Raw genomic sequence first — 142,884 nt, 5'->3', positions numbered from 1 at the left:
TTGACTTAAAAGAAAGCAGACATGTCGATCAATGGAATAGAAGTGAAGACTCAGACATAAGTTCACACACCTATAGTTGCCTGAGTTTTGACAAAGCTAAATATATACGGACTGGACAAAAGATATCATCTTCAACAAATGATGCTGGTCAAACTGAGTGGCAGCATGTGGAAGAGAGAAAATAGATCTATAGCACCCTGCGCACAACACAACTCCAAGTGGATCAAGGACCTCAACATACTGGATACCCTGAATCAGGTAAAAGAGAAACTGAGAAATGGGCTTGAAGTAATGGTACAGGGAGGGACTTTCTAGACAGGACACCAATAGCACAGGCACTAAGATCAACAATTGTAACTTTGATCTTTTCAAAACCTATTTTTAATGATGGGTTTTAAATGTTTTGACCTCCATTTTAGCCCACCACCCACCAGACATAGTGAAAAAGAAAGGATACAGGGGAAGTAGAAAAGGTTTAGAAAGGTTCTTTGGAGCAACTCCTGTTTGTTGTCTGGAAATCGGCAGCTCAGTTCACAGGAATCAACAGTGGCAGTTCGATCCGTGTGCAAACACTTCACGGATACACCAGCAGTCTAGTTCGGTCGAGTCAGAATAGCAAACTCAAATCAGCAGTGCTGGCACTACCTAGCAGAGCCAGCCAGGCCTCAGCCTCAGCTCGAGTCAGCAGGAGGGACCAGGAGGAATGCCAGGAGAAGTTCTCAGCTGTGCAGCAAAGATCAGCAAAGACGTCAGACCCTCAAGCATTGCACAGCTGGCTCTGTAAGCAAGCCAAGCTCAGCCTCTGTAACTGTCCATCAAGTCCTATTTCTACTCTCTTCAAACATCACGTGTCCTCCACGGGTCTTGCCTCAGCACAAGTGTCTATTTCAGCTGACATCACTCTGCCAATCAGCCTAGCCACAGCATACCACCAAAAGTTTTTTGTTGCTTTTCTCTCCATGGAGTCCTGACAAATGCAGCTCAACAATGCAATGTAAGGGGGGGGGGCAATACATGCATATTAGTGTCATTAGCAAAGAATCCTTCATCACATGTCCTTTCACATGCTTGCTTTAGCAGAACATGCTTTCATCTGTGTCTACTTCAGCTAAATGTTCCTTCACATGTTGCCCCAGAAAAACACCATCCAACCAACTTTCCAAAGAACCTTTAAGTTTCCACTTCAAACAATCAATAAACAAGCTGTCGTGAGACAGAAAAGCTTCAGCTCAGCAAAGGACACCAACATTAGGCAGAGTGGAAGAGCACAGAATGGGAAAAGATCTTTACTAATTACATGTCTGACAGAGGGTCTAAAATATATAAAGAATTAAAAAACCTGAACAATAATAATAATAATAATAATAATAAAATGTGGGACAGAACTAAACAGACTTTTCAAAAGACAACTTACATATAGCCGAGAAACACTTAAAGAAATGTTCAACATCTGTGTAGTGGTTCCTCAGGAAGCTAGGAATGGATCTAGCTCAAGATTCAGCTGTACCACTCTTGGCCGTATACCCAAAGGATTCCAAATCCTACTCCAGAGACACTTGCTCCCCCATGATCTTTGCTATTCTAGAGCCAGAAACTGGAAATAGCCTAGATGTCTATCAACTTGTAAATGGATGTCTTAGGGTTTCTATTCCTGCATAAACATCATGACCAAGAAGCAAGTTGTGGAGGAAAGGGTTTATTCAGCTTACATTTCCACATTGCTGTTCATTACTAAAGTGATGACTAAGTCAGGACTGGAACTCAAGCAGGCTAGGAAGCAGGAGCTGATGCAAAGGCCATGGAGGGATATTTCTTATTAGTTTACTTCCCCTGGCTTGCTCAGCCTGCTCGCCTATGGAACCCAAGACTACTAGCCCAGGGATGGTACCACCCACAAGGGGCCCTCCCTCCTTGATCACTAATTGAGAAAATGCCCCACAGCTGAATCTCATGGAAGCACTTCCCCAACTGAAGCACCTTTCTCTGTGATAACTCCAGCCTGTGTCAAGTTGACACACAAAACCAGCCAGTACAATGGATAATGGAAATGAGATACATTTACATAACATAATAATTTTTATCAACTGAAAAATTAAATTTCTGGGTAAATGAATGGAGCTAAAAAAAAATTCCAAATTAGGTAACCCAGACCACAATAGACAAATATGGTATGATTTCTCTTATATGTGGTTGTTAACTTTTAAGCCTTCAATATGCATGCTACAATCTGTATAACCATAGAAGAGGTATTGAGTTAGGGATTAGAGGGAGAAGAGAATCTCCCAAGGAAGTGGAAATAGAATATATAGTTATGGAGAAACAGGGAGAGACTGGAGTGCAAGGATTAAGTGTAGAAGGGGAGGAAAGAGATGGGTAAGGAGGGAATAATTAACATGTAGGGCCATATGGAAACTGTTTACTGTCGGAGCTCCCACATATATTATATATGTCACATATATTCAATATAATCAAATATGATATCATATTTCATATAATATATATATTAAAGAAATCTAAATGGAGTTACCAAATAACAGGGGAGGCCATACCCCAACTAGGCATCTTTTGCTATGAAGTGAAATCCCCAGTACTAGATTACATCTAATTGAATTGTTGGTCAAAGGATCCTATGGAAACCTCCAAACATCTCAAGGCTATTGGTTGTTCTCCACAAACTAATGGTCAGGCTCTATTGATGAAGATAATACATAGCTCACTCACTGAACATGGAGTTGTGGAGCTGGTGTCTAACTAGAAGCTTCATCCATACTGATTTGTGTTACGGAACTGGACCATCCTCTGCACACTATCAGAGGAGAAAGGTAGCCATCAACACAGCTATAAATCCTACAATCCTCTGCAAACCACTGCAACCCACAACAAGGACTTGCTTGCAAGATATTCTGGTTTAATGGCAGCAAAAAGAGTATAGGAATAACCAACCACTCCCTGATGGGATTTATGGCCACCTCCAAAAGATGGAACCCATGGAGGAGGATGCTCAGGTGGCCAAGAGCCTGAGACTGGATAGGCCATTGGAGGCAGAGGAGGAGGACTCCATGGAAAGTGTCTACCAGACACAACGTATTGATGACATAACATGAATTCACAGGCTATGCAACATGCATAGAGCCTGCACAGCTTCAAGGCAGATAGGGTCCCACTGCAGAGGTAGGGAGATGGACATGAACTCTCTCACCCCTAGCCAAAAAGCTACCTGCAACTGACACTGGATTGCAAAGGAAAAATTAGCTTTCTCCAATGGAGTTTTGTAGAGTCATTAACCATACTTAAGGGTAGCCATAATACTCAGCAGTAGATGGCCAACACATAATGAACTCAGTGGTATTTTTGTGGGACAATAAGGACATTTTGTGCCTTATTGCTTTGTTTGGGCATGGTTTTTTTGTTGTTAGTGGTGGTTTTTTGTCTTATTGGTCTTTTGCTTGTATATTATGGTTTCCAATTTTATGAGTTGATTTTTGTTTGTTTATGTGTGTGCTGCAGAGTTTGATACCACTGAGACCACCAGACAAATTTTAAATTTAAAAAATAAAAAACCAAGTTTATTTGTAGCAATGTTGTGACAGCAGTCACGTTGACAAGCTGAGAGCTGCTGCAAAAGGGAACGAGAGGAGCTGACATTTTTTAAGGTACAAATCACAGTTGCCTCAACTCTGGGGAGTTTTTGATCTATGAGGCATTATTATGTTTTTCTGGTTTTCCTGAGCAAGCAGTTGTTAAGTGAGATTAGAGAAGCAGAATGCGTATCTGGTCAATATCTTAGGATAAGAATTACACAATAACGGGAAATGAGCCAGGTGACTCTGAGACCAGGCTCCTCTTTGCGTTGCTGTCAAGATTCAACTGATGATGGAGCATCTGACCTTTGGGTTGTGGTCCACACATCCTGTGGTGAACAATCCTTAGGCTAAGAATAAGGTCCTGCTGACTTTTTTCCTTCTTTCCACACAGTAACTTTGTTTGAAACTCAGTTTTAAATGGAGCTAGTTTTTAACCAGTGTGTGTGTGTGTGAAAGAGACAGAGAGACAAAGACAGACAGACAGACAGACAGACAGACACACACATATGTTAATGAGCCAAACAATATTTCCCAGAAGCCTAGGACACATCCAAGAAGCCAGTCCTGAGAGTTCATGGTGTAGATGAAAGATCAGAAGTAAAACTGAATGAAACAGGCACACCATTTAGTGAAATGATAATTTTAAAAAAATCCCAAATTCACATAAAGCAAGTTTCCACATATGAGATGCACATAGAACTCCAGGTCGACCTGACCAGAGAAGAGACTGGCCAGGACATATTATAATTAGGATGTCAAAAGTACAAAGTCAAAAGTTAAGCCTAGTTCACCCAGGGAAAAGATGGCTTGCACACAAAGGCAGCAATACCAAATCACCAAGACTGCTCACCAGCAACCAGACAAGCCAGAAGAGCATGGAATGAGACATTTCAAACTCTAAAAACAAACAACTGTGATCCAAAAATGCCGCAGCCTACTAAACGATCTTTCAAAATTGGCGAAGAAATGAAGGTATTTTAAGACAAACAGAAATTAAGGCAGTTCTGTAGAAAGTCCTCAGTGGAGAAAAAAAAAAAAGTGGAAAGGTGAAAAAAGACCCGACTACAGATTGGCAAGCCAGGCTTTGGAAAGGAGCAACCACCTCTGACATGGCAGCTCAGCAAAACCTCAGAGCTATCATGCGAGCAGAGAGAAAAACAGCATGTCACCTGACACATTTATGGAAAATAGCAAACCCCTCTCCACAATAACCTTAACACAAATGGCCTCTGCTCTTCACCAAAAAGATACAGATTAAAGAACTGGATTTAAAGAGAAGAAGCAACTATGTGCTCTCTCCAAGAAACACAGTAAGGCAACAATTACATCAAGAAATTTGATATCAAAGGATGGAAAAAATACCAAGCAAACGGACAGTGTAAACTAAAACTCATTAGAAGAGATAAAGGGGGCATTAGACTAGGGGTCTTTTTTGCTGTGTTCTTTAGCAGCATCATGGTATTAGGTTTCCCCCTAGGTCCACGGGATAGAACAGAGGATTTGGAAATAAAACAGCAAGGCTGGGCCACTCAAATTGGCAAAAGAGGCAAAAACATGCTTTAGAAAAAGAGCCAGTCTAGTCGATAAATTGTGCTAGTGAAGCTGATTCCCCTGTGGGAGAATTAGATTAGATTCATATCATTCACTTTGTACAAAACCTAGTTCAAAATGGATTTAAAAAAAAAACCCCTTAATGTAAAATCTAAAAGGCCTGAAACTTTAGAAGAGAACACAGGCTACAGATACCCCTGAAGACTTTGGGGAAGGCAAGACCGTTTTAAACAAACACCAGGAGCACAGGAACTAACTCTACTGTCAACTGATGGAAACAGGAAAACAACAATTCTCTGTACAAAACATAATCAGCAGACAGCCCAGAAAAGGGGAAAAAAACGACACCCGAAAACTTCAGACAAGGGGCCAATGTCTAGAACTTAGAAAGAAGAAAGAATGGTGAAGATTAAATGCCAAGGGGATAAAACTGCCAATCAACAAATGGGCAAGTGAGCTGAATAGACAGATTTTAAAAAGGAAGGAAGGAAGGAAGGAAAGAAGGAAAGAAGGAAAACAGACAAATGACCAATTAAATATTTTTTAAAGTATCCTATATCCCCGCCCTCAGGGAATGCCAATCAAAACTACTTTGAGGTACTTACCTCACCAGAGTCTGAATGGCTGTTGTCAATAAATCTGACAACAAATGTTGGAGAGAATGTGGAGAGACAGGAGTCCTTATGCACTGTTGAAGAGGATTCACTGTTGTTGAGGGTACAAATTGATTCAGCCCTGTAGAAACCAGTTTAGAGATGTCTCAAAAAATAAAACCAGAATTAGCACATGACCCAACTATTCCACTCCTGAGTATACACCCAGCAAACCACACCCACCCTTGAGATACTTGCACCACTGTGTTAATTACTGTTTAATTTACTATGGCAAAGAATTGGAATCAACAGAGGAACAGATAGTGATATATATATATATATATATATATATATATATATATAGTTATAGTTATAGTTATAGTTATATAATATATAATGGAATATAATATATATCATATATAATGGAATATTGCTCAGCTCTAAAGAAAAATGAAATAACAATTTGCAAGAGAACTGATGGACTTAGAATTATGATATTAAGTGAAAGTCTCAGAAAGAAAAGGTCCCATGTCCTCTTTCATATGGTGAATCTAGCGACTATTATTCATACACATGCAGACAGATATGCCTGTGGGTACAGTATGACATGGAGGGGAGAGAAGGAGAAAGGCTGGACACTGGGGGAAGAAGGGCTAATTCAAACAAGGGACATGAGCTTGAGGGAGAATAGAACATTGTTTTTCTAGTTCTAACTCAGTCACAGATTTTCTTTCTTTCTCTTTTGGTTTTGATAGTGGATAAACACGTATGGTATATTTGATGGTGAAAGGTCAAGTTTCCTGAGAAGCCCTGCAGCTTTCCTAGTTAGGGTTTCCATGGCTGTGAGGAAACACCAGGCCCAGAACCAAGCTGGGGAGCACAAGGTTTGCTTGGCTGACATATCTTGAGTCACAGTCCACTGAGAGAAACCAAGGCAGGAGTCCAAGCAGGACAGGACCTGGAGGCAGGAGCTGGTGCAGAGACCATGGGCGGGTGCTGCCCACTGGCTTTCCCAGCATGGCTTGCTCAGCCTGCTTTCTTATAGAACCCAGGCCCGCCTGACCAGGGGTGGCCCCACCCACTATGGGCTGGACCCTCCCACTTTAATCACTAATTAAGAAAATGCCCCACAGACTTGCCTAGAGTCAGATCTTATGGAGGCATTTTCTCAGTTGAGGTTCCCTCCTTTGAGGTGCTTCTAGCTTGGCCAATTGACATAAACCAGCACAACTTTCATCCCGAGTGCCTATTCGGCTAGCTATGAGCTGTTTAAACTCGGGGTCTGGTTAATTTGGGTATGTAATATTCTGATTTATTTGTAAGTTCTTTTTACAATAAAGTTTAAAAACGTTTAAAAGATTTCTTTTTCAGACCATGGTTACCACAAGCACCTGACAGGGAGGAAATCAAAGCCAGAGATGGGGGATGCTAACTCCGAGCCCTAGATTTGAACGAACAGAAGCTGATGGGACAGGGATGCTGGAGAGCTAGATTGGTCCCCTAGAAACATTTCTAGGATAAAAAAGAAAAAAAAAGACTCATAACCACGACCCTCGGCTCTGGCACAAGTTCGGAATCTTTGGGGATTGAAACCAAGCAAAGGTGATGTTCCCAGTTCTCCCCAGGCCAGACTTTCCAGGGCACTGGGGAGCCTCAAGCTCAGCACGTGGAGCCCACTTGGTCCCTGTCTCAGGTCTATGCCAAGGCCAGGGAGCAAAGCACACTAGCCCTGAGCTTGGCTGTGAGGAGTGGGGACCGTGAAATGCCTGATAGCAACAGGAAAGCCACAAGCCCTTCGTCCAAGTCGTGATTGGGGACATTGTTCTGGACCATGTGTCTCTTGGGCCTCAACTCTCTGACTCCCAGATCTTCCGTGAGCCACTTCACATGCCCCTTTAAAAATGTCAAACTTGGGGTCAGCAAGATGCTTCTGTGGGCCTGAAACTAAGCCTGGTGACTTGCTCAATCCTTGTCACTTGCATGGTAGAAGGAGAGAGCTGATTCCCGTGGGCTGCCCTCTAATCTACGCACACAGACACAAACACACACTAAATGAATAAAAAATTTTAAACTCAGATTTAAATTTAAGTATCTTATATACGTTCATTGAACTGCCTGTTAGCAAATATACCATGAAGTCAGAATGCAGACTTGAAGCCAGAGGCAGCACCCAACTGCTCTGGGGCTCTGCAGGTGTAATCTCTGACCGGATTTTACCTGTTTTTGCGCTTTATCTGTAAAGTGGCGTCTTAGTCAGGGTCTCTATTCCTGCACAAACATCATAACCAAGAAGCGAGTTGGGGAGAAAGGGTTTATTCAGCTTACACTTCTACATTGCTGTTCGTCACCAAAGGAAGTCAGGAAGCAGTAGCTGATGCAGAGGCCATGGAGAGACATTACGTTACGTACTCACTAGTTCAGCTTGCTTTCTTATAGAACCCAGGACTACCAGCCAACAGTGGGCGGGGCGGGGCCCTCCCTACTCCATTCCCCACTCCATCACTAATTGAGAAAATGCCTTACAACTGGATCTCATGGAGACATTTCCTCAAGGGAGGCTCCTTTCTCTATGATAACTCCAGCTTGTGTCAAGTTGACACACAAAACCAGCCAGTACAAGTGGGTTACCAGTTACCGTGTACATGATGAAACTAGCTAGTGCTGGGGGAAGCAAGCTAAGAAAGAGCAGCTCTCTGACCTCCATGAACACTGCTGACGTCAGAGTCCATAGGTCAGCTGGGTGCAGCTATGTAAGGCCGACCCTTTCTGTAGATGAAGGAGGCTCCCTTTCTGGGAAAGGGTATGCTGTGATGGTAAATTCTGGTCGAATGAACTGAACAGGAAAAATCTTAGAAATTAACAGAGCTCTGCTGAGTTGGGTCTGAAATGTCCCTAAAGGCCCATGTGCAGAAAGTTCAATCCCAGGCCTGAGGCACTACCAGGAGAGGGTGGAACCTTTAAGAGGTGTGGCCTAGTGGGTGGAAATGAGGTCCCTTGGGATGTGCCTTTGCTCCTCCCCTTTCTGTTGCCCTGTAGAGCTTAGGAGGACTTGTGGGGCAGTAGCATCTTTGCTACACTCTCCTCCCTTGATGTGAGCCAGTCCAATATCTTCATCTTTAATTTATTTATTTAGTGTGTATTTATATGTGTATTGTGTATGTATACATGTATGTTTGTATGTAAGTATATTCATGTCTGTGCATGCCGTGGCTCCTGCATGGAAGTCAGAGGTCAGAGTATGATCTTGAGCTGCAGTTCTCACCTTCCACCTTGTTTAAGACAGGGTCTCTTATTTTCCAGTGCTTGCTGGCCTCTGAGCTTCTCCCTGTAGGAACACTGGCTTTTACATGGGCTCTGGGGATTTAAACTCCAGTCCTTGTGATTGGTTTTACCCACTGAGCCATCTCTCCAGCCTTAACAACCACAGTTGCTCATACATTCTTCTGGTTCTGCTCTTGCTCATGAATACCAAGCATGGGAACGCAGCTTCACCCGCAGCTCGCCTGTCCACTGGTTGCCTTACTTCCTACAGACTTGGGAACTGTCCCAGTGACTTTGCACTACAACTGGCAGGTGGCATGTGGCAGCAGAAGGAAGGACCCAGAAGGAGCCCCTACAGATCAGCTTCAGCGATGAGTCCCATGGCACATGGGAACAGGATTGTGTCCCTTGAGTAGAGACCCAGTGGTCTCTCTTGGGCAATGGCTTTAGGCCTCCACCGCAGCTCTCTGCAGACAGCTTCGAGTCATAGTTCATGTCCAGCAATCGAGGACCAGAACCCCTGGACATGCCAAGTGCAAGCATGTGTGTTTGGGGTGAGGGTGGCGGTGGCTTCCCTCCACATTTAGCAGGTCATCAAGGCTAACAAGGAAGCAACCAAGTGTGCTGGGGAGGGCAGGCACAGTCCAGCCCCTTATGTCCGAGGGAGTGCCATTCTCCTACATAATCTTCGGCTGGTAGTGGCGGCAGCAGCAGGTAAGAACTTGTTCAGAATGCAAATGTTCAGGCTCAGTCAGAAGAAGTTGGACAAGTGAGGCTCACACCTCACAGTTTAATAAGCTCCAGGGAATAAAGATGCGTGTCTCAAGCATGCAAGCCAAGCAGTAGAGATTATAGTCAGTCAGCCCCAGATTCAGAGATCACACTCAGAAGGTTTGAGCCTGTAGGCTGAGATTACAGCTGAGTGGGAGGGACTTAATTAAGAGTAGGAAGTGGGGAATAGGAAAAATGGAGGCTTTAATTGGGGTTGGGGGAAGGAAGTCAATTCAATATATATTAGACATACAATATATATCCAGTGTGTGTGTGTGTGTGTGTGTGTTTAAATGAAGTTAAGCCACTGTAGAGAGAATCTCATATAAGTAACACCTGTCAATTAAAAAGCCCATGGCTATGAGCTGAGACAGGAAATAGGAGGTGGAACACTAGCAGGAAGAGAGAGGATTCTGGGAAATAGTGAGAGAATAGAGGGAGATCCGAGCTAGGATAAGAGGGGCATTGAGGAAGACTCCAAGGAAGAAGTAGCCCAGACTGAAGAAGAGGTAACTAGCCATGTGGAAAACATGGAATAGTTTGAATAGGTTAAATCTGTTATGAGCTAGTCAGGGAATAGCCTAAGCTTGTGGCCTAGGCATTTATTAATAAATAATCAGTCTCAGAGCCATCATTCCGGGAGCAGGGGCTGGGAAGGAGAAATGGATTCTTCTTTTACAAGCCACACGAACAGACAATGCTTCCCCTAAGTAAGAGCCATAGACAATCTAACAAATATCCCAGTGCCAAGCGTGAGAAGCCCCTCGAAAGCTGTCGGCTGGAAGAATTCAAGAGATCCCCCAAACAATCCAAGCTTGCAGTTGGTTGCCTCTCTGAGGTTGAAGCCTACTGCTCAAATACCGTGATCTCAGGACAAAGGGCTCGGAGGAGCTGAGTGGATCTTACCTGAAAGCCCCTCCCACAGGACCAGCTTCCTCAGTCTTGGAAGCTGCTAAGGGAAGCAAGCAAGCATTCGTCCTCCCCAGCTGCGGCACCTTTTGACCACAGCAATGGCCAACATGGCAAGTCACACTGCATTAGTGGCTTTCATATCTTGGCAGAAACCAACAGCTGTCTACTTGGATTTAAAGCTTGCTCAACAGGAGGGGAACCATACATGCTGCTGGAAACCTAGCCAGCTACCCCAGGATAGTGAGGTCACAGATCTGAGAGGGCAACCTACTAATACCACTTGATTAAACCAGCCTAACTCCTAAAGTATTCTAAATAGTTATCCCTCTACCCACAGGTGAGTGCGGCTACCAGCCCTCACCACAGAAGCTTCTCTTTGCAGCAGATAGATGTCTGATGAACAGATAGACATTACAGGAAAGTGACAACTGGTCAAAATGCAGAGAACAATGGACCATGGTGTACCCAGCCCCAGTAGAGACATCTCCAACACGACTCCTGCACCATAGGCTCAGGGGGGCATTGTGGAAGAGGACGAAGGAAGGGTGTAAGAACCAGAAGACCAGGAATCCTGCTGTGAGATTGTGATCTCCTAGAAATAACACGGAAGCTTTACCTACAACTAAACCATATAGCTGCTTAAAGACCTACACAAGCACAATACCAACAATGTGCTAACACGGAAGGGGGGATCTCACAGGGCACTAGCACAATGACTACAGGCAAGTAAAGAATGTCGAGAAGGAAGAAATGATTTTCCCCAAGGATGAGCCACCAACTGGTTGTCCAATACCAAGTGGTCAGCCCTGAAATCTTATACGTGCAAGCAACACCGAATGAACTCTGCAAGCTGTACTTATATTTATGTGTATGTATGTAGCAATAAGACGCAAAGAGAAGGAGGCCAGGGATGAATGCGTCAAATTTTTTTAATCAATACTGATTTGAATAGAGAGGGGGAATTCTTTAATTAATATTGATTTGCACGGGGAACCATTTATTCACAAGATGTTAATAATAAAAGTGACACTGCAATCAGAAAGCAAGCTTAAAAACCAAGCAGTCAGTATTCTGACTCCGGATCCTGAGCATGGGATTGGAATCTTAGCTTTCAGATTTTCTAACACAAACGGTAAAAGAGCGGCCACCATGACTGCAGTGAAAGCCCACGAGGCTGCCTAGCTGGCTTTTGCTCTCGATTTCCCGCCTGCTGAACCTCAGCTGCTGTAGGTAGTGTGTGTGTGTGTGTGTGTGTGTGTGTGTGTGTGTGTGTGTGTATGCATGGGTCCGCCCATGCCTTTTGGGTGATTGATGCTGTTTGCTTCCCGGACTGGGACTGTCAGATGGAGAACAGTGCAGTAGTGATCCTCCCTCTGAACCCAGCCTGGGCAGCTAGAACTAAGCTTTGTTTGGGCTGCTGTGTAAGCGAGGCCATCTTGGCGAGCATTTCAGTCCCTCCTGCCTGCCATTCTTGGTTCTGGTCTCCAGGGTTCCAGAAGCAGGGTTCCTGCTCCCAGTCTCCACCCTCACTCTCCATTTTCCCTCTCCTTTGGCCTGGTTTTGCCGAACTGGGTCAGGCTGGATGAGGACAGGAGAACTGTTAGAATTGGCTGCTTTTGCTGTGCCAAGCGGCACACGCTGGCTTAATCTCCAAAATACAATTTAACATACATCTTGACATTTGGATTAAGGTAAAAGGGCTTTATTCAAAAGCAAATGGTCTGTGTGTGAAGCGGAGGAGCAGGTAGGGGCAGGCATTGTTCCAGAACAATTGTCCTGATTACAGAGAAACTCTAATTTTGCAGCAGGGTAACTCAAACTTTGAGAAAGAATTGCTTCTGTCTTTTTAAAATGCTGAGGTGGTGGGAGTTCATTTTATTCACTGATAGAACAGACCAGATCAACTCTTGAATGTCATAACTCTCACATCCACATGCCCCAATACCCCAGGAGCTAGAGAGGGAGGAGTGGGGCTAGAGAGATGGTTCAGTGGTTGAGAACACTTATTGATCTCCCGGAGTACCAGAGTGCGGTTCCCAAGACCCATGTTGGGTGGCTCACAACTGCCTGTAACTACAGTACCAGGGCATCCATGCCTCTGGGGGAACCTGTGCTCACATGCACATAACCACACAAACACATATGCACATCATTTAAAATAATAAAAATAAATCCATAAAGGGGAGAGATAAAAGGGAAATGAGGTAAGGTTTGGGAAATTCCTCAGAGGAGTAGTAAAACAACCCTTAAAAAAAAACTTTTAAATAAAAGTTATTTTTATTTTCATTTTATTTTTTAAAATAGAGAGGAGAGGGGATAGTTTGTTCAGTAAAGTACTTGCCCTCGAAGAGTGAGGACCTGACTTTGATACCCAGGACGCATGTAAAAAAGTTGGGTGTCCTGCTTCCCACCTCCTTGGAATCCTAGCCCTGGGAGGTTAAGATAGGAGCATCCCTGGGGCTTTGTGCCAGCCAGCTGAGCTCAGGGAGCGCCTAGTCTCAGAAAGCATGGTCAAAGGTGACTGAAGAACACCTGCGTTGACTTCTGCCTCCACAAGCATGCACATACACATGCACCTACACACACACACACACACACACACACACACACACCTACACATACACACACTTATACACACACACACATGCACGCCCACACACAAATGCGCACACACAGGCACATGCATGCACGCACGCACATGCATGCACACACATGCACATGCACGCGCACATGCACACACACACACATACAAAGCTGTCCTCCCCAGCTTCCAAGTGGGTCATGGATCTCCGCCCTCTGAAGTTGTCTGTGCCCATGCGCTGCTTTCCCCCTTGCCAAACAGGGGCATCTCAACCATCAGATGGAGAGACGTCACTATAAAGTGGGGATGTGACTGCTCCAATGTATGGTTGAGGAGAAGGTTTTTATTGTAGATAAGAGGGAGAGCATAGTCAGAGGCATCTGGAAGAGTCCAGAGCAGGGAGAGAAGGAAGTAAACTGTACATGAGCATCAGACTGAACTGGACCATGAGGAGAGAGGGAGGGAGAGAGAGAAGAATGAAGGAGAAGGAGGAGGGAGAGGAGGAGGAGGAAGAAGAGAGAGGAGAGGAGGACAAGAGGACAAGAGGGCAAAGAAATGGCCGAAATGCAGGGTTATATAGGAATGAGAAACTGGGGGCAGGGAAGCCGTGAGCTGGAGAGGGTTAGGTGTGGTGTTGGGGAGAATCGCTGAGCAGAACCACAGCTCCTGAGTGAGCCTGGTGGCCATCGTGCACTTTGGCATGTTAATAGACATCTCAGCTAGCCATTTGTCCCGAGTTGCTTTTGGACCTTCAGGAGGAGTGACAGTCCTTCCCAGTGCTCCTTTAAGATCCAGTTCCTTCCAGCACTTGGGAGGCAGAGGCAGGCGGATTTCTGAGTTCGAGGTCAGTCTGGTCTACAGAGTGAGTTCCAGGACAGCCAGGACTACACAGAGAAACCCTGTCACGAAAAAACAAAAAACAAACAAACAAACGAACAAACAAAGATCCAGTTCCTATCAGATCTGACCCTGAATACTGCCCCTCTTCTTTGTATTGCTGTTTGCAAGGTGTGTCCACAATGGAAGAACTGCTCCTGTATTGTTTAGTGCTGAACACTTAGGGGCGAAGATGTGTGGCCATAGAGTATGCGAACCAGACAACCCTGGATTCAGAGATGCCAGAGACTGATTAGAAAGGGGACTGGATAAGGCATTCAGCATTACTTGAGTCTGAGAGCAGAGGCTGGAGTGCTAGACACACCTAGAGCGGTTGTGAAGAGGAAGGTTTGGGCTTCCTGATCCCTAAGGACCCAGATCAGGTATGTGCACAGGTATGTGCACAGTGGCTTCATTGTTGTTTGTCTCACTGTGTTGGCTTAGCTGGCTTGGAACTCAATGTGTAGACCAGGCTGGACTTGAACTCACGGAGATCCACCTGTCTCTGCCTCCCAGGTACTAGGATTAAAGCCATGAATCCACATGACTATGATTTCTTGTATTCAAGATATGGATACAAGGAGCCCTTGTATCCATAAATACCTAGAGTAGACAGATACTGTGGAGCAGTGCCTGGAGTCTTAGTCCCTAAGTACCTGGAACAGGCGTAGGAGCAGCACCTGGAGTCCCTGGTCCCAAGGTGCCTGTGCAAGACTGCATAGAGCCCCTGATCCCTAAGTACCTGGGCCCTGTATATGGAGCTGTACCTGCAGTCCTAAGGTCCTTAAGTGGCTTTGCAGAGCACCGCCTAGAGTCTGTGCTCTCTAATTTCTTGTAGCATCTGTGTGCCACCTCCCTTTAAATAGCTGGGTTCCTTTAGTTCCTGAAACATGTGAGATGAAAGCTTTTCTTTCTCTTAAAAAGGACTTTTATTTTATGTGCCTTGCCTGTGTGAACGTGTATTGTGTGTATTCAGTGTCCTTCTAATCTAAAAGAGCGCATCAGATCCCCCCCTCCCCCCCCCCCGAAGCTGGATACAGATGGTTGTGAGCAACCATGCGGGTGCTGGCAGCTGAACCTGGCCTCTCCGCATGAGCAGCCAGAGTACGTAACCACTGAGCTGCCTCTTCAACCCTGTGTCGTGATGGATTCTAATTTAGCCGAGTGTTTCTGAGGTTACCTGACTCTGGGGAGCTGGGGGCTTACAGGCAGAAGTTCCTGACGGGGGAAACTACCATATCACCTCAATGAAGATGTAGGCTTTCTTCTTTAGAAAAGACATGGATTACTTCCTGTCCCGGTCACCATCGGAGAGCAGCAGCCATAGCCCTGTGCTACCCCATAGCCGTGAGCCTCAAGGGCTACAAGGTGAAGAAGTCAGCAAGCCGAGACACAGCCGGTGCCGCGGGCGCCTGACCAAGCACACCAAGTTAGTGTGGGACATGACCCAGAGGTGTGCGGCTTCGCACCCTCCGAGCGGCGGCGCGCCATGGAGTTGCTCAAAGAGACCAAGGACAAGCACGCACTCAGGTTCATCAAGAAGAGGGCGGGCACACACATCCGGGCCAAGAGAAAGCAGGAGGAGCTGAGCAACATGCTGGCAGCCACGAGGCGGGCGGTGGTCAAGAATGACCCTCCCCCAGTAAAAGATTGTTCCTGGATATTCTGGCCCTTGGGTCCTTCCCCGGACTTTCTGCTTGGGGACCAGGCCTTGAGTGGCTGTGGCTTAAGTGGAGGCAACTCTATACTACAGAGTCTACAGTGACTGGCCAGGCTCAGGAGAGATCCAACACGCACAGTGTCCTCCATTAGAGCCCTCCAATGAGGCTGGCAGCGTTGACAGGAGGAGCACAGAGAAAGGAGCCCCTCCAGGGGCTGTTCTTCAGTTTATCAGTCCCATGTGTGTCTTTTGTTGGGGTTTTTGTCTCTCCTTTTCAACAGCAGCCCTCTGGAAACCAGTTCTATTAGCCTGGCTGGCTAATAGAGTGTCCTCTTCCAGGGAACCTTGGCGATCGTGTTTGAATAAGAACCCCAACCTTCTGCCCAGCTGTGCCCAACGGGCAGGTTATTAAAGTGTATTTGGATAGAGGCCTACTTTTTATAGCTGCATTATAGAAAAAAGAGCCTGGTGTGCCTGCTGACTTGGAGTCCTTACACTGCGATGGCTAACAGCTGTTGAGTTCTTTGTCCTTGCTTGACAGGCCACTTCTCTGCAGAAGGAGCTGCGTCAGTGTCTCTGGGTAGCCAAACAGGAACAGAGAGGTGCCAGAGAGAAGCAGATGTCCCTGCCCCATTACTCAAGCCTAACCCATTTAGCACAAATATCCCCATACATCCAGGGGAAGACAGAGTGTAGGGAAAGAGGACAAAGGACGTATAACACAGTGTGGTCCCGACGAAGTGATGGCGTAGCTGCCTTGTCAGCTCTCTGACAACCTGAAAGTCTTCATCCTCAGCCCAAGGGTCCACCTGCTCCCCAAGCCAGAATACGGAGCTGCAGGGTCCTCTTTCCCAGCAATATCCACAGGCAGGACTCCATCTGGCTGAGCTGTCTCCTTCATCAGGAAAATCTGGAGTCACAGCCATGTATAGACATAGACATTGAGATCTGGACATTTACACCATGGCGGGTCACTAGCATGTGCTGGGCAGAAGCCAGTGTCTGGCCACTATAAGCTGTCATGTGACCAGCACTGGGTCACTAATATCTGACCCACCAAACCCCAGGCTTCCAATGGAGAGCCAAGATCCCTGCTCACACATGTGTATGTATGTATGTTTACACACACAAAGAGACAGGCAAGGATATAGGCAAACATGTGTGTGCACACAAACACATACACATACCCTGTCCCTGTAGCATTATTGTGGGAATTGTGGGAAAGTGTTCCTGTCCAGTGCAGAGTTACCTCCCAGGGTCTAGGGGACCCACCTGTTTGAGGAGGAGCAAGGACATTTGTAAAACTCAGTGGCTGACGTAGACGAGATCCAAAGTCACCCTCCATAGTTGCCTGGCCTCTCTCCCTGCCTCCTCTATCAGTCCCCCCCCCATTCAGAAAATGGCTGAGACCCTCACTCCTGGGAAAGTGGAGTTCCCAGGACTTACAAAAAAAGCTATCTCTCTGTTTAATGCAGATGGGGCCACAGCAAGGGAAGAGGTATGCTAGTGATGGCCTTTCTCCCCAGGCAGACTGTCACCCTGGCAGAGACTGTCATGGGCCTGAAAAGAACATTTGGAGAGTAAGGACAGTTGTGGCTGTTTGCACTGTGGGGAGCAGACTGTAGACACGACCCACAACTTGCACCTGCGGGCAACTGTTTAGAAAGCAGTACCTTTTCGCTGCCTATCCGGAATGTCCCAGACAGAATCAGCAAAGACTAACCTTGTGCAGAATCGACTTCAACACCTGTTCTACCTGCTGTTGCTAGCAACACGCCCTGCGGAGGGTGCCTGTGAGGAGTTCCTTTGCTGTGCTGTGGCTCCAGCGAGCCAGGAGCCAGCACTGGGATAGGCACAAAGGGTTGGCTTGTTTTCCCCACCGTGACTAGATCCGGGAGGGAAGCCTGGCAGACTTATTGCTACCCCGCCTCCACCGTGTATTTTCTAGGGCTCCAGGGGCATTGCCACTCAGAACCCTGGCCCGGGTGCGTGTGATGTTCTCTGCAAGGCGACCCCTCACTTGCAGCTCCCAGTTTCTCAGGAGGAGGGTCCCAGGGGCGCCAGGGAGAGGTCCACAGTTCTTTTTTCCATTTAGTTGGTTTAGTTGGTCATGGTACAAACACCAGAGCTACCCGTGGATTAATGGCGCCAGAGGTCTCAGCCTGTGACCCACAGCCGTTAAGCCTGAGTTGAGGTGGCATATCCTAGTGGGAGCACTGGGTCAAGGCTACACAGGCAAGCATGAAGAGACCAGAGTCCCACAATGTACAGGGACTGGAGACACCTGCTGAAGTTCCCACCACCTCCCAGGAGGGCCAGGCTGAGGATCAATCCTTCATGGAACATTTTCGATGCAAACTGCCCCTTCTGAGCTATTTTTAGGTACAGGTCTGTAGCAGAGTCTGCCCACATCACTGTGAAACAGATCTCCAGGATTTCATCTTGCAGATCTGAACTCTGGACTCATTAAACGTTCTCCATCTCCCCTTGGGCCCTGGCAACCACCATACTGCTTTCTGACCCTATGAACGTGAGTCCTTCAGATGCCTCTTGGGAGCAGATCATTCGTGTGAGAACCACCTCAAGCACATGACAGGATTTCCTTCCTTTGTACTATAACCTTTGTATAACCTCACACACATATTTTTTGGGGCTCCCATGTATCATTGGACATTCATCAGTGGACAGTAGGACACTCCCACCCCCATCTCTCTCTCTCTCTCTCTCTTACTGGGAACTGAAACCAAGTACTGTACAGCCGTGACTTCCCCACCCGCCTTCATTTTAAAGCTTTAAGATACGGTCGCATTAACTTGCCTAGTCCTGCCTTGAACTTACTGTACAGCATAGACTAGCCTTGAACTTCCAAACTGCCTGCCTTGGCCTCCTAAGTAGCTGGGATTACAGACCAGGAACCGGGTTTACCTCCGGTAGCTGACTGCGTGGAAATTCCTGAGCAGGCACACCCCCTGACTCTGGGCATGCGCGGTCCTGTTCTATCTCAACCTTTGGTTGTATAATCAGAAAGAAGTAGGTTGCTGATGGGTAGCCAGATATTTCAATAAAAAAATTTAAAATTGTGTGTGTGTGTGTGAGAGAGAGAGACAGAGACAGAGACAGAGAGAGAGAGAGAGACACAGAGAGAGACAGAGAGACTGACAGACAGAGAGAGACAGAGAGACAGAGAGAGAGACAGAGAGAGAAATGGTATGGGTGACCACATGGAGGTCAGAGGACAATTTATGAAGCTGGTTCCCTCCTTCAAGTTATCACGAGGTTGGAGATGGCGCGCAGGTCAGCAGGCATTTGCATTGACCCATCGTGCAGCCCTGTTTTTTGTTGTTGTTGTTGTTGTTGTTGTTGTTGTTGTTTTGTTTGTTTTGGGTTTCTTTGACAGGGTTTCTCTGTGTAGCCCTGGCTGTCCTAGAACTTGCTCTGTAGATCAGGCTGACCTCAAAATCACAGTGATCTACTTGTCTTTGCCTCCACAGTGCTGGGATTAAAGGCCCAGGCCCAGAGAATCTGCTCCAGGGACATCCCTAACAGCACAGAAGGTGGCTGATTAGCTGCAGCTTCAGCTGTGTGTGAGCATTTGCTCTCTGGAGCGGCTGCCGCTTTGTTTGCAGCCTGCTCTGATGGTAGTGTGTTCCACAGAGCCCACAGCCCTGGCCCTTTTGTTTTAACAGCAGCCTTGCTTCCGTTTGGTCTGAGTGCCTCTGTACTGGACACTCTGAGCACGCCCCTCGACTTGCATACTGTCTTTGGAGATAGCCAAACCCCTTGCATTTCTTTGTTTTTATTTTGTCATTGCCAAGGGTGGGAAACGGGGCCTCTCATTCATGGCGAGCACTCTGCCACTAGACTGTGGCCCCAAGTCTTCCCCATTTTCAAATTATTTGGTCTCTACTGCTGTAGTTTTTTGTCTACTCTAAGTATTTGCTGCTATCTGTTATACTGCTTGCGAGCGTTCCGACCATGCACAGCCTGCCGACAGGGGGACCTGACTGCCAGTGAGCTCCGCGGGTGCCCTCAGGTGCAGGTGCTCTCTTTCCCATCCTCGCCTTGGGACCGGCAAGCCAGCTCCACCGCAAACAGAACGAGACCCCCTTTGTCACTTCGGTGGTGCCTCTCCTTGCAAGATGGTTCCTTGCCGCGTAAGCCAAAGAGCAAATGCTGGCAGTTGGCACTTCAAGCTGAGTGAGTGTCAGCCTCATGCTGTCTCCTTCACACCTTTCCTCAGGAGCCAGAGTCTCCCACAGAGCCCTACTGTGGAAACGGGGTGTGCGCAGGAGTCTAGTGGGCCCACAGACACAACGCTGAGAGCGGCCATTGCATTTCCATGTACTGGGTTTGGGGAGCTTGTGCTGCAACTAAGAGATAGGACCATTCACCGTGGCCTCGTATATCGGCTGCTTCTCTGGGCAGGGTGGGGTGAGAGAAAACGAGGGATCTCTGGGGCCCTAGTTTGGTCCATTTGCTGCATTTGTCTCTGAAATGTTCCCCAAAGCCGCACGTGCTAAAGACTTAGTCCCCAGCCTGTGGCACTATTTGGAGGAAATGGAAGCTTCGGGAGGCATAACCCAGTGGGAGGAAGTCGGGTCTTTGGACATATTCCCTTGATGGGGATACCGCGATACTGCCTTTTCCACTTTCTTGGCTTCCTGCCCATCGTGAGCCGACAGCCCTTTCCGCCCAGCTTCCCTGCCCTGATGCTGTGCCTTAGCGTGGCCTCAGAGACACCAACATCAGGTGGCCGTGGACTAAAACATCTGAAATCATGGGTCAAAAGAAACCCTCCCTCCCTCCCTCCAACTTGATCCCCTGGGTTTGCCACAGAGATGAGATGGCTCGCCACTGTTCCTCACAGCTTTGGCAGGGCTGTGCCCTGGCTGGGGAACCACCCGAAGGGAGCCATGGTAAGAAGCTAACACTGCCTGTTCCAAAGGATGGTGTTGGGGTTGGAGAGACGGCTCAGTGGTTAAGAATGTACCGCTCTGACGTGCGTGAGGGAGAGTAGGCCCCCCCATGGTAGAAGGGAGAGCTGGCCCTGGCCCTAACCAGCTGCAACACTCTGGAGAGAGGGCCTTGCACCCGGTCAGCACAATAGAACTCACACTAATGGCAGGGGTTGGGGTAAGTCATCCCTGAGGTGTGAGCATGGGGGCGCTGGCTCCACTGCTTGGCCACTTGTGTGCTGTTTAGTGTCACGGGTGAGGGAAAGATGTGCTTCCTCAACCCCAGGTCAGGAGAGCAGGAGAGCTGGCTCTGCCCCTTTCTCTAGCATTGGGAGAGCTAGCTGGGGCAGTGCTGGAGAGCTCACCCTAGTGATGTGGGTGCAGAACAGCCGGTGGACTGACCAACTCAGCTAACACCCAGGTGCAGGTCCAGGGCTTTGAGTTGGTCTGCCCACCCCAACATCTACCCCATTGATGAACTGCTGGAGCGTGTGAAGGGACCAGTTCTACAGATGCAAAGCTGCAGGATCTCCATGACACAGGGTAGCAACAGGATATCCAAGAGGAGCTTGGTGAAGATCCAGTATTGATAATGTGGCAGAGGCTAGAGGCCTAAAACCAGTCCAATGACTCATTGCAGTGAACGTTTGCAAGTAAAGAAGTGTGGACAAAGGGTATACTGTGGGATATACACTGTGACACACTACAGCTTCTGCAATGAGTTTTTTTTTTTCTTTTGATTGGGAGGTTACAAGGATGGAAGGTAGGTATGAAGAGATGGGGAGATGAGTTCGATTGGGGTACATGATGTGAAATTCATGAAGAATTAATAAAAAGTTAAATAACAAAAAAATAAAATGTAACACTCTTGCAGAGGACCTGAGGTTAATTCCCAGTACTCACATCTGATGGCTCACAACAGCTTAGGACTCTAGTTCCAGGGGATCCAATGCCCTGCCCTGTTCTGGTCTCCATGGATACCACATGCATACACACACACACACACTGACAAACAGACTCACAGAATGCCAGCATGCTAGGCAATGGCATTAATCTTAATCCTGGCAACCCAGGAACTCAGCGTTATAGCTGGACATCCCCTCGCTCTCACCCCAGGCATGGCCCTCTCCGCACCAGAGGCCACACCCCTGTCCACAGACCTGGCTTCTGTTGCTCGGTGGAATATGGGTGGGATTGGTGTCTTGGGATGTTTCTATGGAAATCAACATCAGAAGGGAAAGGGTGTTTTTTCCCTTGTTGTTTGTGTGTTGTGGAGGGGTTGCTTGGTTGTTTGTGTGGGGTAGTTTTCGTTTTGTTGGTTGGTTTTGTGTGTGTGTGTGTGTGTGTGTGTGTGTCTGTCTGTCTGTCGCCTGCTTGTACATTTGTGCACCACATGCAAGTCTGGTGCCCAGGGAGGCTAGAAGAGGACATCGGGTCCTTTGGGACTGTAGTTACAGAAGAGTTGTAAGCCTCCATGTGGGTGCTGGGAATCATACCCATGTCCTCTGAAAGAGCAGCCAGTGCTCTCTCTCTCCCTCTAAAGATTTATTTATTTATTTTATATGAGTACACTATAGCTGTCTTCAGACATTCCAGAAGAGTGTGCACTGGATCCCATTACACACGGTTGTGAGCTGCCATGTGGGTGCAGGGAATTGAACTCAGGACCTCTGGAAGAGCAGTCAGCGCTCTTAACCGCTGAGCCATCATTCCTCCAGCCCCAAGGACAAGTATTTGATAGCACTTGTTGAGCCAAGCAGCATGTGCCTTTGTCCCAGTGTGTGAGCTCCATGGGGACGAGGGCTCTGTTGCTGTTGTTACATCACACAGTATTAGAGGCCTTCAGGGACAACTTGTTAAAATCAGTGTAAAGGGCTGGGGGTGTGGCTTGGGGGTAGTGAACCTGATATTTTTATATAAAACTTACTTTTAACCAGTAGAAGTGTGTTGTTCCTCCACCCGCCCTGTCTTATGTGTGTCTGCCTGTCTGCCTATGTGTTTGCCTCTATGTGTCTGCCTGTCTCTCTACCCCACCCCCATTGGTCTGGACTTTATTTTTCCCATTTTAAAACCTACAGCTTTGATAATCTTGAAACTATTTAGAAATTCTAAAGGCTTGAATATTTTTTGTTGTTTAATTTAAAAACCGTTTTTTCCTTCTAAAAGCCTTGATTTTAATTCTAGGAAGACAGCACAAGCTATGTCCTTGAGCATCATTTGTGACCTTCTGTTCCTCGTGTTTGGCTGTTTGGGCTGTTGGGTGCAGCGCTCAGATAATCTGTCTGGAACACTGTGTGAGGGTGAGGAGATGCCCTTGACAGCCCTTCTTGGGCCCTTAGGCCTCCCTCCTTTCAGTAGTGGCCTGTGTTTCAGGGTTTCACCAAGGTGCCATTTCTAGGGAAGCAAACAAAGCTACAAATGTCACCAGGGAAAAGCCTTGTGGTGTGTGTTGGCCTGTGTTGCTTGGTGCTTGTTCAGGCTGTGGTAAAGCCAGGTTAGGTGGTGGCAAGACTGGTCTGTCACCTGCTTCAGCTAAACAGGCAGAGCCCAGGAGACCATAGGCAAGGCTGTCAAGGGTGGTACTTTCTCTGGATACCCTTCCACCAGTCAGCACGGAGAACATGGTCTCAGGTCTGGGCCTGATATTCTTGCCGGTAGTGACTCACACAGAAAGCTGTATGAAACACGTACATGGGGTAACTTTCAAAGTTGAGTTCTTTTTCCCTTTGGTAAAAAGAGATCACTAATAATAATTTTTCACTTTTGGTTAGGAGACTGAAGTGGGATTGCAAAATGGAAATCCCAACCAGCATGGTGGCGGGCAGGTTGTAACCTTGTGGTCTCAACATGGCTGCATATCTCTAGTCATCATTGATGCATTCCGTCAAGGAAAGGAAAGAAGGAAGAATGTCTATCTTTTGTGGGGTTTAATCCTAGATAAATGAAAATTATTCTGCAAGTGCCACTCAACTGATGTCTGTCACTGATGCTAGGTCCTCTGGGTACCTGGAGACTAGTTATGAGCCACGAAGAGTGTGGTAGTCACAGCTCACTCCCATGTTGTAATCCTGTTCCTTTGCCTGGGACTGGAGTGAGAGTGGATAAAGAACGCCAGGCATGGATGATCTTTGACAAAGGGAAGAGCCAGAAATGCCCCCATTGTGCTCTGCAGTGTTTAAATCTCTCTCTGCCATCTGCTCCCCGTAATACATCCCGCATCAGCAGCCCTGTCTCAGGAGCATCAAACAGAGTCTGGAGGGCTTTTTTGGGACGTGCTCTCTGCGTGACAGTGCGAGGATGATGGCAGCCCTGCTGTTCCGCAATGCTGGGGATGGCTTAGGGAGCCTGTGTCTGCAGCCAGTCAGCCAGTTGGCAGGAGGAGTCTCTGGGTTCTGCAGTCACCATCAAGTGTGCCTTGCTCGAATGGGCATCTTTGTGTTTGCAGGGGCGTGTCAGGGGCTGTGGAGCAGGCTTGGATCTCCGCTTCAGAGGTGGGAGGCTTTTCTTATGATCCATGGTGCTCTTAGGTCCTTCAGCTGACGTGTGTCAGACCTAAAGTGGCTTGGCTACCTCTTGCCGCCTAGGGTGGTCTCGCTTCCTGCAGATGATGCTTCTCCATTGTCGCTTCTGTCTCTGAAAAAAAAATCTGCTTTCCTGTCCTGGGAGCTCATTCCTATTGATCCTCCTGCAGGAGGCCTAGTTGGCCAGGCTCCTGGGCAACGCCCTTACCTTACCACGCCTTAGACCAGATGAGGGGCACACGCCTGACTGTGACATGATGAAGGGAAACAGACAACTGCTCCAGAAAGATGGATATTGGCCATCACCATCCAGCCTTGTCATCCATGGAATGTTTTGTCTTTTTGAAAATCCGTATCTTTATGGTGAGGTACCTCTCCTCATATGCCCCTACTTACCCCCCCAGCACAGGGAAACATGGCATCGTACAGAGCAGGGTCTGATGTCTTGATCTCTCGTCCCTGAGACAAGGGCTGGGGACGAGATCACTCATGTTACATAGTGAGTCTGGCCATATATGAGGCCAAATGCTGGGAGATGCCATGGCAGGAAAAGAATTGTGAAGAGGAGAGGAGAAATGAGGAGAGGGGAGAGGAGACGGGAAGGGAGCAGAGGAAAGGGGGGGAGGAGAGGGAGGAGATGGGGGAGAGGGGAGGGTGGGAGAGAAGAGAAACAGGCAAGGAGTGTTGTGTAGCAGTTTCTTCTGAGATTGAAGCATTCTGTCTCCCAGGAAAGCTCTTTAAGACAAAGGTAAACAAGTCAAAATGGCTTCAGGAAGTCCCTGAAAGTGACCACATTCACGGCCTCATCCCTCCCTTCCCACGAGTAGACAATGGAGACTACCAAGACTCATCTCAGACAACAAGACTCTGAGACCAGACCAGAAGAGTCTCCATCCGACTGAGTCACTCGGACCCTCTCTAACCGTTGAGCTGCCTGCAGGCTGTAAGCAGCCCTTGACCCATATTCCTGTGTGTAACACCAATAAAACTCCTAGGTTCACCGAGCTGGACTTTGGTGGTGTCCACACTTTAGTCTACTGTGGACTCCCTATCTGGGGTGAGTAGATGTGTGTTCCTCCCAAGAAAAGGTTTGTCATACACATGGAGCAGGAGGGAAAGAGGAGGGGAGGAAGAGAAAAGAGGAAGAAAGGAGCAGAAAGAAAAGGAAGAAGAGAGGGAAATGGAGGAGAAGGATATCGGAAGAGCGAGAAAGGAAAGCATAAAAGGAAGGAGAGAGGGAAATGGAGGAGGGGAGAAAGACGGGGGGCGGGGGGAGCCACATACGATCACGATCACGGCTTGGCCCTTGCTCAGCCTGGTGTGCAAATGGCAGCCTAGTGAGCAAAGTTGTTACCAGTGTGTCCTTTTAAGGCGACACTGGGACGCCACGTCTTCCTCTCTGCTTCCCAGCTGCCATGAATGAGCAGATTCTTCCATTCCATGCTCCTACTGTGATGCCCTGCACCACCGCAGGCCTAAGGCAACAGGGACCGTGACCCCTGAAACTGGAGGCCAACATGAATCTTCCCAAGCTGGTTCTCAGCTACTTGTTACACTGACCACAGATAGTACAGTCACCAGCTGTGTCTGGCAGGCGTGTGCCTCAGAATCTCTCCCCCTGACTTGTGCTTAGGGAACCTGGCCCAGCCCAGTGTTCTCCATCACTAGAGAGCAAGTGGCCATGACTGGCTTCGCTAGCTGGCTCCCTGCCTCCTGTCTCTCCTTAGCCAGCTTTCATCTGAAGTACTCTTACTCTGTTCAGGCTGCTGAGGCAGAAGGGGCATGGGCTGGATGCTTATGAACAGTAACAGAACAGGCCAGTAGCCCAAGACCAAAACTATGCTGGCAGATTGGCTATCTATGACACCCCTGAGTAGGATACTGTGTCAACGACTGAAAGGGAAAGAGCTAGCTCCCTGGGACCTCCTTATCAAGGACACTTAGTTTCCTTATCCTGTCCTTATTCCTTTCCCTGTTCCTGTGACAAAGAAGTTTGAGGGGAAAGGAGTTTATTCCAGCAGTTCAAGGGCGCTGTCCTTCACGGTGAGGAAGTCTGAGGTAGCAGGAGGTTGAGGTGGCCACTCGCATCGCATTCACAATCAGGAGATAGAAACATGAACACATGCTGGTGGTCAGCTCTCCTCCATTTATACAGTCCAGAATCCTGTCCAGATCACAAGGCCTTCCCACCTCAGTTAACAGTCAAGATGATCCCCCATAGATCTGCTCAGAGGGCCATCTCCTGGGTGAGTCTAGATTCTAGTCAGGCTGACAGTTGGCACCAGGGATCACTTGCACTGACCCCAGTTTGAAGACTGTACTGTCCTACTCCGTTGCCCACCAGCACCACAGCCTTGAGAGTCAGGATTTCAGTATTCCTTTCACCTTGTGGTAGACGCATCAGCCCACCACCCCTCGCTGGGCCTGTGCTTGGCTGTGGTGAATTTTCCAGGCAGGAGGCTATGCCACTCCTGAGCAGAGGATGGCTCTTCACACACTTTCTTCTCCCTTTTCAGTTGTAGCTGTCCCTGGCCAAGTGGTTACATAAGAGTCCCCCTTGCCAACTGTCACCAAGGCCACTTAGAAAATCAAGACACCAGTGCTAGCTGGGTGCAGGCTAGCTGAAGCTCCTCCCATTTCTGTCAATGAAGAAAAACCAACAACACGCATTTCCTGCACAATTAAACGGAGTTAAGAGGTGAGGGAGAAACATGGAGGACAGCAAATGCCAGCCTCGCTGAGGAGCTGTTGGCAGCTAATGGCTGTTGGGAGACGAGTCAGTTTAAGGGTGTGACCCCTAGTAGCTCCTCCATGCTCCAGAGCAGGTTCCACCCCCAAGAGTATTTGGACTTTACAAATTAGACTTGATGGGTTTAAAGAGAGAGAGAAACATGAAATTCTATTGGTAAGGAGGTGGGGGTAGATCTGGGAGGAGCTGGGGAAGGCAGGTGAATATGAACAAAATACACTGCATAAAATTCTTGAAGAATTAATAAAAAATATTCTGAAAATGAAAAAGGCAGTGGGGAGGAAGTGCCCACTTTGGAAACACCACCAGTGCTGACATCATCTGGGTCTGGTTTCATCCAAGGACAGTATCATGCAGGTGTCCTGTCTCTGTGTCTGCCCTCTCTCTGTGTGGACTGTGTGACCTCAAGTGACTCAATTAGTCTTTGGGGCTTTTGCTTCTTCATCTGCAGGGTGAGATGAGGTTCCCAGGCATCCCTGTCCCCACAGTCTCCTCAGAAACACTCCTCATTCCCTCCCTCCACTCCTTCCACAAGGAAGGCGTGGCCAAGCTTGAAACTGGGGGCTGAGGGGTTAGCCTAGGGCATGTCCTTACCTCTCACAGGGCACACTGTTTAGGCCAGGATCCATCTTTAGTTAGAAGGTAGTCAGACTCTAGCTAGGGCTTTCTTGGTCTTTGGTTTGCCTCAGTTCATCTGTGACATCTTCACAGGAACAGTAAAAAGTTTTCCCAGTATACCCCTAAGGAGAGTGTACCTGGGGAAGAGCAGGCCCAGGGACTGCAGTGCCCTCACCCAGAGCCCTGTGGAGTCCAGAAGAGTGGGGCTGGAGGTGCCAGCTCTGCCTGACGGCCAGCCAGTGCCTGCTCCAGAAAGCCCAACTGTGGGGCCTAGCTGCTCTAAGCCTCATGCCTGTCCCTTGTGCTCGCCCGGGGGTGAGTCACTGCCCCAGCACCTCATCTAGGGAGAACCAGAAGAGGCACACAAAGGCAGGCAAACTTTACTGAAGGACAAAGGACTCATGGCTCCTGGGTCAGAAAGAACTGTAATGTGAATGGGAGAGGGGGAGGGGAAGTGGAGAGGGGGCAGGAGGGGGGGGGGAGAGGCAGAGAGAGAGATCTCTTGAGTCTCCAGCTCACTTGAAGACCCAGCCAGGAGAAGCTGGGACAGTTCAGAGCTGTCTGAGAAGAAAGCAGGCCCGTGCTCTAAGCACAGGCTGATCAGCAGAGCACTGTCACCAGGCAGGGTGCCACTCGCCTGGGAACCCAGGCCAGGGAGGCCTGAGGAAGGAGGATGAGAGTTCAAGCTTCCCTGGGCTCAGCGTCAATCCGGTCTCAAAAAAGAAGGGAGGAAGAGAGTGAGGGGGGGAGAGAAAGAGGAAGGGAGGGAGAGACTGTAATAGAGATAATACACCTTACAAGTGAGAAATAACTCCATACATTTAGAGATCATAAAGGAATAGCTCTTAACTGAAAGAAAAATAAAGAACACATGGGACAGCTGTAGCTAATACCCAAGGGAGGCTGGCCTCCAACAGATTTACTAGCTTTTGTACACTGTAGGCTTATGCATTCCACACGGTCTGTTATCCCTAAATGTCTTCCAAGCCCTGGCCCCAGTTTATACATATCTGGCCATTTGGGCAGCCTGGAGATTTGCACAGCAAAGGTAACTGCAAGAAAAGTCAAATTGTTGTTACCCAGGATCAAATTGCCAACCTGGCAGAATACCCTGATAAGAGCACGGGGACTTGATGGCAGGCCAGGACTTGATGGTTGTTACTCTGTACCCCACCCCACTACAGATTCTAGTTTCAGGCATGCTCTTTGACAGAGGTATGGGCCTAATGGCTGGTCAGTCTTGTAGAATAAACATTTACATCCTAGCATCCTAAAACGGGCCTGGTGAAGGTACTTTTTATCTGTGGGGTACTTTGAAAGGCACACTCCCTTAGCCAAATTCTATTTTGTGTAACCGCCCCCCCAAGCCACTCTCAGCTAGTGTGTACCACTGTGCCTTATAGAGGACAGGATGCTCACTGCCCTCTCTCCACATGGTCACTTTGTTTTATTCTTGCTGTGTGAGGGGAGGGATATTATGGGACAGGCACCCCGAGTGTCACCCGAGCATGGCGAATGCTGCCTCCCCTCTGGCTTGCATCACTCCCTTCTTCTTCCCTTCCTTCCTCTCTCCCCTCTTCCTTTCTCCTCCTTCATGGTCTCCAAGTAATAGAATTAACATTATAAAGGATTATAATAAATTTGCTTAATGAAGCAATTGGCCTATCATTTCTTTACTATCATTTCAAAACTGGAGTTAGTAATCAAGGGGAAAGATTTACAGTAAGTCCAATAGGAAAATAATTTCTAGAAGGGGGTGTGTGAGAAGAGACAAGAAGATGAACAAGAAGATATGTGTCAATCGAAGGCAAGAGGGCTGAAGCTTTGGAGTGGCTGGCAGATGGGGTGTGGGTGGGGGAAGGTTTGGCTGACCAATAATTTGCATGAGAATGTCTTGGCCAAAGCTCAGGAGGAGTATGCCTGGGAACAGTGAGGGGCCACTTCAGACGCAGTTGGTTCCTGGAAGGGTCTGCCTGCTTGAGTCCTACCAAAGGCTGTTTGGTGATTTACAGGGGCACAAATTGGAAAATAGCAAAAGGGAGAACAGTGGATAAAAAGAGATTTTTTTTTTCAGTCTAAAAGGAGTAGAGTCTGTTCTCTGTGCTGACAGGTTCCCACATGAGTGCTCCTGGGAGAAGTCTGGATGTGGAGACTCTTTGGTAAGGAGAGGTGATTGCAAGGAACAGAATGGGAAAAAAGAAAATGGCCTTCAGAGTTCCTCACTAATGGTTTTTAACATTACTGTTTGTTGGTAGTTTTATACTGGGATAAACAATAACTTCACTTGTTTTTGTTTTTTATTTGACTACTAAAAACCTGAAAGGACCCATACCTCACATCTGTGGTGCATGTGTTTCTACAGGGGAGTACAGTAGGAGACCATTTTCTCTTTTTAAATGTTTCTCTTTTTTTTTCCCAAGATTTATTTATTGTATGTATGCGAGTACACTGTCTCTGTCTTCAGACACACCAGAAAAGAGAAGAAGGCACTGGATCCCATTACAGATGGTTCTGAGCCACCATGTGGTTGCTGGAAATTGAACTCAGAACCTCTGGAGAACAGTCAGTGCTCTTAACCACTGAGCTATCTCTCCCAGTCCTATTTTCTCTTTTTAAAATGAAATCCTAGTTGAATAATTAAAATCATGTTTCAGGGGCATTAACTTTTTAAAAATTTTACTTGAAATTTCTTTTATGCATGGTGTATAGACATTTTGCCTGCTTTGTGTCTGTGTGTCATTTGCATGCCCAGTGACCATGGATGCCAGAAGAGGGCATCATATCTCTCAGATTGGAGTTGCACACAGTTGTGAGCTGCCTACATGGGTGCTGGGACTCAAACCAACATCATCTGGAAGAACAGCCAATGTTCTTAACTGTGGAACCTCCGAGCATATTTTAATCTGCGGTCAGCCTAGGTTTTCCATATCCAAGTAAGAATATCTTTTATATTATTTCACACAGATAATTATCCCAAGTATTCTACAGGCTTCTTAGTATGTTAGTATTCTACCAGGAGACCACAGACTAGATGATTGATAATGAACAGAGATTACGTACATACGCAGGTGCAGAGGCTGAGAAGGTCGTGATCAAGGGTCCACATTTGGTAAAGGGCTTATGTTTCTGTCATAATATGACATCAGGTGTTGTGTAACTAGACAGAAAGAGAAGGAAGATCTTGCTTTTATAGCAAACCTATTCTCATCATAGGAATTCACTCCTAAAGGAACATAAATCCGTTCATGTTACTCACCTCATAAAGGTGTCACCCTCTTGATTCTGAAGTTTTGTTTATCAAATATGAACTTTGGAGACATATTCCCACTATAGAAAAATGAAAAGAAAAAAAACCAACCAACCAACCAAAAAAACCAAACCTTCTCAGATTTCCTGTTTTGCTATGGCAGTATTCAAAGTAAAGTTAAGCAATGGTTTAAAGTCGTATCATTCCCAAGAGGTGGAGCCTGGCTTGACGGCAGGCAGACTGCCTGAGGTCTGAGCTCTCATCCACAGGCCTGATGGGACAGGCACCCTGAGAAGCCATGGAAACCTGCCCAGGACATACAGAGGCTCCACATGAGTGGAGCCTCTGACTCTGCCTATATCTCAGGGGCACCTTCCTTTTCTGACTTTGATCAGCAAAGCTATACACACACACACACACACACACACACACACACACACACATTTGCAATGATCAGCTTTAAGGAAGCCAGAATAGGGAGCATTTTTCTGACATCTATTCGCTGTGTTGTGAAGTCAGCTCTATTCTTTGCCACTAATTATATTAACTATTTTTAGGGCAAACTGTCAATGACCGTACTTATTCGTGCTTCCGACATTACCAATTTGTTAATTTAGCCATATCTATTTATATCTCAAGAGCTTTTTAAGGAGATGCCCTCATTCTGCCAAAGATAGATTGGGGGCTTGTAATTAAGCTATAAAACACATTAAGGGGAAAAGATGATGTTTGGCTGCTAAGAGGATATTATCAATGGCTACTAGATGGTTTTCGAATTCCGAATAAAACCTCACATTAACATTTTGAATCAAAAGTTACAGATCAGGGAGGAGCCTGACATCACTTACCTGTAGATTTTAGACTTAGACTTGGTGTCAAGAAAGCTCTGTGACCTTGTGATCCCAGAGCTGCTATTATAGCCTTAAAAACTTTTGTTTCCTTCTTTATAAAATGGAAAGCTAAGACATACCTTCCAGAGTTTCTCAGTGGATTAAATGAGGGTATTAACGGTTTCTTGTTACTTTTTTGTTTGTTTGTTTTCAAGACAGGGTTTCTCTGTGTAGCCCTGGCTGTCCTGGAACTCACTCTGTAGACCAGGCTGGCCTTGAACTCAGAAATCTGCCTGCCTCTGCCTCCCAAGTGCTGGGATTAAAGGCATGTGCCACCACTGCTTGTCACTTTCACAGTAGTAGTGATAGATACTGTTTGCTAACACTGCTGTTTTGCCATGCATTTCTCAAGATTTCTCCAGAGGTATCTAGCCTTTTCTGTCACCTGGTTCCATTTTAGGTCATTGTCTTCTCCATTCTTCCTCAGGAATCATGGCCTTTTCCCTTAGATGGAGAAGTCCTGGATTAGAAGGAAACCCTACAGTTTCCTGCAGTGAGAAACATTTTTCTATCAAAGACATTTAGTTCCACAGGGTCTATATTTCCTACCCCGCCCACCCCCCACACTTTCCCTTTGGGTGATTAGCCTATTGAGTCATATTGTAAAGTTATATTCCCACCAATGGGATGAAATGCAACTAAGTCAGAGACGGATGGCAGTGGGCATTTTGTTGAGTGTTTTTGCTATCTTAAGCTTGGGTTCTGGTGAACTCTTTTTCAAGAAGAAATAAATCACCTTGTTTCACTTTGTTTCTGTCTTCCTTTGAGCAACACTAAAATTATTCTTTTCCTGACAGTGCATCTGTTTGGAGAACTATCTGCAGCTCCAAAGAAAACAATCCTGAGACCTGTAATTAAAAACCTCAAAACACCATTTTAAAGTCCCAAATTCCTGTTTATTTTTGTTTCTGGGATGTGGGCTCCCTTCCTCTTTTTACTGACATGCATCTTGTCACCAAGGACAGATGTCCTCTTCCAGGTGACAGCTTCCCTAATTCCTGGTTTTTGTTACTCAGAATCAGGATTACTGCTACCCTTGTCCAGAAATTTATAATAAAGCTCATTTGCCTGAAATGAATAAATACAAGCCAATCAGAAAGGTTTCCTATTTGGCCCAAGATAGGTCTTATACACATATGTAGTCTGGCACCTGCTAGATGCAAACTAAATGCTTGAAGAACGTTAGTTTTTCCCTTGACAGCCGTGTGTAACGAGTTTGTATGGTGTGTTTTGCTGTCGCCAGTCCGGGGCCCTCCTGGAGGCTATCGTGACACAAAGACGTGTAAGTCGTTGTTATCTGGATGTTTGCTGCCGCAGAGCCCCAATTTCACACAGGGCTCACCAGCGTCATCCGTTCTTCCAGTCCCGGTGTGTGTGTGTGTCGGGGGGGGGGGGTCCTCGTTGGTGTTTTGACATCTCTCTGACATGTGATCTAGAAAAAGATGACTGAAGTAGATTCCCTAATCCTGACTACTCAATTTAGCTGCCCTGACACCCGTCGTCTAGCAACGCCTGCCCGCCTACGCCCAGAGCGCAGACTCAGAGCCTTTTCCCGCCCGGCCTCCCCAGGCGCCTAATTGTGACGTAAACATCCCGCGACCTTCGGCAGCCGCAGGACGCGTGGTGCTATGGCTTCCTCTGGGGTGGCGGGTGGGAGACAGACCGAAGATACGCTACAGCCACCTCCCGAGCTGCTACCGGAGTCCAAGCCGCCGCCACCGCCTCAGCCTCTGCCGGTCGCCGCGCTCCCGCCGCCTGCGGCTCCGCGGCCTCAGTCCCCCGCTGGTGCGAAGGAGGAGAATTACTCCTTTTTGCCGTTGGTTCACAATGTCATCAAATGGTAAGGGCCTAGGAAAGGTTAAGACACCACTTTTTGCGGCCTCTGGTGTCCGTGGTTCCTAGCTGCCAAAGCCCGTGCGCTCTGGACCACGCCCTATTTTCCCAGAGGGCCCACATAGTCACTTGAGAGTTACACTTTACTCCTAGGTGAAGCCCACATACTGGTTAGATGCATAGGTTCTGCAGAGCACTGTTCTTGATCCCATCCCAGATTCCACAGTGGCTTGGGGATGGGTCTCAAGTCCTTACACACATAGCCTGAAGGCAATTTTATACAGTAGTTTTAATCCACCTGCGTTTTGACTGTTCATATGAAGCCTGGCGCGGAATTTCCCACTTGTAGCATTATGTGAGCCCTGAAAAGTTTTGGAATTTTGGTAGACCTCAGATGTTCAAACTCGAGATTCTCACTGTACACAGTTTAGTTCCCATTTCAATTCGAGGCAGCATCTTACCTGTGTGGCTCTGTTAAGTACTAGGGTTGTACACAATAAAGGACCAGCTGTTTACCTTTACAGGGCTTAACAGTAAGAAGCAAAGAAAAACAAACATAATAAAAAGTGGAGAGGGGAAAAGTGATGCTAGGAAACATTTGAAACGAAGACACAGAAGTTGCTCCAAATGGTTGTGTCCCATTATTAACTTTATTTTAATAGACTATCCAAGGATGTGTCGTCTTTTAGGCCCAAAGACTCCAGTCTACATGATGGCCTGTGTTTTTGTTCCTTCTGTATATGCTTGGGTCATTTCCAAGAGGTACACTGTTTTGTGTAAGCATTCTCAAGTGTGCTTTGATAAACTTAGGTAGTGCAGAACAGTTACTGCCCAGTGCCTCTTGGTGCCGTCAGGATTCTTAGCAACATTGGGAGTTGGACAGCTTGGTAGGTAAGAGCACTCGCTGTACAAGCAGCTCAAGGATCTGAGTTTGAATCCTCAGCATCCACATAAAAAGCCAGTCGTGGCTGCTCGTGCCTGTAGCCCCAGCATTTCATGGCTACAAATAGATCTCCAGAGCTCTGGCCAGCTAGCCTGGCTGCCACTGTGAACTTCCTATTTAATATGAGACCCTGTCTCAAGCCAATAAGATGAAGTGCTACAGAAAAAGACACCCAGCCCATGTATGCCCACTTGGATAACACCCCACACACATACAAGACAAGCCACATATACATAACAGACAAAAAAGAATAACATGGGATGTATGTAAGTTGCTGCTGGTATACCAGGACATTCTATTAAAAGGGCCAACTTTCTTTATATATTTGTTTGACAGAGGGTTTTGCCTTTGGACTTTTGGTCCTGGTCTCAGCTTCCTGAGTGCTAGGGCTCCAGGTGTGTACCACTCACTACACCTAGCAACTGTGACTCTCAACAGTAAAATGTTCAGTATAATAAGTCCATAAACTAGTGACATCATTATTATTATCAAGCTTTAAGAACTACCTGTAATTGTATAGGTTATACTTTTATCCATCAGTCTGTATAATTGTTTTTTTCACACTCATGTGAGTGGTACATTCTGTTGCAACATTGCCACAGCTACTATGTCATTAGGCAAAGGAAAGTTTTGGCTCTGTTATAAGCATTAGACCATCCCTGAATATATGACCTGGCATTGACCAGGTTATTTAGCACATGACTGTATAGCCTCAGGACACTAGGTACAAACCCCTGAATTTCTTCTAAACCATTAAATACTAAAAGTAAATTAAGACAAGATTACAGTCCTGTCAGTTTCTGAACATCAGCATCCCTTTCGCTGGAGTGGAGGCAGCCTAGGTGCCTTGCTCTGTGGCTTGGTGCTTGTCTTAGGGCTACTGTTGCTATGCTGAAACTCTGACCAAAGCAAGTTGGAAGAAAGGTTTATTTGACTTAGACTTCTATATCCCTTTTTTTCATTGGAGGGAGCCAGGGCAGGACCCTGCGGCAGGGCTGATGTAGAGGCCTTGGAGGAGTGCTTTCTTCACATGCCTTGCTCAGTGCGCTGCCTCTTCCTTTTTTATTATTTTTGTTTCTCCGTGCATTCCTGGCTGTTCTGGAACTATTTGTAGACCAGGTTGGCCTCAAATTCAGTAATTTGCTTGCCTCTATCCCTCCGTGCTGGGAGGGCCACTGTCAGGAAGCACCACTACCCAGCTTGAGTGCTTTCTTACAGGGCCCAGGACCTCCTGCCCAGGGTGACTTACCCACAGTGGGCTGGGCCCTCCCACATTAATTAGGAAAATGCTCTACAGGCCTCCCTACAGCTTGCTCTTATAGGAGCATTTTCTCAATTGAGTCTCCTTCCTCTTTACTAACTCTAGCTGTGTTACATTGATATAAAACTAGGTTAGCACAGCGCTCATCTGCCACTTTTCAAATGACTGCAAAGCTTTGGCTCTCACGTGAACTCCTCTCTTGGCTTCTGACATGAACCTGTATGTGGGGTAAGGCAGACTGCCTGCGTTGTGTTGGCTGTTGGCAGATACATTCTTCTGAGATGGAAGTGAGGAAAATAAAAATCTCAGCATCTCAGGCAGGGCTGGAGTATTGGGTTATCCAGAGTAACCAGAAATACACGCAAACAGAAAAACATGGACACTTAAAACACAAATGGGTACACATTCATCTATACCTCAGGAAGGCTGCTCCAAAGCCAGAAGAGCAGTTGGGTTGGGCCAGCCTCAGTAACAGGAAGTGAATTTACCAAGAACATGCTAGGAAGTCAGAGGGTCTGAGTCCAAGTCTCTGCTGAAGCTTGCTTTATCGTCTTTGTACATACTTAGTTTTCCCAAGCAGTCATTTTCTGTCTCCATACATCAGTAGTAGCTCTCAATAGTGGTGCACACCTTTAGCCCCAACACTCAGGCCACTGAGTTTGAGGCTAACCTGGACTACATATCTACTTCCAGCCAGCTAAGAACATTAGGTCCCAACTACAGCTCTGTGACTTACGGCTAGGTAGGCTTGGGTCAGTAGCTCACTTCGCCTAGAACTGAGAGATAAGTGCAGACCTGTGAAAGATGGCGGGTTGATCACATGGGCTTGGCTAAAGGACATACAAGGGATATTTTATTCCGCATATAACAGAGAAAACAAGCAAATGATTGCCAGAAAACAGCTGGCAAGGGCTAACTTACCTACTGACCCTGAAGCATGAGCCTTGACCACCTCCAAGCCTCAGGGCCTGCCAGTGATAGAAATCTATGCAACCAGTGTGAAAGAAGGTGGTCTAAGAACAGGGAGAAGTCTACTAAGGCCATGCCCACAGTCCCTGCCCCCTCCCCTGCCCTAAGCAGTTCGGTAATCACCCTCTTCCACCTTGGCAAGCACTGAAAGCATTGCCCTGCCCAGGACTGATCCTTTAGAACTGTGGTTCTCACTCTTCCTAAGGGTGTAACCCTTTAATGCAGTTCTTCATGTGGTAACCTCCCACATGTTGGTACTTCATAACTGTAACTTTGTTACTGTTATGAGTCGTAACATAAATATCTGATAACCCCCAAAGGGGTTGTGACCCACAGATTGAGAACTACTGCTTTCGAAGGAATGAGCCAGAGTCCATGTGGGACATATACTTTGGGTCTGGGAAGGGAACCAAGCTTAAAACAGGGGTTATGACCCCCTTGGCCACCCTTCAGTGTGTGGCTGCTAGCCCAGCAGAGAGAATAAGGTGCCTTCCTTCGAGTGTCTAACCAGCAAAAGAGAAAAGATACTGGAAAAGAAAAAGACCCTGGGGAGAATATTTTGTCCAAGAAAAGCCAGGTCCATTATCCTATAAGAATGAATATGTGCACTCCTACTCAGAGCCTTTAAGGGTCACTTGTAAGGATGGGACTGGCAGTGCTGGCCACTAGGAATGTAAAAGAAAGTGTAGTCAGACAAGACCCAAAAGAAAGCAGCGCACTCAGTATGGTACTGTGTGCATGAAAAGGTAGGTCTACTTTGAAAGCTCTGGGATGTTGTGTGAGTTTGTAGGCCCTCAGAGAGATGAGGGCTGTGGCAAGGGGAGGGGAGAGGGATTTAGGAAGTCTAGAGTCCAAGTTCATAGTGGATGAGGCCACATATGGGCCTGAAATTATAAGAGGGAGGAAGTAGGGTAGAAACTTGTTGGGTAGGGAAGAAATGTTATACTCTAATAGTGACTCCTGAGGTCACTGCTCAGAGGAGACAGGAAATTGAGGGCAGCACCTTTGGAGGGTAAGCCTTTATTCTTGGAGGACTAGGCTGCTGGCAAATCTTACAGCAGGTCTAGTGGTCCAGAGTGATGGCTCTGCCAGGCTCTGATGCCTTGTTCTGTGCTTTCCTCAGCTGTCCTGAGCTGTGGCTTCCTTTCTTGGGATGAAGTAGAGGATGTAACCTTGTTCTAAAAAGCTCACCATTAGTTATATCATAAGAGGTTTTTAATAAAAGGAACAGTCACAACAGGTGGCTTCAGGGAATATCCTAAGTTTCTTCTCTGGGTTTATTTTAGATTAGTGTGTCTTTTCAGAAATGGAATCCCCAGAAGTGGGGACCAGGCTGCCTTGTGCCATTTTCTTGTGCTGCTATGGATTCCATCCTGTGCACATATAAAAAAGTCCGCCTCACTGAGGGGACTGAAAAGAAGCCTGTGAGATGCAGCTGGTCTTCACATGTAGGCATTTCAGTATTTCATGTTTGCAGCAGGCACGTGTTGGGATGTACAACACTTTGCTCGGGTTTACAGCGAGGTAACTCCTCTGCCGTACAACCACTGCAGCAGGGATGTGCGGCTTCTGACTAGATAGCCATTGCTCGTTTCATCTTTTTAGCTGACTCTTCTGAACTTCAGATCGGGCTGCCTCAGTTAACTTAAACTCTATTAACCTGAAATGACCCAGAAATCTGCCCCCTGTGAAGCAGTAGACAAATTATAGATTGCATAGATGGGAAGTAGGAAGTAATCTGTCTCCACTCGTCCCCACTGCCTCCCCCTCCCAGATCTGTACATAATTCCACCAAGGACTAAACCGTCTGCTGCTACTACTAAACTTTTAACCAGGCTGGTCTGATAGAAAGGTTAGAAGTGATAGTTAATTGGTGTCTTTTATTATTTAAGTATATCATCTTTTCATGTGCAATTTTAATTTGTTTGTTTTAAGATAGGATCTTACTATATAGCTCTGGATGGCCTGGAACTCATTATGTAGACCAGGCTAGCTTGAATTGAACCTGTCTCTGCTTCCTAGTGCCGGGTTAAAAGGTGTGCACCATCATGCCTGGCTTGCAGTTTTAGTTGGTTTGCTTTTGCTTTATGAACTTCCGTGCTAGCCTCCTGTGCGTCTGTCGAGTCGTGCTGCTTGTCTCTGCCTTTCCAATGTAGGCTCCCAGGTGGTTGATTTTTCTTTCATCTTTGAAATGGTCATGGTGACTTTTTCCTCCTTAAAATTGTGATTTCATGTAGTCAGATTTGTTCAGCTTCTGAGTCGTGAGCCAGTGTTTGTTCCTTTTCTTGTCGTGTGACAAAAACACCTGTTAGAAAAACCTATGGGAGAATATCTGTTTCGGACCTGTTTAGAAAGGTTCTTTGGAGCAGCAACTCCCATCTGTGTTGTCTGGAAATCAGCATTTCAGTTCACAGGAGTCAGCAGCTGCAGCTCAATGCACTTGGAAACACTTCATGGATACACCAGCAGTCCAGTTCAGTAGAGTCAGGATAGCAAATAGGAATCAGCAGCATTAGCTAGCAGAGACAGCCAGGCCTCAGTCTTGGCCTCGAGTCAGCAAGAGGGACCAGGAAGAATGCCAGAAGTTCTAGGCTGTGCTTCCCTCAGGGAAGCAGTGATAAGCAAAGCCTCGAGACCCACAAGTGTTGCTCAGCCTGTCACTGTCACAAGTCTTTTTTATATTCTCTCCCAACATCACATGCCCTCCACCAGTCTCGGCCCATCACATTTTGCCATAGCACATGTGTCTGTCTCAGCTGACATCACTCTGACAACCAGCCTAAGTCCATGGAAGCAGCAAGAAACTGCAGCACACTACCAGAAGTTTTTTGGTGTGTTTCTCTCTATGGAGTCTTGACAAATGGAGCTCAATGGTCAGTGTAAGGTGGACCAATACATGCTTGTCGTTAGCAACGATTCTTTCATCACCTGTCCTTTCACAAGCTTGCTTTAGCGGAACATCCTCTCTTTCCTGTATCTGCTTCAGCTAAACATTCCTTCATGTGTTTGCCCCAGCAAAACAACATCCAACCGACTTTTCAAAGAACCCTTAAATTTCCACTTCAGCCCCCTATGGTGCCACCTGATATCTGGAGACTGTGGCTGACAGCCCTGCTTAGAGCAGGGGTCCAAACAGTGGCTTCCCTCCTCCATCTTTCCCATAGTTGAATGGACAGTTATGTGGACAATTGCCAGGCTTGGCTGGGCAGCCTTGTATGGGCAGCTGCTGGGTAGGAGTGGGGGGAAGACTGAGGTCCAGGCCCACCTGGGCAAGAGAGGTTAGAAGGAAGACTGGGGTGTAACTTAGTGCTTGAGTGTTTGCTGTCAATTGTGGAGCCCTAGATTCACGTCCATATTGGAATTGACAGGTTTTCCATTCATGTAGTTTTAATATGTTTGCTTGTTTGTTTTGAGATAGGGTCTCTCTGTATAGTCCTGGCTGTCCTGGAACTACTGTGTGGACTAGACTGGACTTGAATCCATAGAGAAATTGCTGTCTCTGCCTCAAGTGCTGAGATTAAAGGTTTGTGCCACCATACACAGCATGTTTTTTGAAGTTTAAAAGAATGAAGAGAGGAAATGCTTGTAAGAACTATTATAAACCCCACGCTCTGAGGCCTCTCTTTGTATATGGCGAAGCTACAAGGGACATAGACTGGAAAGGAGGAGTGAAGCAAGACCTTCCAATTCAGCTCATCTAAGTTTGGAACTAAGTGTCCCAGCCTGCCAGTTCTGAAGTGAGCTATGCCTGCCTGTCTCCCTGCGTGCCTGCCATTTTGCGGCCCACCCAGTTAGCAGTCTGTTGATTTGGGAGCCTAAGCGATGTAGTTTAATTAAATGCCATACTTTTACCAGATCCCTTAGATTGCTAGTGAGTACAAGAGAGCCATCCCTGTCGACCCAGGACAGGGAGTTCAAGTATTGAGCTCAAGCATTCCTCCCGCCTGCTCACCGCAGGTCAGCAAGACCTCTTTATGGGAACAGAGCGTTGCTGACCTGCCTCTTCCCACACACAGGCTCCTCACCAGCCAGCTGAGACCTGCTGGGCTGTGTAGGAAGCACCCCCACAGATGATGTCTGGGATCTGCAGTTCTGCTCCCTTTGTCCACCTTGTGCTCACTGTATCTCTCAACTGTGTCCTGGAGCAGAAAGGATGCCCTTAGGACCTGTCTGAAGACTGCTTAGAAGAGCTGCTTCCCTGTGTCTGCTTCTGTGCCAGGTCTTTGCAGACTCACAGAAGTACCCAGGCCCTGACGGCCTCCATGAGGGCAGCCTCCCTTCCAGCAGAAAATACAGTAAAAGAAAAGCTGCCAGGGAAGGGGTCCTGGGAAGTGAAAGTTAAAAGTACTTGGAATGGCCCCTGCAGCCTCTCACAGTTGAATTTGTCCTGTGTGTATATTGGGGGGAGGCCACCGTTCTTAAGAGGCAGAGTGACCTGCTCAGAGTTGGATTTCTAAAGACGGATAGGACAGAGGGTTTGGGAGTGGGGGAGGACTCTGTATTTAAGAAACAGTGGCAATGGTTGTCTGAAGTAGTCTGGCGAAGGGGGAATTAACTGGACACACAGTGGGAGAGTCAGAGAGGGCAGCCTTAGTGGGCGTGGCTGCGGGCCCCCGTGGACGCAGGAAGACACAGGCAGATGGCTGTTCCACTGTGGATGCTTGCAGGCTCATCAGACTCCAGGGAGAAAAGTCTGGATGCTGGAGGAGGAGCCGGACTCGGGAGAGGGGGATGTGGGGATTGATGGGAGTGAGCAACAAACTGAAGACAGAGGCATGTGTAGTACAGTTGTTTGGTTTGTTCTTTGTTTTTTTGTTTTTCCCAAACTTCTTTAAGTAGCAGAACCTTCAATAACTTGAAGAGAATGAAACTACAAACAGTCCTGTGACAGATGAAAGCCAGTGTGGGAGGTCCAGAGCCACTGTACCAAAGGTCTGGTGGGCACTGGCAGAACTACAGAGAAAGCTAGATTACTATGAGACAGGGAGGGGCCACGGACACAGTGAGGGGAGGGACATCTCTGAGTTTTGCAGAGGTGTATGTTTATGTTTGGGATGGCGTCTTAGTGTGCTGCCTAGACTGACCTCAAACTTGGTTTTCCTACCTCAGTCTCCCAAGAAACTGGGATTATAGGTGTCTGTGTGCCTAGCTCAGAGGGCATTCTGGCAGTATCTGTCAAGAATTATATAAAGTCTTTAATCCAGATTTCTCCTGGTATGACATCTTTCCGGAATATTTGCACAGTTATGTAAAGATGCAGGTACACAATGTTCACTGTCATTTTGATGAATTGCAAACATTCCAGTTTGTAAATAATTTCACAATGTAATCAAATGTATACTAATTTGGAAAGACAAGAATGAGAGCCACATTTGATATGCTTCTGTCAGAATAACAAAAGTATATATATGTGTGTGTGTGTGTGTGTGTAGTGTGTGTATATATACATATATATGGTTGTCTGTTATTGCACATTTTGCAATGATCTACAACAGTTTATGTCATATGCTAGCAGGTGTCTATGAGACTTGAGACTAAAAGGTCTTCCCTTTTCTAACATCTATTACTTTGAATTTTTTCCCTCCACTTCCACTAAATAAGAGAGAAACTAATCTGGGGAAAGTGGAAGCCACTGGAACCAGTAGTGGAGGAAAAGCTGTGAACAGAGGAGAAGCTGTGAACAGAGGAGACTGAAGCTAGCCCAGGGTGGTCAGCAGGCACAGATAGGCACATGCTTCTGAGGAGGATGGACATTTGATGGAAAAAGATACAGGCCCCCAGCTCAGGTTACCAGAGGTGAGGGGTGTGACTGTCCTGCTGGCCCATGCCTTCCCTTGCTTTTGCATTGCTGGAGGACACACTGCCCATTGTTGCCAGTTTGCTTCTATGCAAAAAAGAAATTGGGGAAAACCAGGGCATGTTCTTAGATGCACCCATGTTTCCTAGGCTTTTATCTAAGAGCCTGGGACACATATCCAAATGCCTGTGCCAGCTGCTGGGAGGATGCTCTGCTCTTCCTGCCCCCATGGCTATAGTATTTCTGCCCACTCTAAGAGAGCACAGTAGATGGGACCACGATGCTCTAACTTTGTCCTTGTTTGTATGATTTCCATCGATCCTGACCTAGTCTCTCTCTCTCTCCCTTCTAAAGTTGGATGGTGACTAACGCTGAGGACAAAGGCAGGCCCATTTAGAGCTTTCTGCTTTTATTTCCTACTATCAAATCTGACCCTGTTCTTTAGACCTGGGGATTTCACTGTTTCACAGTCATCCTGGCATAACAGGTTCCCTCTTGGTTTGAGCAGTTCCTGAATAGATGCTTTCCTCACGCCAGGACTTCTGTGCTATTTACCACTACCAACTAGGGCAGGTGAATGGCCTTCTACAGATGTCTGCAGTCCAGCGACCCTGCGGGGGGCTTTCCCTATGGGTTCTGTTTCTTGTCTGAAGGCTACCCCTTTTCCCCAAAGTTTACCCTGTAAAGAATGGATAGCTGGAGTTTGGAGAGTTTCAGAAGTGAGCATTTGAAACATGGCCTATACTTTGCTTTGTGAATTAGAATTTCTTTGGGGCTAGGTTATGTTTACTTCAGGAATTATTACTATAAACCTTCCCCATTTTAATTTTGTGGGGTTTTTTTCTTGTTTGTTTTTATTGTATCTTTCTAGACTTGGGATGTAACCAGTTCTGTTAAAAGTGTACTTTAAATTCTAACAGCAGATCAGTGGTGGTCCTCAGTGTCCCCACACTGAACAGGAACTGCTTCCCACGCTCCTCTGCTTCCCGGCCTTGGGGCAACGCCTTTGCTCCTAGGGTTTTAGTTCTTTTGCTTCAGTTTGATAACAAGAGTGGGGATCTCTGCCATGCTGGGGCTGTGCACGGATAGGAATGATCTGCCTTCAGAATGACCTTGATCCAGAGGAAGGCATCTGCAGAGCTGTTGAGTGGAGAATGTTCCAGTAGCTTGTAGCTGGTTTAAAATGTATAACTAGCTCTTTGGGAGTTTGTCTTTATGTTAACAGGCCTAAGCAAGCACCCCAGCTCAGTGAAATGAAGGTCCTGCTAACTGGCGAGGCCTCCTGGTTGGCCTTCAGATGGCTCAGGTCAGGTGAAATGAGTGTTTCTACAAGTTTGTTTTTGTTTTTGGAAGGATCACCTGATGGTTGGTAATGGCGATTTGTTTAGCACAGCTGAGCCTTGCTTTTCAAACATTCCTTCTTTTGGCAGGTGGTGTTTTGGAAATGTTCTTGGGTTTGTGTGTGTGGTGTGTGCACATGAGTGAGTGGGGGAGGCAGAGGCGGGCACTTGCCCGGCTTTATCACTCCTCCCTGTGTTCCCTCGCACAGCACCTGAGACTCGCTGCTTGAGCTCCTGAGGTCTGCCTGTTTCTACGCCCCCGTCCCACCCCAAGCCTGAGCTGGTTTCCAGGCATGTGTGCCCCTGCTTTCACATGGGTGGCGGAGCTCCAAACTCAGGTTGTCATACCCATTCAAGTGTTCTTGATACATAGTTGTTTCTTGAGCGCAGTGTCCTATGTGCAGGGCCAGGTTGGTGAGACGGCTGTGATGAAGCCAGCTTGGTCCCCACATCACCGAGAGTTTAAGTATCTGACTTGTCAAGTGTGCTAGTTGGCAGTGTTTTGATGAGATTAAAGCTAAAGAACAAAACAAAACAAATTAAAGACCAATCCTTGTCTTCTGGGGTAGGCAACCTAGTCAGGGAACAGACATGCCTAACAATATTCTAAAAGGTAGCAGAGGGTGTAGAACAGGAAGCCACTGTGGGGATGAGCTACGCATGCTAATAACTGACTGACTGCCTTCTCCCTCCGTCACCCAGCATGGACAAGGACAGCCCGGATCTCCCCCAGGACCTGAACGCCCTCAAAACAAAGTTCCAGGAGATGCGGAAGCTCATAAGCACCATGCCCGGCATCCACGTGAGCCCTGAGCAGCAGCAGCAGCAGCTGCACAGCCTCCGAGAGCAAGTCAGGACCAAGAACGAGCTCCTGCACAAGTACAAGAGCCTCTGCATGTTTGAGATCCCCAAGGAGTAGCGCCAGCTCCCAGGACAGTGGCCAGCAGGCTGCAAGCTTCCCACCTGTGGTGTCCAGCTCCTCGGGAACCCAGCTCTAAACTGTGAGCCACATGTGACTGGCGTGGGCCTCAGTGGCGGTACTCAGCTCTGACTGTGCCCTGGATTCCATCAGCATTTCACAGGGCACAGAGGGAGAGGAAGTAGCTGTTCCCTTCTTTCCCTCAGCTCCTCCCACTCCTGATAGCATCAGCTTGGTATCAAGTACATACTGTTCCCATTAACAGCAGTTTCATGAAGCATTTGCATAGAATTCATGGGGTAAATTAGGCCTGCACTCAGATGCCATGGATTTATTATAATTAAAGCAGGCTGTGAGAGCATGCACATTGTTTTAAAGGCCAGAGGGTGGGTGGCTTCTCCCTGAAAACAGTGCACTTCCTTTTTTGTTTGAACTACTGAATGAAACTATATCTCTGGGGGCGTCAGCCCAGAGCTCTGCGCACCCCCAACTCCAGCCTCCAGCCTCCTGCATTCTAGCCCTATAGGCTCTTGCTCCCTTCATCTCCGTCACTTCAGGCAGTGCTCAGAATAGCCAAAGCACTGCTCGCCTGGGGCCCTTTGTCCTTCCCACGCCGGCTCACAGAGGCTCTTAGGCAACGGCTCTGCCCTGATTCGTATGCTTACCTCGTCATCTCCCCTCTAGCCAAGAAGTCACATTTGCTACGCTGCACATGGTCCCTGCACACTTGTGGTATGGAGAGAGTAGCTGGCAGGGACAGTCAGGGCAGTTTCTCAGCCGGGGTGTGTGTGGTTTGAAGGCTTGGGCAGCTAGGTCTGGAGGTGCCATAGCTGGCTCCACTTGTAGTGTGCCCTCCCGGCGACTCTGGGTGGGACACTGTGTTCTCCGTCTCAGGGACTGCTACACTGAGGGCTCCTCGGCCCTTTCCTTCTCAGGAGGAAGGTGAGAAGTACCCAGTATTGTTTGGATCTGAAATGGGCACAGCCTGGGCTGACCAGCTTAGGACTTAGCAGGTGCCTGCCAGCCGGCCTTGGGGGGAGCGCTGGCTGGGGATGTCTGTAGCAAGGGTTCTGGTCGCATTGTTTATCCAAGATGCCTCACACTTGGATCTGGGATGTGTGAAAGCCGGTTCTGACCTGCAGTGGTTTGGCAGGAAAGTGGTCTCTGAGTTTGAGTAGAGGGTGCCAGTTAAGCCGCCTGCCTTGGGACTGTTATTTAACTGAGTCAGTTACTTTCTGTGAAGTTGAAGCAGTGACCAGGCCAGTTTTCAGGCTCTGACTGGTCCCTGTAAGTGCAGAGCATGAGTGCGGGAGCTTCAGATCTTCTGACAGAAGAAAGAAGGCCTCCTCGAAGGGCTGGAGGCTCAGAGGCTTCCAGTGTATTCCAAACGTTCCAGTGTGTTGACCTGTCACATTTTCAGATATTTAATTAAAAGTATGGTCTGCTCAGGACACATGGTTTGCCTGTTGTCTCTGTCTTTGTCTCAGTGCTAGGATTCAGACCTTGTAATTACAGTTTTTATAATAAAGAATTAGAGTGGTATGCTGAGTAGGTGTGTGGAGGAAACCGTTCCCTCTGTGCCTTCTTCCACCCAGCATGAGCATCTGTTAAACTAGCACAAAGGCCTACATGTCTCCTGCAGGGGACCCTGGGGAGCCCATCTGTTCATTGTTGAGAAGTGAGTGCCTTTCTGAGATTTGAGGAGATGCAGTTTCTTGGAAGTGGCTCTTCCCAAAGCAGGGTTGACAAGATACGCCCCCCTCCCCCCAGGGACTTTTGTTCATCCCTCAAAGGTCAGGACCCTCTTGAAAAACCAAGTATTTAGCTTGGCAGCTGCAGCAATTCTGTTGACTCCTTAGAGACCGTGTTGACCCCTACCTCTATTTCTCAGCTGCAAAATTGGAGGTTTGAAGGTGACACTTGTCCTAAGTTGACAGTAGGAGTGGCAAGGAGATCTGGTTCACAAATTTTGAGCCCTTAGCCACTGGAGATATAAAGTACAGAGGAGATGGGCCCCACCTGCCTGAGTGCTTCTGGGAGCTGCACTACAAGCTACCTACTTTCTCAGTTTAGGTTCTGTGGTAACCCTGGGGCAAGAGATAAACATTCTATCCGTCTGGCACAGGCCTCATCCCCGACACACCTCCCCAGCTCAGCCTCCCTGTTTGTGTTAATCAGGGTCAGAGTTTCAAGTGTAACAGCTTCCTGTCCTGTCCTGTCGCCTGCCATGATTAACAGATGGCCCGTGGGGAAAGAGTATGCATATTCTCCAGAACAAGGCCCCTGGTACAGGCCAGGCCAGGCAGAGTCTGGCTGAGGTCTAGAGCATGTCCCACTTGGAAGCGGGAGACCATTTTCCGAAAACCAGGTTCCTCTCCAGTTCTTGGCCACTGGCACTGAGGCAGGAGGCCTGAAAGCAAAGCACCATTTTCCATTTTTCAATTATTTTATTTTAAATTAAAAAAAATAATAAAGACCTCACACAATAGAAATGTAGAGATTTTGTTCATGTCACATTGACACTGGAACTATTAAAGTGCAAGTTTTGTGTTCTGCTTTCTTTTGGGTAATTGCACACACACACATGTAAACAAGTCACTTGGCTATGATTGAACCCCCACCTACAGCCAAAGTTTCCAGTTTGCTGAGGACAGAGGTGGCTGACAGCGGTCATGGCAACACCAATCACAGACAAGATAATGCTCCATTTAGTCCTGGCCCTGAAGCAAGCAGGACAGTTCCTTGAAGTCTCACAGGCTGATGAACTTCACACACTCTCAAATCTCTGAGAGAAATGCCAAGGACGCCTCTGCTGGGTCCTGGCATCCGCGAGTCGAGGTGAAAGTCCCAGTCTTAGCTAGTTCTCTTTCCTTTCACAGCAGATGACTGTCCCTTACTGGCTTGGCAGCGTCTCCCTGGTGCACAGGGCTGGGTCTCCTGGAGGGAGGGAGGAGGCCAATTGGTGCTCCTGTGGCACGGAATGCGCAGACTAACCCGGGGAACCGATTTGACTTTTGAACAAAAAAGGTCCTCAGGTTGTGTGGCTGACCCTGGGCGGCTCCTAACTGATGACACAGCGCTCCTTGTCCTTAGCCTGGCTGCCGACACTGGTTTTTTCACGAATGTACATGAGGTCACTGTGCACGCTGGGTCTGCGAGCAAAGGGCGCCAAAATGCCAAAGGCATCGCCGTGGTCACCCCCGCCTCCGCTGCCCGCACGCAGAAGCTTCTTGTTCCTCAGTGCCTTTTTGTGCAGTACGTCGCAGTACTGCACGGACACCTTGCGGTGTAAGTCGGGGCTCATCTCGCTAGGCAGCTTGGCCATGGCAAAGAGCGCACGGAACATCTGGTCCAAGCTGCTGTTCTTCTTGGCCGAGATCTCGAAGTAGGCACAACGCTGAGGGTCGTCCCCCACCAGCTGCTCAATCTCCCGCTGCTCTACTTCGCGGTAGAAGTCCCGGTCCCCTTTGTTACCGCAAATGACCAGCGGCACGTCCACATTCTCTTTGGTTTTGTTCTTGAGACAAGACTTGGTGTCTAGGATCTGCTGTTTGAGCCTCTGCACCTCCTCGAATGAGTCGCGGTTGTCTAAGCTGAACACCAGAATGAAAACGTCTCCTACAGGGGAACAAGTGGGAAAGGTGAGGGCAGCCGCCAAACATGGAGCAGCAGACGGCGCGTCCCCAAGCACAACACACCAGCCCCATGCACTCCCCGCAAGACTCCGGCCCCACAGTCCCCGTCGTCCCCCACTCACCTGTGAGGATAGAGAGGCGTCGCATGGCGGGAAACGGATGATTGCCGGATGTGTCCAGTATGTCCAACTGGTAGACTTCGCCGCGGATTGAGTAAAACTTTCGGTGGAAGTCTTCGATGGTAGGGGTGTAAGCGTCCTCGAAACGGCCCGTGAGGAAGCGCGACACGATGGCCGTCTTGCCCACTTTGGATGAGCCGAGGATGACCATCCTGTAGCAGTTCTTGGCCGGGATACTCAGCTCAGAGTCGCTTGGGCACATCTTCTTGATCATCGCGGCCAGTTTCATTGGGCAGAGGAGCCCCAGGGGCGGATGTGTGGCTGAGAGAAGGCAGAGGGCTGCAGAGGACTCCGGAGTGGCGGAAGAGCTTGGCTTCGGGACCGCGCGAGCTGCTCTGAGTTCTTGGGTACAGACAGCGGGCTCAGGCTTTCCGCGCGCCACACCGCCCTTATATGCAGCGGGCCGAAGCCCGGGCTGGCACCTCCCAGCCAAGGTGCGTCACGTCCCGCCCCCGGACGCGCCCGGCTCCTCCTCGAAGCAGCGACCTCCGCCTTGGAGCCTGAGGCTCCGCTCCAGACCTACGTGCGCTGGAAGGAAAACCGAGCCCAAACCGCCGCCGCGCGATGATCAGGCGCTTCCCACCGCTTTGGCCGCAGAGGTCCTAGCTGTTCCATTGATTTACTTACTTCTGGGATCCCCATTCTCTCAAAACCAGTGCACAGGCGCTCACTTTTCTTGGGCCTCAGTTTCCCAAAAAATATGATCTGGTGATAGCTACAGGTTTGCCGGCCATTTGCCCCAGCGCCAACCCCTTAGGTCCCCGGGCCCGTGGTACTCTTTTGGGCGCAGTGTCCGGTGTTTGTGGGTTTCCTAAATTACAGTCCGCGCTTTGCGCTTCAGCCACCAGAGGGAAGCAGGGAGTCCCATGGACGCACTAAGGCAGTGGCCACTCTGGAGAGGGACAGGAGGCTGGCTGGAGAGTCAGAGTCGGGGCGGGCGTTGTCATGGACTTCCATTCCTGTGCTCTATTCTCCCAACTAGAGATAATCTGGTCCGTAGGGACCTCAGTAAAGGAGATTTTGTCCCTGACCTCATACCTAGAGAAAAGCCCTTTTTAAAAAACCAAAACCCCTACAGTCTCCTATGGCTTTCTGGACTTTTCCCTCCCGTAGGCCAATCATCGTCATTTTGCACTGAGGGGCCTGACTGGGGCCGATGATCTCAGAGGAGGCCTGGAAGCACAGCCTTCCCTGTAGCTCAGTTTCCCTTTCTGGAAGATGACACTGGTTCCTTGACTGTAAAGATTAAGTGCAAACACGTTCCAAGACCAGGACCTGGTCAGAACAATAAAGGGAGGCTGCCCAAAGGAGGAGGCCAGCGGCAGGTTGATCAGTAACCAGGACTGAGTAATGCTGGAGGAGAAATAGGACATGTCTGCTGCTTGGAACTGAGAACAGAGTCCGTCGAGCTGTGGTTTTATTCTGCTTTGACCTTGTCTGACTTAGGAGAGGGCCAGAGACCCACCGGCTGACAAATGCCACTTGCCCATCCAGGAAGTCTTGGTGTCCCACAGGCAGGGAGGGCTAAGGTCATTTCCACTTATTGAGATGCTTGCACCAGGCGCCCAAGGTTTCATCCCTTCCTTGAGACCCAGGTTCTCAATAGAAACCCAGTCTCCAGATTAGCAGTGGGCAGGCATTCTGCCTGGGGCCCACAAGACCTAGGTGTATTGATTTGGTGGTCCCTGTGCTAAGTGATAATGCTCTCCCTGGAGACAGAGAAGCAGCACTCAGCATTTAACAGATGGGGGAACTGAATCTCAGAGAAGCACACTGCGGGCCTAGTAAGTAGGCCACCTGGTTCTCAGTCTTCCTTTCCCCCCTTTGCCTGCGCCCCCACAACAGAGCCCTACAGAGGCTGCTGCGGTTGTCTGGCCTGTTTCAATCTAGCAGGATATCCATATTCACTCCTCTTCCCTCCCAGGCTGCGTCTACATCCATATCAATTGAGTACCTAGGGACTCAGCGAGACCTAGGACAGGCTAGTTGGGGTGAGCCCTTCACCACTCTTGGTTCTTGGCCTTGCTGCTGCTCCCTTCCCTAGGGCGTCTTCCCTCATCTGGGAGGAGGGCCTGAGCCTCAGCCAAACACAGGATGGCTGTGTTCAGTAAGAAGCAGGGTGTTCACAGCAGGAAGAGGCCTCTTAAGGGGGCAAGCAATGGCTGCTTACCCCAGACTGAGGCCCTTTCCTCCGACTCAGGATGGGCAGAGCCGATGTCACCATTCCCCTGAGTCTCCAGTCCCAGGAAGATCCAAGGACTAAGAATAGAGGGATGGCAGAATCAAAGATACGGTCCAGCCCTACCCACAGACATCCAGAGGGCCACGGTTCAGCTTAGATTCACGGTGTTTTCTCCTTCCACGGTCAGTGTCAAGGCTGGGCCTGACATCATACCTCAGTCCCTTCTAGATGCAAGGTGACTGTCAGATACTGGTGGTTTCCGGACACCTTTGAGGTTGTTACCCAGCTCACACACCCTGTTAGGTAGACTCCATCCTCCAGCCACACCTTCACACAGCCTCTGCTATCAAGTTGCATGAACACTGAGGGGTCTGGAAGACAGGCGGTGCAGTCCCACATAATCCCAACTCCCATCTGTGCCCCCCAGGACACCACCCCACATGGGGACAGCATGTGCATCCCTTTCCCAGAAACCCTGGAAGCCACGATGGTGTTTTCCTCCCACTCTGTGCAGCAGGGTTGTGCTTCCTGCTCAGAACAGAACTCTTACCACCTGATCAAATGCTGAGGGGAGCCCAGCAGAAGCCAAGGGTCTGTAAGCCAGAAGTGCCAGCCACAGAGCCCCATCCAGAGGTGAAGAAGATTCAGAAGGTTCTTTGAATTTGGGTCACAGACAAGGGCACCGGGTACCACCATGTTACCCACAGGGGCCAAGTGGCAGAAGCAGGAGCCAGGAACTGACACACACCTGGGCCCAGCACTGTCACTCTCTCATGTGCCACCAGCATCTGTCACCCCTGTCTCTGCTACCAAAGCAGGAAGGTCTCAGCCAGGAAAGAGCAGTGGGGTACACAGTATCCCTCTCCGCCCTCACCTCCACCCCATGAGCGAAGTCCTATTGGTTTTGGGGAGAGGCAAGTTAGCTCCTGCATCCTCCAGCCTTCCTATGGCCTCCTACATCAGACTTAAGGAATCCTTTGGAGGCCAAATCAGAGCAAATGATGTGTTGGGCAGAGGGCTGAGCAGTAGGAAAGGACACTTCAGGCAGGTTGGTTTGGGCTGAGCCTAAGGCTCAGTGAACGAGAGTGCCATAGCCCAGGACCAGGTGGCAAGGTGCTCGCAGTCATTACCCCGATAGCTCGGTCCTTTGGAGTTCTCTCACTGCTGGGCCTTGGCACGCACCACTCCTGATGCCTGAAAAAAGCTGGCCTTCAGTCTGTTTTCTTTTGCATGTTGCTCTCAACATCAATGCCATACCATCAGAAAAGTGCCATTTGACCACATACATTAGTGGAAGACCAGGTTTAATGCTATTATTATAAGAAAGCAAAACAATGTCTGACTATATAGAGTCCATCTCAGGACAGGATGCTCATCGAAAGAGGACTGTAAAGTGATGGCGACAGCATAAATAACTGTTGAGGGGTCACAAGCAACTCCATTCCTAAGCATATACCCCAAAGCAATGGAAACATCTGTATGTGTAAAGATGTATACACAAGTGTTTACAACAGTGTGTCCTGTAGTAAAAAACACCCAGTGTTCACCCACTGAATGGATAAACAAGACACCATACAGTGCAGTGTTCAGCAATAAAAAAGAAAAGGGTCCTCTATGGCTTGAGTGATTCCCCCCCCCCCCAAGCTCCCACTGAATCTGGAGCCCCACTGGAAACTCAGAGAACAAAGCCAGTCACCCGTGGAGTCTGGCAGTGGGCCCTCCCTCTGGGAGTGATCACGGATAAACAAGAGCGCAGAGTAGGACTGCAGCCTAGTGGGACTAGGACTTCATTAGAAGAGCAGCAGCAGAGGTGAGCCAGGATGTGTGGTCTCACCATGCAAGGCGCTAGGTCTCCACTGGCAAGGACCTCTCCAACTATGGACACTTGCTAGAGTGGCGGATGAAAGTCTGGGTCCCCAAAGGATGATCTTGGGAGGTGGCAGACCTTTAAGAGGTGGGGCCTGGTGGCCAGTGTTCAGGCTATTGTGAGGGTGCCTTTGAATGCGGTTGTAGAGCCCCAAGTTCCTTCTCATTTACTCTTCTTGGCCATTGGGGGAGCAGCTTGCCCTACTATGTGCTCCCAGCAGTATGCACTGGCTTCGTCTGGGCTTGAAGCCGCACAGCCAGTAGTCAGGAGGCAGCCCCAGCTCTCTGGCAACTGGCCCACTTCAGACTTTTGAGCCTCCTGGTGAGTTCCCCATCCCTGTCTCCTGCTGGATTCCAACTGGCACGCTGGGGTTCAGACACATGTGCCCAGTCCTTCTGGGTATATGAAGAGGACACACATGGTCTGTGGTCCTCAGAAAAATATTTAGGTCTCATTCCTCCCTCCAGAGCCCTCTGCAGCCTCTTCTCCTCTCTGAAATCACATGACCTCCACGTCTGCCTTAGCTGTTGCCTCCACCCAGTTGTTAGGGAGCTGGGCTGCCTCTTCCCTCTGCCCATACCCACAGCCTGGCAACTGAGCCAATAGGTACATGCAGGGATGCCAGTGAGAGCCGAGCTTCTCTTGGTGCAGGACTGGACAAGAGGACACCAATGGCAAAGGGGCATCTCTGCCCCATTTGGTGCCAAGGGTACCAATGTTTCTCTGGCCCAGCCTTACCAGGATACCTGCCTGAGCTTTGGGATAGAGCATGCATGGTACCATCTACAGTGAGGAAACAGATAAAGACTGCTTGCTTCAGTGGTCTTGGCAATTTTTGCCCACCAGAAGGGGTATGAGGGAGGAACAGGACTCAGAATGACAGCCCTAGACTATGTCAAGGGCCCAGGGAAACAAGGCTCTGAGGCAACACGAATAAAAGGTGTGGTTCTTGTCTGCCCAACAGGGGTCTCCAGCCAATGCTCTGGCCTGGGGCTGGAAGGGGGAGCTCATGCCTCCTCAGAGGGCTGGAAATGTAAGGCAGGAGACCTGTGCACAGTGAGATGGTAAGCCTGGGGCACTTGTTAAAGCCCATGCAAGCCTTGGCCAGGGTCCTGGGTGACAATAACAGGCGGTCAGGAGAGGGCAGCAGCTTTAGGTGCCATCTCATGAGCCCCAGGACTAGACAGCCCAGGGCTAGAGCAGGCATAGGCTGATCCTCTGGATCCCCAAATCTCACAAGGTTTTCCTGGCAGAGGAATGCAGCTAAGACTAAGGAGATGAGGGTCTCTGGTGAGTTGGGGCAATTACCTCAAAGTCCAGCAAGCTTAGGTATCCCTAAGCCATCCATCAGAAGCCTGGAGTCCTGGAGATCAGGGTTGTCCTAGCTGCTAATGGTCACAGGGTGACAAAGAGCAGAGGAAGACTGTTCTTGGCTCCCTCTGATGCTAAAAGTCAACTTGTGACCCGCCCTTTTCATCACGTGTGCTCTGCCTACACATCCATGTAGTGAGAATTTTGGTTTTATTTTATTTATTTATTTATTTATTTATTTAGTTAGTTAGTTAGTTAGTTAGCTAGCTAGTTAGTTAGTTTTTTTTGAGACAGGGTTTCTCTGTATAGCCCTGAGCTGTCCTGGGACTCACTTTGTTACCAGGCTGGCCTCAAACTCAGAAATCTACCTGCCTCTGCCTCCCAAGTGCTGGGATTAAAGGCGTGTGCCACCACCGCCCAGCTTTTGGTTTTATTTTTTAAAAACACAGAAATATTACAAGAATGTGTTTTTTTTTTATTTCCAGGTGTGGGATATGGGTTGGACAATCTACTTCAGATTGTCTGCAGCAGCTGACTGTGATTTGTCCAGTGCTTGAGCAGTGGGTGTGATTTTGCCAACTGCAGATAGTTTCTGCAGTTGTGTGATGTTTGGAGTTCTGGAAGACTTTTCAGAAGGTGTGTAAATGCTGGAGCCCCAATAGATGGGCTTGGTGGGCTGTTGGCTGCTGTTTGTTAGTCACGTGCAAAGAAGAAACAAGAAGAAATTAGATATCCTAATGGTGGAGATCACACTTGCTCCGCAGAACTCGATGCCCCTAATCAGCAGGAAGTTGTCTAAGGGTAACATCACCCCCTTTCCAACTCCTGACTTTATTCAGGAATCTCTTTCCTTTCGTGCCTATCATTTTTTTCCCCTCATCTAGAGTTAGGTGGTTGGAAGGGTAGAAGAAAAAGGGTGGAGAAGAGTGCAAGAAGAGCCCACAATGTGACAAAAGCTCAGCTACACATGCATCCTGCCTCCAGCAGAGTTTACCAAGCTCAGATGAACATAGGGGGTGCCTGCTATGTCTTGCCTTTAGGTGACAATCTTGGTGGAATGACAGTGCTATTTAATCTGATAGACCTCCTGTGGTGGACTTGGTCTAACGCTTGTATTATGTTAATTGGGTTTCCAAAATCGTCTAAGAATCCACATGTAGGATGCTGAGGGTCCCTGCCCCCAGTTGGCTCTGACTGGTAAATAAAACTGCTGGTGGCCAATGGCTGGGCAGGGAGACAGAGGCAAAGGGGACCAGAGAGAGGAAGGAGGATTGAGAACCACAATGATAGGAAAGGAGAAAGACAGCCAACCTGTAAGAATCCGGGGATGGGATTGTGGCCCGGGAGGGCTGCAGGGGGTAGCGAGGAACCCGAGGGTGATAGGAGTAACACTAATTGTCCGTGGCAACGCCTCTGCTCTCAGGTTGGTGGATGTTGAACTGGGCTCTGGGCATCGAGGGCATGGATGGCAGGGGCCATGCTGTCTGCTGCCTAGGAAAGGCTGGGGGGCAGCTAGTTCTATTGCTGAGCTCTTTCGCTGAGTTTGTTCTTTGTGAATCTTAGACAGCACCAGAGGCTACACTGGAAAGAAAGGGCCAAACAAATCCAGCCCAGAAGTCCTCAAGGGATGTAGTCCCTTGTCCTGCCCAGCCCTGCCCAGTCCTCCCACAGCCTAGAGCCCATGCCCGACCCCACTCCTGGGACCAAGATGGGAAGGGGACCAGAGAGGTGCTGAGGTCACAATGCCTTTATTAGTGTGTCGGGGCATGGTGGGAATGGGGGTCTCCTCGGTCACATGGCATAATGCCCAAGGCCCCCATGACTGGTTTCTAAGGCACAGGTACAGTGGCCAGTGCTGCGCTCCCCAGGAAGGGTTGTCACTTGGTGCAGCCAGGAGGCCAGTCCGGCTTTCCAAAGATCCTCATGGCTCCGTCAGCTCCTTTTGTGCAACCTGGTGGCTTTCTGTCGGTAGATCTCAGCAGTGAAGGGCCTGCGGGCAGGGGAATGAATGCTCCAGTAGGTTGTTCCAGAGACTCCTGTACCCCAGCACCAGAACCTGCTCCACCAGTGAGGTCAGCACCCACATTCCCACTGCCCCCCAGAGCTTGCCTGCCTAGGTCTCGGGTGGCAGGGGTACCCTCCCCACTCCCAGCCTCTCAAGCCTGGTGAGGTTTGCCAGGCCACACAAAACAGTTCTAAGTGAGTGGCTTGGTCTAACTCGCCCTTCACATCCCTCTCCCATCCCCCACACGTCTACTCACTCTTCATACAGGAGAGCAACCACGTAGACGAGTGCCACCAGCACCGTCAGCAGCAGGCCTGTGGGACTGGCATGCCTGCAGACAGACACACCATCAGTTGCAAGGACTTAGCTACTCCTGCCAACATAGTGTGTGGTCCTTGCTGATGCTGGAACTCCTCTGGTGGGTGAGCTAAGCCTGGTGGTGCCCCCTCCTAGGTCTGGTTTTCTAGAGAGCCACAGGAAGACAGAAGGGGAGGAAGGCATCTTGTGGCGCAGTCCACGCTTATTTGTCTGCTGAGACCGAGGCTCCGAGACAGGAAACATTTCCACTGCCCACCAGACAGGGCTCTCAGGAAATAAGTCTCTTGTTAAAAAAGCAAGCCAACCCAGGGCTTCCATGAATACACGGCCCCTTGGGCAGATTTTGCCACCTGAGCTCTGGCCCATATTCAGGTGCAGCCGGTAACCACTGTCTGGGGTTGCCTGGGCTGTGGGAAAGATCTTCCCAAAGCAAAGCCTTCCCTCTGAACCAGCAGTCTCACACTGGCCCTTGCCATGATTACTCCCTGACACCCACTTGGACCTCACACTAGCCAGTCTGCCCATGCGTCTGTCTGGGAGGGCAGGGGCACAAGACCCACCCGCCCTTGTGGTCCAGCCACCTGGGCTGCACCCCACTATCCCAGGCTCTGAGCTGAACTTCCAGCATCCTAGCCCAGAGACAGGCGTCCTTGCAGATGTACACAGCGTTTCTGTCATGGTTCTCTGCAGGTGACCAGTCTCTGACCTCACCCTGCCGATGAATACAGACAGCCTGTTAGTGACAGCAGGGAGGAGCCCAGGCCCGCCTGCCTCAGGTTTCTAGAAATAGCTGCTGCTGAGCTGTCCCCAGTCTATTTCTATGGTTACCTCTGCTCCTCTGGCTCCTGCAGGGCCTGGACTGCTGCATCTACCTCAACAGGAAAGGAATGAACCAGAAGGGACAGAAACAGGCCTCAGGTAACCACAGGACCTGCTCTCCTTGACTGACCCCATTACACATCTAGCCACCAAAAGGCAAAGGACACACGAATGTGTGGCTCCAATGGCCCCTCTGCCTTGGCCAGTGTGTCCATGCGTCTGTCTGGGAGGGGCAGGGACACAGGGCCTCTCCATTGCACAGCACAGGTCACGAGGCTCATCCACCCTTACAGGCTGGCCACCACCTCTGCCACTGCCCCAGGCCCTGTGTGGAACTTCTCCCCCCACCCTAAGGTCTCCACGCGTGCCTTTCCGGAAGCTTAGCTGGGCTCTAGATTAGTACTCTGGCCTTGTTGTCCCTTTCAGCTTTGAACCTGGAACAGCTCTTGATGTCTGTGTCCTGCCCTCAGAGGGACTGTGGCCATGATGTCCTCCCATCCCTCCTAGTGCAATAAGCACTTTGTCCCCAGACACGGTTCAGCTGTGGTTCTGACCACATGGAGATCTGTGGGTCAGGAAAGACCCTGGAAGATGGCTGGTTCATAAAACCTTGCTCCTCAGGGAGAGTCCTCCACACCATGCTGGCAGTGAGCATGACCCTACAGTTCACTACCACACGAAAAGTGAGCCAAGTGGAGGGCTATGCCTGGGGAGCCAGGAACTTAAGTACCAAGAGCATCTCTGCCCCGGAAGTACTGTGTGGCCCGAGGTGAGCGCAGGCTTCAACCCTCAGTCTCCCCACTGCTCACAGGAAAGGATGGACTCACTGGCCTGTACCTTCTGTCATGACTCCTAATTGAAGCAGGTCTTCAATTGCCTACAACAACCACTTATGTGGCCCCAGAAAAAGGCCCTGACAGAACTTCCCCTGCCTTGATCAAAGATGCTGGGGTGGGTGTGAATACTCCCAACTGCTCTGGGCAGCCAGCTGTCCAGCAGGGGTTAGGTGCTATGAGCAAATACCCCCACCCCACCCCCACCCTGCTCCACCTCATCTAGCAGTGCTGGGCCCATGGTCAGTGCGGGTATAAAGACCTGCTGGGAGGTGCTGATGTGGCATGAACAGTCCTGTCAACTGGTTCCCATCTCCATGGAAACCAGGCCACTTACTGTCACCTTGGTCCAGCTTGACTTCCTAACAACCCAGGATATACAAGACAGCCACTGGCAGGTGATCGATGATCCAGATCAAGGAGCCCAGAGTACCCCATTCCTTGTAGGACTGGGGAGACAGAGGACTAGAGAGAGCAGGGCCAGGGCCTCTTCCTCTGTCTGCTGGGGACTCCCATCTGGGAGTGGGACTTGAGAAGCAGGAGCCAGGCAGGCTGAGGGAAGCCTGCTGCGTCAGCGTCTCCTGCCAGGTAATGATACATCTCTAATTAGCCCTCAGATGGAGGCCCCAGCCCCAGTCTGCTGGGCCTCTGCGCATCAACATTGTTTGGAGGCAGCTGGTAGGTGTCACGTGTTCCTGGAAGCCCTGACCTGGCCATCCCAAGCTTGGAATGACCTTTCCTCTTGGGCACCAGGCACTATTGGTGATATAAAGGGACGTGTGTATGGCTCCGCCATGAGAAGGGAGACTGAGGCAGGCTGCTTACTGACCACTGACTCAGCGTGGGAACCCAGAGGAGGCAGGAAGGAGCTTCTAGTTGGGAAGAAGAGACCAGGCACGGACTCAGGCACCGTCTAGTGAAAGCAACGTGCACGCTGCGTGGCAGAGGAACCAGGTGTGCTGGGATCGGGAGGCTGCGGGAAGGGGCTCAGCTCGCGTCTGCACACCTGGGTCCTGAGGGCACTGAGTACTCACATGAGGGCCCAGCCCAGGTAGTTGGCCGTACTTCCCCAGTACATGGGGTTGTCCAGCACGCTGAAGGGAAATGTGGTCACTCTGGACTCCTTGAGGATCCCAAAGTAGTCACCTGTGGACGAGATGGGGTAGGATGTGAGGGTCGCTCAGGCTCCTGTGGCCTTGGCCACACTATTACTGAGGGAAATCCCTAGTGAGCCTTGAAGGATCTGCAGGTGAGGTGCCCAGGAGGCGCCCAGCCTGGGATCTGAGCCCACAGCCTTCCCATGGGCTCCACAAGTGAGCCAGGCACGGGGATGTTCTCAGCTCCGTCCTCTCCTCTTCTGAGCCCCAGCACACTGGTGTCCCCCATCTGCCCAGGAGATGCCAGCGTCTACCTTCCCTTTCTTTAGAAGCCTTACCTTGCTCTGTGCAGAGCTCTCTCCCAGGGGCTCCCCTCCCCGCTGGGGAGTCCCTTCCCACCTGTGTTGGTCCTCCCCTATCTGCCTGGCTCTGCCCCTCCCCCCTCCCCACCATTCTTATCCCTTATCCCAAGGCCTCATTCTTTCCCTTGGGCTGGCCAAATGCTGGGGGTGTCAGCATTTGTTTTGTTAGCTTGATGCAAACTAGAGTCACCTGGGAGGAGCCTTAACTAAGAAAATGTCTCCATGAGATTGGCTTGAGGGCATGTCTGTGAGGCCTTGTCTTGATTAATGATTCATGTGAGGACAGCCAAGGCCCAGCTCACTGTGGGTGGTGCCCTCCCTGGGCAGGTGGTGGTCCTGGCTTGTGTAAGAAAGGTAGCCACTTGCTTTAAGCCACTAAAGCAAGGCAGCGTTCCTCCGTAGTCTACTTCAGTTCCTGCCTTGGCTTCCATCGGTGATGGACTGTGACATTTAAGCCAAGTATATCCTTCCTTCCCAGGTTGCTTTTGATCACGGTGTTTATCACAGTGACAAACTAACACAGGTTAGCTGTGGCTCTAGCCTGCCCACCACATGCTTCCTGTTACTCTGGAGGTCAGCCCAGGGGAGCTGACATAAGGAGACCATCAGATGGCCAGTCATCCATCCGCCTACTGCATGCATCACTGGGCCACTCTCACAGAACAAAGCATCTGGTCCAGGTCTCTACCTGGGGAGTGTCTCCACTGGGCCAGGGCAGCCTTTCCCAGCAGCCTCTCCTTTGTCCCCCCACCCCCACCCCCATTAGACCAGAAAACAATGCAGCTTCATCCTGAGCAGAAAATAGGGCAGCCAGCCCAACAAGAGGAGCCTCTGCAGGAGGGGCCTAGTAGAAATTGGTGCTGTCATTGTCAGGGACAAAAGGTACAAGAGTCCAGAGGCTGCCCAGGGACCACTGGGGGGAAGCAGGAAGCGGGGCAGTGGAGCCTGACGGTGGGTGGCACAGAAACCTGCTTCAGGCTGAGTCATAGGAGAGGGACCATTCTGCTCTACTTCCAATGCTTGTAGGACCCTCTGCTTTCTAGGCCATTTCTACCAAGAGCCACGTCAGCACTCCCTGATCATTTCCCCATCGGGCCCTGACCACCACGGTGGGTGCCCCAGTCTGCCCTCTGCCACACCTCTCCAGCACCTCTGCCTGCGCCCCTCCCCACCTGACCTACTGCTCCTCCAGCTTGCGCTCTGCAGTCCTCCCCTCCACTACCTCCCATAACCAGCCTGGCCTCACTCTCCCAGGATGGCTCCCAGCATCAACTTCCTGAGCAGTAAGCACTGAGCCACCAGTGCCAGCACTGAGATGCCTGGCTCATGTGCTCCTTGGTTCCTCGTGGCACTGCCCCTCTTAGGCCCACTCTTCAGACCTCCAAGTCTGCAGCTGAGCAGCCTGGCCCAGGCAGAGGCCAGGCCAATGTGTATGTCCTGGGCGGCGAGGAGACAGCAGGGCTCTGAAGACCAAGAGGCCCTGGTGGAGGGTAAGGTCCAGGGACTGGCCTGGTCTTTGCATAACAAGAAGCCAGGAAGGGCCAAATCTGGTGTCCCCTGTGCAGAGCCAGCTCTCTTACAGCTGGGCTAGCTCCAAGGACATCCTGGGAGCTGGAACAGGCAGGCACCTTAACAGATGGGGCTGCCACCTTCCATGCATCTATGTTTGAAGGCCCCTTACCCTCAGCCTCCTCTGCAGAGTCTGTCTTGAGCTTGCCCTCACTGCTTTCAAGATGATGGAAGTCGCTGTGGTCATGAGGTGAGAAGGTTTCTGGCCAGACTAGACCACTTTGGGTTCCCAGGCCCAAAGCACCAGAGTCCCAGGGAATGGAGGAATGAGGACAAGAGACCACATCCCTCTACCTGTTACCTGACCCTAGATACGTGCAAGCTTTGCCTGTGGATACCATAGCCAAGATCCCACCACTTGGTAGTCGAGTGTGCTAAGCAAAGCCAAGAGTGGTTATGAGGTGGAGGTCTTAGCCCTGACTGCCCCTCATTCCAGTCCCAGCCTCACCCTGTGCACCCTGTACGCCTGGGCATCCTACCACCTCCCCCATGCAGACAAGGACTGAGCAGCTTCTTCAAGGGGGAGCTGAGTCCAGGAGGGCACTCTGGCGCCCATCAGCCAGGACTAGGGTCTACTCTAGTCTTGCAGGAAGCAGCTTGATGCTCTAGAGTCTAATGAGCTAGCAAAACTGGAGTCCTAACCAGGATAGGTAGGGTCCCCCCGTGGTTCTCAGATCACATCAGAGATAGCAGACGGCAACCACTGGCCTCTGCTCCTCCCTGAACCCCAGTATAAGTCATCCCATACCTCGGGGTCTTACCTAGAAAGGTCCCAGTGAAGCCCAGTGCATAGAAGCTGGACAGCACAAACACGAGTCCCCAGCCCAGGAGTGCAAGGCCCAGGAAGTAGGCCATGTGGTTATCCAGGCCTTCCATCTTGGGCTGGCGTATCATGGCCTGTGTGAAGCTGTGGAGCAGGGGACACGGAGAGACAGCATGTCATAGCATGTATGGTATGTACACTGCCTTTCTCAGAGTTGTCAGCCCCAGGGTCATATGTCCACAGCCACGGAGGCACTGCAGGGAGGGCCTAGGCTCCTGCATGACCTGTCTAATCTTCAGTGTCATGAGGATGGGGCAAGACCAAAGGCCCAGGCTGACCAGAGTTTTTAATCTTTTCAACAAGAAGTCACAAATTCTGACATATATGCAAGTGCCCTAAATTTTAGAAATAGGTCACTCATGGAAGCCACTTATGGCTTCATGCATGTTAGCAAGGTTCAGTCTGAGGACTATCACGTTCAGGTCCTGTCAACCTGCACTATGAATGAGCATTAAGCTCATAGAAGAACAGGCACATGTGCAGTGCACAGTGCACAGCAAGCCTAGGCCCCAGGCTTGGGCAGGGCAGGGCAGACAGCAGGCCCAACACTTAGATCTGAGCTTGGCATAGGCCATGTGTGGTGATGCGCACCATTCTCCGTGCAGACCCAGGCCTGATGCTGGCTGTGCCCCCCACTGCTGATTTGCTTGCCCTGGCTCCTGCACAGGCCAAGCCACAAGGGAAACTTATGTCCTCGCCTCAACAAGGTTTTGTGGCCAAGTGCTGGCAGACCCTGAGTCTGAGCGGAGAGACGGAGCATTGTCAGTGGACATGAAGGGGCAGGTTCTCTGGCACCCGGCACAGGAGCGGGTGGAGGTTCATGGAAACGGGCTGGAAATGGATCTGGGCCTCGTCAGGAGGGAGTGGCCAGTGACAAGAGAAAGCACTGAATGTGCCAGGGGCACAAAAAGGAGGATGTGTAAGGTCAGCACTTGTGAACAAGCACATTTCCATTCTGTCCACAATCACAATGCTTAGAGGAGACATGGGGATTCGCTACTTACATACTGCAACTACATATACTTCTTTCTATAGGTTTCCCCCAAACCACTGATCCACCCACCCATCTGTCCATCCACTGTCCATCCACCCACCCACCCGCTTACCCGTCTCTACCCATGCATCCCTTCCTTAGTCTATACACATACCCATCCACACATCCACCCACCCTTCTTCCATCCATTAACCTAGTCACTAGAGACCCAGATACCTACTTATCCAGCTATCCATGTAGCCATCCACCTTCACCCAGAAGCTTTTTCTCATCCAGCAGAACACATTCATCACTGGAGAAGGTGGGTGCTGTAATTCTATTCCTGGACCACGCTAAACTTTGCCTCCTTGGAATTCTACCAATCTGATGTTCAGCTCTTGGAAACTGATGTTGGAACACTTTTCCCTCAGAGCTACTCTGACTGGGGTGTCAGGGATGGAACCCAGGGATGGGTTCTGTTTTCTTATTTAAATTTTATGTATATGAATATTTTGCCTGCATGTATGTCTGTGCATCACTTGTATGCCTGGTGCCCGTGGAAGCCAGAAGCCAGATCCCCTGGAACTGGAGTTACAGATGGTCACATAGCACCATGTGGGGGGCTGGGAAATTGAATTTGAGTCCTCTAGAAGAATAACAAGTGCTCTTAGCAACTGAGCAATCTCTTCAGCCCCTTGAGTTCTATGTTTTATATTGGATTGAACTTTCCATCCGCAATGAAACTGGAGGCTGCCTGTACTCTGCTCGCCACACCAGATCACGGCTGCTTGAGTGTGCACGGCCCCAGAGAGGTTGTTCTGCCCCTGTGCTTCCATGGCTTCACCAGTGGGCTGCATTTGCGGACAGCCATACAGACTGGCCTGATCTCTCCCCATCAGGCTTCTCTTCACAGTCCAGCCCAGTCAAGTAAGATCAGGAAACTAGATACCTGGTGGGCTTATTTTCTTAACACAGAGCACAGTAAATCATCAGCTCAGCCACATTATCCCCATAGCAAGGGCTGGAATTCAGCCCTGGACTACCCTGGACTACCACGTTGCACTAACCAAAGTACCTTCTCAAAGTTTCCCTAAGCCCAGCAGCACCCCAAGTGTCTCATATACTGGGGAGGAGAGGTAGCAGTGTGGGTGGGAGTCAGGCCACTGGCTGGTCCTGTTTCTGTCCTGTGAGCAAGCAGGTCCTCAGCCTTGTCATATGAAAGGAGATGCACACACCACTGTCACTCAAAACTCCAGGCTGTGTTGGGGTCTCAGGTGAGAGGACAGATAGAGTTCTACCTGGGTACCATTCCAGCTGACCTCCCTCCTTCCTCTCTGGGATCAAGAAAACATGACTCAAAGATTTCCTCTCTGATTCTCCAGCCATGATCAGGGATCTCCACTAAGAGACAGCAGGAGACAAGTTTCCAGTGGTTCCCTGGTGTCCACACTGTGCCCAGGGCCTTTCTTTAACCTGTGGCCCATGGGTGGGCTGCAGGTCAGGCTGGGGGAGGGGCTTAATGGATGCCTCCCGAGCAATCAAGTCAGGCTGGGGGAGGGGCTTAATGGATGCCTCCCAAGCAATCAGGCTCCCTCCCCACTAAGGCACTGCCAGAGCACTGCAAGAGCAAACAGGCTTTCCTAATCACTTCCTTGAGCCTAGACTTTGCCTTGACCTCCAAATAACACGTTAGTTTATCCTGCCTGCTCTCTTTCCCAACCACCAGCTAGCGCAGGCCAGCTGATGCACAGCGAGCCCCAGGGACAACTACTGTGGAGCCCTGGCATCACAAGAAGATTGACTGGCTCGAGCACACATGTGTTCTCCTACCAAGCTGACTCACTAGGACACATACCATCTGGGATCACATCACCCCAGGTGACGAGGACAAAGTCAGAGGAAGCCTCCAGAACAAGGGTTGGCACGTGGCCCGACAGTACAGCACTTGCCTAGCAGTGTGAAACCTGGGCTCTGTCTCCAGGAACACAAATAGAAACAGGCACTAGGCTGACCCCGGGAGACTGGGTAGGTGGCATTGCAGAGGATGGTAGGAGGTGGTACCACTTCATAGGCATAAGGTTATCATCTAGGATGGAGAAAATGTTAGAGAACCAGACAGTGGTGGTGGTGGGGGTGCTGCATATGGCTGGGGACCACCAAGTGTCATCAAATTGTGTACTAGGTCTTGGCGGGTGTGTACTTGAACATCTACACAGAGCACATACCTATATGTGGCCTTCAGGGAGATACTAGGCGGGACCTAGATTAGAAGGCAGGGTCTTTCCAGCCCTCTGCTGGAGTCCAGTGCTTGAGAAGGCATCTAGTCCAGGCACAGAAGCACCCTCTCCTGCTCTTGCTGGGGGTCCCTGTACCAGCTGGAAGATATTTTTCTATGTGACACAAGGTGGCTTTGGCCTCCTGGGTTCAATCATTAGTCCTGTCTCAGCCTCTCAGGGAGCTGGCACCACAGGCAGGGACCATCATGCCAGCTCACTGTGCCACCCACTGATCCCTCTCCCCATGGTGATCTAGTTTTTCATGGCAACACTCTCCTGGCCCCACTAAGGTCCCCTCACACGCAGGCAGCCATGCCAGTGCGCCCACCCTGGCTCCTGCTTTCCCACTGACAACCTCCTGAAAGTGGCTGCCAACCCATTTCAGAGGAGGAAGTCAAAGCTCACAGAGGTCACGTGCTCAGGGCCACCAACGTGAAGGGACAGAGCTACAGCTGACCAGGGACTTCCCCCAGGCTGGCTTTGATTACACTAGAATCCAAAGAAGGCTCTTCAACCAGGGATGCCTGGAACACCTTCCTGTATCAGCCAAAGCCAAATGCTACCCTTCTCCTATGATGGCCACGGTCAAAGACAGGGAGCTCAGTGCTGGCAGGAGCGTGGAGAAACTGGACCGAGAGCTCTGGAGCGGCTGTGGGGATGCAGAGTAGAGCAGCCACTGCGGAGAACAGTCTCACAGGTCCCTAAAACACGAACGGTGACCCTGTGGTGCAAAAACTCACTCCTAGGAACACTCTCAAAGAAACTAAGAAGATTCTCAGATACTTGCACACCATGCCCACAGCTGCGCTTCTCCACAGGAGCTACAAGTGTCACCGTGGATGGGTAGGCAGAACTGGCTTAACTCACACAGCAGGACATTAGGAAGTCTCAGGAAGGAGAAGGTTCTGACCATGAGGTCATTGTGCTGAGTACAGTAAACTGGTCACACACACACACACACACACACACACACACACACACCCGACTCCTCCTACTCAGAGCTGAAGGAGGCGTGGAAGCAGAGTGGAGAACAAGAGCCAGCCCACGTGGCACCACTTAAAAGGTGTAGAGTTTCAGCTTTGTAAAATCAAAAGGGTTCTGGAGATGGGTGTTAGTAACCATTACAAAACACCACAGAACTCTTTAAAGCCACTGAACTAAACCTTGAAAATGAGAAGGAGCCCAGTGCTTCCCAAACTATCCTTATGCAGTGGGGACAGTTTAGTGGGCACATTAAATCCTTGGCTGCTGCTTGCCTAGCAATCTAAGATTAGGCACATCCCAAGGCTGCTCCCATGATCAGCCACAGGAAGTAGGTCCCAGAAGCTGCAGGGTCTGCGCACTCTGCATTTCTAACCAGTGTCCATCCCACTTCTCCAGGGCCACGGGTCTCCAGCTCTCCAGCTTTCCAGCTGCTGCTGGGGTGTCCCCCGGGTCTGCAGCTGCAGAGGAAGCAGCAGAAAGGGCCTTGTGGAACGGCTGCTGAATGAGCCTGGCTAGGAAGAGATTCTGGGCTCCAGCTCTGTAGCAGGCCTGTATCTCTGACCCCAGTAGCCTCTCCCCTAGGGGTCCTGCATTATGGGAAGGAAAACAGACCCCATCTAGAGTCCTCAGAGTGACGCAAGGAAGCCTAACATGTTGCTCATGCCTCTACCCCCAGAACTCAGGAGCTAGGACGGCTATAGATTCAGGGCCAGCCTGGTTTATAAAGTAAATTCCAGATGGCCTGGGCTACAGAGTGAGACCCTGGCCAAAAACAACAAACCAAAGAGTTTGAGGTTTGTGAAGCCAAGCAGATCCCAGAGCAATTAAACGACCTATCTACAGATGGGAGATTTTAGAAAGCAGAGAAGTCAGAGACCAGTCGGTGTACAGCTGGCGTGTCACAGACTGGGTTAATTTTGGTCTGCCAGGAGACCTCACCCTAACAGACATTTAAGGATAAACTCCACAAAAGGACTGAATGAAGCTAAGTGAGAGGTGTCCCGAGGAAGGACTTCCCACAGCTGACTGGGAGACAGGGCCTATTCAGCAGGGCTCCTGCACTGGGGATGGGCAGAGCTGGGTGAAGTAAGAGCTTAAGTGACCCTCTGAGGTTTCCAGATTGAAAACATCTGGACAGGGGAACAGCCTCTGACTTGGCAGTATCCATGTTAGGATGTACATGGACTCTTTAGGTTGTCTGAGGAGCGTGAAGATACCTTTCTGCCAGGTACCTAGTGGCACCCATTCTAAAGAAGCTAGGAATGGAACAGCTGATTGTCCAAGCTCATAGAGACAGCATTCTTAGACTAGGCCAACTTCATCATGTTGGAAAATGGCATGCAGAATGGAGGAAATCAGAGGGGCAGTCTTACGCCATTCTTTTACCCCATTGTGGGGATGGACAAGGCTACCTACAAAAGAGTCTTCATGTGCCAGTCAACCCAGGATGTGTGTCATAGGATCCACCCCCTCTAAGGGTGACAACCTTTGTAGTATGTGTCCAGCCTGGAAACATTGAGCAGCCTAAACTTTCAGGGCCAGGAGGCATCCACCAGGTTCCTGCAGACAGACAAGCTGAGGGGACCCCTGCCCCACCCCACACTCCTAGTCCACAGGAATGGGGAAAAAGCCACAAGAATCTTCAGTCAGGTGTCCTGCCATGGGGAAGCTTGGGCCAAATGCTTACAGAATGGGAGTATGAGAGACCTGGGCCCACCACTCCTATCCCTGCCCAGCTTTCCATACACCAGACAGATAACTAGATGGCAACCTCATGGTGCATCCTGCACCCACAGAGCCAGGCCAGGATGAGTGGAGTGGACAGGCCCGGTGTGCACGCCCTATCTGAGGGACTCACCCCAGCCACTAGTCCACACAGGTTATCTTCTCAGTACTCTCAACTTCTAAATTGCAGCAGCAAGTCAGGAATGAGGACTCCCCCACACCACCTTCTTTGTTTCCTAAAACAGTAGCAGTAGCAGGCTTCCTGAAGCCTAAGTATGCACAGGGCCTGTGGTGAGATCCATGGGATGAGAAGTGGACACAAGGCTCACAAGCAGCCATGCAAGTCTTGAGCCCCATCTGAAAATTAGATCCCACTGCCCTCCTGCACAGCCTGAGACCCCACGGTGCAGTGCTCAGCTCGGCTAGGCCCACTCAGGGGAGGGAGGCCCCCTCGGAAGCTCGGCTTCCCACCCCATCACCTACACCAACAACTGCTCTGGCCATTTTCTTGGATGTCAGGAAGGCAATCTGTCCCACGCCCAAGCTTCCCAATGATGGTCTAAGCATAAGTCCTGGTCCCTAAGGAATCTTCGCCAGAGTGTGTGTGGCCTGTTTGGGGATACTGTAGGAGTTCTGGGGATACAGGCAAGGGGAAATTTCAACCGGTTCTGTCCCCTCTGCTCAAGCTGTCCCTATCACTGGATGATGAAATATCACATCCAAGATCACAAGGATGTCTCTGCCAACAGAGATTGGGGACAATAGCCTGAAGCCTCCAGGAACGTTCTGACACAGAACTCCCAAACACTGGTGAATCTGCCGGCCCTCCCCTCCTGGCTGTGATGTTCACACCGACAAGAGCCTTCCTGGTGGCCCAGGGCTTACCAGTGGGAGCGGAGGATGTTCAGAAGCAGGATGCTGCCGCCCAGAGAATAGCAGGCTAGGTAGGGGGACCCGAAGGCTCTGCTCAACTTGCGAGTTCTCTGCTCCCACCTTGCTACCTGCATGAAGGCCGAGAACAAGGGGAGAGGTGAGGTGTTTGCTGGTACAGGAAGGGCAGTAGGAGCAGGCCCAAGCGCCCAGGCCCAGTTCCAAGGAAGGTGAACCGTAGGAGGTGCAGCAACGGGTCAGTTGGGAGTCTGCTACAACTCAGGGCTGTTCACAGGATGTTTACCTTCCCTTAGCGTAGGCAGGATGGAGTGGTTAAGAGGCTGGCGGTCACGCCTAAATGTGGGGGGCTCAGTTCTCAGGCCATCCTGAAAGCTGTGACCCCAATCTCATGCAGTTCCAAAGGCCCCTGTTATTTAAGGAAGAAATAAGCTACCACTAACAAAGAAGCCCTAGAAATGGTGGTCCGAGACACCCTCCTGTCTCCACCAGGAACACCCACAGGGTCATTTCAAGGGGCAAACAAAGGAAAGGCGGTCCTTCACCCCACTCTGTACTCAGCCTGGCCTCTCCCAAAGGTACACACTGTACAGGTAGGAATGATTTTTAATCTTATAATCCTTTTATTTGTTTCCAAGTCATCAAATCTCAAATCTCAGCTCTCTCGCCTCTCTGCAGACCTCACCCCTGGACACATCCACACCCGAGTTGTCAGGGCTGCCCCACTGGGCTCCTGGTGTGCTTTGCCTGACCCAGGTGCTCGGGTGAGCTCTCTGCTGATGCAGAGGCAGCAGGAGGGGGTGAGCGGGATGCCAAAGGGCAAATGCTCTGTCTGGTGTTCTAGTTCTGGAAGCAAGTCATCCACCCACCTCTGTGTCCTGAATATAAATATGTATGTGTGTGCACATGTGCATGTCTGTATGACCATGCATGTGTGTGTGCATGTATGTCTGTGTGTATGTATGTATGTATGTTTGTTTGTTTGTTTGTGTATTTGCAGATGGCCCACAACTTAACTTGGAGTTTTTCTATTTTAGAATGGTAGAGCGATGATATGTGCAGTGGAAACCACACTTTAAATCTGAATTTAGTTCTTTCCATGCAATAACATGTGATCCTCTAACAATGCTGAGGCATGAGGTACAGCTATCAGCCACAGCATCCTGAGAGAATTGACTGCTCCTCTACAACGAGCTATCCAGGCAGCATTGTGTGTGTGTGTGTGTGTGTGTGTGTGTGCGCGCGCGCGGGCTGGGGGGCTGGAGGGGAGAGGATACAATAGATGACATGAACTAGTTAACAATTTATCATAAAATAGGTTTTGTTTCCACCAGCTTGGCCTGACAAAGCAGGAAAGACTGAACTGGGATACCTATTTGGTTAGAAGTGTTACATGAATTCAGTGGAGGGTCGTCTTTGTGCCCAGCCACTCTATATAGCCACAGCAGCCCAGACCGGGCAGCCTTGACTGCTGACTATGCATGCCTGAAGCTCACATAGCCTCCAGCAGGCCTCCAGTGACCTCACACCCCCAAAGCCCTTAGTATGTGAGCCTGTTTGCTATCAGATCCCTGCAATGTGTAGTCCTGCTCAGTGTCCACTGAAGTAGAAACTTCAGGGTTCTTTGGAAAGTTGGTTGGATGGTGTTTTGCTGGGGCAAACACATGAAGGAACATTTAGCTGAGGTGGCCACAGGTGAAAGACTAAGGCAGACTCATGAAGGAATGTTTAGCTGATGCAGACACAGGTGAAAGGATGTTCTGCTAAAGCAAGCACGTGAAAGGACACGTGATGAAGGATGTTTGCTAACAGCACACTTGTATTGGCCTTACACTGTGTAGTTGAGCTGCATTTGTCAGGACTCCATAAGGAGAAATGCACCAAAAAATCATCTGGTGGTGTGCTGCAGTTTCTTGCCACTTCCTCCGACTCAGGCTGATTGTCAGAGTGATGTCAGCTGAGACAGACACACGTGCTGAGGCAAGACATGTGTTGAAGCAGAACCCATGGAGGACCCGTGATGTTTGAAGGGTATAAATAGGGTATAATGGACAGTGACAGAGGCTGAGCTTGGCTTGCTTACAGAGCCAGCTGTGCAACACTTGTGGGTCTCAAGTCTTCACTGATCACTGCTTCCCTCAGAGAGGCACAGCTGAGAACTTCTGACATTCCTCCTGGTCCCTTCTGCTGACTCAGCCAAGGCTGAGGCCTGGCTGTCTCTGCTAGGTAGTGCCACAACTGCTGATTCCTGTTTGCTATCCCGACTCTAACAAACTGGACTGCTGGTGCATCTTTGAAGTGTTCCCAAGTGGATCAAGCTGCCAGTGCTGACCTGTGAACTGACACACACTGGAGTTGCTTCAAAGAACCTTTCTAAACAGGTCCACTTGCCCCCTCCCACACCCCCATATCCTTTCTTTCCCATGACCCTCTGGTGGGTGTTGGGATAACAGGGAAGTTAAAACATTTAAGAACCCTCATTAAAAATAGGCTTTGAAAAAATTAAAGTTGCAGTCCACAGGAAAGGAAAGTGTCATGAAGCTCCTATGGGGTGCAAACTAGTGATGTTGGAATCAGGAGCTTTCAGAATCCCGTGCTGACATGTCCCTGCCACTCCGACCCTGGGACTCCCAGATTTAGGAAAAGGCTCCAAGAAGAACCAGTGTAAGCAAGTACGTGACTGTTTATGTTGAACTGCAGCATGCTTAGATCATGGAGTCACGATCTTCGGGGAAGAACAGGAGGGGCTGGTTTTTGAAAGAGGGTTTCTCTGTGTAGCCCTGGTTGTCTTGGAACTCACAGGTGATCTACCTGTCCTGCTCCTAGAGTTCTAGGATTAAAGGTGTCACATAGGGTCCTTTCACAGGTATGCTGTCAGGGGTAGGACCAAGGATGGTCAGGGTCTGCATGGTAGCTAGTGACTGTCCTTTTAATGCTCCTACCCCAAAGCACAGAGCCAGTCACCAGCTCGAGAAGGCTATGAGGGGTATCCTCCCACAGCACCCATCCATTCACGTAGCTACCCACCTACTAATCTAGTCATCTACTGATAAAGATCCTGCCCGTCCACCTACCGATACATCCATACCCATCCATCTATCCATCTATCTCAATCCTTTATCTACCTACTTGCCCAACTACCTATCCATCCATCAATCAATCCATCCATCTATTCTCTATTTACCCACCTGCCCACCTACCCATCTATCCACCCACCTATCTATCCATCCATCCATCCATCCATCCATCCATTCTCTACCTACCCACCCATCCACCCACCCACCTGTCTGTCCATCCATCCATCCACCTATCCACCCATCCATCCATCCATCCACCCATCCATCCATCCACCCATCCATCCATCCATCCACCCATCCATCCACCCATCCATCCACCCATCCACCCATCCATCCACCTATCCACCCATCCATCCATCCATCCACCCATCCATCCATCCACCCATCCATCCACCCATCCATCCATCCATCCATCCATCCATCCATCCATCCACCCATCCATCCACCCATCCATCCATCCATCCATCCATCCATCCATCCATCCATCCACCCATCCATCCATCCATCCACCCATCCATCCACCCATCCATCCATCCATCCATCCACCCATCCATCCATCCATCCATCCATCCATCCAACTACTCATTTACACCCCATGCATCCATTTGTCCACCTACCCATCCATCCATTCATACTCAAGCATCATTCCACCCACACACCCAGTACTTACTGGGGTCTATTATAGGCCCAGTAAATGTTAAAAAGTAAAGTGATTTGAAAAGAAAAAAATAACATAACAACGGTGCTCTTGTTTTTACGCCACACATGTAATTAAAGCCAAACGTGCCTCCTTTCCTGAAAACACCAGCATTAGCTTCTCCCCCAGGGAGCCACTGGGCGCAGTGGAATTCACTAATGAGAGCAGGCAGAGAGAGGCCTTGGCTGGCTCCTCCAACTCAAGTGAGAGCTAGAAAGAGCAGAAGAGCTGCTTCTGGGACTCGGTTATTTTCTGGAAACATCCTTGTGCTTGTTTTTCACAGCTCTAAGAAATCTCAGAAGTAAAAGCTAGTCAGTGTTTGTTTTTTGTTTTAAGATTAATTTTTAATTTTCATTTGTGTGAGTGGGTGGATGGTGGGTGTTAGTGTGTGGATGGCCAAAGGAGAGCTTTGGAGCCCCTGGAACTGGAGCTACAGGGGGTTGTGAGCCTTCAGACATGGGTGCTGGGAACTGCACTTGGGCCTCTGGAAGACCTTAACTGCTGAGCCATCTCTCTACTCCCGAGGTGGATATTCCAACGGGGACTGGAAAGGAAGGCAGGCTCCCTGCGTTCTCTGAAGAGCCAGCCGCTAAGCATCTGGATGGTGCCTGGCAGAGCATCGTGCTGGGTGGAGTGCTTGCCCTCGGGAACCAGCTCCTCTCCACACTGCCTTAGGAATGATCTGAAAAATGGAATAATGACCTGCCCCAGTGTCACTGTGAGGAATAAGGAAGTCACTTGAACTCCTTGGAGTATGTGTTGGGAGTGTGGTATCTGCTGGGGGAGGTGCCATTTGTTTCCATTTGATGTCTGAGAGTAAGGGGCAAGATGACGTGAAGATGGCGTGAGAGAAGGAGACTTTCAGAGAGTACGTGTTTCCTGTCTCCCTCATCCTGAGGCAGGCTCCAGAGAGACACAGACTCCTAATGGGAGACCTATTGCTCTACCACCCCTTCTCTTGCCAGACGCTCAAGGCTCTATAGCAGGAGCAACATCTGAAACCCCTCTGACCCAGAGGGGATGAAGGCACAGCTGAGGCTTCCAAGGCCACCAGGTGTTCCTTGTCCTAGATGACCTGGGCCAGGGCACGAGAAAGCTCACCCTAGGTATGCATGAGCCCTAGCACAGGACAGAGGTTGGAACTAGCCAGCTGACACACACAGCACACACATGGGCAGGGTCTGAGGCATCACTCCTCACTCCACCTGTATGCTGTGGCTTGGGAACTGAGCAGCACCCAGCAGCACCCAGTAGCACCCAGCAGTACCCGTCACCTATGCGGCCCCTGGCCCAGAGAGCAAGCAAGACCCAGGACTCCCTATCCAATGTGCCTTCTTGCTGCCTTCACCCCGGTGTGGCCTTGCTCTTAGTCACTATTCCCTACACTCAGTGCCACTGAGTACACTCAGTACTCAGGTACTGAGGGCCTAGCGCCTTCTGGAAGCCCGTCTTTGTCTTGTCAGCTCCTCCTTAGAACTAACTTTGAAACCTCTAAAAGCTACTGTTACAGAACCCAGCCGGTCACCTCTGATGAGATTAGCCTCTGCTTCTACCATCCCGATGAGGGAGCCAACTCCCTCCCACTGTGCACAGTCACATGTGCACTGAACTGCACATGTGGAGAGGGTCCCAGTCACATTTGGCAACCAGGGCACAAAACCCTGGCTAATTTAGTACTGGCTTCCATTTCCAATTAGCACACCACATGAGCTCATTTTCTATATAAGGGGCTGTGGCAGAAGTAGGCCTACACACACACACACAGACACACACACAGAGAAAGAGAGAGAGAGAGAGAGAGAGAGAGAGAGAGAGAGAGAGATGGGTGAGGCAAAACCTTAAAGAAACCCAGTAGACTGCTAATTCAATTTGGACTCTAATTTTGGCTACAGAACTGCCTGCCTGTAGCATCTTATGAGGATGGAGCCTACTGCTGGAGGGCATGACTGGCCTCACCTTTGAGAATGACTCTGCCAACAAGTAGAAAGGGAGATGTCTACCCAATCATTGTAGGAGCACTCCAGGACACAGTGCTCAGTGAAAAAGCAGGCACAGGAGGGTCTCACCTGGCTTCCTTGTAGAAATTAAGAATAATCCTCCCATTCTTGTGAACACCCAAGGGAACCCAAATAGCCAACACAACCTTGAGAAAGAGAACACATACTTCCTGACTGTGAACTTCTTACAAGCAACAGTAATCAGGGCAGTGCAGCGCTGGCACAAAAACGAACATACAAAGCCCAGAGACAACCCCCAATATGCTCTCAACTAGTTTCTCACCAGGCACCAGGCCAAACAAACAGACAAATCAGTTCAACACCGTGCGGAGGCAATGCAGATGAGGCAGGACAGGCCGTCAGTGACAGCTAAGGGGCCCGGGAAGAGAAGGAAGCCCTTGGTCCTGGGATCTATTTGCGTTTCCTGCTGGCTGAGTCAAGAATCCTCAACACAGCTAATGAAGCCAACAGAGACCTTGCTTTCCTAGAGGCCTCAAACTAGGATGCTAGAAATAGCAGGCTGTGCTCATCTGGCCAGAGTACTGGCCTTGACTACGCCATTAGCACTCCTGCCGTCCTGACTCTAAACAATGGGCTTCCAGAGCTACCTCATAGTTTGTATTACAAGAGGAGATTCTATAAAAGAAATAGGTAGACCAACTCATGTATTTTGACTTAAATTTGGCTTAAATTTTCAACCTTGTTTTAAATTACATCCTTTAAGCAATGTGACTTTCAAAGCATCCTATATAGAGTTACTTTTAAGAAAACATTTGCTAGCTCACTTAGTAAAAAAAAAAAATTTGTATTTTAATTTGTATGTATATGAGCACTTTGCCTGTGTGTACTGCATGTATGCCAGAAGAGGACATTCTATCGCCTGGGACTACAGTTACAGACTGTGGTGAGCTACCATGTGGATGCTGGGAATCAAACCCAGGACCTCTGGAAGGGCAGTGGTGCTCTTAACCACTGAGCCATATCTCCAGCCTCTATATAGTCATTGTGAGACACCTAAGTATGACCCTCTTCTGAGAACCTATACCCTGTCCTCAATATATAGTATCTTTTTACCAAATAAATATCTCCTCCCTGCCCCCTCTCTCTTTTCCTTCTCTCTATGCATGCCTGCCCTTAAATCTGAAAAAGTGGTTTCTTTTATCTCTATTTAATAAACTCAGTAACTTTGGTGTTTTTGTCTCTTTCTATGCAGTGGGTATACTGGCTTTTTGTCAACTTGACAAAACCTAGAGCCACCTGGATTAAATAATTTCCTAAATCAACTTGCCCTGTGGCCATGTCTTCAAGGATTTCTCTTGTTTAATGATTGGTGCAGAAGGCACGGCCCACTGTGGGGGCAGCACTGTTCATAAGCAGATGGGTCTGGGCTACATAGGAACCTAGCAAAGGGCAGGGCAGTGAGCGAGACAGTACACCACATTTATTTCTCCATAGTGTCTGCTTGAGTTCTTGTCCTGACTTCCCTCAGTGTTGGATAGGAAGCCGAAATAAACCCTTTCTTCCCCAAGTTGTGTTTATTGCAGCAACAGACAGTCAGGTAGAAGGGGTGGGGGCTACAGAGGAAAGACAAGACAGGGAAAGAGATGGAAGAGGAAAAGGAGAGACACGTCGTCTTGGTTTCCGAGACTCTGGAGCCAACAGCTTGGCCGTGGGAGTTGGTAAGACAAACAAGCAGATGTTTATAGAGGGTTCTGGTTGCCTAGGCACCTGCCCTACAGGTGGGAACTGCAGACAGCTGCCAGGCCTTTCTTAAGCCTCTCTCCTCTAGAAGGGGAATCTGAATTATGGCCTGGCACAGGGTTAACATGGATACAAGAAGAGTAGCCTTCTAGGTGGCTTAGGGAATGTCTGCTGACCTAGAAGAAGGTCACAGGAATGTACTGAGGTAGGACTTCCTCATCTTTGTCTCTAAGCTGCCACCTCCAGGAAAGATCCAGGCAGAAGGGGCCAAGGAGCACCTGGCTGTCTGGAGAATTACCCAGGGGACTAGAAAGATGACTCGGCAGTTTGGAGCACTGGCTAGTTTTGGAGCACTCCTAAGTTTGATCCCCAGTACCTACATGGTAGCTCACAATGGTCATAATTCCAGCTCCAAGAAAGCTGACATCATCTTCTGGCCTCCAAGGTCACCAGACATGCATGTGGTGCATAGATACACAAGCAGGCAAAACACCCACATACACAAATTAAAAATTAATTTTAAAACTACTTTTAAATCCCTCTGAAGGAGAACAGACTGATTCCTGGGACTCATAGCGTGGCTTACCCTAACTCCCAGCCCCTTCCCTCCTTCCTGCAGGAGGGCAACAAGTCTGAGAAGACATACATCTTGAGGTTCCTTGGGTCCCATGAAAGTAGATGTGGGATGCTAGAAATGTTGCTTATCCCCACCTAACAGGGAATGGCTGAGGGGTCACACCACCCCACAGTGTTTCACGGCTCTTCCAAAGGCAGCTCCCCAAGAGCCTTGGGCCAGAACAGGGACTTTGTACCATAGAGACCACAGGCTAGCTGATACCAGTCAACATTCTGTCCATGTGGTGTGTGTGTGTGTGTGCGCGCGCTGGGGCTACATATATACATATACATACATTTGGAGACCATCAGAAGCTGTCCCCTGCGTCTTTTGAGAAGGTCTCTAACTGGCTTATAGCTCACTGACTGTCGAAGGCTGGGTGGCCAGTGAGCTTGTCTCTGCCTCCCCAGAGCTAGGAAGATGAGTGTGCTCCACTCATGTGGCTGTTGGGGATCTGACTCGGGTTCTTATGCTTGTGTGGCAAGTTCTTTAAGGACTGAGGTATCTCTCCAGATCTCCAGCACATATTCTTTTAAAGATTCATGCTAAATCCATTGAGAGGGAAAGGAGAGGCCCAAAGGTTTACCCTGAGAGTCACTAGCACCTGTGGCTTTTCTAGCACAGTGACCTTGTGTTCTGAAGAGCTTTTTTCAATTATTCTCTTTATTCTAAATAAAGCACAGCCCACCCGTGCAAAACCACTGGAAAATAACCTAGATATGACTCTTCGGTTGTTAACCAAATATGGTGAAACCTGGTGGCCTCTACAGTCAATATTGACATGGACTTCAGCCTGCCTTGGGAAGGAAACTTCCAAGTATCTGGTGAACAGTGAAGTGGTTGTCTGATAAGCAGCCAGGCATCCCAGTGGGTGGCCAGTGGCACAGTCATCACCAAGCAGCCGGTGGTGCCTGCAGCCAATGGGCTTGTGGGCTGTTTGCTTTTGTAATTGCAGGGATTTTTGTTGTTGTTGCTGTTATTGTTAAATGAAGAAAGATAGGTAGATTTTCCAAGAAGATGTTTTGTTTTGATTTTTAACTTCAGGTCAGATTTATTGAGACAAAATTCAGTTTTTTAAAAGAGTCTTGTTATCCTGTCTACAGGAAATGTAGGCACGGGAGATGGAGCAAAGACTGTGGGAATGACCAACCAATAACCTGCCCAACTAGAGACCATCCCACGGGCAAGCACCAGTCCCTGACACTCTTCACGATGCTCTGTTATGCTTGTGGACAGGAGCAAGTTGTCCTCTGAGAGGCTCCACCCAGCAGCTGACTCAGACAGATACAGACACCCACATCAAACACTGAATGGAGCTTGGGAAGAAGGATTATGGCCTGAAGTGGATAGGAACACCACAAGGAGACCAACAGTCAACTAGCCTGGACCCTTGGGGCTCTCAGAGACTGAACCACAACCAAAGAATACACACGCTAACTGGACCTAGGCCTCCCCCTCATATGTAGCAGATGTGCAGTTTGGGACTATCCCAAAAGCTTGTTGCCTGTATATGGAGTATATTCTTCTACCTGGGCTGTCTTGTCTGGCCTCAGTGTGAGAGGAAGGGACCAGCCTCACAGAGACTTGAGGTGCCAGAGCAGAGGAACACTGAAGGGGGAGGGGCACCTGCTCAGAGGGGAAGGGGAGATAGGGGAAGGATTGTGGGATGTAAAGAGAATATTAAAAAAAGAGTCTTGCAATACGGCCCAGGTTGGTCGTTAATTCTTGATTCTTCTGTTCAGCCTCCTAAGTACTCTAAGTCAGGATGTGCTACCACACCAATTCTGACAAATAAATGCAGTCATATACACACTGCCAAGACAAGGAACAGACTTGTCTATGCCTTGAAAAAAATCCCTGGAATAAATGGGCTGTCCTCACCTATCCCTGGCCTGTGTGCCACCCTTTTCAGTTTTGTGTGCCCCAAAAATGTAGTCATATGATCTGTGGCTCCTTAATCTACATGATGTCCCTGTGATGTGTGTGTAGATTTGTGACTTGGTCCCTGGATGTCTGCAAAGGCTTCCATGGTGTAGACACACAGGGTGGGCTAACCCAGAAGCTGGCTACTTAAGTTGAATATAGGAATGCTGTTATGTTAAACACAGGTGCTGCAGACATCTGCACACACAGAGTTGTGAGACTATGGAGTTTATCTGAGTACAACCATAGAACCTAGGCTGCTAACAGGACTGCTGGGCAGGGAGGCGAAGACCTTCCTTTAAGTTCAGGAAAACATCCACACAGGACTCTATGCCCTTCTCTCTGCCAGGGTTCCTGTGCCCCACTTACCACCCCACAGGGAGGTAGGAAGGTCCCAGACAGCTACACAGCAAAGACTGATCCCTGACCTGGCAGGCAGGACATGCCATGCTCCTCACCTTGAGAGACTCAAAGGAAAGCAGCAAATCTTCTTTCCCCCAGGCCGGAGGCTGCACGGGGACAATGTTGCCAGAGTGTCCTAAGGAGACAGTCTTTGCAGTTCCTGCCCTGAAGCTCTGGGGTAACACATAGGCTCAGGCACCCGCTAGTTAGCCCTGGTATGATGGAGGGTGGGTGGTACCCCCATTGGGTACCTGTCACTAACGGAGCTGAGGAGCCGAGCCCCCAGATGAACCATTAATTAGGAAGATGTCAGAGCTATCTGAGCGCCGTGTGGCCCTTTCTTATGAGGTTCCCAGGTAAAGGGGCTAGGACCAACTCCAGGGAGCCCAACATTTATTCAGGTGTCTGCTCTCACCGTCCCTACACTGTGCTTGTCCTGAGCCTGTAGCATCCCTTCCCCAGCACAGCCCTTCCTCCAGGGCATGCTCAGGAGCCAGAGGCACTGTGCGTCTGCTCATGGGCACTCCTGCCACTCCCAGGAGCACCTGGCATGTATTCACACTGAGCAAATAGGAGTCTCTAAGTGCTTGCCTGAGTACCTCACAGCATAAAGCAGGTATTCCATAAGATCTACGGAATATAAAGACGGGAGGAACAGGAAGTGAGCACACTGCCTAGGGGCAGGAAAAAAAAAGTTCTTCTCTTCTCGAACTGTGACTTCTCTCCTCCTGCTCCTCCTCCTTTGTGAACTGTGACTCCTCCTTTAGCTGAGGGGGCTCCGGGGTTACAGAAGTAACTGAATAGCTATTCCTCCTCCCTACGGATACCAACAGCACTATCATGGGCTTGTAGCCATAAGAAGCTCTATGGGAAGCAGGTGCCAGGCACCAGGCTAAATGCTACCTTCAAGAATCCCACAGGAAAGAGATTCTGGTACATTTACGGGTACAGTGGCTTATCCGAGATACTTCAAGTCAGCAGAGGACCCAAATCAAACCGAGGCTTTTTCCATAACCCTTGTTCTATATGGAAGACATCCCCATGACTCAAGCTTTTCACTAGAAATTTGAGGGAGCAGGGAACCTTCTGCAGAGACAGGGCAGGTAGTTAACTGAGAATCAATGGTCTTCATGAGCAAGGCCTAGCTCCCAAGATAGAAGGGTCCCAGAGAGGTAATGAGATCACAGCAGCATCTACAGGATAAGAAGACTCAGACACAGTGGGTTTTCATCCCCAGGGGGCCTGGTTCCCTGCCCTAGATCCCACAAGCCACGGAGACCCTTCACTGGGTCTTAAGAGTCTTCTGAAACTAGGGATGCTGGAGTAGCAACAAGGGACCTCAAGGGATAAACACTATGATGACTGTTTCCCAGGGATGGATTCTGACCTTCAGAGGGAGTAAACCTGCCACAGAATGAACAATGCTAGATACCAACTGTTATTACTCAGGTGCCCGAGGCTATCTGATGCAGCTTTGTTCACGGTAGCCAGAGTCTCTGCCATACAGAAAGGTTTCCCCCAGGACTGAGCTGCTGGGCCTGACTGATGCTGGGTCAAGCAGTCTGATCATGGCCTCCTGGGCTAAGCCTAAACACTGCCTGCTTGGTGCTGCCTCTGAGAAGGTCCTTCCAAGGCCAATGAAGCTCCCTGAAAGCCAACACTTGGCCAGAAAGGCACAGCTAATCCTCTTATTAAGGTGAAAGCAATGTGAGTGAGTGCAACTCCTATAGCTAATCTAGAAACAGGAGGGGCCGGACCATATCCGTGGGCTCCTATGTCACAGCCAGGGAGGCAGGCCCAGGACAAAGAGGGCCAGCTCAGGTAAGCTGAGGCATTGGCCCGGCACCCTTGGCCCACTACAGTTTCCTGGAATTACCCCAGCCCTTACCTGCTGTCACCTCTCTGCACCATGTGGCCCACGCTGCCTGCTCTGAGTATCAGCAGCCAGAAGAGACCTCGGCCTTCTAAGGAGGGCAGCTGAGAAGGTGGACCACAGCAAGGACATGGGGCTACGGTGCAGGGCTTCCTATGCTTTGACGGATCATCTTTCACAGAAGAGTAAGGGCTGGTTTGGACAGGGGCAGGAAAGCAGCAGCTACAATTCTGGTCCTTCTAAGACTTCTCAGAGCCCTGGGACTTTACCACATACACAAGTCTGGCCCTTAGCTGGCTCTGAAGTGGAAGGTGCAAGGAGGTTGCGTGGCCTGCAGCAGCCACAGAGGACGTGGGTAAGCTAGAGGCCAACCCCTGTACCTCATACCCATAGGCCTCCCGGGCCAGAAGAGGCCCAAGTGTCTCATCTTGACACTGAGAGAGCCTAGGGACACAGCTCTGCTCTTTGCAGCTGCTTCTCTTAGTGACTGGCCTTCTCTCCTCAAAACTGCCACACCCAGTGCGATTCCCAGGTCAGCACCACCACAAAGCCCGCTAAAATGTCCCACCAGAATGTGACCTCAGAACTGCATTTTGTTCGGCCCCAGAGGTTGATGGGAAGAGTCATTCTGCCATGCTCTAAGGGCCCTTCACCCTCACACATATACCCCACGGCCCATTCAGTCCTATAATCACTTCCATGGTGGGATATTTGTCACTCAAATGTCCCTATCTAGGCTGTGTGTCCCTCGTCTAGCTTTCTCTGCCCATAGACATGTGAGCATGTTGTCATACTGTATGAAAGCTTATAACAATGTCAGTATAGAACCCGTCCCTTCACCACCACGGCCTGACACCCTACTATGGGTAGACCCCCAAAAGGGGTAGAACTGGATATAGTGCCTTCTCAGATCACTGAAGGAACAATGCTACTTAGGAACTAAATGCCTCTGCAGCACACATCTGCAAGAACCAAGGGGGAACAGGAGACACCTGAATGACCAGGCTAGGTGCAGAAAAGGGCTCATGACTTTCTGACCCCAAACAGAGCTTCTGAGCTTGACCACGAATGTAGTTTGTGACTTTTAGCTACTAATGACAGCATGAAGCTTTTTCCCTGGAGGAGAAGAGAATTTTAAGATGGAGCTCCTGTTTTGAGGCACCTCAACAACACAGCCTTGCTACCAGTGATGTGGGCACACCACAGGGAGCAGGCACAGCTGTGCTGAGTCTGTAAAGATCCCTAATGGATGCGGACAGGCGTCTCACAGAACCCTCTGCCAAATGTGAAAACTTATACAAGAAGAGACAAAGGCACTGGGGGCTAAGGAACTTGCAAGGAGCCACCCACCAGGGTAATGGGAAAGGGTAGCCCCGGCCCACACCTTTAAGTCCTATGGTTCTTCTACTGCAACTAGCAATGCCAGACTGGCTGAACAGATCACAGGGTGGCCACCTGCAAGGAGGGTAGATTGCAGTTAATAGCTGATATTTCACATCTGAACCAGCTCAGGCCAAACAGAACTATTCCCCCTCCCTTAACTCTCAGAGTCCTAAGATCATTTCCCTACAGGATGTGGCACCTCAACCAACTGACACACTGTAGTGGCAATTCTGGAATTTTGGTTTCTTTAAAAAAAACACAGAAATATCACAAGAACATGTTTTTGTTTAAATCCCAGGTATAGGGATGCGAGCCTATATAAATGCTGGAGCCCCATTAGGCAGGTATGGTGGTTACTGGTCACTCAGGGGGTTATAGTTTGTTAGTAGCTGTGCTCAAGAATAAACAAGAGGAAAGAAATTAGATTCAGGAATCTCTTATCTTCATCCCCTCTATCCTTCTTTTATCTAGTGTTAGAGTAGCTACCACACACAAAACTGGAGCAGCAACAGGCATTTGAACCACCACATACCAGGCCAATACTCAAGCTGCAGTGTTCCCATCAAGTGATACAGAGGGTGGTTTGGGAGGATTAGGTCCAAGGCTGCATTCCTCCTGAGCATGGCCAGTATGCACCCAGTTCCTCATGCCCTGAGGTAATGCATTTTCTATTCCACAAAGCTACCCACCCAGTGTCTTCTGTTTCCCATAGGGGCAACCACTATGTGGGGGCCTGTGTCCCCACGGTTGGAACCCTGCTGTGCTAGGTATTTCCCATCTTACAAACACCTGAGGTGACTGGCTGCAGAGAGAGGGGTTGTTTGGACTCACAAGTTTCCATCCTGTTGTTTCAGGTCTATCCAGCAGGTATCAAAGGCAGAACAAAGCCATTCACCACTTGGCAGGGAAATAAAACAGGGAGAGGAGGGGCTAAACTCCCACTTAAAGACCTGATTTTCTCCTGCTGGGGCATACCCTTTAAACGTCCCACCTCATCCAACAGTGACACAGGCTGGAGGTAAGGGGGCAAAAGTACCTTCAACACATGGGCCTTTGGATAACTTGTTTAAAGTCACACTGCTTTGTAGCCTGTGGCCTGGTGTGTCTCTCCATTTGCCTATCAGACTGTGAACGTAAGACCACAGGGAGGTGGGATTTCCCTCCGAGAACTTATGCTTGGAGAAGGGGAAAAAATGAAGCCTTGCCAACGACAGGGAGAACTTGTCTCTAGAAAAGACACCATGTACTAATCATTTTCAGGCTGCCTTACAAGAGAGACTGAAACAAAGACAATGAGACCATGTGCCAGGACTGCTGAGCTGTGCAGTCCCCTGGCCCTCTACCTAAACCTCACCCTACATGAGGACCTAGAGAACAGACTGTCCAGGAAAGGGCCACTGGACCTCTTTGGCCCTCGTCCCAGTGTGGTCACGTTAAATAATTCTTCTTTTTGTACTTTTCACTATTACTCATTTGTTAAGTTGGCTTATTAAGGACAGGCAGCTGAACCTGGTTTATTGAGGTGTCTGTCACCTGTGACAAAGTGACCCTGGAAGGATGTAAAGACAGAATGCGGGCTGGAGAGGTGGCTCAGTGGTTAAGAGCACTGACTGCTCTTCCAGAGGTCATGAGTTCAATTCCCAGCAACCACATGGTGGCTCACAACCATCTGTAATGGGATCCAGGGCCCTCTTCTGGGGTGTCTGATGACAGCTACAGTGTACTCACATATGTATAAATAAATGCTTGCTTCAAGCAGCTATTGGAATCACTTTGAGACTTTTTTTTTTAATCTCCCACCTTAGCTGGCATTAGCTGCTTTCAAAACTTCTCTTTAGTGGAGTAGAAAAATGAGGATTTGCACTGTTTTGGATCCTTGAGAAAGTCACTGCTGGTGGGTTTCTTTAACTGTGGTGTGACTCTGGCTTTGCTTTTCTATCTGTCTGGGGACCCAACTGAGCTACTGGGTGCTTCTGTGTAGCCATTTGGCTACTGTGTCATTCATAAGGCATTCCTTGCCAATTTGAGAGGTTTTTTTTCCAATCAAAGTTGTAATTCTGCCGAACTGTTTGTTTGGACATCTGCTATGTGACCAGGAAAGTTTTGAGCCTCTATCTGAGCTACTGAGTTCTGTAGACAGTTCATTTGAGACAGAGAAACAAGGGCATTTGTGTGTAATGATGAAAAATATTAAGACTTTACTGCCTCTGTGACTGTGACTGTGACCCCCAGGGAGAGTTGTACCTACCTAGTCTGTCACCAACTTGGTTTCCTAATGACAGACATGAGGCAAAAGCAGTCTCTGCCACAGAGCTCCTGAAAATAATTAAGTTTTCAAAAATCCCACTTGCATTTCTTTGAACTCACTGTACATTGAAAATTGAAATTATAGTTACTGCCTCACTTGGGGGGCAGGGTTCTAATCAGTTTATTAGAATACAATCACACATTTCAATAACTGCTTATATTCTGGATTTAAGCATGTGAACATATGACTCTACACGTTCTACTAAAGCTACTCATTTAAATGCTGTGCTACCAGCATTAAATTACACTTACTTTGGAGCCTAAGTCAAATGGTTTAAAGTAAGTTGGTGACATATCTGAAACTCTTCCTGGATTACAGTACAAATCACTTCTCCACATATAGGTCTCTTCCCTTTGATTTCTAAGTTACCTGGTTTTGGAATTTCCTACTTAAGGGTTTACTGTGGTCCAAAAAGAGGGGACAAAAAACATAGCAAAGACTGATCAACATGTGTGTGTGTGTGTGTGTGTGTGTGTTTACAGTATCACAGAAAGTATGCAGTCTAGAAGTATAAACCCTTAAGAACAGCTTATAATGACAGACTTCTTTAAGAAGGTTTCAATTCTAGTTATTTTGTAATATGCCACCTCTAAGCAATAGCTGAAGCAATACACGGCAGAGGAATCACAATGAACCTACTTCATATAACTAGACAGAGTGACACAGTGTTACTATTTTTTCTGATTACCAGTTAAATAAAGAATTTTAATTTCATAACAATGAAGAGTCAGATAATGAAGTCATCATTAAGCACTTAGAACATCAGCTTAAGCTTTTCTTTATGAACAACCACGTCAGTTACAAGGCATAACTGACATTGAGGAGCTTTTAAAGCCACTTTACAGGTGTTCAACTTCCTCTTACACAGGTTCCTGTTGCACAGGTGTACATATATGGCAAAGTCAGAATGCTTGAGTTTCTTCTTCACCTAACTTTAAAACACTGCTATAGCTGATTTAAAACAAACAAACAAAACAAAAAACAAGGGGCTGGAAAGATGGCTCAGCAATTAAGAGCACTGACTACTCTTCCAGAGGTCATAAGTTCAATTCCAGCAACCACATGGTGGCTCACAACCATCTGTAATGAGATCAGATGCCCTCTTCTGGTGTATCTGAAGACAGCAATAGTATACTCACATAAAATAAACAAACAAACAAACAAAACAAAAAACAATAGTGACATAGCAAACACAGTATGATTATAATCCTACACTCATTTCACTATTGCATATAAAATACCTTGAGTGAGTGTTAGCCAAATAAAGGTTTGCCGCAGACCTCTGGAATGACGTTGTTCATCAACTTTATGTTTCTTTATTATAATGGCACTGGCTTTGATTTGGATCAAATTCCAAAAGCTCTACCTAAACGATTTCTTAATTCTCTTTTACATCCTTTCTCTTAGAAAGGAGTTTTTCCAGCAAAGAGAGTTTATCAGGAAAAAGAAAGCCATTTTCAGTAAAGTTCACCTTAAATTTAATGGTTAGGCATTCTTTTTGACACAATCGACAGTATACTGACATGTCTTCATTTAGCATTTAGTATCTCCATGCTCAACATGACCTGGGTGAGAGAGAATGCCCGTGGTTCACTTGTCAGGGATACTGGCTTTGGGAAGCTGCACAACGCTTCAGCCAGCTGTAAGATACCTACATAAAGTTCTCTTCAGGTAAAAACGGCACGGTCCTTCCTGGCTCGTCCTGGTTTAGGGTCTCTTTCAACATGGAATGTTACCTTCTGGCTTTCATTCACGCTTTGCCAATAGGAGCTTCTAAAACCCTCTTCTCTTAAACTGTCTTTCTTCCACGGCATCTTTACATGTCTTTAGGACTGATCCATTCTCCAGGACAAGCCTGAATTTGCCTAGCCATTCCTGACCCTATCTGAAGAACCCGTCTGTCATGCCCGCACCTCTGTGGCTGGGACAGCACTCTATCTACTGCTCCTGATGCCTCGGGACACACCACACTCTATCCTGAGCCACGATTTTTTGCTGCACCATTACACACGTCCTCTGAGGTCCCCGAGGGCCTGTGCACACCATTTTTACGTCTTCTTGGTTTGCATCCTCCCAGCTACTCTAAAGAACATTCGAAGATGTCCACAGAGAGCCAAAACTACCACTCCACCCTCCTGAATCACCTACTCTCCTTTGGCAAGTTTTTATTTGTCCTTTGTTGTTGTTGTTTTTGTTTGGTTGGTTTTTTGTTTTGTTTGTTTGTTTTTTTTTTTTTTTCAAGACAGGGTTTCTCTATATAGCCCTGGCTATCCTGGAACTCACTCTGTAGACCAGGCTGACCTCAAACTCAGATCCACCTGCCTCTGTCTCCCAAGTGCCAGGATTAAAGGCATGCATGGCCACCACTGCCCAGCTTTCTTTCTTTCTTTTTTTTTTTTAATCAGAGAGAACTTCATAAATTTATAAACCTGCTCAGACTTTTATCCTTCATTTGGATTACTATCAGGGTGGTTGTCTTAGTCAGGGTTTTACTGCTATGAGCAGACACCATGACCAAGGCAACTCTTATAAGGGCTGGCTTACAGGAGGCTCAGAGGGTCAGTCCGTTATCATCAAGGCGGGAGCATGGCAGCGTCCAGGCAGGCATGGTGCAGGAGAGGCTGAGAGGTCTACATCTCGTTCCTAAGGCAAACAGGAGAAGACTGGCTTCCAGGCAGCTATGATGAGGGTCTTAAAGCCCACACCCACAATGACACACTTCCTCCCACAAGACCACACCTCCTAATAATGCCATGCATATTAAACCACCACAGTGGAACTTCAAAGGCCAGGTTGTTCAAGGCCTTTTTCAACTCTGAGTGCATTGGGTTTGACCACCAAATATCACAAGAAGCGGTTTCCTTCTTTCCTACAGCTGGTGAGTACACTGGGCAGAGGGAACTGGAAGCAGGGACACAGCCCCGGCCAGTCACTGCTCACTCCCTGCCTCTCAGGTCCTGGGAGGGAGCCAACACTGGTCAGTCTTCGAAAGAGCTTTCTGAGGAGATAGAGCCCTGGAGGGGAAGCTCACTAGAGAGACCTGAAGGTAAGCCCTCAAACACCCAGTTCAGAGGGGCCTTCTGACCTGACCCCCACAGGCTTTCAGGGCTGGGGGAAGTTCCATACCACATGACTTAGCCTGGCCTATCCTATGTGCCAAGGGCCACAGAGACAGGCACTAGGTAAGACTATAAACTTATCCCGCAGTTTTAAGGGGGAGAAGCCTGAATGCTCTGTCATAGAGGCACTTGTCAGGTCCCTGCCCTAAATGACAGGCTGAAGAAGGAGTGTGGCCTGATTTCTCCCAGAGTGTCCACCTGGTCTCTTAAAAGCAGTAGGTCCCAGATTATAATGGTTGGTTTTAATGTCATCTTGCCAAAATTAGAATCACCTGGTGTCTCAGTCAGCGTTCTATTGCTGTGAAGAGATCCTGTGATCAAAGCAACTCGTATAAAGGCAAGCATTTAAGTGGGGCGTGCTTACAGTCTCAGAAATGTAGTCCATTATCAGCATGGTGGGAAACATGGTGGCCGGCACAGTGCTGGAAAAGGAGCGGGGAGTTCTACATCCAGACCCACAGGCAGCAGGGAGAGACCAAGCCAATGGGCCTGACTCGGGCTTCTGAAACCTCGAACCCCACCCTCAGTGACACACTTCCTTCAAAAGAGCCACATCGCCTCCAACAAGGCGCTCAATTGACTAAATGCCAAGCACTCAAATATATGAGTCTACGGGGGCCATTCCTTTTCAAATCACCATGCCTGCGTAGGGAGCCTCACCTGGAGGGCTGTCCAGACTGCCTTGAATCACACGGGGATTAAAAGGCCCTGGCAGATGGGGGAGGAGGCCCTCTCTCCACAGAACTGATTTATCCTGTGGCTGCTGCCACCAAGACCCTCACTGATATCAGAGCCCGTGCTTCCAGGCTTCCATCACTGACAGCACCAGCTCTCCAGGAACCCTCCATGTTCTGTGCTGGAATGGAAACGGCAAGGCTCTTGGCCTCATGAACTAAGCACCCACCAGGTGCTGGCCTGGTCACTGTGGAACTCCGCCAGCTGTCACGATAAGGACCCAGCCACCACCAGGTTCTCCGCTTCTAAGGTGGGAGACAACAAAGCAAGCTAAATTAAGTAAATTTACCACAGCAGTTCTGTTCTCCAGAGACTCCAGACTGAGGCACAGCCCTACCCTGTGTGAGAATATATATATATATAGGAATATGGGTGTTTGGGGGAGTCGTTGCATTTCTACTTTTGTTTGTTTCCCCCTTTAAAGAGAAAGCAACAATGCTGAAGTTGGGAGATTTTGAATTTGAGACTAAAAAGAATTCTGAGCTTACCTCAGGCAGGCCTGTGTGAAATGTTAACAATGTAATCATTAATTATGAACATCTATCTCCCCTGAAGGAAGTTGGGAGCTTGATGCTTCCAAATATTCTTGAAATGAGGCAGAGAGAAAAAAATATTTTGTTAAATTATTGCTATGGTTTTCTCTTTAGGAATGTCCTTAATACACAAGTGATAAATGTAAGTTGTATTCATTAAGGCTGCGGCATATAAAGTGACAAACACAGACGTCTGCCAAAAAACACTGTTTCCTTTTTACAATAAAAATTACAGAAGCAACAATCTCTACAAACAGTGACTTTGAGGATCCAGGCTAGCTTGCTCTATATATAACAGATGAAGGCTACTTCATTAAGTCTTATTAAAGGAGACAAACTAAGATCTTAGTGAAAAAGTTAAAATTTGCTCTGTGGCTAGAGAAATATCTAAGCTACTTTTTGCTAGCAAACACAGAATGTAAAATTTATTTAGGATTGGCATATATAAATTTGTGTGTGATAATTTCTGGGCATTGGTCCATATGAAAAAACACATATAGTTTTGCCAATGTTGAAATGAGTTAATTATGCTATTGGAATAATTACTAGTAGATGACACATTTTGTTGTAAATAATGTTAAAGAATTTAAAATTGGGCAGCATGATATGTAAATATGTTACCAGGAATCAGTTTCCTTTTGGAGGTTCCTAGGCTCTTTGGAAAGGGACTCAGCAGGGGTTCAAAGACTGTTGGGATGACTTTTGAGAAAAGAGCAACACCAGGCTCTGTGATGGACACCGACGTGAAGCAGGCTCATGGGAGAGAACTGCTCAACTGCTCACTGTCTCGGCACCCAAGAGACAGCGGGACGGGCAATTAGGTTCTTTTAACCTAGAGCTCGAATGGAGAAGACCAGGTGAAGCTGGGGGTGAGGATCTGTGGGATGTGAGACTAAGATAGCAAGTGAGAAACCGTGGAGGGACGGAGCTGTCGCTGATGCCTGTGTCTCCTGGACTCAGCACCCTGTAGTGTGCACTGTATACAATGTATGCAAAGGGAAGGCTTTGCCAGCCGGGTGGGCAGGGCTCTTTATATGTTCATTTTTTTGTTTACTCGCCAAATTTTGATCTGTTCTGTTATAGAAAGGGTTCATCTCCAGCCTCCACACCTATTAGTGCTTGTCTCCTGTCTAGCTCCTGATTTGAATGTACACTGTAAAATAATCAATGTAAAACCAGGATTGCTCACAAAATATCCAGACTCTTTATTAGACCAATGAACATAGTGTTAGTCATGTTTGTAAGAAGAATGTTCTTACAATGAGTGCAATACATTATGTAACTGTTAGATCACAGACTTTCTACCTGCCTCTCTCTCCCAGAAACCTGGCACTGCCCCCACAGGCTGTCCCTTAGGAATAAGGACAGGAACCTGCTGTGACTCAGGAGAGCCAGGCCCTAGGACAAAGGCAGCCTTTAACTATGCCCTGACCTAGAGCCTGCCTCCATGCCAGAAATCACACAGGCCGTGTCGTGCCGTGTGGTATAAAGGCTGCCCACTCACTCTGGAAATCTGTAAGACTCAGAACCCCTTTATTTTCTGGTTCTGAAGGTTCCAAAATGGCTGCCTGTGACCACAATGCACTCTCTCTCCTGCTCTTTGGAGACTTGAAGGCTCTCTGCCTCAGACCTCTGTCATCCATACAAGACCACTGTCTCTCCTAATGCAGCTCCTCTGAGGCTAAGGGAGGCTCCCTCTCCCTTAGCCTGCCATAATACTTCACTGCTGGAATGATACTTTCTCCCACTCCTAATGCTCTCCCAGATTAAGGCCTTCGTTGCTGCCCACGACATGACAAAAATTCCATTTTGAATTTGGTTCACTCTGGTTTTCTGTGTATTTCAGAGCTTATTTTCCCTTTTCAGTTTTTGACAGTGGCTGCCAGCCAGCCAGCCAGCCCGCCCGCCCGCCTGCTGCTTCCTTACATAAGCAGCAGGAGTCAGCGCTCCTTCCCTCCCTCATCTGGCCAGCTCTTCCCGGCCCCTTGTTCCAGTGGCTTTATTTCCATGGAGCTCTGGAGCTTGGCCACTTGAACCCTGGCCTTACTCCAGTCTACTACCCTGCTGGTTTTATGTTTGAAGCTGTGCTGCCCTGTTGGGCTCTGTGACTTGGTGGATGCTGGATAGGCTGTACATGAACTCTCCTAGAGGGGGGCTACTATTTTTAAAGGACAAAAATATTTCAAGAGACTGTTTATCTTCAGTATTCTGTGTCTTCTATTGTGGCTTTCAAAAACCCTGCTGTTTAATTATTTGTCAGTTATTCTTTAAGAAGGGGCAGCAAACCTTCATCTTCTCTAACCCAGCATCAATTAAGATGAAATATCTGGAGTAACTAGGAAGCATCTAGAGAAAGGAAGCCAGAAGTTGGCCACAATATTTCATACTGGCTACTTAAAGTTTATTAAAATCACCACCACCACCACCACCACCACCACCATCACCATCATCATCATCATCATCATGGTGTATGGGCCCACAGACAACTTTTCAGGGCCATTTTCTGCCCCTAGTGTGAGTTCTGGATATCAAATTTCGATTATCAAGCTTGCAAATGTCTTTTTCCTTGATAAGATATTTAGAGTTTTAACCTAGTAAATGACTTAGCCATGTAACTGTACCTTGATTTTCACATTTCAAAGTGTTTATAATTTTGCAGATTTCAATGTAAATAATTAACTACTTTCTTAAGTTTTCAGTTTTGGTTGCCAAAATTATATGAATATTATTACTTAATTAAAGACATTACTTTGTTTCCAACCCAATTCCCCGGTAAAAGAAAGCTCAACTCAATCAGTTAACAAGATAAGCTACAAGTCTAGACTGTGCGACCTCCCACTACACTACTCTATTCCATCTATATTATCCCATAGAACTTGCAATTTCTCCAGGCCACCAGCTTCCCTCTCTCAGCCGCCTCTCTTTTCCTCCTGCCCCAATCATTGGTTCAAGCCTTTGTTTGAAAAGTTAAGGTGGGGAGAAGGTTCACAAGGCAACTCCTCATCTGCAGCCCCTCTGAGGAGTGGAATTAGCATCAAAATACAAGCCCAGGGCTATTCACAACAATCACCTATATATATTTTTTAATTTTGGTCTTTATATAAACCTTAAAATACTTGTAAGCCTAAAACTAAATGGAATTCAACTTTTGAAAAATTCAAAATATATGTAATACATGCTGAAAACACATTTAAAATTTGTCTCTTCTTTCTCAGTCATCACCATTTCGTGAACACTAGGAGGGCAAGAGGATGCTGGGAAAGGGGGTGACCAGCTGTGGGAGACATGGGTGGCTGCTTCAGGAGTGTCACATGAGCTCCTACAGTTGGCTACTGGAGACCTGGGAGGCTGCAAGGCAGTCTGCAGCCACAAGCAGCTGCCTGTCATCTTCTTATCCTTTAAACATTAAACATCATTTAGTTGATGCTGTTGAGTCTTTCTGTATTTCCTTGGGTCATTTGGTCTGTTTTTACCCCAGTATAGTCCACAGCTAAGAAAAATACAAGAGAGCAACCCGTACCCCCTAGTTATAAAAATCTCGAGTTTGGAATTAATGAAATAAGATTCACCTATTTTCAAAAGTCTTAATGTTCTAATATAAAGACACCAATATCAAACTAGAATTTAATTGTGTCTAAAGCAAGACTTTCTTCAGGATATTTTCTGCTCAGTGTTATTCTCACAATTGAACAAAACCTCAAGAGTTTGTATTTTATTAAAATTATTCGTGTTTTCTGATGTTTATGTTTCAGGCTTTGGTTATGTGTGAAATTGCTTTCACAAACTCAATGTTCATGTAAGCATCTCTGTCAACTTAACATGATGCCTGGGCTGGAGAGTTCAGTGGGTAAAGGCTCCCACTGCCAAGCCAGCCAGCCTGGGTTCCATCCCTGGGATTCATGTGATAGAAGGAAAGAATCAGTTCCTGAAAATTATCCTGCAATGTCTACATACACTCTGTGGTGTATACATGCATGCACACACATACAAGCACACACACACACACCTGCACCATGGCACGTATGCATGCTTACACATAAACAACAGATCTTAGCAACGGGGGACAATAAGGACAAGCCACCAGATGGTTCATAGCAGTGTCTTCAGAGAACGTTGTTCAAAGAGAGGGACGTTGTTGGAATGAAAATGAAGTCATACTGGCATGGTCACGCCTGCCTGTGAGCCCAGCACTTGGGAGCCTGGCCCCGGCTGAACTTACTTCTGAGAATCCAATAAAGACAGCCCTGCTGTTCCATTGTGTCTGCCCCTGAAAAGGACCAGCATATGGGAGGAGTGGACGTGGACACGCTGAGGTAGAATGGCATCCAATGGCCCTCATCCTGCCTTGACAGCACACACTTTCTCTCAGGGAGAAGGGGGTTTCTTTGAACTGACAGATTTTTGAGCCCACACGAGAGTAGGAAGAACCAGCCTCCAGGTACTGGCATCAGAATCCTAGAACATTTTGTATTTGTTGGCATCATAGACTCCAGAGCATGCCTTCCACTCTTCTTCATAAGGGCATTTCCTACATCACCAAAAGTTCATTATCACAGAAGAGAAAATTTTGAGTAAAAATATTGTTCTGGGATGAAATGAAGGAATCAATAATGAGTCAATAATGAGCGGGCCCCTAGAAAGGACGGGGGGGGGGGGGGGGGGGGGGCAAGAGATCTGCTAAGTCTCGTGCCATGGTTCTCAACCTGTGGGATGCAACCCTTGGAGGTCAAACCCCTTTCACAGTGGTTATATATCAGATACATGCATATCAAATATTTATGCTACAATTCAGAACAGTAGCAAATTTACATTAATGAAGTAGCAACAAAATAATTTTACGGTTGTGGTCACCACAACACAAGGAAATGCATTAAAGGGTCACAGCATTAGGAAGGCTGAGAACCACTGTCCCGAGGAAGCAACGAGGCTGAAACTCAGAACACAAGACAAAGACCCACAAGGGGTGGCTTGTACTGAGGCTATGCCCAGGAATGGCCCCATGGCTGCAACCCACCGGGGTGCGTGTCCACAAGGAGGCTCTTAAACCTATCCTGAAAGCACAGTGATCCAGGCAGGCAGAAGGCAGGGACTGCTCACCTGTGGCCTGGCCAAGGGGCTGGGGTCATGAGGGACAAAGCAGCCTGCAGCGCTCAGAGCTGGGTTAGATCTGCCAATACCCCAGAGAAGCATCCCCAGAATCATGAGCTACTGGAACCATTCAGAAGAGCTGTGTGGTACCTGCTGGCCCAACAGCCACAGCCGCCTCTCTCCATGCCAGAAACCTTAGGGCTGTGTTGCTGGCCTGCTTCAGCCTAGTCCTCACCTTACATGCTCCAAAGTACATTCTCCTGTGGAAAAGCATGACTAAGGAGAATATAGTGACAGGAAGGGTCCTTGGTGGCCCCCATGGCTCATACTTTGGACGTACATCACAGATTCCAAATGAGCTCCTGGTTGCTAAGCGGCCATGATGATAAAAGCTGTCTCATTGTCCTCACAGAGACAGCCCTGGAAATGCAGGCATTGTTTCATTGGCTATGTGATGACCGAGGCCCCAGCCCATTAGGCTTAGCTTTCCTGTCCTTTTAACGAACAGAGAAAGACACAGGTGTGGGCCCATAACTGATGTCTCCAGGACCATCTACACCAGCGAAGGACATGTCCTTCTAGAGTGCTGGGCTGCCTCCAGCCCTGCACACCGTGTGTGCTCGGAAGCCTCGCATATCCTCAGGCCCCCAGTGTTTCCCAGTAGCACTTCCACTGTTATGGCAACGGGACATCACTTGGCCTGAGCCCTAGGAGCTCAACAGTCAACTTCATGCTGCTGGGCCAGAGGGAAGAATTTGCAAACTATTTATCCACCAAAGCACAGGCCAGGCCCAGGCTCAAATGCACACACATACTTAGCGGCTCACCCTCCTTCATCCACACCTGCTCTCAAGATAGGTAGGAAGCCATGTGCCAGACAGTGGGTGTGACCTCTGCCCTCAGGAGGCCTCCTCTCTGTGGGGCAGATTCTACATTCTGATGCTAAGGATGCCATTGTCAAGGAGGAGGAACTGAGAGAAAGTTTGGCAGGGGGATTAAGTAGGGCAACCTTCACAATGAGATCTAAAGACTTCAGAGAATACTTAAGTGACTGAGGGGCCTTTGGGGCAAAGAAAGATACTGTACCGCCTGCTGCCCTGACTGTAAGCCATGAGCTACGCTCCTTCTGCAAGGCCTAAGGGCCACAACCCTCTGGTTAATGTACCTTCTCCCTCAGGGCCCTCAGCGCCTAGGCTATGGCAAGGCAAGGGAACCGAGAAAGGATTATCACAGCACACACAGCTTCTCTCCTGGGCCAGCTCCACTCTTGGCCTTCAGCTTTCTTCTGCAGACACGCCCTCCCTCGTCCCGGTGTCTCCAGCATCCTCGGGTCTCCACTGGAGCCTCAGTGGTTGGGTTCTTGCCCTTGAACACTTTAGCACGGCCTCGTTCTGAGCCCAGGTCTCTCTTTAACAATTACAGGTTCTCTCTTGTCAGCAGTCTCCTTGTGCTATACTTCAAACTTGTGCCCCTCATCAAACTTCAAATTTTTCTTACCTTTCTGCTCCACTTTTTTCTGTCTCTCACAATGGATCTCGATGAGAGCACCGAGCAGTAACTATAGTAACCATGATGGAGCCTGAATGCTAAACTTCATCTTGAAATTTCCTTTGACAAACAAATTGGTCAATTTCCTTTAAATTCGGCCTCACTCGGGTGGGATCCCAGAACATGGGCAGAATATTTCCAGATTCTTTACCAGAATATCACATGAATACCGTTCATCCCAGGCCTCGCTCCTTATCCTTTGCTCTCCTTCTTAACCTATGGACACCTCTCAGCAGTTTTGTCTTGCAAGCTCCCATCAGAGTGGCCTATTAAACTCTGCCTGTGGCTTTTCAAGGGCATTATTAGCCCAAAGTTCCAAACTCTTCCACAGTCCTCCCACAAACCAGTTCCAAAGGCCTAAGACCCGCCCTGTCAGGGTTACTGCAGCAGTTATCCCACATCTCAGCACCAACATTCTCAACCAGTCACTTTCTTCATTGCTGGGATGAAATGTCTGACAGATACGACACAAGGAAGGGTGTTCTCTGGGCCTCAGTTTGAGGGAACAATCCACCATGACAAGCAAGTTTTGACATCAGGAGCTTAAGTTGGCTGATCGAGTTGTGTCCACAGCCAGAAAGCAGAGAGAGGTGAGTACTCGTGTTCCCAGGAAGCAGAGAGAAGAGAGAGGTGAGTACTTGTGCTCCCTTTCTTTCTTTGACTCTTCAGGGCCCGAGCTAATGCGATGCTGCTGCCCACCCTCAGAATGGATCTTCCCAACTCAAGTAGCCTAAGCAAGAAGTTCCCCCAGACACACTCACAGACATGCCCAGAAAACATGCCACGTTTTCTATACCCCGTCAAGTTGTCAATAAAGGCTAATCACCACAGTGAGCACATTGCCCGGGAGTTGCTGTGGGTTTACAGTGATGTGCTCTGGCAGAGAGGTGGCAGGGCCTGCTCGGCAGCAAGCTGGGAGCTCGTGGACCTTAAGATGCTAGGGCCCTGTGCGAATGTCCAGAGGTAGGATAACCAGTTCTGGCCTCCTGAAGGACTCTGCCTAAGCCATGGTCTCAACCTTCTGCAGTGACAAGCATGTTTTTAAAATAACTTCTTACGTAAAAGATAAAAGAAACACACAGAATCAACTAACCAGGTCTCATAGAGGCTCGCAGAGACTGAAGTGACAGTCAGGGAGCCTACACGGGTCTGACCTAGGTCCTCTGCATATACGCTACGGTTGCGTAGCTTGGTGTTCGTGGGGTACTCTAACAGTGGGAGCAGGGCTGTCTCTGACTCTTTCCTGCTTTTGGGACTCTTCTCCTCCTTCTGGGTTGCTCGCCTTAACATGAGATGTGCCTAGTCTTATTGAAGTTGCTACGCCATGGTTGGTTGATGTCCCTGTGAGGCCTGAAGGGAAACAGAGGAGTGGATCTGGGGGAGAGGGAAATGGGGGTAGAGGAGTGGAACGAGAGGAGGGAGGGGAAATTATGGTAGGGATGTAATATATGAGAGAAGAATAAAAACAAACAAACAAACAGAAAAGGTTCTAGAATACTTTGAGTTTTCCAAAACAGCGCAGAAGCAGTGAGACCTACTCTCAGGCCTCCACCCAGCTTCCTACAACTCCACCTCACATGCAAAGGTCAGAGGTCACAACCACAGCAATGACACACTATCAAGGTGTGGGCAAAGCCACAGTCTCTTGCTGGAGGTCAGGGTTCCTTAGCTCCAAGGGTCAGCAGATGGGGAGAGCCTCATAGCCACCATGCCACCACTCCCAACTGATGCCTGCACACCCACATCATAACCTACTCTTAGGAATTGTAATGTAAATATCTGTGCTTTCCAATGGTCTTAGGTGAACCCTGTGAAAGGGTCACTCCAGGGGTTGGGGGTTCACAACCCACAGGTGGAGAACAACTGTGGTAGAGACTGTGCCCTTGCGGAGGGGAGGTGGCAGGCGACATGAGCATGGGAGGTTTGTACCCTGGCCCACAGCCACGAGGACAGAAAAGTCAGCCTGCTTGCAGAAACCCAATCTCCACAGCACTTCACAGAGTGGTGTGACTGTCCCTGAAAGCAGTGCCTGACAGCTAGAGGCTAGCAGCAGCTGGGCACAGGGACTCTCTCTCCTCACTGGGGACAGTCTAAATTCTAAATATCACATTCTGTGCTAATTAGTACCCCCCAACAATACACACACACACACACAATGTTTCAAAGGACAAAGGTGCTCTGGGATGTCATGTGCACACAATGTGACAGAACAGCATGCTCTCTGCCTATTCACAGCCTGCCGCAGCTCGGGCTCTCCAGGGGGACAGTCTGCATAGGTCTTCTGTACCACTTATCAAGTTGGGTTTAAGCAGGCCCACAATGCTTTCAAATATACACCTAGGACAGAGTCTGGAGGCCCTTGTGATACTCAGTATGCACAAGCCACACTGAGGTAGTCTACTTTAGGACACGGGGTCTCCATCCTTCACAGATACAGTCTCCTCCCTGGAGACGTCGCTGTCATAATCAGCTCCATGTCTACTGGAGACCCATCGCGGGCCTGCTCACGGAGCCCATGAGTAACATCGGCACTGCTGTTAATAGTAAAAGTTGAGACAAATCAGACAGCTGTCAACCAGTGAGGGGTAACGCAAGAACTGGAGGGCACCTTTGTGACGGAATATTGACTGGGCAGCTATGAAAAAGAACAAGAGGCAATACAGATGCCACGTGAGCAACCTCCAAAGCCCACTGAGAGCCATAAGAAGGCCCAGGGAGTGGACACCACAGCTTGTCTAGCGTGTCAAAACACTCAAGTGTGTATGGAGGAAAAGACCCAGAATGACACGTAGGACTCTGCCACACCAAGAGGGAGGCTTTAACCCAGGTATGGTAGGGCCCACATTTAATCCCAGCACTGGGAGGCAGAGGCAGGCCAGCCTGGTCTACAAAGTAAGTTCTAGTACAGCCAAAGCTACAAGAGAAACCCTGTGTTTAAAAAAAAAAAAATAGTAGTAGTTCTTTTTGTGTCCTGAGCTACCTCATGCAGGTGAAACCTAAGGAGCACCAGAAAATGGCAATAGGATGCAGAGGAGAGGTTCAGGAGACACATCCACCTATGCCTTGTGGTACTATTAAAAGATTTTTTTAAAAGTTTATTTTGTGTATGTGAATATACTGTCACTCTCTTCAGACACATCAGAAGAGGGCACCGGATCCCATTACAGATGGTTGTGAGCCATCATGCAGTTCCTGGGAATTGAACTCGGGACCTCTGGAAGAGCAGTCAGTGCTCTTAACCACTGAGCCATCTCTCCAGCCCACTATTGAATGTTTTTATCACATATGGGTTATTACTTTAAATTTTTTTAATGAAGTCACTGTAAAAAAACAAAAACAAAAACAAGACTATTTCTGATGGTGACTGGCAGATGGCTAAATAAGGTGCTGGGCCAGGTCAGGGGCTGCCACATGTGTGTGTGCTGCTACATGTGTGTGTGCTGCTACATGTGTGTGTGCTGCCACATGTGTGCATGCTGCCACATGTATGTGTGCTGCCAGTCCTGCCCAGGGGACCACTGAGGGTGAGCACTGCTGGAGGGCCAGCCGGTGCTATCCCCGGTCCTGCTGCTTTTGCTTCTCAGTGTGTTGGAGGAGGGAAGCAGGGTACAAAGCGCCTGGACAGGAGGGAGTGGGCGCCAGGCCCTGGTGCAGTGAGATGAGGGTGGGGTCAGAAATGCTGAGCATAACCAGGGTTCTGAAGAGCATGGCACCAGGCTCGCTGACACAGACCTGTGGCACCTGACGTAACTCAGGGCAGTAACTGGGAGCTGCTAGTGACCTTTTGCAACATGGCCGGGCTGAGGAGGATGGGGGGCTTGGGTAACGTAGAGAGGGTGCCAGCCAGAAAACAGAGGGGACAAAATAGTCTGGGAGTTCATTAAAAGCTGGGTGCTCTCAGAGGTGAAACAGACCTTTGTGTAGGAGCCCTGGTGACAAGCGACCACATTAGCCTGTTCAGACCTCTTGTGTCTTTTGTCTCTTAACAATGAAGAACTTGCCCCCAAAGGGTGATGGTCACTTCTGATATCTCTATACTCTTTCAGTGTAGGAAAACAGCTTTCAGAATTAAAACATACTCATAATCTGCAAGGACCTTAGGCTAACCTCGGTGCCCACAGAGTCACTCCAGACCAGGCAACTCAGACGGCCCCCATAGGCAATATGCAGTCAGGATGGACCGGTTTCTCTCATGGAAATGTGTCTGACCCACAATTAACAAGGGACAAGACCATACCGTCATTTTTTCTTTCTAAATATCCTGCTGCCATTTTGACATGGAGACCAAAGGTCTAAAATTAGCATCTCACACCTCATTTTCCAAGCTCCCAGTGGAAGAGGTGTTAATCCACCTGAGAACATTGTCTTCTGAACACAGAACATGCTGCTCTCGCAGTGGCCTCCCTGCTCCAGCAGGAACCACAGGTGCGGGCAATCGGCTTTGGTAGGCCTAAGGCAGCACTAGAAACCCTGGCTGGAGCAGCCCAGCTTCCCCCTCATCTCCCAGAATCCCCTGCTACCTACAACCATCCCTCCTGAGAAGCAGTTCAGTGTTGAGAACGCCTGTCCAGCTGGGGATTCAGAAGGTGTTTGCATGCTACATTCTTTGCAGACTCAGGACCCGAGGCCAGAAAAGACTTCATGTTACTGCCTCCCTGTCCAGGCAACAAAGTCAGATGCAAAGACATAGAACAGGTGCCAGATCATGACCCTCACAGCCTGGAAGCTAGCCCCCATAGCCCAGGAAAGGAGACCCAAGCTCCCCCTTCTACCTGTCACGAGGCCAGCAAGGAAGAATACAGCATACCCTTAAAGTGGCCATCCGAGGCCAGACTGTGGACATATAAGGCATTGCACATCAGGACTCCGTGTCTTCTCAGCTATCCGTGACCCTCCCTGTTCCCTTGGGGAGGCTGTGAGGACTCAAGAGACTGAAGACAGAAGGTGAACACTCAGAGGCACTTATCACCAAAGGCAACGTGGGTCCTTTGGCAGGCTGCTGGCGCCTTGGTCTCAGAGAGATCCCTCAGGTGAAATTACAGGCCTTCCCCAACTCTAAAACACCTGTATCCTTTCAACACACTGAAGGGCCTCATGTCTACCTGATTTTCAGTACCAGACTGACCCAGACATTTCCCAGCATCCCATGTGTGGCCACCTACCTGGAGAGCTACTTACAGGGACTTCAGATCATTCACACAATCACACGAGGCCCCAGGCTCCTTCAGATGATACCAGAGAGCCGAGCAATAGCTAGGGACTTCCCTGACATCTGCTGCCATCTTAGAAGCAGCAGCTCCTGGCCATGCAGGTGAACACACTGTCTCATCCCTCTCTCACCTGGCACACGCCGGGCAGCAGGTGAGGAACACCAGACTGGGTGTCTCAAGCTTACTTGAGTGTAGACTTTGGATCTGTGACCTGGCCCATGAGCAGGAGCTGGCCTGGAAGAGTCAGGAAACCAGATCAGGGCCTTATGGAGAGTACCCTGAGGCTATCAGAGCCTAGTGCCCTCAGCCCCACCTCAGTTCTCCCCTGTCTCTACACTGCTTCTCTCCAGAGAACCTCACACGGAGGAGGTTTGGTTTCAGAATAAAAGAAATATGACCATTGAGCCTGCCCTCTGGGGCCAGAGGCTATGAAGTCAGACCCTCTATCCCTTGGCAAACAGTGTGAAGTTGTTGACAGTCCACAAAGGGGCAAAGATGTCAACATACCAAGGTTTATGACTTTTCCAACCATGTCCCACTTCAGGGAAAACTGTCAGCTTCAGAGGCATTAGTGTGACATTTTAAGGATATTCCAGCTCTATTGGCAGGAGCGTGGCAGCTTGCTTCCCCTGGTACTGGCCGCATTCAAAGCCAGCAGACATGTGCTATGAGTCTTGTGGGCCCTGTACCAAAGAGCCCTCAAACTGCAGTTTCACCAGATTTTTAAAAACACGTTCAACACGAAGTGAAAGGCCAGAAAGGAAGGGCACCAAGTTCCCACGTGTTCACACGGACACAGCCCTGGCCCCAGGCACCACCCTCTCTGAAAGCAGAGGAGCGCACGCTGCGAATGGCAAGCCGCCATCACCTCTAGGCACTCAGAGAAGGAAAAAAGACCAAAGTGTTCAGAGGTGATTAAAGAGACCCTGTCCAGACCACAGGCTCCCCAAAGCACGCCGGGCCCTCGTCAGCCTCCCTTCCCTGAACCTAAGAGCGCCCACAGACACACGCATTGCCCTTGAGATTGGCCCACCCAGGAGGGCCCAGACCAGATGCCCTGGCCATGCTGGAGCCGCTAAGGGCCAATCCTCACTCCAGGTGGGTTCCTGTGGGCCTCTAAACACATGCAGGGGCTCTAAGGACTTCACCTCTTCAAAACAGGCCAGAGGAGCCACACAAAGCCAGGGAGTGGGAAAGTAAGGGACACACTTTGGTGGCTAATGGGAGAATCAGATGCACCCGAAGAGACAGTCCAGTAGCACTGTACACTGTGACACTGTGGCGGGCTCTATTCATCATCATAGAGCAGGATGGGGGAGACAGCAAGACCACAGATCCTGAAGACCCCCGGGGCTCAAGGGAGGCATAATTCACCTCTGATGCCTCAAGCTCTCCCTTACCTCCTGTAGTGGCTCTTCCTGGTTGTCAACCTGACTATATCTGGAATGAACTACAATCCAGAATTGGAAGGCTCACCTGTGATCCTAATCTGGAGGCTCAGAGATACAAGTTTCTGACCTGGATCTTGGCAGGGAGATCTTGAAGCATAGTGGCTAGGAATTCAAGAAGATTAAGACAGGGAGATCCCTGAGTTGAAGGTCATCTGGAATTAAAGGCGAGGTGGCACACACCTTTAATCTGGGCCACACCCTCTGCTGGAGACCTACATAAGGACATTGGAAGAAGGAAGACTTACTCTGCTTCTCCTGCTTGCCTCGTGGGACTGAGCAACTGCTGGATCCTTGGACTTCCATCCACAGCTGCTGCTGATCATTGTTGGGGAGTTGGACTACAGGCTGTAAGTCATCAACAAATTCCCGTACTATATAGAGATTACCCATACGTTCTGTGACTCTAGAAAACCCTGACTAATACACCTCCTGACCCCCTTCCTTCCATACGCTACCTGTAGTAAAGTCACTATGACGCCCGCCCCAACCCCCACAACCTCTAAGTGGCCTGGTGCTGACCCAGGCTACCTGCCCAGCCATATTTCACTTAAGACACAGCCAGCAAGAGCCATGCTGCTTTCTCAGCTTCCCGAAGTGGGTCAGGCAGAAGCCCAGCCCCGTTGTCTTGCACTACACTCTGAAGCTTTTGTGTCTGGGTCCCGCCACTTATTATGAAAGGTGGGGAGCTTATAAAATCCCACACATTAAACAGGAGGGAACCGGAAATGAGATGTGGAAGATGAAACACTGGTGCCCAGAGAGGCAGGTAAGAGGCTGGCCAGATAGACAGTCGGCAGGCTCACAAGCCAAAAGGCTCAGCCTGCTGTGAACCTGGTGACCATGGAAATCAGCAGAGTCCCTCGATGGGCTAGCTTCCTGCCCACTTCTAATACCCACGACTGCACCTAGAACAGTGTTTCCCACAGGGAAATGGCCAGGAAATGGGCACTGAATGAGCACAACCATGAGCCAGGCTCAGGCTGCGCCCACAGGGCCTCTGACACAGAATGCGGAGGCCAAGCCATGGGACGCAGCAAGACTGCCTGAAAACTGAAACAAGGCAGGAGAAACACTGAGGGCAGGAAAGACGGACGCCTTCGCAGAGAGCCGCAGGGGACAGAAAGGGACTCAGACAGCAACGGGTGACATCCTTACTTCCTGAGGCCTGGGCAGCTGTGGAAAACAGCCCTTGGAGAAAGTCTGGCTCCAGGAAGAGAAATGCCAAGGTGAGTGGAGAACCAGCCCCAGTCCTCCTGAGGGTTTGCAGAGGAAATGGTACCTCGATGGTCAATGGAAAAAAACACCCAAGGGGTCAACTATGGGTGGTCAGTCATCACATAGAAGCATGCCTGGTGGGCTAGACCAGGAACCAGAGACCAAAATGATTGACTCTGTGGTGGGCTTCCTGCTGGGGACGATCGGAGCAGCAGGAGGTGCTGGCTAATGCTGAGGAAAAAGCATGAGAATGAATTGGTACCCAGCTAAACAAAGGACAGAAATGAGCGCCTACCCTCCTGATCCTTTCAACCTTCACCCAACAGCATAAGTCAAAGAGCCACCACTGGGTGTGGCCCCTGGCACAAGTTATCTGACTTTTAGTAAACAAATACCCAAGTAAATGTCATCTGAGGAAAAAACTGAAGCCCTGAAAAGGCAAAGAACTTCACCAAATATATACAGAAAATCAGCAACAGATGCTGTCCCAGATGCCTGCCCAGTCTACGGAAGCCCGCAGCCCTACATGCTGCACCCAGGGCTCAGAAGGCTGGGAGGAAGATCAGAGTCATAGAGCCCATAGCGGAAACACAGTCAACACAAATGTCAGCACTGAAAACTGACACACAACTAAGACGCAGTGCAGTGACTGGCCTTGCTTATGTCTCCCATAAAACCAGTCTGCTGTGTCCACCCAGCTCCCCTTTGTCCTGTTACCACCTCAATGATGTGTGCAAGGCAGCTGGCTTCCTGACCCACTACATCCAAGCAACTCCACCTTGTCCTGCTCTAACCGGCACACTGCCAAGAATGGCCTCCCACCTAGCCTGGCATCTGAGAGATATGGCGAGGGAATGCTCAGACCTCTTCAATACCTTTTAGTCCACGTTCTTCCCTGTTTTCCTGCTGTTCCTCTGACCCATGTAGTTAAATTTCATTTGCTCCCAGGGGCCAGGCAACTCCACAGGATCAGTAGGACCCATGTTCCCCAGTTACCAAATATTTACTAGGCACCCGTGACACAGAACAAAGGACATCCCCAGTTGCCCCTGCCAAGCTGGACCTGCCCAGCACTGCTGTCTGGGGTACTTCCCACAGGGTATTTCATTAGATTTCCCCACAGGTTGAGCAGGGTGCTGTAGAGCAGTTTCCTCCAGATTAAAACCTCCCATCTTTCAGAGACACTCCTTCACTTAGTAAGACCTAAGGTGTTAAAGGGGAGGTGAGATAACAGGACATTTTAAGACAGGATGTTTGCAGGGAGGTGAAACAGCAAGAAGTTCTAAGGCAAGGCGAAACAGGAAGTCCCTCAAACCGAGCAGCTTTTCTACCTGCTCTTTCCCCGGGTATATCCTCCCTAAGGATTGCTGAGAGACACTCTCAGACAAGCTGGGGACTTTAGGAGAGGCTCAGAACAGCAGAACTGACTATAAAGAGGCAGGACAAGCTGAACTGCCTAAGAAAAACAGAGACTAGTCAGAGTGCAGGGAAAACATTCAAGCCAACTGTACTGGCTAGTTTCATGTGTCAACTTGACACAGGCTGGAGTTATCACAGAGAAAGGAGTTTCATTTTGGGACGTGCCTCCATGAGATCCAGTTGTGGGGCATTTTCTCAATTAGTGATCAAGTAGGGAGGGCCCCTTGTGGGTGGTACCACCTTTGGGCTGGTGCTCTTGGGTTCTATAAGAGAGCAGGCTGAGCAAGCCAGGGGAAGCAAGCCAGTAAGAAATAGCCCTCCATGGCCTTTGCATCAGCTCCTGCTTCCTGACCTGCTTGAGTTCCAGTCCTGACTTCCTTTAGTGATGAATTGCAATGTGGAAGTGTAAGCTCAATAAACCCTTTCCTCCCCAACTTGCTTCTTGGTCATGATGTTTGTGCAGGAATAGAAACCCTGACTAAGACAAATTGGTACCAGCGTAGTGGGGTATTCCTGTGACAACCTGACCATGTTTTGGGGAGGACTGTGGAAGGACTTTGGAACTTTGAGCTAGAAAAGCCATTAGAATATTAAGAGCTCGGTGGCAAGTTCTGTAGGAGCTTGGAAGACAATGTTAAGAACAGTGCAAAAAATGGAGGCCTGGCTTGTGAAATTTCAGAGGGAAAATTAAAGACTCTTACAGTGGCCATGTTTTGATTGTGAAGATTCTGTGGTTTTGGTTAGCTGGGACTGAAGAATCAGCTGTGAGTAACAAGATACCAGAACCACTAAAGCAAACCTTTGTGTTACTGGGACTATTGATGCTGGTTAGCTGGAGCTAAGAAATTAGGGGTGATTAAGAAGAGACCAGCATCACTGAGATGAAATCTTCTTGGAAGTATTTTCTGAGAGCACAGAGAGTGTGTTCCAGAGATAGCCACAGTTGTATTTTCTGCTGTGGCTGGACTTGGTACTGTGTAAGAGTCACCCAGATGGTACTGGTTTTGAAGGCATGAAGGGGTCATGAAGAGCAGCTGAGGCTCTTGGCACAGTGAGAGGCCACGGAAGGCCATTGGTGAAGGTGCAGTCTCAGTTGCAATTGATGGTCCAGGACTTGAAGGGGTCATGCATAGCAGCAGAGGCTTGTCACCCTGATGAGAGCCTATGAGAGGCTATTGGTGGAGCCTAATTACAGTGGAAGATAGCAGCGTTTTGGAGATGCTAGTACCATGTGATGACCACCAAGAACAGCAGCAGCAGTGGAGTACAGGCAGCTGGAGCGTAGAAGACAAGCTGTGTACTACAAAGGGCAGAGCTGAAGAAGTGACCCAAGTCCTTGGAGGAGCCCAGAAGATCATGTGTTGGATCCCAGACATTGAACTACTGGAGTTTGAGTTTTGCTTTTGGTTGTGACTGTGTCCTGATAAGTTTCCCTTTTGAAGGAAGAAAGTATTTTAGTGGAGCCCACAGTTGAGAGACTTTGAATTTTTAAAAGACTTTGAATTTTAAAGATATTGGACATTTTGAGGTGATTGAACTTTCAATATGTAAAGACTGTGGGACTTTTAAAGTAATTTAGATCTTGGAGATGAATAAGAAAGTAAGGGTTGAGGCTTAATAGTGATGTGTTTGTGTGTCAAGTTGACAAGGGGTCAATTGTACTGGCTAGTTTCATGTGTCAACTTGACACAGGCTGGAGTTATCACAGAGAAAGGAGTTTCATTTGGGGACGTGCCTCCATGTGATCCAGTTGTGGGGCATTTTCTCAATTAGTGATCAAGTGGGGAGGGCCCCTTGTGGGTGGTTCCACCTTTGGGCTGGTGCTCTTGGGTTCTATAAGAGAGCAGGCTGAGCAAGCCAGGGGAAGCAAGCCAGTAAGAAACATCCCTCCATGGCCTCTGCATCAGCTCCTGCTTCCTGACTTGCTTGAGTTCCAGTCCTGCCTTCCTTTAGTGATGAATTGCAATGTGGAAGTGTAAGCTCAATAAACCCTTTCCTCCCCAACTTGCTTCTTGGTCATGATGCTTGTGCAGGAATAGAAACCCTGACTAAGACACCAACTAAGCTGCCTGGAAAGGACACTCTCCAAGCTACTGAGCTGCCTGAAGGCTGTGCAGCGTGTTCCAGGTTCCCAGCTTTCATGAGCTGTCACCCATGCTGGGGTGGCCTTTAGTGATGCAGCTGGGTCATTTCTGCTCCTGTGAGTTACTACTCACCTATACTCTTTTTTTTTAATTTTTAATTTTTAAAATTTATTTACTTATTTTATGTATGTGAGTACACTGTCGCTATCATTAGACACACCAGAAGAGGGCACAGGATCCCACTGCAGATGGTTGTGAGCTACCATGTGGTTGCTGGGAATTGAACTCAGGACCTCTGGAAGAGCAGTCTGTGCTCTTAACCACTGAGCCATCTCTCTAGCCCCTCACCCATATTCTTCTAAGCAACCCCAATAAACCTTATAAGTTCACCAAGTTAGACTTTAGTGGTACCAGTACTTTGGTCTATCATCAGTTTCTTATGTAGTGTGAGTAGGTATCTGTTCATGTCTCCCCAAGAATAATATCACACAATATGGAGGAGGTGGAAAGCATCTGCTGATGCTGTTCCCAGGTAAGGAAACAAAAGCACAGCTCTCAGGTTCAGGCTTTGCCTACAGCTACTCAGCAAACAACACCCAAGACCAATGAGTAGGCACCAGGTAGGTGCTCAGTGAGCATACTCTACAGAAGTCTGGGTGGAGCCCACAGGCAAGAGGATGGGCCAGTTCTTTAAAAACCAGAGCTGCCAAGCCTGAGAGAGAGGCCGGAGGCCAGAAGAGGCAGTCCTACGGCAACTGCAGCGTAGGTCTGGGCCCCCTTCTCACCAAGACCTTCCTTGTCTTACAGCAACAGGCTGCACCGTGACGCCTATCCCCCATTTACAGAGGAGAAAACCAAGGCTCTGTGAAGCCAGGAATCCTGCCTAGGCCCAAGTACTAAGAGGCAGAAGGGGACCGATGGATCTGAGTGTGCTCGAAGGCCTGGTGAAGTGGGAAGACATGACTGAGCCAAGCTCCCAAGGGTGGCAGAAAAGGTGGCAGGCTGGAGGACACACAGCGTCACTTCTACATGACTGCTTCATGTGGCTGGCCCTCGTGCAGCCCTGCCCACGGAAGACCTGCATGTACTCAAAACACTGACATAGGCAAGACACAGGCAAGCACACACCAGCCCAGAATAAGACCGTGGAGAAATCCCTGCAGGGCTGCAGGGCATGCGTGGCCCCACCCAGTCTCTAACTGGCATTGGTGACAGGTGCATCCGGGTCTTCTCCTGAAGGCAGGGCCTGGCAACTCAGTGTTTCTGACCCAAGCCAAGCCATGCTGACACTTGAGGCTATGCCTCTATCCTTCCGCAACGCATCACATCACCTCTCAGAACAGTCAGGGATGTGTGCTGCCCTGAAGCCATGGGCATAAAGATGGAGGCAGAGGAAAGCAGGAGCAGGTAGGTCCAGCTCTGTGCTCACTGCTGTGTGGCTCAGGCCATCCAAGACCTCCTCTGACCCTCAGTGCTTATTTCCAAGAAATCTGGGGTGGCAGGGCAGTGTGATGGCCAATCTTGGTTATCAAACTGACTGCATCTGATATCAACTAGAACAAAAGCTGCTGGGCACTCCCGGGAGGGATTTTCCTGATCGAGTTATTGAGGCAGAAGGCACACCCTATATGTGAGCAACCCCTTCTGGCGGCAGCCCAGGTAACAACATGGAAGAAGGAAGCTTGCTTTTCCCTTTACTCTCATGTTTGTAAGTTCATCTATCCTGCTGTTCTGGGGCTCCTTCACTAGTATTACAACTAACTTTTCAAGGATTCCAACATAGACTTAAAACCAGCAGCTCCCTAAGAATTCTCCAGGCCTCCAGGGCCATAGTGGAACTATAAGACATCCAGTCTCACGGGCTAAGCTACCAGATTCTCTGCCTCTCCAGTGTAAGATAGCTATTGTCTGACTACCTGGATCACATTCTATAACCCAACCTAATAAATCCATATATAGTTTTTTCTATCACTTTTGTTCCTTTAGACAACCTTGGGAATATTCCAGGGACAGAGGGACCATTAAGGTGACTAATTATCATGGTAGCACCATGGGTTGTGGGACACCGGGGAAGACACTGGCCCCACAACCCCACTTATCTGGTTAAGTTTTATCAATACAAACAAGAGTCACTTAAGCCGGGCGGGCGGTGGTGGCGCACGCCTGTAATCCCAGCACTTGAGAGGCGGAGGCAGGCGGATTTCTGAGTTCGAGGCCAGCCTGGTCTACAGAGTGAGTTCCAGGACAGCCAGGGCTATACAGAGAAACCCTGTCTCGAAAAAAAACCAAATCCAAAAAAAAAAAAAAAAAGAGTCACTTAAAAGGGGGAACCTCACAGAGGAACTGTCTCCACCAGGCTGCCTGTGGGGATTTCTGTGGGGGCATTTTCTTGATTAATGATGGATGTAGAAAGGCCTAGCCCATTGTGGGTGGTGCTACCCCTAGGCTGGTGGTCCTGGATGGTATAAGAAAGATACCTAAGCAAGCCAGTAAGTGGCAGCTGTTCCTCTGTGGTCGCTGCTTCCAGCTGCTACACTGAGCTCCTGCCCTGCTTTCCTCAAGGACTGTGTGACTTGTAAGCAAAATAAACCCTTTCCTCCCCACGCTGCTTTTGGCCAGTGTTTATCACAGTAACTGAGAAACCTAACTAGGTTACCCATCTGTGTGGCAGCTTCACCCCACTGCCCTCCAGCCTGAGACGCTGCCCCTGCCCTTATCAAGTCTATCAGGGAAGTCACACCTGGGAACAGTCAGGCCACCACTCATCGCCTCCCATCAACCTCCCTGGCTCTCAGCCCACACCCCAACTACATCCCTCATGAGGATAAGATAGATGGCTTTGTAGAGGACAGACACCTGCCCTGCTCCACTGCCATACGTGGCAGAAGTGCTCCTTGTCCCCGTGTCCTCCCTTCTAAGGAAAGGGAGCCCCAGTGGGCGCCAGTGGGTTTGATTTCTGCCCTGAACACCTTGGCCAAGTGTCTCAGAGAAACCCAGAAGCATACCTGAGTCAAGGTCACAGGTCACAGGTGTCTGCAAGTCAGGGACTCTCCATACTCTGCCTGGGAGAACTGCTTCCTCCCTTGGAGCCTGCACCTTGCCTACCCCAGGGCTCACCGAGGTGGCCAGAGGAGAACCTACTCTATACCCCGCCTGCCTACCCACACAGATGGCCTCTGGGTCCCTTTGAGGCAGGCAGGAAGGGCAGGCACAGAAAGGTGGAGACAGCCCTCCAGGACAGGGGTTTGAGGTAAATAACTGGCCTCTGTGGGTTGTTACTAGTGCCCTTGTGGAAAAGACCTACAGAGCCATGCATGGCCTCTGGGCCTATATACCCTGATAACTACACCTGCAGTAGGGTCCCCTCAGTCCTTCTCACAAGGATGTGCTTCCACTGAACTACACTCCCCACACATGCAGGGAAAGCCAAAGCTTGGTGTGCACGGCAGCATGCAGGACCAGGGGACAGAGGGAAGGCAGCCAGAGCCCCTCGAGCTAGGAACAGGCACAGCTCATGGGCTGAGCAGTTACCTGCTGTACAGAGAGGCCCAGGCTAGATCCCCAGCACTGCAAACAGCAACAAAAGCTTTCCAAACAATCCAGCTGATGACTATGAGTGCTGGGAATTACATAGATCATTTCCTGGGGGGCCCATGTAACCCACAGTGCAAGCAACCAGATAAGGTGGAAGAAGGAACTGATGAGGTCACTGGCCCTCTATGTCCAGGGCCAGGCCCTCCCTTCCCACCTACTCTACTCCCTATACCACAGAGCAAGCCACACTACAAACCGCCATATCACAGAGCAAGCCACACTACAAGCCCCCACATCACAGACCAACTTGTCCCAACAGCCATACCTTGCCACCATGATGATCTGAACTGATAAGTTCCAGGTTCAGTGAGAGACCCTGTGGGATGACATCCAATGTCAACTTAATCCTCTGCCCGCACATGCACACTTATACACACACACACACATGAAACAGAACTGCCACATGATCTAGCAAACACACTAGTATTCATATAGTCAACGGCAGCCTCACAGAGCTACAGCTCGTGTTTATTTCTGCACTTCTCACATCAGCAATGATGAATGAATTTCGGAAACCCGGTATGATCAGTACAACCTGCAGACACACATGGAAACCCAGTGTGATCAGTACACCCTGCAGGCACACATGGAAACCTGGTGAGATCAGTACACCCTGCAGATACACATGGAAACCTGGTGAGATCAGTACACCCTGCAGACACACATGGAAACCTGGTGAGATCAGTACACCCTGCAGACACACATGGAAACCTGGTGAGATCAGTACACCCTGCAGACACACATGGAAACCTGGTGGGATCAGTACACCCTGCAGACACACATGGAAACCTGGTGGGATCAGTACACCCTGCAGACGCACATGGAAACCTGGTGAGATCAGTACACCCTGCAGACACACATGGAAACCTGCTGAGATCAGTACACCCTGCAGACACACATGGAAACCCAGTGTGATCAGTACACCCTGCAGACACACATGGAAACCCGGTGAGATCAGTACACCCTACAGACATACATGGAAACCTGGTGAGATCAGTACACCCTGCAGACACACATGGAAACCCAGTGTGATCAGTACACCCTGCAGAACAGCCAGGCTGTCTCTGGGCTTGCAGGGGCCAGGAATGTACCTCATGAACCCCAAAAAGAGCCTTGCAGGGTCTGCTGAGCTAGCTGCAAGTTCCTTTACAGATGGGAAAGAAAGGTGAGAGAAGATGGCCAGGGAAGCCTGTCTGCTCCCAGCAGAGGAGAGGTCACCCCTGGCTCCACCCCTCCCCAGAGCCACCACAGACTAAAGGCTCTGGAAGGAGGGCGCCCTTGAGCCATCTCTTCCCAATCCTAGGCTCAGCCCCAGGTATCAGAGCCTCCTTCCTTCCCTGGGCTCTCAGGAACTCCTGAGAGAAAGCGGATCCCACATTTACCACTGGCAGTTCCCATGGGCAGGGCTCAGCTCCACAACGGGCTTTAGGGAGACCTAAAGGGGGATGCTTAGCCACATTTGCTGAGGGCCAGAATCAGGGGTGTCTGGCTGAAGAAGTGTGGAATCCCTTTAGGAAGAGTGAACAGAGACCACGCAAAGGCCCGGAGGCGCACTGAGGATTATCTGTCTGTACAGTGGTGATAAGTCCGTGGCCAGGGCTCCTGAGACAGCGCCCTCTCGAAGCTAAGACTGGGTCATGAAAATACTTCTCAGACTGGAAGTTCTCAAGCTGGGGGTTACAACTCCTTTGGGAGTCACAGGGGTTGAATACCACATATTGGATATTTACACTATGATTTATAACAGAAGCAAAATCACAGTTGTGAAGTAGCAACGAAAATAAAGTTTATGGCTGGAGGTCACCACAACATGAGGAACTGTATTAAAGGGTTGCAGCGTTAGGAAGGTTGAGAATCTATTCTCAGGTTCTCAACCATGCAACAGCAGCCAGGATCAGGACAGGAACCAGGGCCATGGCTCACTGGAGGAACACCAGCACGTGTAAGCCCCTGAGCTCAATCTTCAGAGAAGGAACAGGGAGGGAGGGAGGAAGAGAGGGAGGGAAGGAGGGAGGGAGGGAAAGAAGGGAAGGAGAGAGGGAAAGAAGGGAGGGAGGAAGGGAGGGAGGAGAGAAGGAGGGAAGGAGGGAAAGAAGGGAGGGAGGGAAGGAGGGAGGGAGGGAGAGAAGGAAGAGAGGGAGGGAGAGATGGGAGGGAGGGAAGGCACTGCAGTAGAGCAGCCTGGTCTGCCAGGGATACAGATGAAATAATGAAATACTAGGACCTCAGTTCCTGTGTCCACGAGGTCATCTATATCAAACCACACAACCAAGCATCCTGTCTACCATCTTTCAGGTCCATTGATGTCATCCATGCTTTGGTGTAGGATAGCCTTGAAATACCACACTAATCTTACACACCAAAACGGCCAATACCAAAATAACCAGGGAGGGAAGGCACCCTGGACTGCATCCCCCTAGCATATTCTAAGATAACTGAAGCCAGCGCCTAGACCCGTGGCATGGGACAGCCCTCCCTCAGCAGCTTTGCCCAGCCTCCGTTCTTTTGTTCTTTGCTGTGTCTCCGAGCAGTCCTGGCACAGACTGTGAGAGACACTGTTTTGGGGACTTCACCCCACACTGCTGCTGGGACACTGGATTATCTTTCTTGGGGGGGGGGGGTTGGTTTTCTTGAGACAGGGTTTCTCTGTGTAGCCCTGACTGACCTGGAACTCACTCTTTAGACCAGCCTGGCCTCAAACTCAGAAATCCACCTGCCTCTGCCTCCCAAGTGCTGGGATTAAAGGCATGTGCCACCACCACCCGGCGACACTGGATTCTAAAGTAACCAGGGTGCTGGAGGGAGCAGCACAGCTGCCAAAAGTGGGAAGGCTCAGTGAGAAGGCTAAGACTGCTTCCAGCTAAACACACACCTGCTGCACTCGAGCCAGCACTGGCAGGGTGTGGCTGTGTCACTGTTAGCAATCATCTGCAGCCCAGTAAGAGGCTGGGCCAGCATTGGTTCTGGAGGGTCACAGCTCCTTTGAGACAAATGAGGGGAGACTTGGGGGTGCCGTGGTGTATCAGGTGGCTGTCAATCAAAGGTATTAGTGGCTGGCTGGTGAGCCTGCTGACACAACCAAGGTCTCCTGCTGTGTGAGGACTTCAGCTGCCTTGAGCTGTAGCAACTAGCCAGGCCGGCCTCTGCAGCACAAAGCAAAGCACTTGACCTGCAAGCACCAGCTCCAAGCCTAGTGGGCGGGTCATGGCCCAGGTGCCAGATTTCTAAGCAGATGGAGCAAGAATCCCAAAGCGCCCACTGACGTCCCTGCCCATCACACTCACATGCACAGCTCTCACTCACTTGCCTGCAGGAAACAACTTGGGTGGCAGGCCAGGAGGCAGGGTCACCCCTGAGGGGACCAAAACCCCTCTGACCCGATAACTTCACATCCCCTGCAAGTTTCCCTCATCTGTCAATCCTCCTCTTCTAAAAAGCCTATCTCAAGACACGCCATCCATTCTACAGACTGGATGACTTATCCACAAACCTGACCTGGGACTTGTGCTCTCTCCTAAGCAACTCTGGGAGCTGTGATGAGCTAACCCTTGGCTCTCCTGCTTCTCTTCTGGTATCCACGCGCACCTATCTAGCCACGTGCTCACTCCAGGAGAGCACAGTAATGTCCCAAGACAACCCACCACAGGCCAGGCCTGGGTATGAGGGAGGTTTCTACAGCTAGACAGACCTCAGTGCACAAACCTCACCTGACCAATGGAGTCAGCAAGGCTGGAGCCAGATGACTGCAAAGCTAGGCTGCCCCGGGCAGATGCAGAGGGAAAGCTTCTGGCACCACAGAGGATCCCTCATGCAGAGATGAGCGAGCTGGCCTGGGCTCTTGCTGACCGCCACTGGAGCAACACACCTCTACCACCACCCTGCTATCCACTCCAGTTCTAGGCAACTTCTTCCTGTCACCTCCCCTCCCTCACCGTCACCTCCTCTTCCCTGTCAAATCCTTCCCTCTCATTATCTCCTTGTCTTAGTCAGGGTTTCTATTCTGCGATGAAACACCATGACCAAAAAGCATGTTAGAGGGAAGGGTTTACTTGGCTGACACTTCCACATTGCTGTTCATCCTTGAAGGAAGTCAGGCCTGGAACTCAAGCAGGAACCTGGAAGCAGGAGCTGATGCAGAGGCCATGGGGGATGTTACTGGTTTGCATCCCCTGACTTGCTCAGCCTGCTTCCTTATAGAACCCAGGACTGTCAGCCCAGGGATGGCTCCACCCACAGCGGCCAGGGCCCTCCCCCATTAATCACTAGTTAAGAAAATGACTCAGGGCTGGATCTCATGGGGGCATTTCTTCAAAACTGAGGCCCCTTCCTCTCTGATGACTCTAGCTTGTGTCAAGTTCACACAAAACCAGCCAGTACACTCCTCCTCCCTGTTACCCCGCCTCCTACACTAGTACACTAGTACCTCCTCTTCTCTCAGTGTCCTCTATGTCACTGTCACCTCCTCGTCCATTGTCACCTCTCCTCCCTTACAGTCATCTCCTTCCTTACCATAGCACCTTCTTTCTCCCCCTCACTGTCACCTCTCCCTCACTGTGACTTCCTCTCCTCTCCCTGTCACCTCTTCCTCCTGTCACCTCTCCCTCATTGTGACTTCTTCCCTCTTTCCTCACCATCACCTCTCTCTCACTGTGACTTTCTCTCTCCTGTCACTTCTCTCACTGTGAATTCCTTTCCTCACTGTCACCTCTCCGTCACTGTGACTTCCTCCCCCTTCACTGTCACCTCTCCCTGTGTCTTTTTTTTCTCCTCACTGTCACCTCTCCCCTGCTATCCCTTTCTCTCCTGTCATTCTCACCTCCACAGCGCCACCTACTGTCCAGAAGCCCTAAACTCTTTCCAAGGCACCTATGCTACCAGGCCACAGTCCCAGGGCTCAAACATGCTACATACACCATAGCAAGTTGTTCCCAAGTTCTGTAAGGACAGTCACCAAGCACAGTGACTGTGCCCGTCCTGGAGGCCTTCAGGACAGCCTCCCAATTAAAAGTAGGCACGCTCCTACCTGAGTAGCTTCAGTTAGTATCTGCCTGCAGCTAGGCTTACCCTGTGGTAGTTGTGGGGCCCAGGTTGCCTATGGGTAGTGGGTACAACCAACACTTCCTCAGAAGAGCATGGTATGGCCCTCAACCTTTAGGGAAAGGGCAGTTGCTTCTGACATAAGGGGGGTGTCTTGGAGCTACAACAACAAGAGTACACAGAAGGGAACCTGTGAGGAGCTCTGCCCTCTTCACACCAGTCATCCTGACAAGAATCTTAACAGCAGCCCATCCTGCTCACTCCAGATACAGGTCCCTGGGATGGGCCAGTTCAGGACCATGCCCTATGATCCACCCCAGTCTGCCCTGGTGTCCAAACAGACTGTCACCATTGGCTGCTGGCTGCTGTCGGCCATCTGCTCCATCTGGATAATGGTAACAAAGCTTGTGTGACATTTCCTCAAGTAAACAGCCCACGCTCAAGGCCACTGCTGGGATCTAGGCCCTGGCCTTCCAGGGCTTTGACCATGAGAAGCGTGGCCACTGGATCTTCACAGAGCCATCTACCCCGTCTCTCCTGGCATCTGTCACAGACCCTGAAGTGCTTTCCTTCCCAGGTTTGCCTGAGTGAGTTCAATCTCAGGTTAGATGGATACAGAATGTGTCCACTGGACGCTACACAGAGGCGCGTGATGAGCCAGCCTGTGTTCATGAAGACAGCGGCTCTTCCTGGGCATTGACTAAACCAGGCACAGGGCGTGAGAACTGCAGAGGACCCCAGCTGGTCCGCTCAGATGCAGGCCAAGCAGCCGCTGCTACCTAGAACACAGTGCATGGCAGGCTGGGGACAAAATGGAAAAATAAGCGCTTTGGAGAACTCCAAGATAACGGGACCAGTGTTCCTAGCATCTGTGCTAGGGGATGCGTGAGATACAAGGCAGGCATTCAGACCACTTGGGCCACTGCATTAGTCTCCAGAGACAGTTACTGACCTCTGCTAGGCAGGAGCCAGGGCTGCTGGTCCTGCCATAGTGTGTTGGGTAACTGGCCCCAAATTATTGCAATCTAGAGCCAGAAAATGCTGGCAGAGAGGGAAAAAGACCTGGGAGGTGATCTGCCAAAGATCACCAGAGGCTACAGGGACAACAGTCTTCTGGACGCCCTGGAAAAGTAGAGGCCATACATCCAGTAAGGGGCTGGGACCAGGGTAACCAGGGACACAGGAAAAAAGATAACCTGGCCAGGCTGTACCTCTGCCCTCAGTGACAGTCCTCCTGAGCCTGTAACAGCCACCAGCTTAGAAGCTAGAACAGAGCAGGTGCCTGCTACACACAGGGTCTGATACCACGTGATGGTTCCTACTGACAGCTGCAGTCTGGGGCTGTAGAGTGGCTGCCCTGGCTGAGCCCAGTGTCTGCAGCACTGGAGGAAGTATGTCACTGGGGCTAGGCTTTGACAGTCTAGTGTCTCGTGGCACTTTCAGTTTGCCCTGTCTGCTTTGTGCTTGTGGTTACAGATGTGAGCTCTCAGCTTCCTGCTCCTGCCACAGTGCTCACCCTTGTCGCTGCGCCTCCCGCCACGATGGGCTCTAATCCCTCTGGAACCATCAGCCAAACGAGGTTGCTCTTGCTCATGCTATTTTACCACAGCAACAGGGGAGTGACTAATATGGCCTCCTCTCCTCCTGAACTTCACGGACATCACTGATCTTCCCAGAGGCAAGCCAAAGTCATCCTTCACACTGTATCTTCCTTCCCCAGCTGCCCAGGTCCGAGAAGCAGCAGCTCTCCTGGTAGCCACACTGCGCTACTGCAAGCCTGATGGGCTTTCCCCTGCCTTCCTACCACTTCCAGGGCCCCACGCAGCTGCATGCCGCCATCTGGGCCTCTGGGGCCTCTGAAGTGGGCTGGCCTCCCAGCTCACCCTGGCTGCCTCCCCACTCCCCTCATATGCCACCTTAGAAAACATCAACCCAGTCCCTACAACTTTCCCCCAGAAACCCAGCACTTTCTTATGCAAGTGTTGGGTTTCGGTCAAAGGCCATCCCTTCAGACAGGCCTTCCCTGATTTCCCTTCCTCTCTCCCTCTTACCTGCTTTGTCCCTAAGGGCTTGATTTGTATCTTCACTCGCTCACTGACCTTCCTAGGATGCCACTGTGCCAGGGTCAGGCCCACTCGCTCTTACAGGTACCCTTAATAAGTATCTGGACGATAATAGAGAAATCTCTGAAATGGTTTGGACCTGATTTCAATGTGTCCACTAAAGCCGACGTGCTGGAGGCTTGTTTCCCAGTGTGATGTTGGGAGGATGGGGACCTTAAGAGAGCGAGTGTGAGGTGACCAGATCATGGCAGAGCCCCCAGGTAAGGGAGTGCACTGGTCCTGGAGAACTGTTATTTCTCTTGAGGGTAGATTTTTTATTTAATTTAATTTATTTTTATTTGTTTATATGAGTACACTATAGCTGAGTACACTGTTGCTGTCTTCAGACACACCAAAAGAGGGCATTAGACCCCATTACAGATGGTTGTGAGCCACCACGTGGTTGATGAGAATTGAACTCAGGACCTCTGGAAGAGCATGTGGTGAGCCATCTCTCCAGCCCCTGAGGGTAGATTCTTATAAAGTGAAACAACCCACCCACGCTTGGCCTCTTGTGCATGTGGCCATTTTCTTTTTAGTTCTCCATATTTTAAGTTATTTAGGGAGACAGGATGCTGGCATCAGACTGTCGGGATCCTCCAGAGATGCTGAATTAAACTAACCATCCACCTTCCTTCTACACAGGTCTCAGCACCAATTATCCTGGTGAAGCAGTGGTTCTCAGCCTTCCTAATGCTGTGACCCTTCAGTACAGCTCCCCATGCTGTGTCGACCCAACCATAAGATTCTTTTCGCTGCTACTTCATGGCTGTGATTTTGCTACCGTTATGAATCATGATGTAAGTATATGGTGTGCAACATGTCTGATGTAGTCTCTGTGAAAGGGAGGTTTGACCCCCAAAAGTACTGTAACCCACAGATAAGAACTGCTGTGTTAAAGCAACAGAAAGGAGCTAAACCCTCCTCCAACCCATTGCCCAGGGTGAGGGTGCCGTGCCGTCTTGTCGAGCTGCCAGGCGGAAAGCCTTAGCACCGTGAGCCATGCCCAGGGCTGCGGTCGTGAGATGCTGCACCCCCACTTCCAGCATGCCCCTGCTCACAGGGCAGCTTCCTGTCCCCAGCAAGCTCAGAGCCAGACTTCCAGCTCCTGTCCTCCTGCGTCCAGATGCCACCTCAGCTCCTCCGAGCTGACCCAACCGTAACACGATGCCATTTCTCTCATTCCAAACTGACCATGAAGAACTCACTCATTCTTCCAGTAATGACTACACATCTTCCAAAATGAGGCAAACCAAAAACTTATGACCAAAAAAAAAAAAAAAAAAAAAAAAAAAAAAGGAACCACTTATGATAAATGCATAGACACAAGGCTCTCTCCTTTCCAAATTTGGGCTGTTAGGGCTGTTCCTGTGGATGAAACTCAGCTTCAAAATTACGTGTACAAAGAATACTGCTTCGAGGGTCAGTGGGAGATGAGCAAAGGGAACTTGGACAAAGTATTCCCAATACCCACTGCATTTGGCCCATGGTTCTCCCTGTGCTCAGGCCATACTCTCAGCCTAAGTCTCCTGGAAGAGAGAACACAGGCTCCATCCAGCTATGCAGTTCAGCAACCTCCTGAAGGAGATTCCTGTGCATACCACATCTAATGGAGAGTGAATTGGGCATGAGGTATCTCCTAGCCAAGCCAGAAGCCTCCTTAATGCCCTGTACTAGCTTCCTCTGACTCCCTTAAACCATCAGAAACATTCTTGCATGGCTTAAGATCAGTGTGCCTCCCCATCCCGAGTGTCCTGCAGCCCAGCAGGCTAGCTCCTAGGCATAGGGCAGACTATGGCCGCAGAGCACCATGTGTCTGGCCTTGCCAAAAGAAAGCTATCCGGAACCAGGGCCAGCACTGGCACACTCTAGCAGCACACTCCAAGGCTGTGGTTTCTCAGTTGCAAGGGGAGGTCACAGTGGTCTTGTCTGACCTCTGTACCCCTCCCAGCAGCCCCCTCCTCAGCAGGTCCAGCATGTTCAGGACTACAGGGACAAAACATTCAGAAGGTGGTGGCTCTGTGTCAAGCATCCCTGCCCCCACCCACCAGGTGGAAAAAGACCCAAGCCATAAACCAGATGAAAAGAATACAGTGTTCCACCCTGGTACAGCTGAACTGACAATAGTCTAGGATCAATGCGCTGCTGACACCAAGCACAGTCTTCTATAGACTAGCTCCCGGGCAGTCACAGGGCACCCCAGGCTCTGCCTCAGCGAGCACTCAGGCCTCCATTCCTATTAGTCCTTGTGTCATAAACTCCCAGACAGCCCAGGCCGTCCGGTGAGAAGGCCGGCTGCAGGTGGGGAGGGGGGCCTCCCCCATGCGGCTGTCAGCTGCAGGCTCTTGGGATACCCTAGGTCACCCTGACGCCGGCCCCTTGGCTTCCACGCAGGCAAGAGACACCTCTCACTCAGTGTACACTCACGGAGTGCCACCCTGAGAGAGAAAAAGGGAAGAGGACGGTGACAGGCATGGGAAGGCAGAGAAGAGAGCCACTGTCTAGCCTACTGTCCATGAGTCTGGCTCGCTGGTAGCAGTGATCCCACCACACCAGGCTCACCAGCTAGCCGGCGTGGTGTGAGTGCAATGGTACTCACCACATTCCAGAAGAGCGGGTTGAACACAATGGTGAGCACAGCCGCCACAAAGCTGGGCTCTGTGGGGTCCACGTAACCCAGCAGCCAGCTCATAACGAAGAGATCAGCCTGCAAGGACAGAGCTGCCATCAGCAGGGGGCCTGTCTAGCAACACCCAGAAGCTGCCAGGACCTGTGAGCCCCCAGGATGCAAAGACTTCTGGGAGCATAGGGGAAGCTTGGGATATCCAAGTCGACACAGTCACTGCACTTAAGTCTCATAAAGCAGAAGATAAAAGGCTGAAAACTAGTCAGCTGTGTCAACCGTCATGAGCGTGCTAGGCTAATGGCTGCGGAGGTGCTCATGGGCACTGTATGCAGAGATCTGTGGCTCTGAAGACAGGTCCCCAAGAAAGGGGAGACACCAACGCTGGGTGTGATTGAAATACTCTTGGATGAGGGTTCTCATGAGCCTCAAGGAAAACTCAGGCGGCCAAAACACATGGGAAGAGAAGCTCAGCCTCAGGAGACAGCAGGAAGAGCTAGTGACCGCAGGTAATGGCCACCTCTCCCAGAGCCTGGAGTTGGGGGGACAGCATGATTGCAACTGTGCAAGGAAGTGATTCTACACACAGCATGAAGACAGTGAAGACAGCAGGTAGCACCACTCCCTGCGGCTCACACTAGAAAAGGACAGAAGTCACAGAGACAACCCAGGGCTATGGCTATGGCTCAGTGGTAGAGCACTGCCTAGCATGTACAAAACCTTAAATTCTATGCCCAATACCACCCCCAAAACAAAGTCACAAGATCAACCGAGGTGCCCAACCTAGAGAAATAAGGCATGGGTACCTGTGTGTGTGTGTGTGTGTAGCCCCTAAATCACAAAATCAAACAGCTCCATTTACACATAAAAGGCCTGAAGTGCTTAACCTTTGGGGTGAGCTGTGCTGTGCTGTGCTGTGCTGTGCTGTGCTGTGCTGTGCTTGCTGTGCTGTGTTGTGCTGCGCTGCGCTGCGCTTGCTGTGCTGTGTTGTGCTGCGCTGCGCTGCGCTTGCTGTGTTGTGCTGTGCTGTGCTGTGCTGTGCTTGCTGTGCTGTGCTGTGCTGTGTTGTGCTTGCTGTGCTGTGCTGTGCTGTGCTGTGCTGTGCTGTGCTGTGCAGTGCTGTGCTGTGCTGTGTAGTCTAGGATGCCTCACAGGCCCCGATCCTGGCTTCCACCCAGTGGAGGGTGGCAACTCCTTCCCACTGAAGCAAGCAGAGATGTCTCCAAATGTAAATTAGAAACAAACTCGCTGAGTGGGAGGGAGCTCTGCCCATAGGAGAGGAGAGGGACAGCCAGCCCCTTTCTGCACTAACTTCTTTCCTCAGGCAGGGAGTTCTGCCTCTGGGGGGCGGGGGGGGCGGGGGTGGTACGGGGTGAATATGGCTGGGTCCTTGTGCTCCTCTCTAAACATCTCCAGTTTCCAGTTTAGGAAGGATCTTGAAGGCCCAGAGCATTGATAGTATTGTATTGTCTCCCCCAAATGCAACTGAAATGAAAGTCGCACTAAATTGTAAATGAGGCTTTGTGTTCTCAGACTCTGCTCTCATGGCAAGCTTTGCTGCTTCATTTCAAAGAGTGCTTCTGCACACACACACACACACACACACACACACACACTAGGGGGAGGAGAGGAAATACTGTTCTACATTTGCTAGTAGGCCACACACACAGACCCGCCCAGGGTTGCCTGTCCCTGGGGAGAAGAAAGCATCACGCTCTACCCATGTTCTTACTTCACCCAATAACCGCCTCCTGGGAAGACTCAGCCAGCCAGCCGGAACTGCCCAGTGTGACACAGGGGATACCAGAAAGTCACTAGACATGAAAGGTCTTCCACTGTAGCCTCCCTGCCCCATCAGACCACATTTCTCACCAGGATATGGGCTCAAAAGCAGGCTAAGCATTGGCTAAATACTCAAACCCAGTATTTAGCCACCCATATCTACCAGGGATACACCAAGACCCTTATAGATGCCTACGGTGCAGCTAGCACCAAAAACTTCATGTATTATACTCTTGCTGTCCTAATAGACATGCACCTCTAATAGAAACTCTGTAAACTAGGCACATCAAGAGGTTAATAATAACTATTCATGGCCGGGCGGTGGTGGCGCACGCCTGTAATCCCAGCACTCTGGGAGGCAGAGGCAGGTGGATTTCTGAGTTTGAGGCCAGCCTGGTCTACAGAGTGAGTTCCAGGACAGCCAGGGCTACACAGAGAAACCCTGTCTCGAAAAAACCAAATCCAAAAAAAAAAAAAAAAAAAAGGAACACAAAATAACTATTCATTAACTAGAACCAGAGCTGGACATTGGTGACACACACCTGGGACCAGAACTCAGAAGGCAGAGGCAAGCTGATCTCTATGAGCTGGTCTAGTCTATGAGCTGTTCAGTCTAGTGACAGCCAAGGTCACAAGACTGTCCAGGTCACCCAAGGTTACAAAGTGAGACTGTCTCAAAAAAACAAAAACAAGAGAGGGAGTGGGGGACGGAACTAGAACAAACTAAAATAAGTGGCGCAAATTCTCCCTCCTCTCCACTTACCGTCCTGCTGTGGAGACCACAGCTGCAGGCTACAGGTGCTGGATTGCCCTGCTCAGCAGAAAACAAGCCAATAGCGGTGCGAGCGTGGGAGCAGGGATGTGAAGCACCTTGATGAATTCACCAGATTGCTGATAAATGAATGACAGAGAACCTGCTCAGGAGCCCTCGGGGAGATGGGCCTGAGGCTACAGCCTCATCCCAAGCTGCTGACTGCTCAAAAGCATACAGGGAAACAGCAGGCAAACCTGCCACCCGGGACAAAGTCTCAGGAAGCCCTGGGTGAGACCAGGGCCTCTCAGCACAACTTTTGGGTTGTGGGAAGTAAGGTCATGTGCTCCTAGGGCACACAACACTACTGCAGGAGGAAGCACTGGATCGACCCTCAAAACAGACCATGTGCCTTACAGGAAAAGGAGGGGACTGGAGCTATGTGGCCCTAAAGCTTCTAGAATCTGAGCCCAGCAAGAGAGACAGTCTTTCTTCCCTTTGATAACAGGTATTAAGCATCCCTGATCACAAGGCCCTGAGCTGGGGCCAAGGGCTGCAGAAAAAGAAGAGAGGAATCTGGCCTAGGCACAGGAGTCCTGGCTTGGCCTGACCTCTCCAGTGCATGCTGATCCTACTTCTGTCCGCTGGACCACTTACCCTTCTCCAGCATCCCAAGCCCTCCACCACAGCCTCCCACCACACACTTGGCGCATTCTGTCTAGTCAGTTCTGAGATTCCTTATGTAACCACTCCACCCATTTCCTACGCTCACCATCGAGGTACTGAAAGCTCCCCCAGGGCACAGCAAAGGACTTTACAAGCTCCTAGCTTCCGCTTCTCTTCTGAGCCCTCCTAGACGGCAGCTCTCCTCTGCTGGCCACCCTCACTCATACCTCCTCATCTACATTTGGCTCACTCAGCATAGCATGCCAGCAGGTGGGCCCCATATCTCCCCACAGAGTGGACCTTTTTACAGCCTTACCTGCTACCCATCCCTTCACAAAGGCTCTGCGCATGCTGGGAATACCATCTGTCCCTTTGTACACTGAACAAACTTCTGCACATCCCTCAAGACCCAAATAGAACAGTCCCCTACTTCTGACCAAGGCACTCTATGGTATTCCTGGAGTTCAGCCTTCATGATTATCTGATCATTGTCCCTGTCTTGCAGCTGCTTCTCAGGCTAAGGACCATTCATTGATCTTGGTGTCTCCATTTCTGACTGCCAAGGCTGGCAGAAAGCAAATATTTGCTAAGTGAACAGAAGCCCTTCTTTCATCATCAATAACATTTGAAGGCTAATGGTCATCTCCAAGGGGCTCAGTGGCTGAACCACAGTGTGGCCTCCTCTAGTCTGGCTTTGGAAAGAGACAAGAAATTGCCAAAGCAGCCCCTGGAGGGAGTTTTGCAAGCCACTGGACAACTGGGGAGCCAACATGACTAACAGGCCCCTCTGGACATTGAGGCATGGCTTCTTGTAAGACCACAAGACCTGGGCTCACCAGCTACCCAGACACTTTGCTTCAAAGATATATATGTCTCCAGGGCTAAAAGATGAAGCAATGCTTTAGAATAGTTGGTAGAGGTGAAATGCCAAGGGAGAGGGAGAGGAGGGACTTCCCAAAGCAATTTGACATCCTCAGGTGGGGCCTATTTGCTCCTAGGTATGCAAGTTAGGGATGAAGGAGGGCAGGGAGGACACCAGTGGGAGGACCAGCAGTCCCGAGGCTCTAGCCTGGCCTGAATCCACCACCCATTTTCCCTTGCAGTCTACTCCCCTACCTGTGGTCCCCCTCGGGCTGGTCTCCTTGCAGCTCCCCCAGGAGGACATTCTAGGCCAACAAGTACTAGAGACCCTAAGTGTACTGCATGTGAATGCACACCCATACATATGCAAATCAAATAAACAACTGTCATTTGTAAAAAGTAAGCTCAGCATATTAGGGAAGGAAGGTGGAGGAGGGGTTCCTGGAGGAGAGAACAGTTTGCCCTTGCAGTGGGAACCCTCCCCTTCGCCGTAACCTCCAGAGAGAGAATGTTCTCACAGTCTTGAAAGGATTGTCAAGACTTCAACTCAATGTCATTGTCACAGTGCTGAGCAGCATGAAGGGAGCCTGTCCTAGTATAGGATGTTAAAGACCAAAACGTGACCAGGCCTGAGAGCATTCCTAGGGCCCATTACCAAGGTCAGGGAACTGAGGTCTAAAAGAGGACGTATCCCTGAGCCCACCAAGGTGAGACAGCCAGGCTTGGAGAAACCTGCAGAGCCCATGCTCTGAGGGCCAGGACCAGCATGGTCCTTCTGGATCCTAGGCAGGAAACCCTGTAAGATGTGGACTTCAGCCACCAGGGGAGGGCCCACCAGCCACAGCACACAGGAATATAAGAGTTCCTGGATGCTGGATCCCCAGCATGAGATGGGTAAAGCGAGCAGTGAATCACATGCTTCTCTCCTGCTTTGTGAGAGCTAAGACAAAGGAAGAAAACTGAGAAGACACTCAAAGATCAGCTAGTTAGCACGGCTGAACCTGCAAAAGCCGGCATCTGTCCGTCTCTCAGTTAGAGCCAAAGTGATCCAATCCAGAATATGACCACACAACCAGGTCCCAGTGCCCTGGTCAGCCTGCCTCAGCAGGTGGGGAGAGTTCATCTGGAAGCCAGGTCACCTTGAGGGTTACTGTTGCCTGGAGAGGTAGCTGCTTCACAGGAGAGAGTGACTAATGCTGCGCAGGAATTAGAAGCAGAGGAACATGCTCTCCACACCTGAGACATGGCGCCCTTCCCAAAGCCCACTCAAAACTGGATTAGCTGAAATTAACCCCAAATCCTTCTGACATGAACAGAGAAGCCATGCCTCTTTCCCCTACGTCCTGCCTCTCAGCCAGTGTCAGATGCTCCACGTGAGCCACCTCAGTAAAGGGGGGGAGGGGGGCTCCCAGTCCCGACCTCCTTCAGGAGGCCTGACTCCTAAGTTCTCGCTCGAGGTCAGGGGCCTAGTGGAGGCTAAAGAGAAAATCAACCTACCAGAACCAGAAGGAAATGGGAGCCGGGCTCCAGGGACAGCTCAGGTCACCCGTCCTTGGTGACGAACTCAGCTGCAGAACCCCCACAGGCTGGCTGGAAGGAGGCACATAGCAGGTCTACCACACTGGGCACCTGGACACACTTCAGAGCAACGTCCTGTCACTAGGGAATGATTTGCAGGGGGTCAACAACACCCAGGGTGCAAGCCACATTGTGACATCCAAACAAACAGCAAGAGTGCAGGACAGTCAGAGTTACATTGATCACCTGAAAGTATGACGTGCACCATACACAGCAAAAGATAAAAGGACACAGTGGGGCTGTCTCGGAACAGGGACAGGCTCCTTCAGCCCATACAGTGGCCCTCTGCAGTCGCATACCCTTCCCCCTCTTCCCAGCTGTTCCGGTGTCCAGGAATTGCCAGCAGATCCAGGAACATTCGCTGGGCAATTCCACAAGAGCCCTGTGCCCTGAAAGACAGAAACAAGGCACTGGGGCCTCTCTACCTAGGTCTACACTCCCAAGAGGAGGAGGCACCACGTTTACTATTGAGGCAACATTAGTACATCCCTTCTGCCCCATTTCACACACTGTGTCCTGCCTGGACCTGAGGAAGGAGCGGTTAAGGGCAGAGCTCTGTCCTCCTCCTGACGCCCACAGAACTCACCAGGACCAATCTGAAGCCAGGTTCCTGAACCGAAGTGGGTTAACAAGAATGGCCACCCAAGACTGTCCCCGGACAGAGTGAAGAGCAGATGTGAAATGCAGATGTGAAATGCAGATGTAAAGGCATATCAGGATACACAGGGCTGCCCGGTGGCAAGCCACCTGGACTCTTTAACTTCTGTTACCCCCTAAGTAAGAAATACACATGTGTCCCCTCTCACCCTCTCGGCAGGCATATGTCCTAAAGCAAGAACCAGAAGACACTGACCCAGCGACATTCGGTAAAAAAAAAAAAAAAAATACAAGTTTCAGGCTGTCAGGCAAGGCTCAGTGACAGAGTGCTCACCAGCCACGTTCGAGGGTCCTAGGTCCATCCCCAGTAATGAGGAGACGGAAGCTGCAGCTGTGCCTTCCCTCTCGCCTTTTCAGGTAGGTGGATGGTTCCTTCATTGACTCTTCGCAGATCATGAGTTCCAAGTGGCAGGCTGGCTCCTTTATAGCAGCATAAAGTCTTCCCAGGGGGGCACGTGACAAGGACCTGACCCCCACCTCCTAAACCACCTCTGCTGAGTCCCTCATGAGTGGTAGATGTGGTTCTGCAATCTCCCAGCATGTTCTTTCTCACAGACTTACCCAGCCATGTCACACCAGCTTAGAGGTAGAGGGCAGGTAACAGCAGTAGGGGGGCAGTAAAAAACATCCCAGTGTGCATGAAGGAGGGCATATGAAGCTGAAGAGGAAACTTACGGGTTCTTTGGAAAGTCAGTTGTGTTGGATGGTGTTTTGCTAACACAGACACATGAAGGAACTTTTCACTGAAGCAAACCCAGGTGAAAGGATGGATGTTCTGCTAAAGCAAGCTCGTGAAAGGGCACATGAAGGATTCTTGGATAAAGCATGCGTGCATTGGTCTACCTTACACTGAGTAGTTGAACTCTGTTTGTTGAGACTCCATAGAGAGAAATGCACCAAAAACTTTCTAGTGGTGTGTTGTGGCTTCTTGCCACTTCCACAGACTTAGACTGATTGGCAGAGTGATGTCAGCTGGGACAGACTCCCATGCTGAGGCGAGACCCGCGGAGGACACGTGATGTTTGGAGGGAGTATAAATAGAGCTGAACGGATGATGGCGGAGGTTGAGCTTGGCTGGCTGGCAGAGCTTGCGGGGTCTCTCATCTTCCGCTGCTCCTCCCTGCTAAGAGATGTACAGCTGAGAACTCCCGGCATTCCTGGTGATCCAAATCCCTCCTGCTGACTCGTGCTGGTTCAGCTGAGGCCTAGTTGTTCCTGCTAGGTCATGCCACTGATGCTGCTGTCCCAACACTACAGAACTGGAGTGCTGGTATATCCGCGAAGTGTTTGCGAGTAGATCAGAGTAGCCACTGCTGATCTATGAACAGAACTGCTGATTTCCTGATAACACAGATGGGAGCAGCTCCAAACAGCCATTTCTAAACAGGTCCACTTTCCCTCCCCGCTCCCCCTGCTCCCAGTATCCTTTCTTTTCCACTACCTCTGGTAGGTTGTGGGCTAGAAGGAGGTTAACACATTTAAGAACCATCATTAAAAGTAGGCATTGAAAAAATTAAAGTTACATGAAGCATCAACCCTAGCTGAAGATCGATTGTCAGCTGATGAAGCTTAAGAAGGGAAGGCCCCTCTCCTTTGAAGCCATGGCTGCTGGTAGGTTGTCCACACCCCAATGGAAAGCCACGCACCCATGTGCATACAGAAAGCATTAACTGGACTCAAGGTGTTATTAATAGCATTAAGACATTAAGTGGGGAGGGAGATGGGATGGAAGGCACTAGAGTGAGTTAGAGGGAAATAGCAATGGATAGATATGATGAAAATACATTATATAAATGTATGAAACTTCAAAGAATAAAAAAAATTTAAATTTTTGAAGAATTAAAAAGGGCTTGTTCATGGATAAAAGAGCTTGCCAGCTAAGCCTGGCACTCAAAATTCAATACCTCCAAAAGTTGTCCTCTGTCCTAAACATACACACATACACACACACACACACACACACCAAACTTACTAAAGCATAGAAGTTTTTCTAAACCAGAATAGAATTAAATGAGAAAATAGTAACAAAGAAATTTAGACAAGATACAAACAGGAAATTTCAAAGGAAGTTTTAAACTACTTTGTGTATCAAGGTCAAATACGATGTATCAGAAACTGTGCGGTGCAGCCAAGACTGAGCATAGAAAGAAACAGTTTATAACAGCATGGAAGTCTCAAATCAGGGATGGAAACATTGCCCTGAAGAAAACCAAACTGAGTGAAACAAAGGAGAGAAGACACAAGTTAACAGCTCCTGCCTGCCTTCAACCTGAGAAAGGAGCAGCTTGAGATTCTGTCGCCTAGGATGGGAGCCAGCATGCCAGCCTCCCACCACTACGGGGCTAGCATCCCTTAGAACCAGGAGACAAAATAAGCCCTGCCTTCCCAGAAGGAGATAGGGATGGAATGGGGCAGTTACCAGCAGTCCAATGAAAGGATTGTTCCTACAAACCTAACACATTAAAATGATAGTAAGAAAACATTAGAAACTACTTTATGCCCATAAATTCAACAATGAATATGAAATGCACCTTTCCTTGTGAAAGATACCTTGTGAAAGGTACCAAAATTCATTCAAGAAGAAACAGTAGTGCGCCTGTGTGTGGGGGGGAGTGATCTCATAGTTTAAAATCTTTTTTTTACATTTTATTTATTTAATGTATGTATGAGTGCCCTGATGCATATACATCCTCCTGCCTGCAGAGGGCATCAGATCCCCTTATAGATGGTTGTGAGCCATCTATGGTTGCTGGGAATTGAACTCAGGACTTCTGGAAGAGCAACCAGTGTGCTTAACCACTGAGCCATCTTTCCAGCCCAGAGTTTAAAATCTTAAAAGAATAAAGTAAAATTTCCAAGTCTCATGGTTTTACTGGATAAAGTCTACCAAAGACGTAAGGAAATAATACCAGTTCTATAAGATCACTTCTAGGATATGCAATAGGAGGAACTGTTTCCCATATGCTCTATAAGACCAGCAATACCTTAATACTAAAACTAGATGAAGATATCACACGGAAAATAAAAGCCACACTTCTCATTAGCACTGCAGTGAAAATCTCCAAACCAGGACTAACCATTACCCTAAGAGGCTTAGAAAAGCTCCACATGTGGGCAGGCTTCTCAGCTTCAGCACACAGCTGCCAGGCAGAGGGGTAGAAGGATTTCAGGCTGTGAGGTAAGACAGGAGGACTTCTTGCCCCCACAGGAAGATGTTTAAACTAAACACAAAAGTAAGACTGCAGTAACGGCCAAGCAGGCTAGCGGGTATCTGGCTAAGGACCTGTTCTTAAGCACTGGGCTGCTCAAACTGCACAACAGCCACCAGCAACAGAAATCCATGATATTTCACATAGTGAAATATCCTTATGTACAGCTGTCATAGTCAGGGTTTCTATTCCTGCACAAACATCATGACCAAGAAGCAAGTTGGGGAGGAAAGGGATTATTCAGCTTACACTTCCATCCAGTCAGGACTGGAACTCAAGCAGGTCAGGAAGCAGGAGCTGATGCAGAAGCCATGGAGGGATGTTCCTTACTGGCTTGCTTCCCCTGGCTTGCTCAGCCTGCTCTCTTATAGAACCCAAGAGCACCAGCCCAGAGGTGGTACCACCCACAAGGGGCCCTCCCACCTTGATCATTAATTGAGAAAATGCCCCACAGCTGGATCTCATGGAGGCACTTCCCCAACTGAAGCTCCTTTCTCTGTGATAACTCCAGCCTGTGTCAAGTTGACACACAAAACCAGCCAGTACAACACCTAATAATCAAATACAGACATCCCTCAGTGTCCACCAAGAACTGCTTCCAGAACCCGCTGCAGACACTGACACCCTAGGAAACTGAAGCTCGAGTTAAATGGCATAATGTCTGCCCAGCATCTCTGCATCATCGCAGGTTCTAAACCCTAACACAACAGCAACTCTGTATAGATGCTACTGCTATATGCTCAGGGAATGGCATCATGAAGAAAAATTTGTTCGTGTGTGTGTGTATGTGTGTGTGTGTGTGTGTGTGTGTGTGTGTGTGTGCACGCGCACACACACAATTTTTTTTTCATCCAGATAAGGTAATATGCAGATAAGGAAACTTCAGATATGAAGGTAATTATATATTGGGAAAATCATTTTTGTTTTGTGTGTTTAGGGTGGTACATGTGGATTGGCTTTAAGTGTCTTCCTCTATGCTTTCTACTTTTTGAGGTGGGCTCTCTCCCTGACTCTGGAGCTCACCAACTTGGCTACCCTGGCTGGCCAGAGAGCCCCAGAAGCCCTCATATCTCCACCTTCCCAGCATCAGGGCTCCAGGAGCACATGCTGCACACGGGCTGGTCAGTGAGCCCCAGGGCTTAGCCTATGTATGTCCACCTCTCCGGCACCAGGATTACAGGTGCTATGGCTACACCTAGCCTTTATGTGGATGCTGAGGATCTGAACTCAGATCCTCAAGTGTGCACAGCAAGCACACACTCTACTGAATAGGCCATCTATTCAGTGGGCCCTCTTTCATATGTCTCTTTAAATAATGTGGATACTAAAAAATGTATTGCTTTTGTTGGCAGAGATGATGGGAATGAGAGTCAGGGCCGTGAACATGTTAGGCAAGTCACATTAGGCAAGTGCTCTCTCATCGCTGAGGCCCCCTGCCCCTGGAAATTATGTATGGGACACACAACCCTTCCATTAGACTACATTGAGAACCTCAGCTCAGGTGTCCATGGGGGAAGAAAAACTTTGACATTCTCTTTGGCCAAGGTCTAACACATCTTACCAAGATTTAGACAGAGGAAGCTCTCCTGCATAACAAAACCTTAATGTGTGTAACGGCTGCAGTAGTTCGAATGCGAATGGCCCCCACAGCCACTCTCAAGCATGTTTGTAGAACTCTTTGTGAAGGATTAGGAGGTACAGCCTTGCTAGAGGAGGTGTGTCCCTGGGATCAAGCTCTGAGGCTTCAAAAGCCCATCCCATGCCCAGTTTATTCTCTCTGCCTCCTACTTGTGGATCGCGCTCTGTCACTAGCCGGGCAGTGGTGGCGCACACCTTTAATCCCAGCACTTGGGAGGCAGAGGCAGGCGAATTTCTGAGTTTGAGGCCAGCCTGGTCTACAGAGTGAGTTCCAGGACAGCCAGGACTACACAGAGAAACCCTGTCTCAAAAAATACCCAAAAAAAAAAAAAAAAAAAAAAAAAAGAACTCAGCCACTGCTCCAGAGTCATGCCTGCCTGCTGCCACATACCCCACCATGGTCATAGATTCTAACCTTCTGAAGATACAAATAGACTCTTCTATAAAGTGATTGGGTCATGTGTCTTATCACAGCAATAATAAAGTCACTGGGGGCTGGAGAGATGGCTCAGTGGTTAAGAGCACTGACTGCTCTTCTGAAGGTCCTGAGTTCAAATCCCAGCAATCACATGGTGGCTCACAACCATCCGTAATGAGATCTGATGCCCTCTTCTGGGGTGTCTGAAGACAGCTACAGTATACTTGCATATAATGAATAAATGAATCTTTGAAAAAATATAAAGTCACTAAGACAGTGATGTTATTGCTTTTATTTTATTTTATTAAGAAAAATCTCTTGGAGGTGCTGGAGGGATGGCTAAATGGTTAAGCACTGGCTGCTCTTCCAGAGGTCCTGAGTTCCATTCCCAACACTCACAGGACTCACAGCCATCTATAACTGTAGTCCCATGGGATCCAATGCTCTCTTCTGATGTGCAAATATAAATACAGACAAACATTCACCCGCACACATAAAGTACATAAATAAATCTGAAAGAGAGGGAGAGAGAGGGAGAGGGAGAGGGAGAGAGAGAGAGAGGGAGAGGGAGAGAGAGAGAGAGAATGAGAGTGTTCCTTGGAAACAGGAAGCTCAAGTGTGCTGACCAGGCTGTGATAGAAAAAACACAGTGTTATTCAACAAAGGTCATCCTGACCTATCTCTTGAAACAGCCCTGGCCCTCCAGCTGTCTGAGACTGAGCACTGGGACTGAGTGGGAAGGAGGACCGGAAGGCTTCACACCCAGGAAGGCACCCCAGCCAGGAAGACTTCTTGTCTCTTGGCTCTAGACCTATAAAGCAGGCCTCGTTTCCATCACCCTGGGGTAAGCCAGGAACCCTTGGGTGGTGCTACAAATGCCCCCCTGCATTCTAGCTTGTCCCCACACATCTTCCCCATTCCCAAGTTCAAGGTTACCCAGCACTCTTGCCTTAGGTGATACAGTAGGTTAGAGAGCATGATTCAAAGGAGCGGAAGCTTGTGTAACACTTGTCTCACATGCCCGAAAAATAAAGGGGGTAGTGAGGACAGCATAGGGGGAGGGGAGGCCTGCCTTGCACAAAGGCTGAGATGCACTTAGGACTTGCCAGGCATCAAACCGGATGGAGGATATGCTTCAATAACAAACATTCGAAAGGAGAAAACTCTCCAACGTCCACTGCCCATCCATCCACCTTACTGGCCTTCGTGCCCCAGTGGGTAACTGTCTCCTGTCCCTTCCTGTGTGCCTGCTGTCCCTCCACCAGAAGTCCCACCCCAATTATCACTCACTGCTTATAATTCCATCCCTCCCTGGCACCCAAGGCTGCTTCTCTTCACCTGATGCTCTATAAAACAGTTTTCCTCTCCTTCCAAAAACTACTTCTATGCCTGTAGTCTCCTTTGGTGAACGAGAGCTCAGTGGTAACCAGCCCTGTCTGTCCCAGACACTGGACCTCAGCAGTCTCTTTGTGATACTGATTATATCTGTGAATAAATGAGTACTGTGCACACTGAACAATGAAAACAGGGAATAAATGAAGTGCATTCATTTATTCCAGGCTGCTTCTGGCAGAGATCTTAGGCTCTGTGAAGTATGACTGGTACAAAGGAGGGAACACGCAGGAGAGGAGAATCAGATAGGATCAGCAGCCTAGGGAGATGCCTGTGAGTCTGAGGTAGTCAGTGAGATCGAACCAGGTCCTAAGGTGTCACTAGGCGTCCGGACACACATCCACACAGCAGGCGCTCAAATTAGTAGTTAGCTGCCTACTCTCAACTCCCACTCACATTCTGGTCATCCACGTAAAATTGACTACACAACTCCTGGAATTCACATGCAAAAACCCCAAACTCACACAGCCCTACACAATCACAGACATAGGTTATACCACCCAAGCCACGACAAACTGAGATGACACAATTCACGCACCCTCCCCCTGCCCCTTAAACCCCACCACTATTGCTACCACCAATCGCGCGTGCGCCCCTTCCTTCAGACTCCGCCCAGCCCATCGTTGCTTGGGAACAGGGTAGTCCCGCCCATCAAGCGTTGAAGGCGGTGCCGGCCAGCTCCCGCTTTTACCCAACCCCTCTCTGTAAAGTGGAGCTGTACCTGCCTGAGGTCGATATTGCCGAGGCCTCCACAACAGTCGTGCCCCGCCACCGAGCTGCTGATAAGTGCAGTTGCCGGGCTCGTATTTTCTTCCATCACGCGAGCCCCCTCGGGAGGTGCCACGTGGGGACCTCGCCCCACCGCATGGCCGGAGAGCGGGCCCCTTGGCATTTAGGGAAGCGCGGCCGGCGGGCCGGGAGGCTTTCCTGGTGTCCTTAACGTCTACTGGCCTTCTGGGAAATGTAGTTTCCAGACCCTGCCTCGTGGGGCGCACTTCCATGTCTCAGGAAGCGGAGAACTACAAGTCCCAGAGCACTATTGGAGAGAGGGACTGTGGCAAGGTCCCTTAGACTGAGGCTCCTACCCTGCTACTTTGGGGCCAGTGTATTGCCCCCCACTCTTCAGCTTAGCTCGCTTACCACTGAGATAAGAGAAAGACCAGACATTTATAGGAAGCAAAAGGAGTCTCTCACTCCAGAATCTGGTTGTTAACCTTTTCCAGCTGAGGATCAAGGATTCCAGCACAATTACTGTGAAATTTGCCTACATAGAGATAGTGTCTTTCAAATAAGAATGTTAAACTAGCAATGCAATGACCTTTAAGACCTAAGAGTAAATATGAGCTGTCTCCTTTTCCAGTTATAAACTTACACAGTCTTCTAGGATTCTCACAAATCCCATTTACAGTAGAAGATATGTCTTGACCTCTTCTGCAACCCATGGTTTATTTTACCAGATTACAATTCTAACCACATCTGGAGCCACCCCATAATCTTGTTTATCAGTGGAGGGTGTTTATAAGCAACCTTTTAAGATGTAGCTTAAAACCAGACATGCCTTTTGTCCCTGCGCTCAGAAGGCAGAGGCAGGCAGATCTCTGAGTTCAAGGCCAGACTGGCCTACAGATCGGATTCCAGGACAGTCAGAAACTACACAAAGAAACACTGTTGCAAAAACAAACAAAACAAAACATGTAGCTTGGGAGTCACCAGAGTGACACATATGGCTGTTGTTGGACATCTGAGCAAGGTTCTCCTCTGAGAAGCCCACACCCACACTTTTCAGCGTCTTTCTTCTTCTGAGCACCTCTTTTCATTCATCCCCATGTTTATATCTATATTAAACCTTCTTCCCAATAAATTCTGCTTTCGACTGGCTTCTCCTGCAATTCTTTTTCACCTTGAGAGAAGGTCCCTAAAGGATAGGAAGCTAGATCCTTCTGTAGACAGAACTAAAGACTGGAGCGATGGACCAGAGATATAAGTTTATGCACACCCCTCTACCATCTTGCTATTATTACCCCAGGCCAGTGTCCCTCACTCCCACCCAGAGAAAGTGCCAAGCCGACCACAGCTTCCCTATACCAATACTGCTCCTCTGGGAGCCCAAAGCCCCGGGAGCCTTTGACTCAACCAGAGACCCTTCTCCACTCATTCCTTCATAGATTTTCTTATTCAGTCCTAAGTGTTTGCTGAACATGCCTCCTGCTGGTGGTGCTACGGACAGCAACGTGAGATCCCTGACCTCAATGTCCCCAGAGATAAAAGACCAAACAAATGGGTATCACTTGAGTAGTATGTCAATAGTAAGGAAGGGCCCTGCCCTGGAATGCTAAGAAGGGGTGCTGAGTATGGAAGTGCTGACACAGGGCAAACCAGGAGGCAGGACAGCATCGGGAAAGCTTTGAGGATGGGGAATACAGCTGAGCTCTGCATAGTGACAGAATGTGGGGAGCAAGTAAAGGAGTTCTGTTGAGTGGGTACCAGGAGAATCCTTTTTGTAGCTAGTTATGTGGAGAAATAGAATCTGAAATTCTAAGGTTTGCTCAGGCACTGGGCCAGCCCAAGGCCAGGCAGGATATCAGCTTCCTCAGTTGCTTCCTAATTCTCTGTGGACCTTTTCTCTGTACCTTGTCCTTGCAACCCCAACAACCTCTTCCCTTCCCCACCCCACACCCACACACCAAGTATTGAGCGAGCGAGCATCTCCTGAGCAGGTGCCTGGCCACCTGTGAGGTTGTCCCAGTCTTCACAAAATGGCTAGGATAGGACAAGCAGACCCAGGAGGCAGGAGGGACACTGGTGTTGAAGGACACACAGTAGCTCTGGAGCCAAGCTCAGCTTTCTCTTACTTAGTGTTTTAGTCAGGGTTTCTACTCCTGCACAAACATGACCAAGAAACAAGTTGGGGAGGAAAGGGTTTATTCAGCTTACACTTCCACATTGCTGTTGATCAACAAAGGAAGTCAGGACTGGAACTCAAGCAGGTCAGGAAGCAAGAGCTGATGCAGAGACCATGAAGGGATGTTCCTTACTGGCTTGCTTCCCCTAGCTTGCTCAGCTTGCTTCCTTATAGAACCCAAGACTACCAGCCCAGGGATGGCACCACCCACAATGGGCCCTCCCTCCTTGATCACTAATTAAGAAAATGTCTTACAGCTGGATCTCATGGAGGCATTTCCTCAAGGGAGGCTCCTTTCTCTGTGATAACTCCAGCTTGTGTCAAGTTGACACACCAAACCAGCCAGTACACTTAGGAATAAAGAGAGTACACATTGTTAAGACTCATCACAAAGGAACTGACCTATGGGAACCAGCACTAACCACTGCTGGACTGGGCACAAAGGATTCAATAGCTATTCTCTGACTGACCACTGCTGCTCACAAAGATCAGGAGCCTGGGCCTGCTCTGTGTTACAAGAAGACCTTCTAAGAGGCAGAGAGCTTCTATCTGGAGGTCTCCAAGCTGGCATCCCCCAACATCTACCAGACATGCTCACCATCAAAGATCCAGTCTTCTCAACTACCAAACACCTTTAGCTATTTTATTGAACTGTGGTTGTGAATTTCTGTTTGCTTTTTCAGGGGACAGAGAAAGGTAAAGGCTAAAGGTCACATGAGAACTGATGAAATCTACTCCCTCCACCTACTCAGATCACCCCACCAGAGTGGCTCTTCTCTGGTGTCGGGGAAGCCAAACTTGCCACTTGAAATGCAACCAGGGTTCAAGTCACAAGACAAAAGATGATATATTGAGGCAGAAGCTTTTGCCTAAGGCCTTAGGAAGCCTCTACATCTGAGCATGCAGAGACATTATCCAACCAATCTCCGTGGGAATTTTCTTCCATGTTTTTTTTTTTCATGAATGAAGAACACTCTATTTGCATACCCTGAGTGATGAGAGGCTCACCACCTCAAAGTAGCTTGCTGCTCTGTTGGGGTGTTCATGATACCTGATTATTCCAGTCTCCAGTCTTGAAGTTTTAGTAGATGGAGTAAAGTTTTCTATCTTTAGAGTTCTCTCTGCTTTTTCATATTTGAGAAGCCATTCAAGAGAAAGCATCTTGTTGACTCTAGATAGTCCTTTGACCCAGAGGTTTCCTCCATGATGCCTTCCCTTGGTGTTGGACCTTAACGTAGCATCTCCTCTTAGGGAGCCACAAAAAAAAAAAAAAAAAAAAAAAAAAAAAAAAAAAAAAAAAAAAAAGGCTTTTATGGATCAAACTATCATTGCTATTTGAACACCATTGGTACATTTCCCAGCTCATAGTCTAGTTTCTATCCATAAAATGAGCTTCTTGTCTTGAGCACACTTGTTCTACAGTGTGCAGGTTTTCAGGCAGTCAGGATTAGGTATGGTGGGGAGACCTTTTCAGAGCAGAGTTTAACTGGAGATGCATGCCCCGCAGAGTTCCCAGGTGTTCCCGTCCACCTTGGGCTTGGAAAGTAGCCCTTTCCCCAAGTTAACTACATGATGTCAAAAGGGCACAGGAGTGAATTCATCTGAACCCCATTCTCCACAGCATCATCCAGCTGAGGGACCCGGCAGGGATATTGTCGCTGGTGTTTCTCTGCACCTCAGCCTCCAACTCACACTAACCCTTGCTTCCTGTTGGCCTGCTGGTTGCTCCTACATGCATTGTGGTGATTGAATAAGAATCCCACCACCCCTTAGGCTCCTATATTTGAATGCATAGTCAGCAGAGAATGGCACTATTTGAAAAAGATTAGGAGGTGTGACCCTGTTGGGGGAAGTGTGTCACTGGAGGTTGGCTCTGAGTGTTCAAACCCGCACCAGGCCCAGTGTCTCTTTCTCTGCCTGTGGATGAGAACGTAGCAATCGGCTCCTTCTCAAACTCTCTGTGTGCCATGCTTCCCACCATGATGATAATGAACAGAACTTCTGACACTGTAAGCAAGCCCCCAATTGAATGCTTGCTTTTGTAGGAGTTTCCTTGGCCATTGTATTTCTTCACAGCAGTAGAACACTGTCTGACACATATCTTAGCCATGTGTTCACACCAGGGTCTCTGCATATGCTGCCTCCTCCACTGTGGTGCTCTTCCCCAGATTCCTCATCGAGCCTTACCTCACCCTAGGTGTCGCCCTTCCACACTGCTGTGCATGCTGACACATCAATGCACTCTGTCCCCTTTGCCACTTTTATTTTGTCAAGTGTTTTGCCCCCCCCCTCTCTCTCTCTCTCTCAAGATGGAGCCTTAGAGGTGGAGAGATGACTCAGGGGTTAGAGCACTTGCTCTTGCCGAGGAGGAAGTGTATCACTGTAGGGGTGGGCCTTAGAGGGCTATGCACCCAGTGCAGAAGAGAGACCCTCCCCCTGGGCTCCTGCAGAAGACAGTCTATGTCTCTTCCTGACTGCCTTCAGATCAAGATGTAGAATGCTCAGCTCCTTCTCTAGCACCATGTCTGCCTGGATACTGTCATGCATCCCGCCATGATAATGGCCTGAACCTCAGAAACCATGAGCCAGCACCAGTCATCCTTTATAAACGTTGCCTTGGTCATGCTGTCTCTTCACATGGGTGAACCCCTAACTAAGATACTACCCTAATGTACTAAAAAACCTGCGGCAGGAGAAGGATCACTGGAACCCATGAGCTCAATGCTAGCCCAGGCAATATAACAAGATTTCATTTTTCATTTGTGTGTGTGGCTTGTTCGGTTGATTGGTTGTTGACGTTCTTCTTGTTGTTCTTTAGTGTCTTTCATATTGTGTAAGTGTTTTGCCTATGAAAGTACATGTATAGCACATGGGTGCTTGGTACCCATAGAGGTCAGAAGAGAGCATCAGATCCCCTACAGTCAGAGTTAGGATGGAGTTGTGAGCCACCGTGTGGGTGCTGGGAACCAAACCTGGCTCCTCTGCAAGTGCTCTAACCCCTGAGTCATCTCTCCAGCTCCAAGGCTCCATCTTGGGTTTTTTTGTTTGTTTGTTTGTTTTGTTTTGTTTTGTTTTTTCAAAACAGGGTTTCCCTGTATAGCCCTGGCTGTCCTGGAACTCACTTTGTAGACCAGGCTGGCCTCGAACTCAGAAATCCGCCTGCCTCTGCCTCCCAGAGTACTGGGATTACAGGTGTGTGCCACCACCGCCCGGCTTCCAAGGCTCCATCTTAAGAAAGAAAGAAAGAAAGAAAGAAAGAAAGAAAGAAAGAAAGAAAGAAAGAAAGAAAGAAAGAAAGAAAGAAAGAAAGAAAGAAAGAAAGAAAGAAGGAAGGAAGGAAGGAAGGAAGGAAGGAAGGAAAGAAAGAAAGAAAGAAAGAAAGAAAGAAAGAGAGAAAGAGAGAAAGAAAGAGAGAAAGAAGGAAAGAAAGAAAGAAAGAAAGAAAGAAAGAAAGAAAGAAAGAAAAAAAGAAAGAAAGAAAGAAAGAAAGAAAATGAGGCGAAGCAAAGATGTTTTCAGAGAGACTAGCTGAGAACAGATGCAACTAGAAAAGCAACACTGGGGGCTTCTTCCCGCAAGCAACGCCTGCTCCACAGAAGTTGTCCTCCAGGACACAGTGAAGGCACGAAAAGGTCTGAGTCAGCAAACAGGAATGAGTGGTGGGTGCTGGCAACCATCAGCCCATCTTGTAGGCTTGAAATGTGTATCTGCGTAACTGAGAGCAAATGCAAGGAAAAGCAGCCAGGCTGCAGATTCGAGCTGCACGCTGCCTCTCCACAGCCACACTCCCACTAGAACTGCTCTTCTGGACCCCAGGGAGCATAAGCCGAAACAGACCCTGAGCTGAGCGGGCCCTGAGCTAAGCAGGCCCTGAGCTAAACAGACCCTGAGCTAAACAGACCCTGAGCTGAGCAGACCCTGAGATAAGCAGGAGGCAGACTTTGATTTCATAGCATGGCTTGTTCTGATCCACAGTGGAGCTACAAATAGGGAATTGCAATGCTTTCCTAGGTGATTTTGTTCCATAGGGCTGCATATGTGTGTGGCCAGTTCATTCCAGGGTGCTGTTTGGCTTGGTACACAGAGCTGGGGATCAAACCCATGGTCTCTGCTAGGCAAGTGCTCAATACTACACCCCAGACTCTTTTTTTTTCCAGAAGACACTTACGTTAAGGATGTTCATTTTTTTTCTTTTCAAGATTTTATTTATGTATATGAGTATACCATTGCTATCTTCAGACACACCAGAAGAGGACATCAGATCCCATTACAGATTGCTGTGAGCCACCATGTGTTGCTGGGAATTGAACTCAGGACCTCTGGAAGAGCAGAGGGTGTTCTTAACTGCCAAGCCATCTCTCCAGGCCCTGTTACAGATGTTCTACCTCAAAGTTTTTGAAGCCACAAAAAAACCACTCACGAGTTGTCCAGGGGGCTCCCTGCATCTCCCACCTGATTTGCCTCTACATTCCTTGGCATATGTTTCATCTGCTTCTGGTTTTATATTTTGTTTTCTTGCTAACTGTGTGAGAGGTGAGTTCACTGGGATTTCATGAACAGACATCATGTTAACTCGCAGTACAGTGCTCAGGACTGGAGTTTACAGAGACACAGTAGTGCCAGCTGGAATACAGCCAGACCCACACTGAGACGGTCCTGATCATATGCAGTTCTGAGATCCACAGGACAGGCCACAGATAGCCTGCTTTATTCTGTCTCTGTCCCTTAGAAATATACGGGGGCGGGGGGGGGGGAGAGTGGAGTGGCACCTTCAATCCTAGCACACAGGAGGCAGAGGCAGGCAGATATCTGTTGGAAGCCAACTTGATCTACAGAGTGAGTGCCAGGGCAGCCAGGGCTACATGGTGAGACTTCATATGGGGGCGGGGAGAGAAGAAATGTAACAGAGTGAGGGAAGTCCAGAGGATAAAGGCACTTGCCATCAAATTGCTTGAAGGACTGTGTGCAATTCCCAGGATCCGCTAGTGGAAAGAGAGATCCAGATCACAGTAGTTGTCCCCTGACCTCCACATATGCACTGTGTCATGTGCATATATGCATACATGCATGTGCATACACATACACACACTAATTAATCAATTATCCAGATTTTAAAAAGAAGAAAGACAAAGATGTATATAGCAGCACTTGTCTATACCCTTGGGAGGCTTGAAGCTGGAGGACACAAGTTCCAGGCCGGTCTCCACTAAAGAATGGGGTCCTGCCTCAATCACGATATTTTAGAGGTTGAAGAAGGATGTCAGCAGCTTCGGAAAGCTCCAGCCAGGGGTCCTGAGGTTCGTCACAACTCATTGAGTGCTCGGGCTCTCAAATCTGAGTGTCCCCACAGCTGCCCAGTCACAGGCTAGGAATATACCATTTCTCTTATGTATGCTTTTGTTTGGGAGTTCGGTTGGGTCTTCGTAGTGTTTTGATTTGGTTTGGGTTGATTTGGTTTGGTCTGGTCTTGAAAGGGTCTCAGCCCTGGCTGGCATAGAATCCCCCAGGTAGCCAGATTGGCCTTGAATTCTTGGTAGTCCTCCTGCCTTAGCCTTCTGAGTGCTAGGATGACAGACATGTACCCCATGCCAACCTGTGCTGCTCCCTTTGCTTCTCAGATACATTGAGTGAGGGACATCTATCACCAACCATCCTGGACCCACACTTGGTGGGCACGCATTAACACTGGCACAAGGTGCTAGCAGGAGAAAGGAGATCACATGTCCTGGGGCTAAAGAGACATCTCTGTGACTTCCCAGTAGCACCAAGGTGCTGGCTTCCTGAGTGACTTCAGGTATGACCCAGAGGCAACCTTCAAGGAAGGCCTAAGGCCTACAGGGATGAACCCAACTGCTTTTAGACCACCTGTCCTGGTCCCATCCCTGCCCTACCCTTCCACCTGTAAATTAAGTGCCCAGATAGAGTCTGTTCAAGGCTGGGTATGTAATTCAGAGGCTTTATGTTTGGTCCCCAGCACAAGGGTGAAAAAGGTGTGATCAGGCTCTGGGTACTTGGCATAAGGCAGGGCAACCTCCCTGTGGTTTGGTTAGCCTGGAAAGGGTAAGATATTAAACACCCCTGCCTCTCACCTATGAAGTCAGGCTTTAAATGCATTTCTAGCTGGCTCTGAAGAGGCCAGTTGAAGACAGCTAGTATGTACTGAAGCTCCCAGGAAAAAAAGCTACAACTATGTTAAAAGTTCTATGAGGCTGATTGACTGATTACAGCTTTGTGGGTGCTTGTGAAGAGTTGGAATGCTGTGAACCTACAACCAAATTATCTTGTACTATCTTTTGACTCCTTAGTAGCCATTTGTTGCATACTCTTATGTAATATAGCATCCTTGTGACTACTGTGAAACCTTTTGAAGTGTATTGTTAACAGACCACCAGCTTCCACCAGCCTGAAGCTAAGAATGCCTCAGATAGCATCTGAGGTCTACAGCAATGTGAACAAGAATTCCTAGAAAGAAGTTGTATCTGTAAGGGCCGATCGGCTGATTAGTCCTTCAGGGATGTAGAAAAGTTGGAATGTTGCAGGTGCAGAACTTAATTACGGTTTATCTAGGACCATCGTCAGCCCCTAAACAGCTATCCCTTGCTTATCTTTGTGTCAGAC

At 49.2% G+C, this 142,884-nt stretch overlaps 3 protein-coding genes and 1 pseudogene across 8 annotated transcripts; 2 read left to right on the top strand and 2 right to left on the bottom strand.

Annotated features, from left to right (window-relative positions):
• Positions 1–15,220: 15,220 nt before the first annotated feature.
• On the top strand, positions 15,221–15,894 carry LOC127694410 (60S ribosomal protein L36-like; annotated as a pseudogene).
• A 17,466-nt stretch (positions 15,895–33,360) lies between these two features.
• Positions 33,361–46,282, top strand: Med9 (mediator complex subunit 9). The gene is made up of 2 exons (XM_052194428.1): positions 33,361–33,609; positions 44,615–46,282. The coding sequence occupies exons 1-2, from the start codon at positions 33,398–33,400 to the stop codon at positions 44,829–44,831; spliced, it is 429 nt and encodes a 142-aa protein (XP_052050388.1). The 5' UTR covers positions 33,361–33,397; the 3' UTR covers positions 44,832–46,282.
• Positions 46,283–47,258: 976 nt separating this feature from the next.
• Positions 47,259–49,416, bottom strand: Rasd1 (ras related dexamethasone induced 1). Its single transcript, XM_052194419.1, has 2 exons — positions 48,589–49,416; positions 47,259–48,449 (listed from the first exon to the last, which is right to left on the bottom strand). The coding sequence occupies exons 1-2, from the start codon at positions 48,872–48,874 to the stop codon at positions 47,893–47,895; spliced, it is 843 nt and encodes a 280-aa protein (XP_052050379.1). The 5' UTR covers positions 48,875–49,416; the 3' UTR covers positions 47,259–47,892.
• A 6,318-nt stretch (positions 49,417–55,734) lies between these two features.
• Positions 55,735–134,304, bottom strand: Pemt (phosphatidylethanolamine N-methyltransferase). Of its 6 annotated transcripts, XM_052194421.1 has the most exons (8): positions 134,086–134,164; positions 127,383–127,827; positions 120,389–120,496; positions 68,675–68,790; positions 61,770–61,915; positions 59,015–59,126; positions 56,267–56,341; positions 55,735–55,995 (listed from the first exon to the last, which is right to left on the bottom strand). In XM_052194421.1, exons 3-8 carry the CDS (start codon positions 120,479–120,481, stop codon positions 55,938–55,940), a joined length of 600 nt encoding a protein of 199 aa, XP_052050381.1. In that variant the 5' UTR covers positions 120,482–120,496; positions 127,383–127,827; positions 134,086–134,164; the 3' UTR covers positions 55,735–55,937. The 6 variants fall into 6 exon arrangements, with proteins under 6 accessions (XP_052050381.1, XP_052050385.1, XP_052050386.1 ...); XM_052194425.1 differs by lacking the exon at positions 127,383–127,827 and having other exon boundaries at positions 134,090–134,304; XM_052194426.1 differs by lacking the exon at positions 127,383–127,827 and having other exon boundaries at positions 134,086–134,182.
• Between the last annotated feature and the right edge of the window lie 8,580 nt (positions 134,305–142,884).

Source organism: Apodemus sylvaticus, chromosome 10 (genome assembly GCF_947179515.1).
Source record: "Apodemus sylvaticus chromosome 10, mApoSyl1.1, whole genome shotgun sequence".
Taxonomy (NCBI): Eukaryota; Metazoa; Chordata; class Mammalia; order Rodentia; family Muridae; genus Apodemus; species Apodemus sylvaticus.
Note: the sequence above shows the minus strand (reverse complement) of the source record. Positions and strands in the feature narration are given on the sequence as shown.

Excerpts from the sequence above, each read along its gene's own strand:
- Pemt (XM_052194426.1), bottom strand. The coding sequence starts at position 134,181 with ATGGAAGAAAATACGAGCCCGGCAACTGCACTTATCAGCAGCTCGGTG. Across the intron at positions 68,791-120,388 it reads ACCCGCTCTTCTGGAATGTG|GTAGCAAGGTGGGAGCAGAG; the intron begins GTGAGTACCATT and ends GCCTTCATGCAG. Across the intron at positions 59,127-61,769 it reads CTTCACTGGGACCTTTCTAG|GTGACTACTTTGGGATCCTC; the intron begins GTAAGACCCCGA and ends TCTCGTCCACAG.
- Rasd1 (XM_052194419.1), bottom strand. The coding sequence starts at position 48,874 with ATGAAACTGGCCGCGATGATCAAGAAGATGTGCCCAAGCGACTCTGAG. Across the intron at positions 48,450-48,588 it reads ACGCCTCTCTATCCTCACAG|GAGACGTTTTCATTCTGGTG; the intron begins GTGAGTGGGGGA and ends GTTCCCCTGTAG.
- Med9 (XM_052194428.1), top strand. The coding sequence starts at position 33,398 with ATGGCTTCCTCTGGGGTGGCGGGTGGGAGACAGACCGAAGATACGCTA. Across the intron at positions 33,610-44,614 it reads GTTCACAATGTCATCAAATG|CATGGACAAGGACAGCCCGG; the intron begins GTAAGGGCCTAG and ends TCCGTCACCCAG.